This window comes from Populus euphratica, unplaced genomic scaffold, assembly GCF_000495115.2.
Source record: "Populus euphratica unplaced genomic scaffold, PopEup_1.0 scaffold85.1, whole genome shotgun sequence".
Classification (NCBI taxonomy): Eukaryota; Viridiplantae; Streptophyta; class Magnoliopsida; order Malpighiales; family Salicaceae; genus Populus; species Populus euphratica.
Genome location: NW_011499898.1, coordinates 1151734 through 1295912, shown reverse-complemented (window position 1 = coordinate 1295912; position 144179 = coordinate 1151734). Strand labels below are relative to the sequence as shown.

The window sequence follows — 144179 nt, the reverse complement described above, 5'->3', positions numbered from 1 at the left end:
ATCACTATAAGTAAAATTAAAACAAAAAATAATTTATTAATGAAATAACCCAAGTATTCTTCTAAAATTTAATATGATTTGTATATTTTGAATCGTTTTGATGTATTTATGTTAAAAATAATTTTAAAAAAAATAAAAAAATATTATTGACATATATTTCAATAAAAAAAAATTATTTGAAAAGCAACACAAACACACCCTAAATTGAGGTCTTGGTGGGAGATGACGTACGGTGGAGTTGGAGGGTGATGACCAATCACTTTTATACACGATTTCTTGTTTAAGAAGTGCATTGTAAAAAGCGCCCGGGCATGCTATTACTGAGCCTGACAGAGTATCAATTCTAAATAATGTGGGTTTGGCTTGCATTTACATCTCAAGTTTTGGGATTTAGTAATGTGTTAAGTTTATATACACGCATATCTAATAATAAGATGTCACGTTTAATATTAGTTATATGTTGAGATAAGTATACATGTATATTCAATGTTTTTAGACTTGATTATGTACTAAGCATGTATCTAGATTTAACAAAATATCAAAAGTTTGGATGATTTTCGCGTTTTAAAAACACTTTTAAAAAAAATTGAAATTTTTTTTATTTTAAATTAATATTTTTTGGTGTTTTTTATATCATTTTGATACGCTGATATCAAAAATAATTTTTTAAAAAAATATTATTTTGATATATTCCAAGTGAAAAACATTTTGAAAAGTAGTCGCAACCACATTCCAAACACGCTTACAATATTTAAATTAAAAATCATCAATATTAATATATATATATATATCATTTTTAGTTATTTTATAACCTCAATTTAAAAGGCATTCTTAATAAAACACATTAAACTTCTTTTTGTTCAACCTCAATTTTCACTATAGTTATAACCAAACATATATAAATATCAAACCAACCTCAAATAAAAATACTTTTTATAAAATAACTTTTTTCAAACCACAACCATAAAAACTACCACACTACCAAACACCCTTATAAAAATACATTAAACTTCTTTTTGTTCACCCTCAATTTCAAATGTGTGTTTGGTGTTGTGGTAACTTTTGTGGTTATGGTTTGAAAAAGTTGTTTTATGAAAAATATTTTTAGTTGAAATTGGTTTGGCATTTATATGTGTTTGGTATTGTGGTAGCTTTTGTAGTTGTTGTTTTATGAAAAATACTTTTAGCTGAGATTGGTTTGGCATTTATGAAATACATCCGACAAGGATTACAGTTTTCTTGATTTTTTAAGTGCGCAACAATATCAAGTAAAATATAACTAGGAACAAATTTGTGATTGGGATCAAATTCTGCAAATGTTACGTCAGTAATAAAACACAATTAAAAATAAAAATAAAATTTAGGCAAAATATAATCAGGAACAAAATTAGGATTGCGATCAAATTCTGCAAATGTTACGTCATCAATAAAACATAATTAAAAATAAAAAATCTAATTTAATTTTTTTATTGGATCAAATCCAGTTCAATGTATTTAGCTTTGGACTTGGACTCGGTTTGACCAGAATCATGCACCCCTGTTCACGTGAATAGCGAAGCATGGCTCCATTGTTCACTTTTAAGTGCATAGTGGAGCTCTCCACACTGAAAGCAGCGCAATGCTGCTTTTAGAGAGCCTATGTTTTTAATTGAGGAATTTTTGGGGCCCACGCATGTAAATTCACTTTTAATCTATTACCAAACATCTGTTTTTCATGGTTGGCTACAAACGCATAAGCAACCATAAAAACAAAAACCCATTTAATTATTGCTATTATATCATGAAATAAATAATACTTTATATAAATTCATCCGACAAAGAATACATTTTCTATGTTTTTTAAGCGAACAACAAAATCAAGTAAAATATCATTAGGAATAAAATTAGGATTACGATCAAATTTTATAAATGTTACGCCATCATATGATCTCCTTCTAATTTATACAGTGTTATTGATTAATATTAAACACTAGTTTTTAAATATAACACAATTAAAAATTAAAAAAATTGATTTTTTATTAGATTAGACCCAGTCCAATATATTTAGGTTTAGGTTAAACCCGATAAACCCCGACCCAGCCATAAACAATGGATTCAGCCGAATTGTGCAAAGTGAAATAAAAATTCACTTTGTACATTTCGGCTGTAGAGTGAATTATTCACTCTACATACAAAGACGGTATGGAACGCTAGCAATGAAGCAATAAATTTTTGCTTTTGTTAAACCTGAGGCACAATCGTAAATATGGTGGGCTCCACTAAAACAAAAATCTATTTTTTAACTTAACAAAACATCAAAATATATGGCAGGGAATTAACCTTATATATAGCCGCAGTGTCAAACGGGCACTTAATATTCTTAAATTCAGCTACGTATTAAGTCACATTGCATATAGGTTTGGCAAGATATCATGTAAACTCTAGTTAAAAAAAATAATCGGTAACATTATCGGGGAACAATAATAAGTTTATAAAGGAAATAAATGGTAAAAATATAAAATGAATATATCTAAGATAAAAAAAAAATAGTCTCAAAATTTTAATCTACTTTTCAGATTAAGTTGAAATTTTGTGTGGAGTCTTCTAAAATATTATTTTAATTTAGGTTAAAGTTTCAAGAGTTTTGGAGTTCGATAAGATTATTTTCTTCAAGTTAAGTACAATAAGCAAATAAAAGAATACAAATGAATGTCTAGAAATTTTTTCAGGAGTCAAATTGAAAACTTACCCAAAACAACCTTCTTTATAAGTTGTTGGAGGTGCAAAAAAAAAAAAAGGTGTGTAGCTAGTCAAGAGAAGAAAAGAGAGTTCTTGTCATTTTTCATGGAAATTGCTTGGAAAAAAAAGTGTGTTATAATAAAAGTGTTGTGTAATTAAATAGAGTGTTTGATGTATTAAGGAATCTACATAGAGTTTAAAAGTCAAAGTGTGCTTTTAGAAAAAAAAAAATTAAGCTTAGAGTGAAGTGTGAAGGAAAACTGGATTCAACTTTATTTTGGCTTTTGCTTCTTCATTCTTTAAGGGTAAGATAACTCTTCATGATGATTCGTTGTGTTACTTTTCATGTTTGTTCTTTGATTGAGTAGAAGTGATATTATGTAAAGGTGGATTCTTAATATTATGGTGGTTTGAATGCATGGATTTAGGTGGATTATATGTTTGTTGAAGAGATAAATGATTAGACTTGTCATTAATTAGGTTAATTTGTAAAATAAATAAAATTCTTTTCTCTTAAGAATGGGGATTTCAGCCACTAATGAAGTTTTAAAATGATTGGGTTGTTGAATTAATAACAATCAAATTATTTTTAGTTATGTTAATTGATTAATTAGTTCCTAATTGAATTAAATCCTAAAAGGTTTAAATTATTGTAGTACCGCTATCGAACTAATCTCATTCTTTCTCAAAAAAATAAAAATTGACACTTTTATTTTTATTTATATTTCAAAATAGAAATAATTATGGATAGAATCATGACTATATTAATAGATTTTCAATCCAAATTAAGTTGCGCTGCAATTCTTACCAATCAATCAAATCTAATCGCTAGTTAGGATTTGTAGCTTTTGTAGTTATTGACCAAACAAAATGAAAAAAAAAATATTTCAGACTTTTAGATCAAACCTAGATCTTTGTTTAATGATTAAAAATGACTCTTCAATCAATAATTAAATATAATAGGAATATATTAAATAGGTAATAGGAATATAATAGGTCCTGAAAAGAATATCTGGCATAGCTATTCACAAATAGGATCTAGATACAATTGTTTTGAACTTTCTCTTTTTTTTTAAATGAAATATTTACAGAATCCCTATAAATAGGATCAAACCTTATTCCATGGTATTTACCTCTTTCTTATTCTTAAGCAAGTCTCTGAAAGGGCTTAATTGATCCATGATTCTAACTCAATGGTTCAATGGTAGAGTACTCGGTTTTTAAATGTGGCTAACAACTTTTACACATTTGTACGAAGAAAGGGATTCGTCCATACCATCGGTATTATTTGTAAGACCACGACTGATCCTAAAATGAATGAATGGAAAAAACAGCATGTCGTATCAATGGAGAATTCTGAGAATATTTGATTCTTATCGGATCGACTCCAAACAAACCTTGTTTGAATTCTTGGTGCATAACATAAAAACAAATGAATTCAAATTCAAAGATGGGTTTGGGTCGAGTTGATAAATGGATAGAGCTTCGCAACTCCAATTATAGGGGAAAAAAAAGCAATGAGCTCCCATCCCGTTCTTAATTTGAATGATTTTCCGATCTAATTAGACGTTAAAAATAGATTAGTGCCTAGTGCGGGAAAAGCTTTTTCTTGAGTGGATTTTCGATTTTTTTAATGAGTCCTAACTATTAGCTATTCTCCACTATGAAGGGGAGTTGAATGTGTAGAAGAAAAAGTATATTGATAAATTGATAAAGCAATTTTTTTTCCAAAATCAAAAAAGAGTGATTGACTTGAAAAATTAAAGGATTTCTAGTCACCTATTACCCTATAAATGAACATAAACCAATTAGATGGAAAAAAGAGAGGATAGAGGGTCCGTTGGTGTTTGAAGAATGTGTAATTATTATTAAAAGAGAGAGAGAGAGAAGAAGAAGAAAGAAGGAGATATCGAGTGGTTCCACTTTGGGTTTGTTATTAATCCTTTGTTATTTTATAAATAAATATGATCTTATTGTATTGATTAGTGAAATTTTATGCATGGATACTTAGTTGTTGTTATGTGTGATTATAAAATTCTTAAATTAATAAAAATGATAGATGTAATTTATAAAGTTATGTTAGAAGCTTGTTTGTTGGCATGAAAAATAAATGAGTTAATGTTAATTAAGTGAAAAGTTTAAGAGTTATCATGTTACTTTTTTACTTGAATTTTCGGCAAGGGTAAAGAATTCTAAGGTGGGTGGAGTTGATGTAATTAAAGATTTTTCATGACTTAAATAAATGAATGAATTTTGTTTGATGGATTATAATTTAGAGTGAAAGGAAATTTATCATCTTCTTATAAATGTGAATTTGACCATGAAAAAGAATAAAAATATGTTTTAATTTAAATAAAATTAATTATGAGTACAAATGACTTCATGGGATTATGTGATGGATAAATAAATTATACCTTGAAGGAATTGTAGAAATGAAATTGAACCTCCTTTAAGGCAGGGAAGTTTTGGCCAAATGACCTACGAATAAATAAAACTTTAAGCTTGAAAAAATTAATGAATTACATTTAAATAATGAAAAAAAGATGTGTTTAATTAGGTGTGAAGGAATTAAATTTCCTTTAGTTGTTGGAATTATTTTTATAGTAATATAAGATTCCCTTATAATTGCGATGAATTAAAAATTTAAGTGGATATAACATTACATGAAATATTTGTGGGATTATTAAAGAATATAAAACTATGTTATAATAATAATAATTATCTTGTGTGTTAAAATTGTATTGATCTAAAATTTTACTATATGAAGAAGTTTCAAGTAAATTATTAAATGATTAGGTATTAAAATCATGAGATTTTTTAAATGGAATAAAAGAGGTTGAAGGTTCCATATAGCAATAGGGAGCTACTAGTCGAGCATTGCCAACAAGTAGGTAACTGACATTTCGAATCTTTGTAGATAGATTAATTGAAAGCATGTGTTAATTTTAATTAGAAATTTTGCAATTTGATATTATGATGTCAATAAATAAACTAGTGCCCGGTAATTAAGTAAATAAACTAGAGTCCCTATTAAGAGACTAATGCCCGATAATTGAGCGAATGAACTAGTGCCCGGTAATTGCACGGATGAACTGGAGTCTTTATCGAGGGACTAGTGTTTGAAAATTGAGCAAATGAACTAGTGTCCCTATTAAAGGACCAACGCCTAACAATTAGAAGAATGAACTAGAACCCAAAATTTGGGCGGATGGGTTAGCGCCCCTAATAGAGAAGTAGCACCCTAGTGAAATGACTAGGATTAAAATTAATATATGGATGTGTAAAATATTAATGATTTATTATAAAATATATAGGAGAAATATTTTTATATGAGTGTAGTAAAATGATGTATTGTATTTATTGATAAATATATTGATAAAATGTCAATTTTATTTTCACGACTCTCACTGCATTAGAGTAGATCTTGTTTGAATATTAGATATTTTTTGTATATTCATGCTGATCAAAATATATTATGAGATTAATGAATGTTATAAAAGATGTTGAATGAATCCTTTTAATTGTATGGGCAGAATTTTTATATATAATTAATGTGAATGTCATATTTAAGAATTTAGGATAGTAATTTCTCTACACTCCTAGTATAAAAATCTTGCAAAAAAATTGTTATGTTTCAATTAACATTAATGTTGATTAATGGTTATTCTCTTCAACATTAATATTGCGTGCAAAATAATATATAAATTTTTTTATAGATTCTCTTTACATCGATATTAATGTTGACGTAATGGTTATTTTTATCAATATTAATATTATGTAAAAGATGTTTATTCTCATTTATATTTTTAATAGGAAATGATTTTTCACCATTTCCGCAAAATAACAAAGTTCAAAAGCTATAAATATCATTTAAACCATCCAAGTAAAGGATTTACACTTTTTTTTATTATCTATATTATTCTTATTCTTATTTTTAGAGTATTTATCATATATAAATAAGAATAAATATTTTCATCCTTAATCCTTTATAAAAAGTCATTTATTTTATTATCAGAGTTCTTAAATCTCATTTAAAAAGACTATATTACAAGTGTTAAGTCTTTTATCATGAACTAATAATTTTATAAACTTTGAAGAAGAAAATATAAAAGCGAATACATAATCATCTTTTATCCTAACACTCAAAATTCTCATTCCTGAATATACTAAATTTTTTAAACATCACTAGAATGTAAAGCATCTTCATTTAAAGAAAAAACAACAAAATATAATATAACAATGACATGACTCTTTCAGTATAAATAGATATTTTACATTTACTAAAGTAAAAGTCAAGAATCAAACAAATTTAGTGTCTTTTTGATATATGGTAGAGGTCGTAATTGTCTATATTTGAAAAGAATTTGTTATTAAATATATAAGCTCATTATCCTATTAATTCAAGCATGTTTACATGAAAATCATAAATTTTTTTATTGAATGAAAGCTGTTGATATTTAATAATGATGAGTTTTATAAACAAAAAAAGTAGTTAAACAAACTTTCTCTCATTGTTAATAGTGACTTTGTCTCTAATCTCTCTAACTTGAAGTGTTAAGAAAATAAACTTTTAGGTTAAAATTGATTTAAGAAAATGAGGAGCTATAAAGGAAGAAAGATGAAAGTTTGAGGGTGAAAACAAACTTTTCCTTGAAATTCTAGATTGCCCACGAGATATCTGATTGTTTTATACTTTGACTCCCTTTGTTTGAACTCTATCTATTTTCAAAAGATTTCGGTACATAAGATTAGGCATAGAATGCCGAAATTAGAAAGAAAAAAAAGGATGAATGAATTCCTTTTATGTTTTAGTATATTTAACGGAGTAAAAATTGTAAAAATGGATAGCAAGTACACATTAATAGCTTCTATTGGGAGCTTAATTATCAGCTATTTCTGCCCTTGATTTTCTATTCTTTACGGAATTTGTGTTTCTTGTGGAAACTTTTTATGACCTCCAGCCCAGCTGATAACAGGACTCACGGCACAAGCAACAAGATCAAGAACAAGTTTGAAGCAAGCTATATATTTAACGTTTCCTTCATCATATTATTGATCCAGATGAAAAATCGCTCTCTTACATCCTTCTTGTTAAAGCCAAGATGTAAAAAAAATAAAACAAAACAAAAATGGTTATCTTGGTAGGGCTGGCATTTGCCTAACATTTTAGGCTAACTACTGAGTAACTGAGAGGGCTTGAGGCATGGTGTCATGGCCAGCAATTGACATGGTCTGTAACTTGCAATCAGCTGAGAACAACTTTGCAGAATTGCTATTGATCTCCTCCCTGGAAATTCTGTCAATAATTTGGAGCAAAACACGTTCCATCTCTGCGCCGTCTTTCCATTCATGGATTTCTGCCTTGATAAGCAAGGGATTTTTGCTAATTAAATCCCACACTGGGAAATTCTTCCTCGGCATCATGTAGTCTACCTCTGTGAGCTTCAAGCTCGGGCAATAATCGCCTGCACCATCTCCAAGATAGATGATTTTCTTGCTTCCCTCCTTAGACATAGAAGCTTGGATTCTTTCAATGACAAGACCCTATTTTACAGAAAGCATAATTAAGCAAAAAAATAAAATTTTAATTTCCTAATAAATCCTGCATTAAAATTAAACATGTTCACCGCACTACATATAAAAAACAAATTAATCGTGATCAGTTTTTTTACTACATGTCAAGATCATACATGTGGTGGGATCGCAAAAATATCCAGCGTGGTAATTATTTTCACGAAATATATAATGTTTTTCATGAAAAAAATATAAAAAAGTATTTTTTTGAAAAACAGAAGCTACCCGAATCTTTCATGATAACAACCTGATTTTGCTTTTTATTTGTAATTATTTTCATAAATATATAATCCTCTAGGAAACTTCAATATGGATGGCCTTTTCCAATGCCTAAAATTAAAGAAAAATCTTTTGATATTGTCGATAAATATGACGATATCATACCTTGCACATGTTCGGAGGGCAAAGACTGCAACCATGAGAAGATTGAGTGAAATCATGGTGAGGAGAGATCCTTAGCCTCCCTTCCTCATCGACAAAACCTGGGTTCGTGTTGATTTCAGAGAAATAATCCTTCAATCCAAGATGTTTCAGGATTGTCTCGATGAAGAACATGTTTGCATCACTTACAATCCTCAACTCACACCTGCAAATTAACAAATTAACATTAAATCCTTCAATATTTAGCATGAACATATATAAATCCTGGAAAAGAAAGAATTTTAGAGAATGAGGTGTGCGTATTACCCTAAAGCATGGGCTGCTTTGATAGCAGAGATGACCTGGGGATGGATAGGAATGCGTTTCAAAACCTCTGCGATGTCTTTCACGGTTATTCCATTTGAATGGAGTTCCTTCATCATCCTATCCTGAGATTTTTCAAGAGAGCCGAGGATATAAACATAAAAAAGAGAGGGGAATGGAAAAAAGAAAAGAAAAACATGAGCATGCCATGAAAACAAGAAAGAAAACACATCAAGAAACATGGCAACTCTGGAAACATTAGTTTCAATATAAGAACAAAACACATGAAAACATCGGTGCATAAAATAAAATAATGCAGCTGTACTGACCATGAGGGAATTCCATGGCATGGTGGGAAGGAGTTGGTTGAACGATTCAGTAAAACCCAACTCATCAATCACCCAATTATCACTATCCACGTCAATGATGGTCTTGTCAAAATCGAAAACCACCACAATTGCAGCAGCCATTGCTCTCCACAAAACTAACGAAATCGAGGAACCACAATCTAGACAACAAGGAAGAGTTTCTTGTTTGTTCGAGGAGTATCTATGAAAACACTCGGGATGTGGGTATTTATTTATATTGGTAAGAAAGGAAGCTTTACCTTTATGTTATCTGAGGAATCAGTGTTTCATTCGCATTTGAGATGCCAAAGGAATATTACAAGAAGGTGCGCGTGTTCTGTGGTCTGTCGTAGTAGGCCAGTGGCAATCCAGCCATCTCTGGTCTCTTTAAAGTAACGCTTGAAGACAAATTAATAATAATAATAATTGTGATGGGAGTTATTTATAGTTTTTTTTAAAATAAAAAACTTTAATATTCAAATTCCACCAGTAAATATGATACATCCATGTCAATCGAACGGTTAAAAACAAAGTTAAAAGGGCGTCAATAGGCTGCTGGCATTGTATTTCTTTCGTTTTAAAAATAACATTGAATTTATATGTTTTTAATAATTTTTATATACTGATTTTATAAATAAAAAATAAAAAATATATTCTAATATATTTTGAAATAAAATTCTTAAAAAAAAAAAAAACACATTCCGCTTAACAATATCAACCACGCAATTTAAGAGAGCAGATTATATAATTAGATGAGGTTTTGGATTAGCGGCTAATTAAGAACGCGGGGAATAAGGGGATATTCGTAGGGAATCAGATTCAATTGCAAACGCACTTGAATGAGGTTCTCACCGACATTAAATAAATAAATAAACGTGAGTAAATGGTATTGCTAATATATTTTTATATACAAGTGAGATTTTTATTATAAATTAAATATTTAATATTGATATTTATATATATAATAATTTTTAAAAAATTATCTAGACAAAAACATCTTTAATTAACTGAAACCAACTAAAATTAATTTGTCAAAATCAATCATAGACGCTACAAACTTAATAATATTGTTTTTTTAAATAATTTTTTTTAATTATATTAAAATAAAAATTATAAGATTAAAAATAACCAGCTAAGATTTTAAAAAAATAATGATTTACTATTGTTATAAAATTACTGTAATATTTTTATTTGAAAACAAAAAAGATTAAATAGTAAAATAACATCTAAAATATTTTATTAATCTGAAATTACTACTGAAAACATAAAAACAAAAAAAAAAACATTTACGAAATACCCTCTTGATATTTAGGAAAAAAAATTGCTGATATTTTAATTTCCAAAACAATCTTCGATGACACGATGGGGAGGAGTTTATCGAACATGTTAGTAAAACCCAACTCATCAATTACCCAATCATTACTATCCACATCATATCAACTCACGTGTTTGTGTTGTTTTTTTAACTGTTTTTTAAAAATATTTTTTATTTAAAAAAATATTAATTGTTTTGATTTTTGATTTAAGAATAAAAATTATTCTGATATATTTTTAAATAAAAATTATTTTAACGGTTAGCAATGGCTGCTGCGATTGCTTGAGGAGCACCATAACAAAATTCTTGCATTTATTTATATTGATAAAAGGAAAAAAGGGCAGGTAGCTTTAGGTTATTTTATTTGAGGTGTTGTTTGAAGAATCGGTGTTAGCGTGTGTTCTGTGGTCTGTATGTCAAAGGCAGTCCAGCCGCATGCGTTTGCTCTTTGGCGCTGTTCGGAATGCAAATGAATATTCAATTTTTAATTTTTAATTTTTATGTTTGTGAATTATTTTAATATGTATATATTAAAATAATTTTTAATAAATAAAAGATATACTATTTTAATATATTTTATAACATAAAGAACTTTTAAAAACAATTATTGTTATACTTTTAAATACTATATTTATCAAATAATACTCGTATTGTATTACAGTCAAATCTTTTTAATATAAAAAAATTATTCAAATAATAATAATATTTTTTAAAATAATAATAAAAATTTAAAAATAAAGTCATTGATTCAAATAGATTTAATAAAATTAGTTTATTTAATAATATAATTGTAAAATAAAATGCTAACATCAATTAAAAAAGAACAATCACCAATGAAAAAAAAATACATGTCAATATTATAAAAAGATATCATGTAAATATTTTTAAAATATCCCAACAATCTTATTTCATAACAAATAAAAAATTGAATGAAAATTTGACAACAATATAAAGAAAAACTTTGAAGCTCAATAATCAACCAAACAAATAATAAATGATGGGTTAAAAAAAAGATTAATTTAAAAAAATAATTAAAAAATTAGCTCTAGTTAGCATGTCAAACACCCGACTGATTAATGAGGGTGAAATAACCATGTGCAGATGAAACTGAATAAAAAAACGAAAGTAAACTTTTAAGTAAACAAAATAATAAAAAACAAAATTAAAAAAATCAATAACAAAATAAAAAAACTAATTTAATTTAGGTTAATTTGACTAAATTGTCTATGATACGAGATCGAAATAACCTTATACAAAAAAAAAAACAACAAAACTCATAAAGTTGAAGACCCAATAATATATTATTGAATGGTAAAAAAGAAAAACCCTAGAAAAAGATAAGTTAAATCATGTTAATATTTAAACACATATGTCTCGGTCATAAGACCGGGTTGCCCCATGAAAGGCAGACCAGAAAAATCATGAAGCAAAGATTCCAACCATCTAATTTTTTTTAATAAAAAAAATAACAATAAAAAAAATAAAAACCAAGTATGGTATTAATATTAAATTAGATAAAAGAATGAGGGATTAAATTAAAAAATAAATTAAATTAAAAAAATAATTAAAAAATCAATTAAAAGAACTAAGACCAAGTTTGATAGATAAGAAAAAATGAAGAATGATGAAATTGAGAAAATATTTTAATTTTATAAATTATTTCAAATAAAACAAATAATAATTAAAAAAACATGAATTGAATTAAAAAAAAAAGAACAAAATTAAAGAGTTGGTTTGAAAAATTAGAGGATTTGGCACAAAAATTGAAGGGAAAGAGAAAAACAAAGGAAAGAAAAAAAGCATAACAATTGTCACACATGAGGAAGGTGGCATTGATATGGCTAACTCACTGAAAAAATGGTGCCTCCATAAGAAGTGTGTTGTTAGGAAGGAAAATGTTTCCAGTTTAATTATGAATAAAATTCAAGAGTCGTTAGTCAGTTACTAGTAACTTGTAATGTGCGAGAATCTAGGTAGGGGATTGATTATCTAAGAAAAAAATGCATTACTCCTGGTGCATCCTACATAAGATAAGTTTTATTGTTTTTTTATTGTTTTTTCAGGTCACTAATGCATCCTACATAAGGTAAGTTGTATTTTTATTTTATTGTTTTTCCAGATCAAGTTTTTATTCGTTGGTCTCGTTTAAGGTTTATAATAAATCTCCTTTTATAAGAAAATCTCTACCATAATGGAAATATGTTATAACAGTTACTTCCTCTTTATAATGCTTATGCTAGAAAGTTTCATAACAAATTTTAGATAATTTGTTTTGTAAAGAAAAAAAGAATGAGATATGATGCACTCACCGGATCAATAAAATGGTCAATCCTTGTTAACGTGTTTAAAGTGAGAACTTAAAAACACGCTCAAAAGAAAAACGATATGGATAGAAAGCGCATTATCTTAAGGACCATTGTTAGAAAGTGCACTCAAAAGAAAATTTAACTTCTAATTAACCATTAAACTTTCAATTTCTTTAGTTTCACCCTCAATTTTTGTCAATTAAACCCTTGTAGTTTGACGCCTATTACGGATTGGTTCTTGGCTGTAAATTTTATCAATTTAACCCCTAATTGACTCTAAAACTTTAATTTATTTGCAATTTAGTCCCCTGATTTCAATCAATTAACTTGGTAAAAAATAAATTTGGTCTCTTAAAATTTAAATCTTCTCAATTAAGCCCAAATTAGGCTCTCAAACTTAATTTTTCACCAATTAAGCCCCAAATAAAATTAATTTGACCATTTTAAAGTGTAATTAAGTTCTTGTACTTAACTAAATCCTTCAATTGGACCCAAATTAATTCTTAAACATAATTAAAATTTAATTTGGTCCATGATTAAATCAAATTGGCCTATTAAAAAATTTATAATGTTATTGGACTTAATTTTTATGCAAATTCATCCAATAATCATTTAATTTGACATTGAATTTGCATTTTGTTCTCTATTTTTTAGTATAATGGGGTACAATTAATCCTTAAATTTCCTCTAAAATTATAGCTTGGCTTTTATATATAGTTTTGGAATCCTTCCCTATCTACTTTCTTTACATCACCAACCTTTATTTTATTTTATTTTATTTTATTTAGAAAAAAATGATTTTTTGAAAATAATTCAGTATTAAGTTATGATATTGAAAAAAATGATTTTTTGAAAATAATTCAGAATTAAGTTATGAACCATGATATGCATCTTTATTTCAATCATATAATTAATTTTTTTATTTCATGCATTCTTGACAACTAATACAACAAATAAAAGAATATTAATAGGAATTTATTAAATTTAAAAGATCATGGCGTTAAGTAGCTATTTGCTTCTTTGGTGAAATGAACTCCTTCAACTTTAGGTCCAGCCCCTGGTGTCTCTCCTAATTCAAAAACGAGAGGCCATCATCAATATCTTATCAACTTCATCTCATAAATATATATATTCATATCAATAAAATTTCGTCAATGCTTGACATAATATAATTACAAGTCATTATCATTTTTTCATTATTATTCAATTATTAAATCATACACATAAACAAATCATTCTTTAACAATAAAATGAAACACAATTTCAATCATTCGTACTTCAACATAAGGTAACACTTTTGGCTTAATAACCTTAACATGCTCTTTCCCTTTTCTTTTCTTTTTTTTTCCAGTCGTAACATATATATATTTTTATTAATATAAATATTTAAAACAGCTTGTATGTATCTAGACTAATTATACGAGTCCTAAAATTAATGACTATATAAATCTTTAATAGCCTTAAAGTTTGTAGAACTAGAACTAGTGACTTACAGAAAACAAATTTAAAATATAACTAATTAAACTATACTTTTCAAGATTTAATTCTGATATATATTTATAATTGTCACGGTAAATAATTTTATGCATTTATGGTTTTCATATCAACCTATGTGTAAACCTTTTTAGGCTATGAATACAGTCCTTGATCTCACACATTTATAGCTATCATGGTACACACATTTATAGCTATTATGGTACGATAGCTCATGAATGCATTCTTATGAGTTTTCAAAACAACCCTTACATATATACATCTACAGCAACATATATTCATACACTTTTAGGTTCTCAAAACGACCCTCACACATATATATTTATGGTCACTACAACAATTTATATACTTGCTACTATAAATTAACCCATTATTTATCATTCATATATGAATATAGTAACAATACAATGCACCCTCCTATTTAACATAATATTTTTATTAAAAAATAACATTTTCTCCTCTATATAGAGCAATTTTGCTCATTCTTATAATCCACCACGTCCTTATATTCTCGTACATACTCATTATATATTTAACCTACAATTCCTCTTTGATTTAATACATATTTACATTTTCAAGATGTTTAACATTCCTCTTTCACACTCTCTCAACACATACACGATGTAATATTTCATCTCATTACATAATATCTCGACCTTTAGTGTTGAAAGGGATGAAGGTTTCTCTCTTAAATCTACCAAAACACCCCAAACAAACTTTAAACATAAAGAGAAAACACACAAAATTTAAAGAGAAGAGAAAAATCAAGCTTTCTAGTCTTAAATGGTTGTTGGCCATGTGGTTAAAAAGGGATTCAACATTTTAATAATAGCAATTCCTTCCATATCATGGGATTTTTCATGCACAAATCTTATTCTCATTTAGTTTGGGATAAATATACATTTCTAGGACCTTTTTTTCTTGAAGATAATAATTTTATCAAATTTTATTCATTACTTCCATTTTAATTTACATAGTTAATGCGGGACTTGCACTATCCATCAATATTATTTCATATTCCTTTAAATTTTATAGGGATTTCCGCCCAATTTCTAGATTTTTTTTGCTATTATTTTATTCAATCAAAATTTATTTAATTAATTATAGGATTTCATTGCAAATTTGCCAATTTTAAACTAGGGGTTTGCAAAATTTTTGTAAAGGGTGATTTAGTCTTCTCACCATGCTAAAAAAGTGAAATAACTAATTTAACCTCAATCAATTAAAAAATACCAATGAATCTCGTGAAAAGATGATTTGCCTCTTAATTTGTGCTTCATTATCTTGTATTATCTTCTATTATGGAGATAAAAAACATGATTATATCATAATAATTCATAGTGGGATAAAGATGTGTTGATTCAAGCTTTTGTGGTTGGGGTTGAAGTTGAGGCTGTGTACAATCTAATTATGCATAAAACTCAACCATAAAATCTATTTTTTCTTTGTTTTTTTTTAGCTTTTTTAATGGATCTCATACATAAAATTCAACCTCATTCTTGCTTCGTAGTGATAACTTTTAGTTTTTTATGTTAAAATAATATATGATTATAGTCTTTAAACATAAAAGATGAACAATTATCACATGTTTATTTTATATCTTTTTTTTTAACCAAACATATTTTTATGCCAACTATTTTTATTTCTTTTATATAAATATATGGGAAAAAAAATATTAACAATAACCAAAGAAATTGATAAAATTGAGAGATGTAAATCAAGATATTCAACCATATAAAATGAGATATTTATTTGATTGTTTTTACTAAAATTGTTTATTAAAATTAAAAAAAAAAGATAAATCCACATCCTAAAAACTCATGACTTAAAAGATAAATACAAATAAAACTAACATATAAACTCATACAAAAAAATATATTGTGTAAAACTAAACACATTAGCAATATTATTTAAAAATAAATATTTCTTATTTTTAAAAATCAACTTCATTTGTATAAAGCACAAAACAAATTCTAAATGAATTAGCTAAACACCTTGATTTAAAAAAACAATATAAAAAAACAAATGCAAAGCGATAAGATCATATGAAGCTAAATCTCTAACAAATCAAATGTCAAAAGATGAAATCAATTACACAAGATAATCTACAAAATAAGAGTAAAAAAAAACACTAATAAGAGGGCAACTAAAAATTTGATTCGATATGCACTCCGTAACGGGTTGTAATTTTTCTTTCTAAAAAAAACTTGAGTATACATACTATTTTAATATGTTTTTCTTACATGATATAAATTATAACTGTAAATCAAAAAGTTTATCTAAACATTTAATAATAATCTATGTAAATTAATAAAACAAAATATTAATAATAACTAAAAAAACTGAAAGAAATAAAAGAAGAATATAAATCAAGATATTTTATCTTAAAAAATAAAATATTTGCCTGTTTGTATTTACTAAATTTGTTCATTACAATCAATAAAAGATAATAAAATTAAAAACACATGAAACCAAGTGAATAAAATAAAATGATAAAAAAATAGGAATGACCTAACATAAAAGAAATATTTTTTATACAAAAAAATCTACTTGTATAAAATAAAATGAAAAATAAATAAAAATTAAACATAAAAAAATATCTTAAAAAAAAACAATCTTTATCTAAAAACAATTGCAAAACTCATGCTTTAAGTAACGAGACAAAGATAAATTGATTGAAAAAAATATAAAAGTAATAACAAAATAATTTTTTTAAAATAATATAAAATTATAAAATTGTAAAGAAAAAAATTATAACCGTATTAACACTTAAAACTTATGACTCATGTCATTAAATTAGAAGCATTACAAATGGGTAAACCGTGACGCTTTATCCAAAATAAATCAAACATCGAATGATGCATTTAGAAAAAAAAATCAACCATATAAAAAAAATTAATAAACAAAATAAAAATATTTGAGGGCATTTAAAAATTAAATCACATAGTCAATTTAAAAAGAAAAATATAATTAACAAAAAAGAAAAATATCAAAAGAATGAAGGTTAAATTGAAAAAATACCAACATAAATTTTGATTTAAGGATGAAATTGAATACTAATAAAACTTTGCTGAAAAATCCAATGGTAACAATTAAAAGAAAAAGAAATGAATTGATAAAACCAATATATGACCAATTGTAATTTAAGGATGAATTGAAAATATATAAAAATTTTCTAAATGGGTGAAGGACGAAAAAAAGTATTAAAAAATATAAGAATTAAAATTGAAAAACTAAAAATAAAAGGGATAAACATGTACTTTAACAGAAAAAAAAATAAAAATAGGCAAAAGATAAAAGAAATAATCATCGGCGAAGGGATAAACATGTACTTTAACAGAAAAATAAATAAAAATATGCAAAAGATAAAAGAAATAATCATCAGCAATAAACAGTTGGATCACCACCGACATGTTTTACACTAGGAGGACGATCATATGATGACATTTCCAATGACTTGACGGAAGGCTATTTTTGGACAAATAGTAGCATCACACACACCATCATAATAGTGCGAATACCGCTAACACGTTGATGCATGTTTTCCCCGTGCTAGTAGTTTTTAAAAATGTGATATTACCCCCTCATGACCCTATAAATAACAAAGTAGTTTTTAAAAATGTGATATTACCCCCTTATGACCCTATAAATAACAAAAAAAAAGTGAAAGTACCAATAAACCTTTGCATACATATAAGTTATTTTGTCATATAGACGAGCAAATTACGATGTGTTTTACATTTTTCAAATTTATGCAAAATAAAAAATATCACTGCTCAATGAGTTAATTTTTATTAACCCTAGGGACAAAAGCATATTTTACTGTACAAAATAATATGTAAAACAATAATACTAATGTTCAATCTTTTAATAACAAATGAGTTAGTGGGAAAAAACTAAAATATCTATATCTCATAACCTTCAAAATTTTCCACCAAGAGATACAAAGGTAAATTCATTATAGTAATCCATAACAAACCAAATTTTTTGCTACAATAAATTCACCACACCTTTTAGCTTTCTTTTTAATATATTTGTCATGTGCTATGCAATGAATTGCTTTTATTTTTTTTAATATAAAAAAATATGTTTTCTAATAAAAAATTAATAATGAATAAAAAATATAAAGTATATTAGACTATATACTTTTTAAATATTAAATGATATGTTTTTAAAATATTGAGCTAATAATATATTATATTAATATATGTCGTATTCAAGTCACATTTATAATCCATCGAACATATAATATGGATTATGAAAAATAAATAATTTTATAAAAAATTAAAATTTAATTTTTATTTAACTCAATATAAAATGATAAAAAAAAAGATTTGAGCAAGTTTGTGAAACTTAAAATGTAGTTTGTGAGATTAGATAATCATATAAAAACAACTGAAAAAATGTACACAGCTTAGTTCCTAAGTCAATTAAATTTATATAATTGAAAAAAAAATTCAATTTAAACAGAAAAATGAATAAAAAAAATGCCGACTTGGGACTTACATCATGATATCAATATAAAAAAAACAAGAGTTTTTTTTTTTTTTTCCTATCAAAATACTTTTTTTTTTTTTAATAATGTCGAATCTATCAACCGCCAGTACCCCCGGCCTTGTTAAAAATGAAACAAATAAGCGTAACTAACTACTCACCTCCCTTATTCCCCCGAAACTTTCGAAACCCCTCACAAACCCTTCTCCAGGGTTAGTTTTAGGGTTTTGCCTTCCTACACATAAAAAAAATCCCTCCTCTTCCTTCCAGTAATAATAATCTCACCAATTTAAACAACAATGCCAAGGAACAGAAGCCGGAGCAGAAGCTACAGTCCTCGTCGCCGTAGCCGAACCCCTCCACGTGGCCGAAAGCGATACGACGACGAAGATCGCCTCCGTGACAGCCGTTCTTACCGTGACCGTCGCTCTCCCGCTCCCTCCGGCTTGCTCATTCGCAATCTCCCTCTCGATGCCAGGTCCTTCGCTTTCTCTTTCTCTATCAGTTTATTTTTGTTAGTTAATTTGGCTTGAGCAGAGTTTTTCTGCTATTATTTGCGCTTATTAACTAATGATGGAATCTTGAATATTTATTTGATTAAGTCTTGTAAAATTATTGTTGCTCGTATCACTACCCTTTTCAATGTTAATTAACTCTATGTAATTAATGTTAATCTGGCTTGAGCAGAGTTTTTCTGCTATTATTTGAATAAACTAATGATGGAATCTTGAATATTTTTTTAATTAAGTCTTGTAAAATTATTGTTGCGGTTTTTAATTAGACTATTTTACTCGTATCACTACCCTTTTCAATGTTAATTAACACTATTTAATTAATGTTAATCTGGATTGAGCAGAGTTTTTCTGCTATTATTTAAGCTTATTAACTAATGATGGATTCTTGAATATTTATTTAATTAAGTCTTGTAAAATTATTGTAGTGGTTTTTAATTAGGCGATTTTACTCGTATCATTACCCTTTTAAATGTTAATTTAGTGGGGAGAGAGTTTTATGCTGTTATTTAATTTAATTAGCGAATTGTTGGATTTTGAATGTCTAATTCCTGTTTATTTATCTATTGAAGCGAAAAACTTAATGGTTATGTTCTGTTCTGCAGGCCTGAAGATCTTAGGAGGTCATTTGAGAAATTTGGTCCCTTGAAAGATATTTATCTGCCCAAGAATTACTACACTGGGTATGATTGTTTGCTTGCTTCTATTATAAAAATGCTTTATTTCTTAATCTTAATATTTATTATTTTGGTTTTATTGCTTAACTTTTTATGATTTTTGTGTTTATGTGATCTGAATTTTTAGGGAACCAAGAGGGTTTGGATTTGTGAAGTATCGCCATTCTGAAGATGCAGCTGAGGCAAAGCAACGGATGGACCACAAAACTATTGGTGGACGTGAGATAAGAATTGTTTTTGCTGAAGAGAACAGAAAAACACCTCAAGAGATGCGTAGGACCACTCACGTAAGGTATGGAAAAACTTTCTTGACTCCAGTGCTTCATCGGTATTTAGTTCTTATTGCATCAGTGTTTTTTCCTGTTCAACAGAACACAACTTTTACTTCATGAGCTTATTGGTTCTTTTTAAATTTTGTTTCTAGTGATCGACATGGAGGCAGCTCCAGAGGGAGAACATCACCAAGGTCCCCAAGACACCGCCATCGTTGTTAGTTCATACTTTCCCTTGTTAATTTATCTGAATCTTCTTAGAAAGATCTTTGAATTTTTGTGGTTTTATCTAAAGGTTATCATGCAAATGAACTGTTTTTGAAATTAATGAATTTATCCTTGAATAATTGTGATGACCTGTTGATTTGTTTTTGGCAGCATACTCGCGCTCACCTTCACCGGCTAGATATGATTCAAGGTTTGATTTTACTTGTCAAGAGTCTGTTTTGCATTCTTTGTGATGCTCTTACAAGTTCTTGTTAAGGATTTCCTATCCTTATCTTTTATCTCTAAGCAATGATTGTTTACATCTATGCTTTTCATTTACTTTTAGGAGATATTAGAGTTGCAACCTTATAACATGACCATGAAGTAAATGGAATAGCGATCTGAAATCATAGAGGATTGCTTTATTTCTTTCCATTTACCATGAAGCAAATGGAGCATTAAAGTTTCCCGTGAATAGTCTGGGCTTATAACATTATATTGTTATAAAATAGCATTAGTCAGCTGAACTTAACATCACATAAACCATGTGACTGGTGAGTTTATGTGGGATGAACTCCCACTCACCTAACAATTAACATGGTTATTGCTGTCAATGATACAGCAATGCATCACTTGTTCATTTGTTTTCTTTATTTCTCCTTCCTTTTCTATTCTTGATATCTTAGAACAACTACTTTCCAATGAAAATCTATTATTTCCGTTGTCTGGAGCTGTAATATTCTACAATTTTTAGTGATATTCAGATCCTATTTACTATTGAAGTCACATCTTGGGTTATTGTTATTCAATTTCTTATAGGGAAACCTTTTGCTAATGGTTGTTTTTTCGTTTGCTTTGTGGTTAAGATAGTGAAATACAGAGGTTCAGTTTATGGTCATAGAGAAAAGGTCAAGATGTTTTCTTTTCTTTTGTTAATGCCCCATTATATTGCCTCAATGGCCTACCATTTTATAGTTATTTTAGCATTGATGCAGAGAGAATCTTTGTTTCCTACACTTGACATTGAATGTGCTTCAATAAATTTGAATGTTATCTGCTTGTGGCCTTGCTTCTGCAGATGTTAAAATGAAAAAGGAGATGGTAAATAAAAGATTAATGCCAAAAAAAATTCATAAAGTGATGGACAACACACACTTACCTTTCAATAAGTTTTGTCCATAATCACCTTCACTAGCTATTCTCCACAAACTGCATTTGGCTATCCCATTCTTTGACTTTTGGGTTGGTGAGGTTTACTACAATTGAATTCAAATTTAGCTTGGTGTGGGAGATTTCTAGAATCACAGGGTATTTTTTTTTTTTTCCATATAAAACTTTAGAGCAACTTTCTAATAAGGAAATTTGTTAAGTTTGACGTCTTGTTTTGCATATACTATCCAGTTAAGAAAGAATATAAAGCTTATATTTGGCCAAAGAAAGAAATCATCTTCAAAGAAGGAAAGCTTTTCAAAGTTTTACTGGTAGAGAAATGATGGCAATGCCCAAGAAAATGATAAATGAGATTTTAGAATGTTGGGGCAAAGAAAGCTATGAAGTTATCGGATGCTGATCAATAGGGAGCCCAACTGTCAATTGTTTGGTGCAACTATCATAATTTTGTTCAGAAACCCTGAAAAGGTGCAGGTAACTGTCATATTCTGATCAATTAGATTTTCAACGAAGCTGTACGCAGAAAATTCATTTCTCTAGAAACAATTCCCATCCTTTATTTAAATGGATGAGCATGTGGGGATTGCTTTATTTATGGAAACCACAAATTCTGACAGGTCTATTGTGTGCTGGAGTGGACATGCTTCAGATTTCTCTGTTTATGTCTAGGTCCACGATTGATTTAGTAATATCTTCCGGGAAGTCCTTTTATATATCTTTATTTTCATTGAGACAGGGATCGTGGTATGAAGGATGATTATCGCTCCCGACGGAGATCAAGATCCATTTCACACTCTCGTTCTCCACGAGATGGGAGAGCCTATCAGGCAGACCAGCAGTCTCTGAGTCCAAGGGAGAATGGTCAAAGCCCCGGGGAGAGAGACCATGCATCTGGCAGATCAAGGACTCCAAGGGCCTACAATAATAGTCCATTGAGGTCTCGTTCGTGATCCTATGGGTAAGTACTTTCTGCTTCCTTTTTTTCTTTTTTGGATCAAATAAAGTCATTTGATATCTATTCTTCAGCTCTGAGAATCACTCCCCTCAGTGTGAGGTGATTATATGTCTCAGGTCCTACTAGGATTTAATAGGATTTCCTCAATGTACTTTTCTGCAAGTATCGAGGGTTTTGCCTCTGACTTGAGGCACACTGCTTGATCTAATAAGCTACCTGAGTGTCGAAGTCCAAAGCGTAATGCAGTGATAGAGACAGTTTTTCCTTTCCTTTTCAGAATCTAGAAACACAGTATATTTGCTTTGATTTGGGCCATTTGGAATAAAAGAGAATTTTTTCAGGACAAATAGTTTGATTTGGGACATTAGCCTTTTTGTTGGTGATGTTTTGGGGTGTCTTTCGTGAACATAACAGAGACACTGCTCTGCCATGCCACTGGATTCTAAGAACTTCAGGATGGAGATTCCAAGTTTGAGGTAAGGGGCTCTGGATCCCCTGCTTTCAGAAATGAATGGATTCGGAAGAGGGGTGGGGAAATAGCTGGAAACTTGAAGGGGTCGCCTAGCATTGTACCAGTTTTGTTTGTGTTTTGTCTTTATTATGATGAGAAGGGAACATGCGCCTGTTTGCAAATTCTCTTTTATCCTTTGATTAAAATGATTTCTTTTTACCAAAAAAGAGGTCTTTATTATGATGAGAAAGGCTCCAATAAAGTCAATATTAAGTGCTTAAATGATTTGTTATGGTTTCTGCTTTGATTATTTTTAGATTCCTAGATGTAAAGTCTGCTATAGGATGCCTCAAGTCTGCTTGTATTGCTTTGAAATACTGGAGCACTGACAGTATGATAGTTTTTTCTGTGCAGTTCTCGCTAATGGCCGTTCTTATGTGTGTTGCCATTCTATGCTGGACGAGATTCCTTGGAGATCATACCATGGGGAGTGACTATAAGCTAGATGAAGGATGTGTATTTGGCTATGATCTGTGGATTTCTTTTGGGTTGAAGGACTTGTTATCTCTGTGAATAGTTCGCATTCTATTGCACGTCAATATTTTGTGCTGATCATGAGGTTCCTGTTGGAAATGATACTGTGGGCATTAGCAAAGCTAGATGAAGAATGTGTATCTTCCCATGACGCATGCATCTTGTTTTTGGTTTAGCAAGGCTTTGGCTGATGGCCCTTTTCGGCCACCTCTGTTCATGCGAAGTGAATTTAGTTCTATCCTTCACTAGTATTCCATAAAATTGGTGCGCTTGTAATTTCCAGAGCTCATTGTCTTCTATTTTATCAGTCAGCTGGCTTTCAGTGCATCATCCTTGCCTCTTATCGAGCTCTTCGGATTTTCTTGGACAAAAAGAGCTTCGGAGTTTAAAAAATAAAATAGTGGATCCTGTGAGCAAGGCTATAGAGGCCAGACATGTCATTTGTACTGACTGGACTGGAAAGTCTGGCAATCTGGAGTCACCAAATCTAGTCTGGCCGGTGGATTAACTTTGTGAGTTTGATTTATTTTTTTTTTAACCGATTGCTGGAGTTTTTTTATATAATTTTATATTCTAAATAATACCGTTTCAATTAAAAATAAAAAAAGAGATCAACAAATTGACCCTTCATCCTCGTAAACCCCTTCACCGTATCAGACCTCGAAACAAGCCGACAGCTATACGGCAACCCTTTGCGCACACCTGGTGTACCCTTCCCTACAAGTGGAGTTTGTGGTGTGGATTAAAAAATTATGTCTTTATTGATATTTAAATGAAAAATATTTTAAAAAACAGCAACAAGCCAGCAATGCTAACAACAATATGCAGCAGGAGAGATTTGCAAAATCCTATCTCCTTCATTCACATTTTGTTATTTTCATGGACATTGCAGATCTCAGAAACCAAAATGGAAACCGTTCAATCACCTCAAAAGCAAATATAGCACTCAGAAAACATGCTCAAGGAGGCAGAAACATACTGTACTTTCTTTTGAAAGCAATCTGAGAGTAGAATCAGAGCGTAACAAAAGGGAGACAATTCACAAAAAGAAAAAGAAAAATGCACGCAACAGAAAATGTCTGCTCATCACAAAATGTTTTGTGACCTAAATTATTGTGAGCTTGATTACTAGTTCCATTTGCCAATCATTCCAATGGGCAAGCTTTCTCGAATGCTTGTTGCTCTTTGCGACACAAATCAAATTCATTTGTATAGTAATACATGCAACCAACGTAAGCATCCATCTCTTTTGTGCACTTCTGGTGAAGATCCTTCAACCTGCAGTGGCAAACATCTCAAAATTTGGTACTGAACTGTTAACAGCGAGCATGTGCTCACGGGTTGTTGTTTGATGCATCAAGTTATTGAAGGTTCTAACAGCCTTCATTCCAGAGAGTCCTCTCTAAATATTTTGTACGCAGCTCGTTAAATATTATTCTATAATAAATCATGCAACCTTACCCGTGGGATTTAAATAAGACATACAAACTATCAAAATAATAAAAACTTAATATCAAGTTTGTGGCACAACTTGTTCACAGTATCACACGCAGGAAGAAAATAACCTTCACACTATCTATCTAACAGGCAGTAATAATGGTCGATGAGACATTCAAGAATGATTATTTGTTCAATAGCAGATCTCGCCTAATTTTGTTCATGCACGCTATAAATTTAATTGTGGAAATGCCAATGCTTGTAATTTGTTTCTCTCTACATTATGATCAATCTGTCTGAATCTTTAATAGTCTTTGACGTTCAGATTGCTAAGACAACAGAATGTGAGAAATTAGCATTCAAGCTGTAAACTACAGACACAAATTAGAAGTTCAAGGATGGAAAAAAACATTCGATTGGACTCCCTCAGTCGCCGATTTCATTAAAGGATTGTTAAAGGCAATTAGAGATCTGCTGCTCAAGACCATTTAAAGCATGGACTTTATACTCTTGTTTTTTGTTTTTTTTTTTTTAATCGAAGCTTTATACTCTTATGACTAATTGCTTGGATTATGACCCAGGAACCTAATCAACATCAAAAGATTCAGGTTCTTTACTATCTACATTCTATTCAGGTTCTTTACTATCTACATTCTTAAGATGGACGGGTAATTTATAATTTCAAAGCTCTTGCCAGACACTAAACTTTCTGTTTCTCAAAGGAGGGCAGTAGCAATATCATGTATTTAGTTGCAGCCACTCAATGCACAAAAAGCTAACAATAAGCATCAATCAGCTGCTTTTTCCAAACTTGCAATGCCAAAGATAAAAACACACATTCAACATAATTCGATCTGAATTAAAAAACAATAAATGGTACAGAAACCAATCATTCAAGTCTGACGCCGAAACAATAAAAGCAACCCTAAAAACTTCATATCTAGCAAAATCAATCATCTTCACAAGGTTACATAAATTCATTCCTCAACTCGAACCACCAATTGGAACCTTCATTTCCTCAATTCCCACTAATTAACAGCTCACAAGAGTAGACATTGCTACTCGAATGCAAAAAAAACAGAAAATCAGAAAATCCAACTTTGCTCTTTAGCTCAATTCCACAACATTTCAACATCTAAAACAGACCCAATATAAAATAATCAAAGCCCAGTATTTCATCCACCTTCATATTCCACAAAAAATCCCCAAACCCCTTAATACCAGAAGTTAAATTACAATCAAACATCATTAATTAACTCAATTAATAACGAATTAGCAACCATCAGAAACAGTATCAGGAGGAAAATAATATAAGAGAAAATTGTAAAGATTTGAACTTACAATCCAAGGACACAGCGAGTGACTTGCTGGCCTTTATCGAGGCATTTCTCCGGGTTTGGATCCTTCTTCTTGCACTTGAGAAACTCCACATTTTCTGAAAAGCATCTTGTCGCTATATGCTTCGATGCAGTCGTTAGCACCGCTGATGTCGGGATCGGATTCCCAGTCGCGTCCACCGCACTCGTCGCCATCTTCAACAATAATCTACAAAAGTAACAAATTTCAATGAGCTCAAACATTTTCTCAGGAACCAAACAGAACATCAAGGAATTGACAAGAAACTTTTACATCAGTTTCCCCTTTACCACTCGGCTGCTACTGAGATAGAGGACAGAGAGAGAAAGAGAGAGTGCGAGAATGAGACGACATTGAGGAGAAGGAGCAATGCTGACAGGTTATTGCTAACGGGACCGGTAAGGCCAGTTTGGGGAATACACATCAATCACGGAGGGCACTTATGTAATTAGATTCCTGTTCCCAAAGGTTTGACGTGTCATGTCACCCTATTATTTTCTGGTGTAATTGCTTGATTCTATACTTTTTTATAACCCAATCATGTCAAGTAGCACGTTTGTTTGAAATGTTTTTTAAAAATTTTAATTTTTTTTATTTAAAATTAATATATTTTTAATGTTTTTAAATTATTTTAATATATTATATTAAAAATATTTTTTAAAAAAAATATTAAAATAAAAAATTATTTAAAAAATAACTACAACTTCTAAATAACTTTTAAAACAACACGTTAATCATGCAGCGGGGTTTAAAAAAAAAAACCAATCATACGAAAATACAAGAGTTGTGTAAAAACTAATGAAGTAATTCATGGTGAGAATGGACCATTTTATAATTCTCGAAACAAACTAAATAACTAGAGGTAATAAAATCTTTTTACAAGGGTTTATTAGTCACCAACATGTTGATAAACAGTCTTTTTACATCCCTTTATGCACAGTAAAATGAATATATTACTTTTAAAATTATTTTTCTTAAGTTGATGTTCAAGAGATATTTTTATATCTTTAAATTTTTTAAACTTTTTTTATATTTTCATTGAGTTTGCTTTTTTATTATTATCGGTTAATAAATTAGTGCTATTATAATTTTATAAATATAAATATTATTAAAAAATAATAATTGATGCATGTATATATATACAGTGATTATCCCATTATTTAGATATTTAAATGATGAGTACATTGTTATCTGATGATGAAACATCAACTTCAAAATGTCATTAAATTTTTTTTAACAAGGCATATTTATTAACAACACATGTAGTTAATGAATCTTTTGTTTAACATCAACAATCTTATTTTTTTTTCTTGTCCTAACAAATTTTCAAAGTAACATTTAATTTATTATTTTTTAAATTTAGTCTGTATTTTTTTAAATTATTATCTCGCCCTAACAAATTTTCAAAGTAACATTTAATTTATTATTTTTTTAAATAATTTATAAAATTAAATTTTTTTTAATTTAATTCTTCTTCAATTTTTTTCTATCTACTAGATTTTTTTATTTAAATTAATTTTTATAATTAATATTTTTATGATTTCATCATTTTTTATTTTTTTTGTTATTAAATTTGATTTTTATTCTTTTAATTGTTATATTTTTTTACTTTGATGATTTTTTAAAATTGATATTTTTTTTAACTCATCTTTTAATATTAAATTAATTAAGAATTAAACTTTTTGATTGAACTTGAATTTAAGATTTTATAGGTTGGAAATTTGGAGGATTAATTTAAAAGTTTCTTCCAAGTTTGCTTGATTTTTTTTTCATAAGCTCATGCTTTTTATTTTTACCTTTCAATATTTATTTAATTGTAAATTAAGCTCCATTAATTTTTTTATTTCAATAAATTTTTTTATTAATTTTGAAAATGACCTGAATTATATATTCTTTTTATAGTTGCTTTTTTTGGGTTAAATTTGGCCTATTTTAAAGATATTTTATTTTATTTTATTAATTTAATCAAATTAATTAATTAATTAATTAAATATAAATATAAAATGCTTACATCATAATATTTTTATTTAATTAAATTAAACTTAAGCAATTAGTCGAGTTAAGAGATTTGTATCCATGTACCCTCAAAAAAAATTCTCAATCGCTTTTATGCAAGACACGAGCTCCATAACCAAGAGTCTTCACTGCATTGATAGGAGTTAGGATGAATGGATGCTCTAGAGTGTGGACATTAGCTGAATTTTTGTTTTGTGATATATAAAGTCAATATTTTTTTTTATAGATTTTTATAAATAAAAAAATTAAAAATAAATTGATTTACCAAACATGTTAGATCAAAAAATTTAGGCCCGAGAGTTAGCCAATTTCACCATAAAATGGACAGTAAACATGCTAAACGCAGAGTAACTGAGCTTGGCATGATAAATTCAACTGTCTGTCGAAGAATCCATTTTGGTCTCTTTTCTTGCTTCCATCACGCTCTAAAGCTCGGAGTGTAGAAAAACCTCCTTGATCACACAGCTCTACAGCTGTGAAAGTGACCCCGGAATGAGAGTCCTTTAATCGGCGATTGTGAGAGAACGGAATAAGCTCATAAGCACAAAAATATCCGTACCATCAGCCTGCAAAATTAGCTTCAGGCAGTCCAAGAGGAGGGGTGTTCCATACTCCCTAAAGAGATTCTTGATTTGCAACCAATGCCATGCACAAACTCAGCTCTAGCTCAGCCCATTTCCTCGACTTTATGAGCTTGAGCGTGCAAGAAACAAGCTCAATGACAGTGGCATTTCCGTTGGATATCGGGTCTGTTTGGTCATCCACCGAGCTCTTCTACTTTTAAGAACTGGGCAAACATTACTTAGAATCAGAGCAGTACCCAACAGAAGTACAGAGCCATAGCCTTGGTCTCCTTGATTTGTCAAAATTGAAGCGGGGAATCTATTCTGCTCTCCGGGGCTGATCATCTTGTTATTTACAATCCAGTTTTCTGCGCATAGGCTAATACTAACTGTATTTACTAGGTCCTAATTTATTGCAATCATGGGCTTGTGTTTTTCCAAAATCCATCTTTTGCTATGTGATTGCATCTTCAATCACTTTTCTCCTTTCATCAAGATTATGTCGTGATATATGATCTTCAATACTCCACCTGCAATCATGGAATGACTGTGTTTTCTTTTAGTCTAACTGTTCAGGAAGTGTTTGAGATTACAGGAGATTTCTGCTTTTCAGTGTGTTTTACTTGAAAAAAAACTATAAATGGATGTTTTTTTTAATTATTTTTATGATTTTAATGTTTTAGAATGAAAAATAAAAAAATTATTTTTTAAAAAATAATATTTTAAAAAATCACTATATAGCATGATAACAAACACACCTATTTGATACTGCATTTCAAAAACTTTCAAAAAAGAATTTGAATTTTTTCTATTTTAAATTAATATATGTTTAATATTTTTAAATTATTTTATATGTTGATTTTAAAAATAATTTTTAAAAAATAAAAAAATATTATTGATATATTTTTTTGAATAGAAAACACTTTAAAAAACAACATTTTAAAATACATTCTAATAATTTTATATCTCTATATATTTTTAAGATATAGCTTTACTACCCAAAATATAATCTAATATATTTCAAATAAAATAATTGAAATTAGTTAATTTTAAAACATGTATTTAAATAATAGTTAATTACTATCTATCTATCTATCTATATATATATAACACAAAATGATTAGATTAATTAATTTTTGAACAATTTTTATCAAGATTATGTCGTGATATATGATCTTCAATACTCCACCTGCAATCATGGAATGACAATGTTTTCTTTTAGTCTAACTGTTCAGGAAGTGTTTAGGAGATTTCTGCTTTTCAGTGTGTTTTACTTGAAAAAAATATAAATTAATTTTTTTAATTATGTTTTATGATTTTAATGTTCTAGAATGAAAGATAAAAAAATATTTTGTTATTTTTTTTAAAATAATATTTTTTTAAATTATTTTATACCACAATAATAAACACATCTATTTGAGACTTTTGTTATTTTTTTTAAAATAATATTTTTAAAAATCATTTGAGACTGCAGTTTAAAAATATTTTAAAAAAACTGAAATTTCTTTTATTTTAAATTAATATATTTTTGATATTTTTAAACTATTTTGATATGATAATCTTAAAAATATTTTTTAAAAAAAATAAAAAATATTATTGATATATTTTTTAAGTGAAAAATATTTTAAAAAACAACTATGACTACATTTTCAAATACGTTCAATAATTTTATATCTCTATATATTTTTAAGATATAGCTCTACACTACTCTACTCAAAATATGATCTAATATATTTCAAATAAAATAATTGAAATTAGTTAATTTTAAAACATGTATTTAAATAATAGTTAATTACTATATATATAACACAAAATGATTGGATTTAATTAATTTTTGAACAGTTTTCATTGATAAAAAAGTTATTCTCATTCCCTGATTTATCATTCCTACTTCACTTTGATTTATAATGACGAACTTAACCTTTGATCAATTGTTTTTTAAAAGTTCCAATTAAGATTTAATAACATGGTTCAACGCCCATGTACCAGTATGCAATTGTCTTCTTCTTCTTTTCCCTTTTTTTTTTCGAAAACATAAATATTGTCTTTTAATTTTAATATATTTTAATAAACAATCACTAGAATGACCCCTTGGCGGGGGCTAAAGCCCTTTTATCAATAATTTCTATTTGGTTCACTCGTCATCTAGATTGTTGCCTTTTGTTCATCATCAATTGGTTTTCATGATCCTATTTGCCATTTTATAGGCGCATTGTTCGTTGTTCTTATAGACTAATTGCTCGTTGTTCTTATAGGCTAACCCTTTGTTGACCTCGTAAAGGCAAAATACATGCATATAATATTATACCCGCAAAAGAAGCATGAATTATAGAAATTGAATTATGTTTAGATCCCTTTGAATTCAATGTTTTTAATGAAATTCTATATTTAAAATGATTTTGAGTATCGAGAATCGAATCTCAAATAAAATTCAATCTTTGAAAATAACACAAAAATAAATTAAAAGTCAATCCATTTGATTTATAATTTTTTTAAAAAATAATGTTAAAACTAATTTTAGAAGATTACTTATCTATCCATCTATTTTTTTAGAGATATTTGAAGAAATAAGATGTAGGTGATGAGTGTAATATATATATAAAAAAAAAAACTAAAATTTCTAAACATGTGAATTAATTTATTTATCAATTGAATTTATATTGAATGTTATAGTTCAATTCAATTACAGTAAATAATTAATTTTAAATAACTTTTAAGTTATCTTACAGTGCCTAAAACTAATATAAAAAAAAACCTGGATGATGCAATTCTAATTTTTAAATAGAAAAAAAATAACATAGATAGATATAAAAGATAATAAAATTTATTATGAGTTAAAATCTTTAAGACTAGTAATATTATAACCATAAAAAATACTTAAAATATTTAATTTTTATTCATATATATATATATATATAGAAAAAATTGAAAACTAAACCATATAAGGGTGTTTGGCATTGAGGTTATCAAAATTTGATTTTTTTTGCTTTAAATTAATTATTTTTAGTGGTTTTGGATTATTTTGATTTGCTAATGTTAACAATATTTTTAAAAAATAAAAAATATTATTATTTTAATATATTTATGAGCAAAACAACACTATAAAAAACATTTATCACAACTTAAATATACTAAAAGATAGGTATTTGGAATAAACTAGTATATTAGCTTGTGCTCCACCGGAGATCAATATCAATTTGTTTAAAATGTAAAAAAGAAATATTAAAAGTATGGAGGATTTTTTTAATAGTGATATTAAACTTAATTAGGAGGGTTAATTTTGAAATCTCTCAACTTAATTATTTGTCTATTTTAAGTTTTTAATTCAACTATTTGAGAGTTAACTCGACTTAAATTGATCAATTTTATATGTCCAAATATAACTTTGATAACCAATAAAAACATGATTTAACTTTTAAGAAAACTTCAAGATGATAATTTTTTTTTTTAAATATTGAGACGATGACATATTGGATCAACCCCTCCTTTTTTTAAAAAAATATTGAGACGATAACATATTGGATCGACCCCCCCTGGCGACCTGATTCATGGACTTTATTGAATTTAATAATTTTTTTATATTTTTTATTTAATTATATGATAAAAACAAATATTCATAAAATTGAATATTAATATAAAAACAAACCTTTATTTGAGACAATTATCCCTAAAAAACAAACAAAAATCAATAATGTAGTCCATTCCCTAACCAATCTAATACTAAATGATGGAATTGAAAAGGAATAAATTAAAAACAATTAAAAGACCAAGAATTAAAAAAAAATATTATATCGATTGATAAACTTGTTAAACCTATGAATCGAATAAGTCGAGCTAATACACCAAACCTGTGAACTGTATTATAAATTTTACTAGGATTATAATTTTTTTAATCTTTTTTTCATTTAACTATACGATAACAAAAATAAATGATTGTAAAATCAAATATCAATCTAATACCAAGATGTTTTTTTGGATCATGATAACCTTACAAAAGATAAAAAAAAAAAAAACCAATTATGAAACTAAATTCTCAATTAATCTAATATCTAAAGAAAAAAACTAATTTAAAAAGTTAAACTTACCAGACCCATAAACTAAGTCAACTAGATAAACTTGTCAATAGGTTCATGGATTTCATAAAGTTCAATAACATAACTTTTTTTTGAAACTATTTTTTTTACTATATAAGAAAAAAATAGACGATAAAAAAGTCAAGTTCAACTAAAAAAACACTCCACCAAACTTGTAAATCAGGGCAACCTGGGTTATCCCAATAAACCCACAAACCATGTTAATTTTATAGAAAAATAAAATAAAACAATAAAAATAAATTCAAATTCTCAACTATTTTACTATTAAAAATATAAAATCAACAAAAATAAATTTGAAAAAAATCATGACAAAAATTCAAAAAACATAAAGAAAAAAAAAGAGGAAAACACTTTGAGTTATTATTGTCATTCACAATGCAACATGTGTGGATGAAGAATGGTTTCCTCACATCTTTAAATTTTGTTCTTTTATAAAGTTTAATAATATGTTTTTTCTCTAAAACCAATTTTTTTAACTATATGAAAATAATATACTATAAAAAAATTAAATTTAATTAAAAAAAAGACACCCCACCAAACTCGTAAACTAGGGCAACCTGGAATACCTTAGTAAACCCATAAATCACACTAATATCATATAAAAAAAATAAATTACAAAGCTAAATTCTAAACTATTTTAATTTTAAAAGATGAAATCAATAAAAATAGATTTGAAAAAAAATCATAAAAAAGCAAAAAAAGAAGAAAAGAAAAGAAAAGAAAACATTGTGTATTATTATTATATTTCACAGTGTAATGACTGTTGGGTAAACAATGGTTTTCTCTATATTTTTTAATTTTTGCTACTTCATAAAGTTTAATAACATGATTTTTATTTAAAACTATTTTTTCAACAACATTAAAAGAAAATAGACTATAAAAAAATCAAATTCAATTAAAAAACATACAAAATCCATAAATTAAAACAAATTGAATTATTTTGATAAAATCATAAACCACACTAATCTTATAAAGAAATAAAATAAAATAAAAAAATTATACAACTAAATTCTCAGTTAATTTAATATATATATATATATATATATATAAAAAAAACAATAAAAAAAACAATATAACAAATCACGGTTTTTTACAAGAAAATCTACAGTTTTCCACTGTTTAGCTTTTGTTATTATAATATTATTGCAGTGTGGAAGAAATATTAAGATTTCGATGCATTTTGAAAGAATCAATGTCCTCTACTTTTTTTATTCTTTTCCATCAATATCCATGCATTCTATCCTTTCGTGATTTCCAATTATGTGGCTCCATGGAGAAGGCTCGACACAGACACTGTAATGCTGCTAGTAACTGGTAAAGACTATATATACATCACCCAAAATTACCAAGTCTTCACTTGCAGACCTCTCTGTCTCTCTCTCTGTCTCTCTCTCTCTTCCAACTGCCGTTATTATCAGACAGCCACACACCCTCCTCCCTCCATTATTTAACTAATTCGCCACTACCGCCGACCATTCATTAGTGGGGAATTTCTCTCGGTGTCAAGTTCTTCTTCTTATTCTACACTGTTTCTGTTTCCTGGTTCTCTGTGTTTAAGCACTCTTCTTTGTTTTTCTCGCATCTCCTATGGCTCTCTCTGCATTTTCTTTGCCTGCTCATGTCAATAGTGTCACAAGTTTAGACCACCTTCAAAATTATAGTTTTTCATCTTCTCATTTCTTATGGAGAACAGATCTGCTGTGCCAATCTTTTAAAAAGATCAATCAGGTTTGACTTACTCTTTACATATATGGAATAATATCGATGATAAAAGATGACCAGCTAGCTCTTGTTCATCGTGTCAAAATTCAATTCTTTTCATTGGACTTTATTTATGTTTTTTGCAAAGCTTCAATCTTAACATTGAGAAAGAGCCCACCAAGTTTCTCTGTAATTTTAGTTCTTTCCAATTCTCAGTTTAGTGTACATAGGAGAAGAAGACTATTGAAAGAAAAGGGTGTTTTTGTGCTGTCTAGGTACATGTCAAGAAAAGGCCAAATGGGGTTTGTGCATCACTATCAGAGAGCGGAGAGTTTCCTTCACAGAGGCCACCAACACCTCTCTTGGACACCGTAAACTATCCAATTCATATGAAAAATCTATCTATCAAGGTCAATAACTAAAACAACATGTCTTCTTTTGTATTCATGGAAAAAGTGAAGAACTTTACCATCATAGAGTATTTGTACATTCACTTTACTTACTGGTGATCATCATATCAATATAGGAGCTAAAACAACTAGCAGAGGAGCTGCGGTCCGATGTTATCTTCAATGTTTCGAAAACTGGGGGTCATTTAGGCTCTAGCCTTGGTGTTGTGGAGCTCACCGTGGCTCTTCACTATGTTTTCAATAGCCCTCAAGACAAGATACTGTGGGATGTTGGCCATCAGGTTTTGTTTTTTGCTCCAATTCTTGTTTAGTTTAATTAGTTTATTCTTTCTTGTTGCAGCTGATTAAAACAGAGATTTGTCTAAGATAGCACGCCTTTTTTGTGATGATTGATCTAAATATAACTGTACCGCTACTGGTTTGCAGGCTTACCCTCACAAGATCCTGACTGGGAGAAGAGACAAGATGCATACAATAAGACAGACCAATGGATTGGCTGGTTTTACAAAGCGATCGGAGAGTGAATACGATTGTTTTGGCACTGGTCACAGCTCTACCACCATTTCTGCTGGCTTGGGTGCTGATCTGTCTCCCTTCTAAAAATTATTACAATTACATTAGACTATTATTATCCATGTTCGTTGTTTTTTTCCGGTTCCTTGTCAAACCTTTTGTTGCAGTTCTAGTGTTTCCTAAGTGCTCTCAGCTGAGTGTTATTCCCAAAGTAGCGAATGCTAGATGTCTAACGTTCTTCTTAAGATTGATTTATCTGGCAGACCGCCGCAATTATCTATAAAGAAAAAAAAATATTGACCACCGCAATCCTGCAGCATGGATTCCCATTTATATATTTATCTCTTCAATTTGTCGGATTCTACAGACTTATTTATTCATTTTCTAACACGCTAGTGTTTTGTGAATATGGAATCATCACACCTAGCATCATTTAATCACATAATGTTTTGATTGGATCTCAGTTCAAACTATTTTAACTGTTATTGGCGAACTTTACTTCGAAACAAATTGAACGAGTGGGGCCTGCCTTCACATGATATATGAACTTTGGGTGGTTTTGGTGGACAGGAATGGCTGTGGGGAGAGATTTAAAAGGAGGAACGAACAAGGTAGTCGCTGTTATAGGTGATGGAGCCATGACAGCAGGACAAGCTTATGAAGCTATGAACAATGCAGGGTACCTAGACTCTGATATGATTGTTATTCTTAATGACAACAAACAAGTTTCTTTACCAACTGCCAACTTAGATGGGCCGATACCACCTGTAGGAGCCTTGAGCAGTGCTCTCAGTAGGCTGCAATCAAACAGGCCTCTCAGAGAACTAAGAGAAGTTGCCAAGGTAAATACGCATGGGAGATAGGGGCGGTGGGTATGCATTGATTAACTTGTTGGAACTGAAAAATGGTTTTGTTGCTACTGAAACTATTGCAGGGAGTTACAAAACAAATTGGTGGACCAATGCATGAATTGGCAGCAAAGGTTGACGAATATGCTCGTGGAATGATCAGTGGTTCTGGATCAACCCTCTTTGAAGAGCTTGGTCTCTATTATATTGGTCCGGTGGACGGGCACAATATTGATGATCTTATTGCCATTCTCAAAGAGGTGAAGAGTACCAAAACAACAGGTCCTGTCCTAATCCATGTTGTCACTGAGAAAGGTCGGGGGTATCCATATGCTGAGAGAGCTGCGGACAAGTACCACGGTAAATAGAAGGGACAAGGTCTACAAGGAAAACAGTGCTGCTAAAAAAGCTCAAGTAGCTACTTTGCAGTTCTCTTTGTAGAACAAGAGGAAAAACTAATACTTTCAATTCAACTTCTAACCCTGTGAAAAATTCATTCACGTGACACTGCATTGTGCATCTAAAAGCTTATCATCAGAATAGAGTAACTGCACTTTTTTTTCAATTTTCAGGAGTGAACAAGTTTGATCCCGCAACTGGAAAGCAGTTCAAGGCAAGTGCTAGCACACAGTCTTACACAACATATTTTGCAGAGGCTTTGATTGCAGAAGCTGAGGCGGACAAAGATGTTGTTGCAATTCATGCTGCAATGGGAGGGGGGACAGGCTTAAATCTCTTCCATCGCCGTTTTCCGACAAGATGTTTTGATGTGGGGATCGCAGAACAGCATGCTGTTACTTTCGCTGCGGGACTTGCCTGTGAAGGTCATAAACCTTTTTGCGCAATCTACTCGTCTTTCTTGCAGAGGGCTTATGACCAGGCAAGTCAAATAGCTTCTTCCTTCTTATCCAGTAATATGACAATACACAGAAATAGCTGGTTGGCATTATATTGTTACCAGACACTGGCTCAAGCCCCCATGTGGATACTAATGTAAAAATGGTGTACACCACAGGTGGTACATGATGTGGATTTGCAGAAACTTCCAGTAAGATTCGCAATGGACAGAGCTGGCCTGGTTGGAGCAGATGGTCCCACACATTGTGGAGCTTTTGATGTCACTTTCATGGCATGCCTCCCCAACATGGTGGTTATGGCTCCTTCCGATGAGGCAGAGCTTTTCCACATGGTTGCTACTGCTGCTGCTATAGATGATCGTCCTAGCTGTTTCCGGTACCCGAGAGGTAATGGTGTTGGTGTTCGGTTGCCACCAGGAAACAAGGGCATTCCTCTTGAGGTAGGTGTAGCTGATAATCTATCTGCATCTGTTCCCATGGAGGAAAATTGCAGATGAATCGATATTCGTCAAACTTACCTTGCAGGTTGGAAAAGGCAGGATATTGATTGAAGGGGAGAGGGTGGCACTCTTAGGCTATGGTACTGCAGTCCAGAGCTGTTTAGCTGCTGCCTCTTTAGTGGAACGCCACGGTATTCATCTGACTGTTGCAGATGCCAGGTTCTGCAAGCCATTGGACAATGCCCTTATTCGTAGCCTCGCAAAATCACACGAGGTTTTGATTACAGTGGAAGAAGGATCAATTGGGGGCTTCGGGTCTCATGTTGCTCACTTTCTGGCCCTGGATGGTCTTCTTGATGGCCAACTAAAGGTACTCATCTCTGTAATTTTTCCAAATAAATTTTGCCATTGGTTCTTGTCGTGACTGGAATTGGAATACTCCCTCATAACTTTGAAAACCATTCGCAGTGGCGACCGATTGTTCTTCCTGATAGGTACATTGACCATGGATCGCCAGCTGATCAGCTGGTTGAAGCTGGGCTCACACCATCTCACATTGCGGCAACAGTATTCAATATACTTGGACAAAGAAGAGACGCCCTGGAGATTATGTCAGCATAAAGAAGGAAACACCAATTTTGCATTCTGACAACAACGGGCAAATAGAAGGACTGTAAGATTTACGTGTAACCTTCAAATCACTGTATACAACGCAGCGTCAGTTGTAGGCCAACAACAGCATGTATAAACAGCACCATCTTTGCTTACGAGTCATAAACATTCCAGCCTGAGCTATTTCGGATGCTTTGTAAGGTCATGAATGCAAAGCCGTTGAAGCTTTTGGCACTGATAAGATTGAAATCTGATAGCTCCTACGGCATGTTTGGCATGGAGCCATAGAATGTAATAAAATGTGTGATGTAATGATTTGGTGTGGTGTAAAAGTAACAAAATATGTTATGAAATGAAAAGTGGAATGGCTCATTATAAATCTTCATTTTGGTCCCCGTAATGTTTTGAGAAATATATTTTAGTGCTTATTGTGGTCCAGCACAGTGCTATGATGCTATTGGAAGTTTTGGCTTCACTTTGTAAATGTGCACAAACTCCTAAGATAATATTTTCATGGCCATCACAGACTATAGTGTAAAAATATTATTCTTGGAGACATATGGTGGAATGCCCATGGCGAGTGGCGAGTGGCTAGTGGCTAGGGGCTAGGGCTTCAAGGGAACCATCTAGGCGCTTGTCTGTCAATTTTATTATCCAAAACAAATGATGGTGGGGCGGTGCCTCAATTGATCCTCGCAACATTGGGTGGGCAATTGCCTAAGTGACAATGGCATTAAATAACCAATAAAAGTAAGATATGAAAGATGTTCGAGTTTTTTAAGGTTGTTGGAGATTTAAATAATTATTGATTTTAAAATTTATAAAATTATTTAAAATATTAAAAAATAAAGAATTTTTTATGCTTTAATTATATAGGTTAGTATAACTAGCCTAATTAACAAAAAAAAAACTCAAAAAAATTATGAAAATAAAGAAAAATAATATAAAAATTTACAAATAAGTATAAAAACAATCTCAATTAGTTATAATGAGTTTATATTATAAAAAACTTACTCATATTACAATCATTAAACTAGTTTGCCTTTCTTTTTATACTTGGATTTGTGTCATCAGAAATTATTATTTGAAAGCTTATAATAGGGATTCCGTAATTGGATTTAGAAATTGTTGTTTGATATTGTGTTAATTATTATTTTTTAAAGTAATTTTTATTTAAAATTATATTAAGATAATATATATTTTTTATTTTTAAATTTTTTTTAATAGTAATAAGTCAAAATAATATGAAAATATAAAAAAATAAATTAAAATTTTCTTTATTCGCAAGATGGGTTCATGCATTTTCGAAGAAGAAGTCACGGGAAAGAATAAATAAATGTCATCTGTGGAAAAAGCCAACTATAATCAAAGTCATTACAAGCCTTCGCTTTGCCTTCCACGTTGACAGCGCAAAGCACTAAGAGACGCGGACACGCGTCCAGGGGTGTGTTTACAACTGCGTTTTAAAAATATTTTTAAAATATTTATTTTATTTTATTTTAAATTAAATATATTTTTAAATTTTTTTAATTATTTGAATATATTAATCTCAAAAATAATTTAAAAATAAAAAAATATTAACATATTTTTTCAAATAAAATAACTAAAATTATAATTTCAAATACACTTTAAAGTTTTAAAACTCTAAGGTAACATAAATTAGCTTAATGAAGGAGATAAAAAATAAATTTATAGAAAATAAATTTATAAAAATAATGAAACTCCTAAGGTACTGCTGTATGCAATTATGTTTCTATGAATTAGTGTTACAAGGAGTCACACATCAATCAATCATTTGTTTGACTGCACGAATTAATCCAAAAGCTGATCTTAGAAAATCTTTAAATTATCATTATAATTTTTTTTTTTATGAGGATAAGATTTATTTATTATTTTTTCTATTTTGAACTGACGAAATATTGCGGTGCGCGTACGTCCGCGTCTATTAGTGCTTTGCGCTGTCAACGTGGAAGGCAAAGCGAAGGCATGTGTTGACTTTAATTAAAGTTGCCTTTTTCCACAGTTGACATTTATTTATTCTTTCTCGTGACCTCTTCTTCGAAAATGCATGAACCCATCTTGCGAATAAAGAAAATTTTAATTTAATTTTTTATATTTTCATATTATTTTAACTAATAAATTTTAAAAAATAAAAAAATATTTTATTCCTACATCATCGAGTATATATTTGGATTCTCATCACTAAAAACCCTTTACAAATCTTTATGTCTAGAGCAATTATAGAAAATTAGAGAATATTAATGGTTATTAATTGATTATGGAATTGCCTCTAAGACTATATTTTCTCCAGTGATTTTTTATCCATGTTCTTCCCTTTTGTTGGCTACAATCTCTACCTTCTTCCTCGTTTTTTTTTTCAGTTTTTTTAAAAGGTTTTATAAATCAATTCTACTTGTTATCACCATCTTTGTGTTTGTTTATATCCATTGTGAATGTCTTTACTCCTAGAATACAATTAATAAAGGCATAAAATAATTGCTTCAGGTAACATATCACCTTTTATTTTTGCCAAACATCATCGAAGCTTACCTTTGAACTTCGAAATGATCTTGGTCATGGTTCTTTCGAGTGCATTGCAATGCATGGAGCCTCTGCATTCTACAATAACCATTTGTTAAATTAAAAATAAAATAAAAAACTACTCAAGTCAATCCAGATTATGAAATTGGTATAGTCTTAGAGAAAACAAATAAAAAAATTTATAAAATTCAATTTTCAACAAACGTTATATTAAAGGATAAAAAATAATTCATATCAACTTGAGCTAACTTGTTAAACTTGTAATTTGGATTATAAGACTATACTTGTTAAACTTGTAATTTGGATTATAAGATTATAATAACTTTATAAAAAGCAAATAAAAAAAATTACAAAGATGCATTTCCAACAAATATAATGTTGAATGTTAAAATACAAAAAAAACTTACAAAACTGAGATAACTCCACAGAAAATAAATAAATAAATTACAAAATTTAATTATCAAACAACTTAATATTCATTGATAATTTTTTTTAAAAAAAAAACACTAAGATTGAGTTGTTGGAGGGTGTAATTGATTAAAAAATATATATTTAATTAAAAATTTCAAAAAAAACATAGTCAACCAAGATCAAATTATTAAATTTGTGATTTGGATTATAAGATTAAAATAATTTTATAGAAATTAAATTAAAAAAATATAATATTTAATTTTCAATTGATCTAATATGAAAAAATTAAATAGAAAACTAATTAGATAAAACTGATTAAGGACATGTTTGTAACTGCATTTCAAAAATGTTTTTGAATTAATATATTTTTGATATTTTCAAATCATTTTGATGTACTAATTTAAAAAATAATTTTTAAAAAATAAAAAAATATTATTAATATATTTTTATAAATAAAAAATATTTTTAAAAATAACTACAACCATCATCCTTCAAAACACATTCTAAAACTCTAATATAACATGAATTAAGTTAATGAACAAGTAAGTAAGGAGATAAAAAATAATTTTTAAAAAAATTATGAAAATTTTAAGGTACAACTGTCTGCAATTAAGGTTTATATGAATTAATGTTATAAGAAATCACACATCAATCAATTATTTGCTGACTGCATGAAAAAATCCAAAATCTGATCTTAGAAAGCCTTTAAATTACTCGTATAATGTTTTTTATGAGGATAAGATTTATTTATTTTTTTCTATTTTGAACCAACAAAATATTGTGGTGCATAAATTTTGCTATGTAACTTGATTGGACAGAAGGGTTCATTGAATTTAACAGTTTTATCTAATTAGTTTTTTAATTTAATTTTTTCATATTATATCAATTAAAAACTAAATAATATATTTTTTAATTTGATTTTTATAAAATTATCTCGATCTTATAATTCAGGTCATAAGTTTGACAATTTAATCTTGGTTGTGAATTTTTCAATTATATATATATATATATTTAATCAATTACAACTACCAACAACTCAATTTTATTATTTTTTTTAAAAAATTATCAATTAATATGAAGTTGTTTGATAATGAAGTTATTTTCAAAGGAGTTATCTTGATCTCGCGAGTTTTTTTTTTTTAACATTCAATGTTATATTTGTTGGAAATGCTTCTTTGTAATTTCTTTTATTTATTTTTTATGAAGTTATTATAGTCTCATAACCTAAGTTACAAGTTTAACAAGTTAGCCCGAGTTGACATGAATTATTTTTTATTATTTTTTAATTGATTTTTTGATCCTTAAATATAAGGTTGGTTGAAAATTGAATTTTATAATTTTTTATTTGTTTTCTTTGAGGTTATACCAATTTCATGATCCGAATTGCATGTTTGGCAGATTGATCTAGATTGACTCTAATAATTTTTTATTCTATTTTTCATTTAATGCTTTTTTTTTCAATTTTATCCTTCAATTTTGGGTCTTTCAGAATCAAATTTCATAATTTATTTTGATTTGTTTTCTATATAGTTATCATGATGTCATGATCAAAGTTATAAATTTAAGAGGTTAAACCAGATCGATCTAATACATATGTTATCATATCAATAATTAAAAAAGATATTTTTCAATATACATCATATTTTGAGGTTATAAATAATTGTTTTATTAGAAAACATGTTAACAATATTTAAATTTTTTTATGTTATAAAAAAATTAATTTGAATCGTAATGTAGTGCGTGTTAGTGATCCAATGACTTTCTAGATTAAACAATTCTCTTCATTAAAAACCATAGAAAAAACCATTATTTTCACAACAATCATAGAAGATTGGAGGGCATTGGTCATTAATTGCATGGTTATTAGACTAGTTAGGGTTGTTGATTTGTTGGTTCAATTTAAAATAATATTATTTTATACTTTAAAATAAAAAAACAAATATTCTTCAAATTTATCCAACTAGGTCTCACGTAGATTTGATTAGAGTAGAATAGTTTGATCAGATCAATTTTTAAATTCATTCAAAATAAAACCTAATTTAAGTTAGGCTGCAAATCAATCTACTAAGCCATAATCGATTTAATAACACTATGATTAATTGGCTGTGGAATTGCCCCTGAGGCTTCATTCTCTTCATTGTTTTTGCTTTCTCCTCGACCAATTCTAAAGGTCTCAAGTTAAAAATCTACAACATCCAATTTTCCATCTTGGTAGGAAGCTGCATTTTTTCTTTATTAGTTCAAGGGTCTCAAGCTCTCAACATTTTCTGGATTTATATGACGTCGTCTCTTACATGCAGATAGAATGGTAATAGATTAAATATTGACTCATATATTTTTTTGCTTACCTTTCTCTAAAAGTTATCAGTAACTTTATACAATATCAAGCTATAGTGAATTAATTATGTATAGCATGAAAGGAAATTATGAGTCTCTAAATAGTTATTTGAAGAATAATAGTTAGAAAAGTATTCCAAATTTAGAAAAAAAAAAGTTTCAATGGTCAAAATTAACTAAGAATAGGGTTTTACTACTAATGACACAACTAAATTAATTTAGTGTAACAACATTAACTTCAGACATGGAACTAAAAAGAGTCTGAACTATTAATTCTTATTGTTCCCATAAAAAACTAAAAAATTAAATTCCGAATTTTTTTATCCTATTCAACAATTTGATGAGAAATTAACACGCATAAAAATTAAATAATGGTGAAAAAATTGTAAATGTTGATTATATACAGGCTTGTAGTGCCTCCAAATAGGTGTTGTGTATTTCTACAGAAAATGAGTGATTCAAAAACTATACTCTCCATAATTATTCTTACATGATCGAGCATGCATTTGGATTCTCATCACTAAAAACCATTTACAAATCTTTATATTCACAGCAATCATAGAAGATTGAAGGGCATTAATGGCCATTAATTGGTTGTGGAATTGCCTCTAAGGCTACATTTTCTCCTGTATCTTTTGATCCCTCTTCTTCCCTTTTATTGGATATAATTTCTACCTTCTTCCTTGTCTTCTTTTTTAGTTTCTTTAAGAGATTTTATGGATCGATTCTGCCTATTACTACCACATTTGTGTTTGTTCATATCCGTTGTGAATGTCTCTACTCCTAGAATTCAATTAACGAAGGCATAAAATGATTGCTTCACGTAACATATCACCTTTTATCTCTGTGAAAGATCAACTAAGCTTACCTTTGAACTTCGAAATGATCTTGGCCACGGTTCTTTCAAGTGCATTTCAATGCATGGAGGCTTTACATTCTACAATAACCACCTGTTAAATTAAAAAAAGTGGAATTTTAATGAAGTTGAATTAAATGTTACTTTTAATTCTTTCCTTTTCTTCTTATTTGTCATATTGCTTTAGAGCTGTAAAAAGAAAGAACAAAGGTTTTTTTTTGAAAAAAAATGGAAGGTTGGTCAAAAAGGTATTGAGTAATCATAAAAAAAAGATTATTTTTGGTGGATAATGTTAGGAGAAAAATAAAATGAACATGAATGGGAGGCTTTTACATCTTTTTATTTTAAAAAACAATAAAATTTCAAAACTATCCTTAGAATCCAAAACAAATTAGGTTAGTTTCAAGAATATCTTGGTATTCTTCTTATGGTTTTGTTGTTATTTTTAAGTCTAATTAGGGGTTATTTCATAATTTTATATGATTAAATATTTATATAAAAAAGTTGTTGATGTGAGTAATGTACACGTCAGCGCGTGATGACCTCTGTGCCATTCACTGCTTGTTATAGAAAACCTGCTTTCATGGTAGTGTTGGGGGCGGCGAGTCATTTTTTTTATGGCGGTGTTATGCATGTTAACATAAAAGATCTAGTTGGGCTGCAATGAAGTCACACACACACACACACACTCCCTAAAAATTCATACCTGACTTTCAAAAAACAATTATGTTCTTTAGTTTGTGATTTGATCGATTTTGGCCCTCTTTCTTTTCATCATAGTTTATTTGGCTTTTGATTTTTTTCTTCAATTTTATCCTTAAATATTTTATTCAATTTAATTTTTTAATCTGATTTGGTCCCTCTATTTTTGATTTTTTTTTTTGTGTTTTATACTTTTCTTGATTATTATTTTTTTTACAATTTCATCCCTTTCAATTTTATTTCATTTGTTTTCTTAATTTATTTTTTGTCCTCATTCTTTTGATTGTTATGTTCTTATCCTTTTCATTTATCTTTTTTTTCTTAATTTTATTCCTAAACATTTAATTTCATTTGATTTTATATACAGTTTTGATCATCATTCTTTCAATTATTTTTTATCCTTTTCTTAGTTTTTTTTTGTTTATCAATTTAGCCCATGATTATTTTCTTTCATTTTGTTTTTATACCATATTTGGTTTTCATTGTTTGAGTTTTTAATTGTTTTACAGTTGGATATTTTACTTTGTTATTTTTACATGGTTGCTTTCCAATAGGACAATCCTTTATTGAAAATTGTTTTTTTTTCAAATTCATAATTTGATATTTTATTATAAAGCTCTTAACTTTATTGTTTGTTCTACTTTTATTTTTGTTGTATTATCACGATTTCATATCTTGGGTAAAAGGTTAATTAAGTTAACCATAATTGACTTAAATTTGTTTTTTCAATTTTCTTTCACTATTTTTTTAACAATTTTATTATATGATGTTAAATTATTAGCTTTTGAACTATATTATTTTTTTCTCTTTTCTTTCAGTTAGGTTATCCCTAATGCGAATTAGTCAAGTTAACCTGGGTTAACTTGCATTTTCTTATTCAGTTTTTTAATTTAACTTTGGTCTTTTTTATTAGATACTTCTTTTGAAAGTCTATTTTTTTTAATCTCGATCTCATGTGGTGAGTGATGGGTTAGTTGAGTAAACTCGAGTGTACTTAGGTTTTTTTTTAAATTTTTTAATGATTTATTTTTTAATTTCATCTTTTTGCATTAAATTATTTGACATTTAGCTTTGTTATTTTTTTGCATATCTTTTTTTTTTAGAGCGAGTAAACCGAGTTAATTTGCATTTTCTTTCTCAATACTTTTTTATTTAACTTTGGTTTTTTTTTTGTTAGGTCCTTCTTTTATAAGTCTTTTTTTTTTATCTCAATCTCATGTTATGAGTGTCAGGTTAATCGAGTTAATTTGGGTTGACTTGATTTTTTTCTTGATTTTTTATGAGCTTTTTTTTATTTTTTTTATTTTTCTTTGAATTATTTGCACTTGAGCTTTATCATTTTGTCATTTTTTTCTGTTTGGTTATTCTAAAAGTGAGTTAGTAAAGTTAACTTAGGTTAACTTATTTTTTTGTTTATTTTTTTTGTCTAGTTGACCATGTCATTTAAGGTCAATTTTCAAATGATTCCTTCTTCTACTTTGTTTTTTTTGCTAAAAAATACATCAACAAATGTGAATACTTTTTATGTTAAAAAAGTTACTCTGACTCCTCGCGTAGCATGGACAATAATCTAGTAGTGGTGTTTGAACGCTTTAGTAGTGTTTAAAATTGTAGTTCCTTCTTTATTCTTGTATCTTGTTTTCACAAAACAAAAACATGCACATAAATTAACATATGAAATTAAAATCAACTTACAATACTTATTCACAATAAATAAACTTGAAGAAATACATTAAAATAAGGGTCAGTCCTCTAGTATTAAAACAATTTATTTCCTGTTTTCTAATGTTAATAATGTGATTGCAATAGTATTTTTTAAGCTTACTTAATCTTTTAGTCTTGACAACACAGCCAAGAATAAACCGTGAAGGTGAATTTGTATGCTATTCTATGTAAAAAAGAAAAGGAATTTTAATAGAAAGAATGTAGAGTGAAAATATTTTAGAAAGATTAGAAGTTTTTTGAATAGTGAGAACTATGTCAGAATTTTATTTTATTGATAATTTCTTATAATTAAATTAAAATTACTTTTATTTAAAATAAACTACATCTCTTTACAAAGATACAATTAAATTAATTTTACTTTGTTTTAGAAGAACACAACTCTTCATTCTCCATTCAACCTAACAAATAGCACACGAAGCTAATGAAAGTTACACATTAGGAACAAGTATGGTACCTGAAAAGGAAGGAAGCCATTAAAATTAGATGTCCAAACTCAAGATATTCTACAATATAAAACACTTGAGCAATCAAGAATCTAAAAGATGGCTGGACCAGTAGTATTGTGGCTTAGTGGTTGTTGGGGTCGCTCTCCTTCCTTCAAATCTTGATTCGAGTCCCAGTAGGAGTGGGGCTGGAGAGTGTTTTCCTTCAAATCTTGATTCGAGTCCCAGTAGGAATGGGGCTGGAGAGTGTTTTTCTTTGTGTCTCTACTAGGTCCTTCCTGCACGGTACGCCTGTCACCCCCGCGGTGCCTTACCTGCTCACTGGGCTTGTAGGATGTTCAGTGGGCGATGAGATTAGTCGTGGTGCGTGCAAGCTGGCCCGGACACCCACGTTGATAAAAAAAAAATGTAAAAGATGACACTGCCAAGCATGATAGCACAAAGGACACCACCCATTATAAAAGAAAAAAAATAAAAAACAGAGGTTAAAGGAATGAATAGAAATACAGAGGAACCAAAGAAGAAGCCCAGAGAAAAGATGCTCGCATTTTACACGAGATTGGATTAAACTTCGAAGCCTTACATTTTGAGACCTGAAGCCATTCTCTAATACAAGAGAGGTGGGTTCCAAATGTTGCCCATGTTGCTGAACCTTTCTGAGAAGCCACCATACAACTCATGTCCTTAAATATAGTCTCATGTACCTTCATGAACATAATCCCATCTGAAATTAATTTGAAACAGAAAAATTAGCATAAACTAATTCATGTGGGAGAAAAACATTGTAGTTGTTTGTTCACCATTTCACAAATCAATATGGATTGTTATAATTATATTTTTTAATTTGATTCTCACTCTTCTTTTGATAAAATTTAGCTCAAATTAGCATTCAATTATATATTTTTTGGAAGGAAAAGTTGGATTGAAAGTTAAAGGATTGAAAAGATTGAAAGTTAAAGCATCAAAATAAAAATAATAGGTAAAATAAATGGTGACTTCAAATTTCATACCCCATGTTTTTAGGTCTGTAAGCAAAGTTTCTTTGATTGTTCAAAATTTAATTCTAATATAAAAATTTATTTATTTCATTTCTTAGTATTTCTTTTGTCATATAAAAAAGAGATGATTGAAATCAATATCAATACATTTCATTTCATGATAGTAGTTTTATCCAGGTGTTTTTTCTTTCTTCTTACCCAAGAAGGCAGCTCTGATTATGAGAATATTTTTGGATTCAAGTTGATTTTATATTATTTTTTTTTTGAAGTTATGGATATATTTATTAAAATGTTTTGAGTCAAAGTAAGTTGAAAATAAGTTTTTAAGCCAAAGATTCAAAGCACTATTTTTTTTTTATTGGATTCCATAAAAGTAGACAATATTTCATTTATTGTTGTTAATGACATGTCGTTTTTTTTTTTTTTAAATACTCAGGCCCATGCGCATGAGTTTTTTTTTGTTATTTGATATATGGATTTAAAAATTAATAAAAAAAATCATTGAATTTAATTGAATTCATGGGTTGGGTTGCAAGTTTAACCGGTCAATTTACAAATCCAAACTATTTTCTTTTTTTAGTTGAATGCTTTTATGGCCCTCAATTAAAAACTATATGATTTTATTTTTTGTTTATCATCTCAGCATCACATTCCTATCACAGTTTTTTTACTTCTAAAATAAGTATTTGATACAAAAAATTATCATTCGATTTATTATTATATAATTAAAAAATAATAATTTATGATATAAAAAATTTATTAAACTTGTCAATGTTAACTGAGTATCGAGAATTGAACAGCATTATCAAAACACCATGGTCCTGAAACGTCCAGGTCCATCAAGTGCATGGAGGTAAGGCTCCATTTACCTTAGAATAACAAGGGCTGTCACTTTTCTAGGACTGGCTCGCTCACCAGGAATGTCACTGTATTAGTAGAGTAGCTTGTCTCCTTAGCAGAAAGTAAAAGGAAATAAGACCTTGGAGACCAGAGCATCCACAAACCCTAATTTAAAGGTTTGTTTGCATTTTACAAGTGTTTTTTTAAAAATATATATTTTTTTATTTTTTAGTTTTTGCTTGAAATTAATAGTTTTTAATATTTTTAGATCATTTTAATATATTAATTTTAAAATTATTTTTTTTAAAATAAAAAAAATATTATTTTAATATAAAAAATATTTTTAAAAATAACCATATCCATGATTCAGAATACTAAATAACATCGCTTTTCTCTGTAAATTTTTTGAAAAAGACTGAAAAGTTCCCAATAAAAGCTTTACACTTTATTTGCTAGGATAAAATAATTATTTAACTGCACTAAAAGAAAGTGTCCGTGTCAAATTGTCCTCAATTAATTTTTCAATGACTTGAAAAAAACAATTGTATTCCCAACAGCAAGCACATCCTTCTTCTTCTTTTTTTTTTTTCCACAAGGTTAAAATCATAAGAACGCTGCCCCGACGAATAGAAACATGTATCTAGAATCGCTAGAAATCACTAATGTCTCTCATTTTTTTTTTTTGTAATGTTGCTGCTATAGAATCACACCAGCATGATGATCATCAAGAGCTTAAAAAATATGTCGGGGATAGTACCATGCCAGTCATAGATCCTGTCACTGCTACCGACTTACAGTGTTGAAGTTTCACAAGATTCTCATGCTACTTGCCGGAGCTGCAGCCAAACGATTAATTATGAAAGGAGAGGTTGTTTTTTAGACATCTATCTTTACTTTCCGGAGATCATTTTTAAACCTCATGTTCTCTCTCTTTATGTGTGGCCAACTGGTTTCATAAATCATGCATTATACACACAGACCAGACAGTTTTCCTCTGGACGTGTTTTTCATCAGAGATCATCAGATGGTGTCTGCACCTGACAGGTCAAATGGAAAGGATTTATTTTAACACGACATGAAATCGAAAATGACTTTGTTTTTGTCGAATCTAAAACCAAAATGGTGAGGAGAAAGACAAAGCAGGCTGCAGAAAACAAGAGGCAGCTGCAAGAACACCATTAGCAAAGCTAAGGTTGGAGGCCCATGATTGGTCATAAACGGTAAGGAACAACTTTCAGGACTACTTGGATATTTCTTGAACGATCCCCAGTCAGAGACCAAATTTTTTTTCTGGCAGAAATGAGGGCGGCCGGAGCAGATAGTGCTCACCAAAAATGGCCATGCACAATCAACAGGATGTTATAACTTGAAAATTGTCAACCACAGAGTTTGATGGGCTAAAATACAAAATATATAAAGCTTACCTGAAACAGAGTTTGTAGGCCCAGGATTGGCAAGTAAAATTTGAGTGAGCAAAGGCTGCCATTTTTCTAGCATCGCCTGGCCCAAGTACAATTTTTTTTTTCTTATAATAAGGTGGCGAATGAATTATAAGAAAAACTAATTTTATTGGATTTAACAATTTGTCTTGTGTTTTTTAAAAATTATACTTGTTAACATCAGATTTAAATTTTGATAAAAACATTAAAATATTATTGACTTGATTTTTTATTCTTTCCCTTTATTTTTTCCCTGAATCTTCTTTTTCTATAATAAAAATGATGCAATAATAATATACATTAAAAAAAATATTTTGATGATAATAGTAAAAGTTGGTATACAACAAATAAAAAATAACATGTTTTTTTTTTATTTTAAATCCATTCATTTATTAGTTTTATTTCCACATCCATTTTCTTATGAGAATAAAATTATGTTTAATTTATTATTCTTATTTTCATTATATTTCTCTAAAATAAGAATAAAATCTCATTTTCATTTTCACAATTCCATTCCCGGTGGGGGGGTGGGGGGGAGGTGTGAGAGATAATGCGAGAGCGAGTCGCAGCTGAATGAAAAAGATGAGAGTAGGCGACGATGGCTTAAATGCAGGATAGAGAAAGATGACTTCTCTCGTCTTTTTCGAAGCCACCATAACAGTGTTATGTTTCTACTCCATAAATTCTTTTTGAACACACGTGGAAACGCAGTAACATTACAGCGACGTTAACTCTCTCTCTCTCCCCATTTTTTTCTCTATTCCTTGATTCTCTCTTTCTCAATCTTTGTTGTTTAGGTGTTTTTGACCCTCTCGCCCTATTTATGGTTTCAATTTACTAATATTATTCTATATTGATGCCCCTTTTGAGATTATTCCACAATCTTGAGGAAATTTGTCAAAACGAAAAAGAAAGAAAGAAAAAGAAGTAATGCAGACAATTCAGCCAGGAGTCAACAATGGAGTTGCTGATGGTTCTCCAGCAGAGGTTGGTTGGTCCTATTGAGTCCCCCGCCTTTTTAAAATCTTTAAAGAGATTTTCTTTGCTTGTTTTACTTAAAAACAAATAAAGAGTAGGTCTTCAACTTTATGTCGTCAAATCTTTATATCAATCTCTATCTTTTAATGGGGTTGGCGAGGTTTTGCTGCTTAAATTAATTTGATTGTTGGTATAATTATTGGTTGGTTTGCCTGAGATATATTGGATAGATACATAGATTTTCTGCTTTATTTTATTTATAGAACATTTGCTTTAGGGTATAAGAATATTTTGAACAAAATGTGGTGTGATTACTGCAAATTTAGTAAATTCTGGGTTTAGCCCCCTCACTTAACTGTAGTTGCGCGAGCCATGGAGTGGAATTCATGTTTCTGGGAAGTGGGAAAAGCTATTTCAGGTTGTCATTAAGGTTTGAGACGTCTATATATGCATAAAGCTTTTGTGTATTTCAGGCTATAAGAACATGAATAGATCCTTGCTGGTGATGAAATGCCAATGAGACAGATGCTGGGATACATGAGAGTATTATGTCGTCTGTTATTCTGTAAATTTTAGTGCTTGCAATGTTTTTGGACAGCAGAATTATGAAGAATTCATTTTCTTTTTGCTTTTTGGCATTTAAGTGATAGTGCTTCTAGCAGTGAGGTTTTAAGATGACTGCTGCCCATGGAATATGTAAAGGAAACCTGAAAATACGTTAAGAGGTATTTCCTGCTTATATCTGATGGTCCCTAGTTTGCATTCTTAATTTTACAGCATTGCAAGGCCTTTCTTCTTTGCTGGAGTAGTAGAATAGTATTATAGTAGAGCTGTTTAGGAACAATCTGTTTTTGTTACTTCTAAAAATTGAATTGAAACTGATTCTGTGCAATTACTTCGCAGCTCACAACTCAATACATGTCCGTTCTTTTTTTCAGTTTTGGCCCCGTTGTTTGTATGAACAGCATAGTTTTGGAAGGAGACTGGTGGAAATCATTTCCTAACCACGGTATTCAATTAGATTTTGTTCCCATAAGAAATGTGAATTATGTAGATCAGTAAAACCACATGATTCAAGTAATTAACTCCCTTCACCAGTTGACCCAACTTCAAAGGAAGGTGAGAAAGGAAAATCATAATGGAAATGCTTAAAATTTAACCTAATTTTGATAGCTGTCTAAATGTATTCTATTTCTCCCACATTCGTTTGAAGACTAAAAAAAACCTAAAACTCATTCCAAGAAAGCCGGATATCTATGGAGCTAAGAATTTCCTCAAGGAACAAATTATATTTATGCATCTGGTTCATCTGGTGTTTGCAAGATTCACATGTGATTGTAATAGACTTGTCATTTATTCTGTTCTGGTGTGATATTTTTTTCTGGAAGCTAGTAAAGCAAATGACTTGGATTTTTCATGTCCCACTTGCAGGCTGATCCCAAAAATTCAGAACCCTCAAATGGAGAATTAAATCCAGAACCAGGTGAAAGACGCTCTGATCTTTCACTTCAAATCCCCCCTAGGCCTGTAGGTTTTGGCAGTAGCTGTAGTGGGAAAGGCTTACTCCACTCTCAAAATTCATATAAAAGCAATTCATCAGGAAGCTTGTTGCAGACTTTCAGCTTTAAGCGAAAACCTGCTGCCCCTGATGGTGAGAAGAGTTCTCTCCTTAATTCAGACAACACAACAGCTCTAGATAGTCCTATTATGGCCAGCTTCAAGCCAGCTTTTTCTTGGGAAAGATGCACTTCTCTTCCTGTCACACCTGCATCAAACTTGTCCCCTTCCCCTTCTGTTTCCATGCCTGATTCAGCAACAATGCCTGGTGAATCTCATAAAATAGAAGTAAGCTATGTTTGATTTTCGCCGCTACCTTGTTTATGAACTCAAATCTTAATTCAAATTGTTTAGATTTTTTGAGAGATGATCCAAGAAGCAATTATTCAAGCAAGTAATTGTTGACTCCATATATATAAATATAATGCTTCAAAAAATGTTCATTATGATCTCTCTTTTTTCCCATAACAAGAAACAGAGATTGCATGGTTTAGTAGCCTAGGCAATTGTTGAAGAGAATAACTGAATAGTTTTTTTTATCTTTCAGAAAGTGGCTGGTCATGTGATTCCAAGGTCCCTTTCTGTTCCTGGGCAAAATGTTGTTATTGTCCGACCTGCATCTTTCGCTACTCATGATGAGCATGTTGTAACAGATCCTAGCAATGGTATGTACTAGCACATATGTTGCTTCATTTCCTTATTTCTATTGCTCCTTAAAATCATTGCTTTATGAAGCTCCCTAACTTGCTCCTTCAACTCATATAATTAGGAATTGCATAATGTGACTAAATTTAATGTTGTAGATGGGTTAATTGATGAGATCTTTGATCAGTTCTATTTAAGTTCCTCACCTTTTATGTTTTTATTTTTATATTTTTGTGTTTGAAATTTTGTAAACCTAATAAATCATAGAAAATTTAAAAAATCAAAGGAGGAATACAATAAAAATAATTTTACCAAATGTCATGAGATTTGAGAAAAAACTTGCCATCAAGTTTATTGCAGAAATTGAGCTTTCCCATGTCAAATGAATAGACATAGACACTAGGAATATACTCATGCAACTAACCCTTTCATAAAGCAACTCGTCCTTGACCCCATCCTTTTAAACATACTATTAGTGTTTTGGTTGGGCAAAGAAAAACCTCAATCTGCTGAGGTATTTTTCTATCCCTAGGAAGTCCACGTATGACTTCTTAATGGTTGCAAAATCTATGAAATCTAGTTATTTAAAGACATGTCCTCTACATATTGTTGAAATAGGTTCCACTAAAATTTTCCTTTAAGCTTATTTCCATAAGAGAAAAATCCTCCATTTCTTGTGGTCACAGGTAGTGGCTTTATCAAATTTATTTGCATCATTAAATTTGGAAGTGTCCATGACAACCTTTTGAAATCTTTACTTGCTAAAAAGACCATCTCACTTGTACATTTGTTTTCCTTACATGATTTGTTTGTTAATAAAGTCATCACATGAAGCAGCTACTTCATTTACTATTATGTAAGCTCCAATTGTAGCTTTAGGCTTCATAAATCACATTGTAATCCATGGGAATAAAACCATCTCTTACCTCTCATCTTATACGACACCTTTTGCTATCAAAGTATCTTGGACTTGTTTCCATCACGAAGAAGCTCTTCCTTTCAATTTGTTCTCAGCCAATTGCGCAATCTTCCCCTTTGATAGTCTTGCATATTTGATTATTCTATCACAATTAGCAAGCTACTCTATAAGTTCCTCAATACTCAAATCTCTGTTGAAAGTTGCCAACATCAATCTTCAATTGAAATCTGTTGGGATCATAATTAAATCTATTATACTTGTGCCTATTATGATCGTCAATCAAAATATATTTAGCGAAATTTGTTGTCTTATTAGCAAGCAATTCTGTAAGTTTCAACACTTAGGTCTCTGCTGAAAGGTGCCAACATCAATCTTCAATCGAAATTTGTTGGGACCACAGTTAAATTGTCATACTTGTCCCTATTATCATCTTCAATCGAAATTTATTTAAAAGCAAGAACATGAAAAGGCTGACTATGAGCTCCTTTGCTAGTGCAGCATCTATTGTATCCATGATACCTGTTTGCATCTAACATCAAGACATTGGGACTTTCTTCGGTCATTGCAAAATTCTCAATGAGTGACTCTAAGTAACTGCCATACCTATGGTGTATCGATGCTGTCCTTTGGACTCACACAGTGTCTTGGATGGCTTTCATCCCTTGAGGTGTTTCATTGGGTTGGTTGCTATCACTCATCCATCAATCAAGCTGAACTTGCTCTGATACCACTTGATGGAACATGCAATTGCACTGAAAAATCCTAAATAACAAACACAAAAAAGGTTAGGAGAACTCACAAAAATCTTAATTATTCATCAATGTTTTGATTGCCAAAGGACTAGTACAACTAGGAAACTTATTAATATTAAACATTGGAAATGGAATAAAATCTTAAAATAACTACCAATTTTCTAATAAACCACTTGTTTAATTAAACAAAGCTGAGAAAAACTAAAAATTCTTAAAATTAAAAAAAGGAATACAATAAAAAACAATTATGCCAAAATTCATGTGATTTGCATTCTGCCTTAGAGAAGGGGGGCAGGGTGGTATTGTTGGGTAGTCCAATGAAGATGCATAATTCAAGTATTTTAGTACCTTCTATAGGTCCTGATTCTGGGTTCCCATTGGATGCTATTCAAACTTGGTGTCTTCCAGTCTATTACTTGGGAGTCATGGACCCCATACTCTTAAGTGTTGTCATCACTTGGTTTCTCTGGTGTAATCTCATCATATCAGATTGTAATGTCAATGAATTCTTTATGCCTGTGATCCTTGCATTGCTATCCTTCCACCATATCCTTGAGTAACTTTGCTATTTAGCAGATCAAATAACACCTGTTCCAATGCAAGCTGATGATGAAGAAATTGCTGAAGAGGAAGCTGTATGTAGGATCTGTTTTGATGTATGTGAAGAAGGAAATACACTCAAAATGGAATGCAGTTGCAAAGGTGACCTTAGACTTGTACATGAAGACTGTGCAATTAAGTGGTTTAGCACCAAAGGAAACAAGTATTGTGATGTATGCGGGCAAGAAGTTAAGAACTTGCCTGTAACTTTGCTGCGGGCAACAAGCTTAGCCCAAAGAAATAACAGACAGGAACAGAGTCACCAGAGGTTGCAGCTAATAAGGTAATACAAGCTGTCATCATAGTCATAGATCTATTTGCCTTATCTTTAATATCATGATTCCACGATGTCCTTATGCATTACATCCTTGGTGAGAGAAATGTGCTTCAAGTTTCAGTCACAGCCAGTTAGTCATGAATTTTCACTTTCCACTTTCGACTTTCTGCTAATTTTATTTTTTAGTTATTATGATGTTTAATGCAGTGCCTGGCAGGACATTGTTGTGCTTGTCTTAATTAGCACCATATGCTATTTCTTCTTCTTGGAGCAAGTGTTGGTATGTTGTTTTCCTGCTGTAGAAAAATGTAGAATTAACAAATTTATATAGTTTTGAAAGCTAGAAGGTTCGATTATATCTTGTTCTGATGAGTTCTACTGTATACATACCTGTTTAGGTTCATCTAGTTGGTTTGGGTTTGTTGTAATACTGTGCTGATCAAAACAAATAAGACTGTTGACTAGGTCCCTGCAATTATGATCTGAAGAAAGCTTGCCTAGGCTCAGAAGTAAAAATAAGAGAGCATAATGGTGATATTGTATGGAAAATGTTGAGAAGGCGCATGACTAGAACTTTTTGTAGTTTATCTTTAAGAGCAGAAATGCTGATCATGTGTATTAAAACTCTGCAGGTTGGTGACATGAAGACTCAAGCAATTATAGTTGCTGCACCATTTGCATTTACATTGGGCCTTTTGTCATCTATCTTTGCGGTCATTCTAGGTATATTCTGAGCCTTGAATTTACAAAACTTTTATTTTAATTGGAGTTTTCATGCAAAATGTTTTCATGACTTGCAGCAATCAGAGAGTATATATGGACATATGCTGCACTTGAGTTTGCATCTGTTGCCATCACTGTCCACATATTCTACAGTATGGTGAGTCATATCTGTTAGTTCATTTCATAACCGTGAAGATGCAAAGATAATCATGGTTAAAGGCACGGGATATGCTGGATGAATTACAGATAATCATGGTTAAAGGCATAGGCATTGCTGGATGAATCAAATAAGACAAGCTTCAATTAAGAATTTAAGATAACTACAAGTTGAGTCCATTCTTGGAACAAATTTCATTAAAAGCTATCATAATCTAGGTTAATGATTTTGTTTTGCATTCTGGTTATAAGCTTGACTGACCACTGCATGTGATGATCAGGTACCATGTGACCTGAGATTTTATTTTCTTTTATTGCAATGTAATTTCTAATAGCCAGAGCTTGTGGTCTGAATGTGTCTTTCTCATGTTCTCTTTCCTGGCATTGCTTTGCTTGTTCCTACTCATTAGGTTAGTGAGGAATATGATAGTTTGTTTTAGCCAAACTTAATTCTCATCTCTGTTGAATATTTTGGTCTCCCAAGTGGTGCAAATTGCCCTGGCTTGAAGGTTCCCTAGCTAGAAAAGAAGGCAAAATTTTTCTTTCTGGTTTCTGTAAGTAAATAATTAAGGGAGGAAAAAGCAATGCATTAGTTATAAACCATAAAACGAATAAAAGGCATTGATTATTCAAGTTGTTGAGCCTATGAGATACAGAAAAGCTCTAAATCAACCTGCATGGCAATGGTGGAAAAAGAAAAGAGATGTTGGTAAATTTCTGCACCATGTATTTTTTTTTCTTTTTTGAGATATCATGTAACAATCTGAATTCCTTTTACCTTACCATGTCAAGTTTGAAAGTTCATAAGTTCATGACGACTCCCAAGCCCAAATTTGCTAGCATTATTGATATTGATTCATGTTGATTTGAAGCCTGGATTATGCTGATTGAATCATCTGAAAACTATTGTTGCAGCTTCATCTGAAGGTCATTTATGCGATACTCCTTTCATCTGTTTTGGGCTTTGGGATAGCTATGAGCCTCAACTCATTGTACTTTCAATATTATGCTTGGCGAGTTCAGGTCGTTCAGAACCAGAACCAGAACTCGAATCCAGTATGAGTTGGTATCATAGTGAAATGAGGTCTAGCATATTATGCTCGTGATATATTTATGGTGTGCATATCTGTTGTTTCTCACCACCCAGTTAACTTGGAAACAGACTAAGAAATACCATACAGTAAGTTCTTGTTCTTAGACAATTTCAAGGTATGTTGCCAAATGAAGGAAATTCACATGCATGATCCCTTGCTTTGTCCAGATCTTTTCTTTCTTGTGCAATGGGCTTTGTTTTTGTAAATATCATGGAGGATGAAAGTGCTTCTGGACATGAAGCTGGAGAAATTATTTAACACCACTGGCTTGACGATTGCTGCTAATGGATGCCCTAGGATACAAATTTCTCCATGTACCAAAACCAGAAAATACAACGTAAGGTCGCGTAGGAATTAAAACCGGCTTGGTTTATGACTCGGCCCAAGGCTTACCTATTCGCCAAACCGGGCTAGGTTTAATAATTGTGTTAGCAAGTTTTGCTTCATTTATTTTCATAATGTGTTCTCCTCTGTTCAGTTTAATTTAGTTTAAAGCATTAAAAACTTGTCATTTTAGGAATCATTTTGGATAAGTAAGACAGTGACCTACGTTAGTGCAATCCTTGCTTCATTTTCCTTTCCTAGGTTTTGATCATAGGTTAAGGCTAGAGTTAGTTATCCTAGTATTTCAGTTTGATTCAACCTCCAGTGATCAGGAGGATGTAATGATGCCAGGGAAATTTGAATCAGTTTTTTCTTCTTCTTAGAGAATAAATATAAATTTCAATGCCTTTTTAGCTTGTGCTTTTTTGAAGGTAAACAAGTTCTCTTCGTACATGTATTATTCAATTATATTTAACGTTTTTCATTAATATTTAATTAAAATGCAAATTTGGGTGGCATGGTAGTCAAACTCGGCTTGGTTTGTGATTCAGATCAAGACTCAGTTAATTTGAATCAATTAAAACAATATAATTTCATTTTTAAAAATAAAAAAACAATGTCTTTTTACAATAAAAATTAAATTGGATTTTGATTAGGTTTGGGGTTAATTTATTAAATTAATAATTCTTGACTCTTTTTTTTTCAGTTTGGTTGGGTCAACTAGGATTCAAGTTAACTCGTTGGGTTTTTGTCTTTAGTTAGGTTGGGTCAACTGAGATTCTAGGATTCAAGTTGACTCATCAGGTTTTTCAAGTTCTCTTTGGGTTCTTAAATAATTGGAACCTAATTGCTCATTTTGGGATCACAAAACTGTCTTTGTAACAAAATTAATTCCGTTAAAGCTCCTAATGTCACTAAATTGGATATTTACTGAGGGTTTACTGAAGTGATTTTAATATATTTTGCCCTAATCATGGATCAATCAAATTTAGAAGTAATACAATTGCTAATAATATTTTGAGAGCATAAGCTTTTCAGATTTTTGTATTTGAGTCTCTATTTTTATTTATTTCATTAATGTTTGCTAACTTTCAAATTTTTTTAATCAATTCCTTTTGTAAGGTTGAAATGCTAATGTTGTCGTTAAATTGACACATGGCACACTAATATATTCATAGATTAAAAGTGAATTTTTTTTAATTTATTACTAATTAAGTATTTTTTTATGTTATTTAAATGTTTATAATTTCATTTGTTTTAATTTAAGTGTCTTAACTTTCAATGATTTTATTTTACAAGATAAATAAATAAATAAATAAATGGTGGTGAGTATTCCTTTATAGTGTGAATTTGTATTTATAATTTTTAATATGTGCACAAGTGGAGAATATGGAATGAATATATATATATAAATAAATAGGTTGTTCGGAGGATCATCAAAGGGCATTTGGTCTAGTGGTATGATTCTCGCTTAGGGTGCGAGAGGTCCCGAGTTCAATTCTCGGAATGCCCCTTTTCTTTTTCGTGGATTCACTTCACTCAAGACGAAGCTGTTGCTTTCGGGGGGGCACAAATCAAGCCATTGTTCCGTACAATTTGGCCCTTTGAACCTATAGCACGGTTTTAAACCTGTAGGTTTTGAAAATCTTTGTGCGGCTTTGAAGCTGGAGGTAGTAGAGGATAGGCAAAGGCTTGCAGCAGCCTTTTTTTGCTTTTTCTTCTTTTCTCACTGAAGACAGGCACCTTTTTTTTATTAATTCAAGAACATAAAAATAAAAAATAAAATGTCCACTAAATTTACAAGCAACCAAGTTAAAGTTCCCAGGAGAAAACTGGAATTTTGTTCCTGTCATGGGTATTAAGCATGAGAGGAATTAGAAGAAAATACGCTGCAAACAAAATTGAGTTCGGCCTAATCATGAGTATTTTCAAGATTAAAATCTAGAGCGTGTTCAATGCATTGGTTCAACCTTACAAAAGAAATACAATCACTATTGAAGCATGATAAAACAACAATCTAGCAAAAATATACAGCATTAGACTTGTCAACCTGTGATTTCAATTCAGGGCAAAATAATGAACAGGCAATGCTGGATGATCAAGTTCCCAGAAGCCTCCGAGACTGCCACACCTTTCTTCTGTCAGTCGAAAAGCAGGAATTTGATGGGAGAATCTAAGCAGCTCAGTACAGAGAAACTCCCATGGCAAGCACTTAACTGAAAACCATTTTGATCAAGGACTTCCTCCGCATCATATTCACAATTTTCCAAGTCAGAATTTTTAAATCTCAGGGAACAAGTTCTTGTACAAAGACCAAACTTCACCTTTCCCCGGCAAAATGGTGTTTTCATTTTTCTTACCAGCAGATTCTCCAGTCATGCAATTGGAAAATAAATCAGTAGATGAATAGGACTGCTTTTCCATTTTTTGCCTTAAGAATCCGCAATATATAGGCATTTCCCAAATTCACTCTGACAAACCTTGGTCAGAGTGAATTTCATAATTTGACCATAGTACTTTGGCAAGCCATCCTCATCACTGAACGGTGACCAGATATGACCAACCTGGAACTTTTCAATTGATTTCTCGGCACAAAGTAGAAAAATTCTGGTTCTGGAATTTCAAAAGCAACTTGAGCAGAAGCTCAACTACTGCTGCCATCTCCTGTGATGCTGTCACGATCATCCTCAGATAGAAGAAGGGTCCCCTTTGTTAGTTGATTGTTTTTTAGAACTGCAGCGTGTCTAAGTATCAGAAAGTATCAAAAATTGTTTTATGCTTCCATTATGTTTTTAGTTTGTCCTAGTCTTTAGAAAATGGTTAGTTTGTTGAAACATGTTGCTGTTCATGGCTTAATTCTCGGTTTCAGTTTTTTTTTTTGTTTTTATATAATGTAAGCTAAGCTTGTTGCATAATAAAATTGAATTCCTAGTTTGCATTTCATTGCCTACTTTTCTATCTTTCTCCTGTCTTTCTTCTTTTTGCGTATCTATAAACTTCTACCTTTATTATACTCTTTCCTTTCTTTAAAAGTAACAAATTAGTATCAAAGTAGTTTTCATAAAGGATCTATGTGTGAGCTTGACGTATCATGGAAGCTGAAACAAGTTTCTCCTCAATTACTCCACTAGTGTTCAATGGAGAAAATTACTACATTTGAGCAGTACGTATAGAGACATACTTGAAAGCTTTGGATCTTTTGGAAGCAGTGGAAGAAGACTATGATGTTTCTTGTACTTCCAAACAATCTCACCATGACACAGATGAAAACTCATAAGGAGATGAAGATGAAGAAGTCGAAAGCCAAAGCATACTTGTTTGCTGCGGTGTCATCAACAATCTTCACAAGAATAATGTCTAGTAAAACAGCCAAGTCTATATGGGATTACCTTAAGGAAGACTATGCGGGAGATGAAAGGATAAGACGAAAGCAAGTTTTAAATTTGATACAAGATTTCGAGTTGCAAAAGATAAAGGAATTTGAAACAATTAAAGAGTATTCATATAGACTTCTTGAAATTGGAAATAAAATCAGGCTAATCAAATCTGAATTTAGTGACTCAAGGATTGTAGAAAAAATCCCTTTCAAAGTACCTAAAAGGCATAAAGCGACAATTACCACCTTGAAAAATACCAAGGATCTATCAAAAATTTCTTTGGCAGAATTACTTAATTCCCTATAGGCACAAGAGCAAAAACGACATATGAGGCAAGAGGTTAACACTAAAGAAGCTTTTTTTGCAAAACATCACGGAGCTTTCAAAAACAAAAGGAAAGAGAAGAAAGGTCAAGAGGAAAATTCTTTTACTCCTGTTTTAAATAAGAACATAAGCAAAAAAGGAAGCTTCAAGGATAAATATCCTCCTTGCCATCATTGTAAAAAGAAAGGTCACCCTCTATTTAAATGTTGAAGGAGGCCTTATGCAAAATGTTTAAAATGCAATCAAATGGGACATAAAGCAGTAATTTGCAAAGGAAAAGCTCAACAGCAAGAAGTTGATGCCCAAGTTGCAGAACAAGAGGATGAAGATCAGTTTTTTGTAGCATCCTACTTTGCAAGTAGTAGTTCGACTGAAAGTTAGTTAATTTACAGTGGTTGTACCAACCACATGACCAATGACAAGAAACTCTTCAAAGATTCGAGGCCAATTGACATTACTAAAGTCAAAATTAGCAATAGTGATTACATCTCTGTCAAAGAAAGAGGGACAATCACCATAACCAACATTGCAAGCACAAAAACAATTTCTGATGTTCTTTACGTACTAGAAATTAATCAAAATTTGTCATGTAGGCTAATTGATTGAAAAAGGCTTTAAAGTGATCTTTAAAAATAGTTTATATCACATATTGGATGTCAACAGTGAGGAAATTCTGAAAGTGGGAATGAAAGGAAAAAGTTTTTCCTTTGATCCTATCAAAGAAGAACTTGTTGCATTCTCCACGAAAGCTTGCAACACTAAGATATGGCACAAGCGACTCGGTCATTGTCACTTACAAAGTATGCAACTTATGTAGGAAAGTGAACTCACAGTTGGCTTACCAACCTTTAAAGATTACTTACCGAATTGTCATGCTTGTTAATACAATAAACAAAATGGGAGACCATTCCCAAATTCATCTTAGAGAGCCACTCACAAGTTATAGCTAATCCACACAGATGTATCAGGTCCTCAAAGAATTGAATCATTAGCAGGTAGTCGATATTACATTGCTTTTATTGATGGCTTTTCAAGAATGTACTGGATTGTTTTCTTGAAATTCAAGTCAGAAGTAGCTAGAGTTTTTTGAAAGTTCAAAAAATGATAGAAAATCAAAGTGGCTGCAAAATTCAAGCTGTAAGGTCAGATAATAGAAAGAAGTGCACTTCAGCAGAATTTAATATGTTTTGTGAAGAAGTTGGCATTGAACACCAGCTTACTGCTCCTTACACTCCTCAACAAAACAGAGTAGGTGAAAGGAGAAACAGATACATAATGGAGATAGCCAGATACATACTACATGACAAGGAGTTGCCCAAAACATTTTGGGCTGAAATAGCTAGTACTGCTATTTTCTTGCAGAACAGATTACCCATCAAGGTATTAAAAGATAAAACTCTATTTGAGGCATGGTATAACTATAAACCTTCACTCAATTTTCTTAGAGTATTTGGTTGCTTATGTTTCTCTCACATTCCACAGGCCAGGCAGGATAAACTTGACAAAAAGTCAGAACCACACATATTTATTAGGTACAGCTCCTCCTCAAAGGCATATAAGGTTTATCAACCTCAAATAGGAAAGATAATTGTTGGTAGAGATGCGTTCTTCAATGAAGAAGAGAAATGGAATTGGGAACAAACAAAAAAGACATCCACGAGCATGCAAAAATCAAGTCTTTCTTCCCAAACAAGAGAAGAGCAAGCATCAGAACAATGATAAGAAGAATTGGAGGATGATCTATCAACTCGTGGAACAAGACAACTCCATGATATTTATCAGAGATGCAATGTGGCCATTTATGAACCTGCTGGTTATGAAGAAGCTATTAAAAGATCAAAAATGGCAAAAGGTAATGGATAAGGAGCTGTCAGTGATAAAAAAGAACAAGACTTGGGAGCTAGTTGACAAGCTAAAGGATAGAAAAATTATTAGAGTAAAATGGGTGTTTAAAACCAAGCTCAATACAGCTGGGTCCATTTACAAATACAAAGTCAGGCTTGTTGTCAAGGGATATGCTCAAGTCTTTAGAGTTGAATACTCGGATACATTAGCCCTTGTTGCTAGATTCCATACTATTCGGCTTGTGCTAGCTGTAACAACTTAGAATGGGTGAAAGATGTTTCAACTAGATGTAAAATCTGTTTTTTTGAATGGTATTTTGCAAGAGGAAATCTATGTTGAACAGCCCGAGGGATTCATGAAACAAGGTGAAGAAGAGAAGGTCTACTTGCTAAATAAGGCTCTATATGGCTTGAAACAAGCACCTAGAGCATGGTATAACAAGATAGATAAGCATCTGTCAAGTCTAGGATTTCAAAAAAGCATGTCAAAGGCTACTCTTTATGTCAAATGTAAAGAAGACGATCTGCTTATAGTCTCTCTTTACGTTGATGATCTCTTAATCATTTGTGGCAATGCCAAGCTTGTTGAAGAGTTCAAAAGGGAAATGATGAAAATTTTTGAAATGACAGACCTTGAACTCATGGCATACTTTCTGGGAATGGAGATTAAATAGTTAGAAAATAAAGTTTTCATTTGTCAAGAGAAATATGCTAAGAAAATTCTCAAGAAGTTTCATATGGAGGACTATAAGACAATGGCTACTCTAATGAATCCAAAGGAGAGCTTAAGCAAGGAGGATGACATAAACAAAGTTAAAGAAAGCTATTTCAGAAGCATGATTAGTTGCCTAATGTACCTAACTGCAACTAGGCCAGATATTCTTTTTGCTATAAGTATTCTCTCATGTTACATGCATTGTGCTAGTGTAATGCATCTTAAAGCTGTAAAAAGAGTCATTAGATATATTAAAGAAACTGTTGACTTTGGTGTAAAATTCAAGAAGTGTCAAAACTTCAAGTTGCTGGGATTTTTTTATAGTGATTGAGGTGAATCCATGGATGACATGAAGAGTACATCTAGGTACTATTTTAGCCTAGGATCAAGAGTTTTCTCATGGAGTCCCAAGAAACAAGAGACTATAACACAGTCTGCTGCAGATGCTGAATTCATTCCTGCTACAGCAGCAATGAATCAAGCATTGTGGCTGAGGAAGTTGTTTTGTGATTTACATTTGAAGCAACTAAATGATACAGAGGTGTTTATGAACAATCAGATAGCAATTGCAATCTTCCACAATCCAATTTTCATGGAAAAACAAAGTATTTCAAGATCAAATTTTTCTTTTTAAAAAAAAGTACAAAAGGAAGGAGAAGTAAGCCTCATTTATTGCAAATCTGAAGATTAGCTCGCAGATATTTTTACAAAACCTTTGCCAGCAAACAAGTTTGAACTTTAAAAAAAAAAGACGGAGAGTTTGCAGCTCGTAAAACATGAAGGAGTGTTACTTAATTGTTTTTTTGGAACTGCAACATGTCTAAGCATAAAAAAATATCAAAAATTGGTTTATGCTTCCATTATGTTTTTAGTTTGTCCTAGTCTTTAGGAAGTGGTTAGTTTGTTGAAACATGTTGATTCATGGCATATGTTGTTCATGGCTTAATTCTCGATTTCAGTTATTTTTTCTATTTCTATATAATGTAAGCTAAGCTTGTTGCATAATAAAATTGAATTCCCAGTTTGCATTCCCTTACCTACTCTTCTATTTTTCTCCTATCTTTTTTCTTTCTGCATATCCATAAACTTCTACCTCTGTTATACTCTTTTCTTTCTTTAAAATTAACACCCTTCGTGTCAGGCTAATGCATCAAAGTACCTGCTTCGGACACCATTTCAGGTTTCACTTTGACTGAAGATCTCAAACAAAAACCATTACAACGAGCATTGCCAATCTAATCTATGAAATCTTCAGTATTGGCAGTCTCTAAAACTTTATTAGGCAAAGAAGCTGGATCAAGATCAAAAGATCCCTTTTGCACACCTTCTCTTTCCTCACCTGTCAGTTTGAACGAATTTCGAACACACCGGAATAATTCACCAGGAGGAATTTCAAACACATCCATCCCTTCCTTTCAAATTCGACAAAAAAGGCTCACAAAGCCCTTCACTTTACCCAAGCAGGTAACATGTGCACCAACACCCTCAGCATATTCAGAAAATATCTCAACAAACTCATAATCATACTCCTGATGATTATCTGCATCAGATTTCCATTTGATATCCCAATTCTTGAAGAGGGCCCAAGTCTCACCCTTCTAGGAAATATGTTGTCAGTATCTCTTTGGCCACCTTCTTCCAGATCAATCGGGTGAGAGAACATTAGCTTCTTGTCACTGTACTGAGATGTTCCATATTTAAACTTACCACAAGCCACAGGCAAGCCCTCGACCCATTCAAAATCATCATGATCATCTGGGTGTGCTTCTAGCCAGGTTATCTGCAAATTGAACCCAGGAGACATCACTTTCTTGATTTGAGCATAAAATCCAGGCATGGCATCCAGGATGTCATAAACAGCCCATACCTGCCCCCCAAAAAAGCACTCCATCCCAGTCTTTGTCAAAGTCATGGAAATCAGGATCAGGAAAGTCGTATGAATCCGGATTTGATGTTGATTTTGAGGGTGAATCTGATGAGAAATGGATGGGTCTCAGAATTTTTCTGACAGCCATTTGTCTCTACCTTTTCTTTTCCCTTCACATTATCGGTCACCTGGATTCCATTACTTTCTTCCTGTTTCAGGACATTGTCATCTTTCACATCAGCAGCTACACTGGATTGATACACATCCTCCTCCATTCCATTTCCATTCTCCTCTTCAGTGGCACAGAATGATTCGCTCCCTTAGGTCTTTTTTGGATCTCTCACAAAGTCTTCATCATCACTCAGATTTTCCTTATAAGAAACATGCCGCTTGCTACGTCCAGATCGTCTTGGGCACTCTCCTTTATATTCAAAATTCACCTCAGGCTTAAAATCACCATCTTCCTCGCTAACCATGTCTTCTTCAGAATCAGTTCCAGTGTCGCAACTTTCACTAGACTCCTCTTCTTGCTTCCTCTTCCTTTTACCATTTACCTTTTCTGAACGGAACTCTGTTTTAGATGGCTCAGAACTCAAATTTTCTCGCCGTCCTAATTCAACTTTGCTAGCAGTCTGATTTGGGATATTCTTCCTTTGCAAAAATGATGATTGATTCATGTTACTTGATGTTGGAGGCCCCTGTCCACTCCTTTCGTACGCAATAAAGGACTTTTTGCAACTCTGACACACAAGAGGTTTGTTAATAATTTCTGTGTAATACTGGTATCTTACAGTACAAAATGGACAGGCAGTCCAGAAAGTCGGCCGTCCATTAGAGGAATCACGTTGAGAGGCTGGCTGTTGCGATTGCCTGTGATGAGGATTGAAGCCAGTAAAGTTTGAGCTGTGGGTTGCCTTCTGTGGGGGCCAGTATCGTTGTGCAGGTTTACTCATAAAAGCTTTGCGTTTAATATCATGCAAGGACCGTTTTCCTTTGTCTAAAAGCACTGTTTGAGCATCCATAATTAAGTTAAAAGCAGATTCTGCACCGGGGAACTGATTTTTGTCGGGATGAAGTTGGAGAGCAAACTTCCTGTACTGCTTCTTGATAGTTGCCTCATCAGCTGCGTCTTCAATCTGAAGGATGCCGTACCAATCCATCTCAGTCCCAAACGGTTTTTTATCAGCGGCACAATGTACATCACAAACAGTTAGCATCTGAGAAACATTCTCTAAATCATTATAAAGTTGTTGGGCTTTAAGTGCAGTTCTACGTGCTGTGGGAAAATCCTTCTTTAGCATCAAACTCTCAGCGATTCCCTTCACCCTGAAGGCCTCTTCTTTGTTGCACTCCATCACTAAATTCAGATGACCAGGTTGAAAAACAGAGCTTCCAAAAACCCAAGAAAAATCCACTCTCAACTCTCACATCCACATAAGCCCTGCAGATTTGTACGGATGGAACATAAATAAGAACTATCATTTACTTAGAAAACAAGAGAGGTGCTGTCAGAGTAATTGACATTGTCTGTAGGCTTCCAGCCACCATAAGTAACCAAACATTTATGAATCACAGACAACAATAGAGAATGAGCATTGCATATACACATCTAAAGGATCTATGAGCAATTTTCACAAATATTCACCCTGCAAATCTAAACCTGAAAAAAATAAAAACACACATATATGTTTCTAACAAGCAAACATCAGTAGATAACATAAAAATAGATGACATGAACAGGCGATCCAACAATTTACATGCTTTCCAATGTTAAACTACACAAACAGGAAATTCAACAAATCAACATTCGATAACTGATCACTAAATTACAATAACAGGACAAGACATAGACCAATTCAAGTGCTCTACTTCTAACCAACCATACCACCATTTTGATAGTGAAAACATAAAACACCTATAATTGCACTCCAGTGAAACTAAGTAAGCTTCATACAGTCATAGCCATAAACCCTCTTCCCATATTTCAGAAAAAAAGGGGACCCTCAACCCTATAAATTAATAAACAACCTGCAAATGCAAATGAAGCAGAACCAGAAACAATGCAGCCTTAAAATCCCTAACAAAAAGGATAATTAAGGTGGATAGTTGATTAAAAAAATAAAACTTTTGGGTACAAAAACTACAAGAGAAGAAAGGAAATTACCTGTTTGTTTCGTAGAAAGGAAACCACAGGGAAACCTGGGAGTGAAGCAGAGCAAAGCATTAGAGGCAACAGATCTTGTGAAGAAGAGAAGTTGATTTATTTGGAATGATGATTGTTGCAACTTTGACCTGATTTCTAGATTGGCAGTCCTCCATGCTTGAGGTGGATAAGAATTCTTATTGCAAAATTTAGAAGTTGAAGGGCTCTTTTGTTATTTCTCTGTGCACTTTTGTTTTTGCTATTATGCCCTTGTGATTTTCATAATTTTCAAATTAGGGTCTCTTTGGTTGAAAATTTGTTGGCAATCATAATCGTGGTTGCCAAACTAATCTCATGATATATATAACTTGACCGATGGATCAAATAATTAGAAAAAATCAAATAATTTTTTTTTTTGGTTTTTACGTTATTGACCTTGATAGACATGATACGAATTTAATTAAAAACTTGAACTGCCTTAAAAAATCGAGTTTCAAAGTAATTTGACAATTATGATAATAAACATAACAAGTAAGAATAATAAATTATTTTGACATAGTTTTAAAATATAAGTATAAGGCTGAATCATGGATTATAAAAGTTGTTAAAAAAATTAAAACAATATTATTTTAATAAAAAATAAAAAAATTAATTTATTAATGATCTGATTTTTACTATATTAGATCAAAATCAACTCAAATTTTTAATTGAAATAATTAAATATTTTATTTTAATATTGTTTTAACTTGAATGGATCTAAATTCTACATCAATCAAATTCTAAATTAAAGATCCATCTAAATTTAAAAATATTTAATAGATATTTTATCCAACTCAAAACCTTCAACCTTTTCTCCTTGCCAATCTATCCTCTTTGCTCGCAACAATAACAATCAAGCCTTCATCTCAAGTTATATGGAGATATATATATATATATATATATATAGATATCATTTTATATTATTTTATTATCAAAAAATTATTTTGAAATCAAGGGATTTTAAATTCTCAATACCATTTTAATGACATGAACTTTAAGTTCTGTGTTTAAAATCATGGTAATAATTATTTTTAAAAGTATTTTTTATTTAAAAATATATTAAAAAAATTATTTTGATATTACTACATCAAATAATTTAAAAATATCAAAATAAATCATTTGAATCAATTTTTTTTTTTGTTTTTGGAAAACTTAGCCAGAATGCAATAACAAACGTGCTCAAAACACAAGCTTGCGTTATGCCTCAAATTCATATTTTTTATTAAAAATTATATTTAAATATTATAAGCATGTTTCGAAGAAAAAAAACTCCACAACTTAGGTTATGTAGTCTTGATTGGTTATATGTTAGTTTTATTTTAACCATATGTGTAAAAGAAAAACAATGATAATAAACAGATAAAATTTTCTAAAACAGACTTCTGTAACTTGGAAAATTCTTTTTTCCAAGAATAGAAAAACAATGTTGTTTAGTTTTTATCCAATTAAATGGAATGATGTGGGTAAAAAAAAAATATGAACTCGAGTCAATTCATGTTGGCATGATAGACATGTAACCTAAGCAATAAAAGTGGATCAGGCCGGGTTAACCCACCAAAATCATATCTCGTTTCATAAGATAGAAATAACTTCATAAAAAAAAACTCACAAAGCCAGTGTTTTTTTTAGAAAAAAAAAACTAATGTAGAACAATGAAGTCAAGGGGGGAAAAAGCCAAAAAAAAATCATTCATTGACTCTTCTAACTCATGACCCTGGTCATTAATCAAAAGCATCATATATGAAAAAACTATAAAGCCTCATTCTCAACAAATCAAACGTTGAAGAATGAAATTGAAAAAAAAAATTACACAATAGGATTAAAAAAATAAAAATTAAAAGAATAGAGAATAAAATATATATTAGAGTTCAACTGTAAATTTTTTATTGAATGGTAAAATTAAAAAGAAAAATAATTTTAACATAAAGGAAAAAAATTCAAAAGAACATGGATGAAATTGACAAAACAAAAAAAGAAATATCATAAATTTGCATTGGGGGATAAAATTAAAAATAACAGAACTTTTACAAAAAAAACCAAGAAAAAAATAAAAAGAAAAAGAATAAGGATCAAATTAAAAATAAAAATAACACATGACAATATGAGACTTAATGGTAAAAATAAAAATAAATAAAACTTCTACATAAAAACAAGGAAAAAAATAAAAAATAAAAAATAAAAAAAATAAGAACTAAAGTTAAAATATCAACAATGAAAAGGACTCCCATGTGATTTTTAAGAGAAAAAAGAAAAAATATCTCACTAATGATAAATTATCTCATCATTGCTGACATGTGCCATACCAACAAAAAAATAACATAACAATAATTTACATGATACATTAAAATGACTTTTTTTTGGCAATTGAGAGGCACCGTCCAACATGTGCAAGTGCCTCCCCATATGTTAGTGTGGTTATTGCATTTGTTATTAATTTTGTTTTATTTAAATAGTAATTAATTTTTATTAAAAGATTAAATTACCCTCAATAAACTAATAATAGTTGAAAAAACAAAGTGAAAGGACCAAAAGGTTTTTGAATGTATCATTTATATTTTTTTATTTAAATGGTAAACTATCATTTTGCTCTACTTAAAAAAATAAAAAGACAAAATACTCACATGTTCTTGTTTTAAAATCTTCGACTTGGAAGATAATTAAATTAATTTATTGTGCTTAAAAATTTTAAAAAAATACTTGTACCCCCTCGTCAATCCTTAGATTATTAATAGGCTATAAAAAATACTAAAATGCCCTTAACACAAAAAAAAATTGATTTTTTTTAAAAAATACTAAATAATAATTATGTTGTAATGATGAATAGTAAAGTATATTTTTACATTGTAAATTGAATTCCGTTATAGTTTTTTTATTCTTTTTTTCCCTTAATCATGAATAAGAGAGAAGTCGAGGACTTACCTTAACTCCTCTCCATAAGCTAAAAAACAAGTAAAATGATCTCACAAAAGTCTTATGGCATGCTAACTCCACCATTTGGTGTAAAACAATGACATCCAAAATATTATACATTACAATCTTAAATTTCCATTAAAGAAAAAAAAATTGTGAACATACATTAAAAAAAAAAGTATTTTGTATTAAAAAGAATATTATACTAAAATCAGATTATTAATCTTTATTGTATATTTCCAAACAAATTGGAGGAAAACCCTTTAAAAAATAGTCTTTATGCTTGTAAATTCTAAGGTCATTGGATTTCTTACTTGTTAGGTAGTAGGAATTGCATGTTAGGTATGTTCATTGATTTCTTCTTTTTTTAAGATTTGGATATGGAGTTATTGGTTTTTTAGGGAATTTGAAGGATTTTTAGAAGTGGTTGATACAAAATTATATATTTTTAATGTTTGTTTCTCTTTAATAGAGAGTCCATCAATAATGATGGGGTAGCTCCCATCACTTCTTTAACCCTACCTTCACCGGCGATAAAAGACAAAGACTTCATTTATAAACTCTTTTCTATAAACCTCGCTTAAGTTTTTCCTTTTCTTTGAATTGTTATTCTTACAAGGAAAAAAAGGTAGCAATAAACATAGCTATAAAAAAAACAAAGAATATGAAACTTGTATGCTTTGTAATATGGCCTAATAATATCATTTAGTCATCTTGTTGACTTTATACTTGGCCAAAATCGAGGTCAACACAACATATATTCTCATTATTCGAGCTCAAACAAGGCTTGTTATTTATATCATAAAAAAGAAAACAACCTCAGATGTGTTATATTCCACCTATAGGACTAAACGACCCGTTATACCTTACTATCAACTATCCCCCCTCCATTTCTTGACATGGATAGGCTTTTCATATATAGTGAAAAGCCAATACATGTCATTACCACTATTGATGTCGACACCAAGATGATAATAATTTCTAAAGACATTAATTATAAACTTGAGTCTAACGATTCTATAAAACTTATCAAAGGCAAAAAAAAAATGATCCATTTATTAGGATACAACTAGCCTAGACATTATTGGTAGTATCTAAATACTTCCATTATGAATCCTTGGATAAGGAACAGATAGCCTATTGCATACATGGAAAAAAAAAAAAAAAGAAGTTTTCCCTTTATATATCTCACAAGTCAGAGATATTTTACATACATGCAAAAACGGATGTTTTCCCATTACATATCTCACAAGTCAGAGATAATTTTTCTTTATTAAGTCAAAAATATTTCCCCTTTCTTATACATAAAAGGTTTTAAATCATCAATATACACTACAACAATAGCAAATTCAAATTTGGTTTTCTTAATAAAAATGCATAGGTGAATTTCATTATTCTCAAATTTTTCTTCTAAGAGGTATTCACTAAAACTATTATACAATGTTCAACCAAATTACTTTAACCCATATAAATATTTTTGTAGTTTAATAAAATAAACACTTCTAAGTTTATCATAGAAAGCTTCTAGCATTTTGAATTTTTTAGGGATTTTCATACAAACATCTTCACCTAGTGATTATGTTGTAAAATTACATCCATTAAATGCATATATAGAGTTTTTAATACTACTAAACTAATAAAAAACCTGAAAGTGATTACATTCATCACTAAAAAAAAGTTTTTTTCTAATCAATATCAGGTTTCTATAAGAAACTTTGTGCAATAAACCATGTCTTGTATCACATAAGCTTATTATTATCATTTTATTTTCTAATAAAAACCCACTTATATTCAACTAGCATAATACCTTAAGATGTATGGACTATATGTCCAAATACTTCACATTTTACAAGTGTGCTTAACTCTATATGGTTTGTTTGTTTCCACATTGACTAATTATTTCTATGTTGATATATTTCAATAGTTCGTGATTCAGTTTTATCATCACTTCTGGTGATGCTAAAAACAACCTTAAATGTAAATACTTTATTTATGGTAATTTTATTTCAATATAAAATCTCTCTTGTATAAACATAGTTTATAAAGATCTTATTATTTTCAAGTATCATAATCTCCTCTTCACGAGGTCCTTCTTTAAGAGGATTAATATTAAAAGATGGTTTGGACACAATATTTATCACATGTTTTTATGGATGAGGACTCTTCAAGAGTATCATCATCTATTTGTTGTAATTTTTGTTCTTTAGGATTTTTGTCTTTAATGCCAACAAGTCTTACGCACTTCAAGCATTGTATAGATTTATTTATTGTTATTCTAGTATCTTTTTTCATCAAGGATTTCAATTTTAATTAGAGCATTTACAGTTGAGATGTAGGATTTAACTATCTTTTCACTATTGGTGAAAACATCTCGTAATTGATTTGCAATCTTTTATAAATAAATTATCTTTTGAACTTCAAGTTCACATTAATTTGTTGTTGACTCAAAATGTCATAACTTTAGGGTTATTCCAAGTAAATTTTTGTTAAGCTTCAGGCACTAACTTTCTTTCTCTAATGATAAGAAAATATTTTCATTAAAATAATAGTCTTCAAAATGCGCCTTAAAGATATCATTAATTAAAGATTTAAGGAATCTGATAATAGATAAAGAATTAAAACAACATAGATTTATATTATACATTGTGAAACCATTTTAGTCCTATGAATGAGTGTTACAGACACATATAATGCACAATTAAAATTTTATAAATGAGATATATTTGGTAATATACCACGATCAAGTTGCAAGAAAGAATATTTATAGTAAGCACTTGGTCTGATTTTAATTAATAATATGGCATGTAAGATAACATGTTTCCAAAAAATAAAGAACAATTAAAAATATATATATTGGGAATAAAACTTAAAATAGAAATGTTTTTCAATATCTAGAATACAAGATAAATAATCTATTTAAAAATAAAGATAAAAACATTAAAAAACACTAAAATTTTCAAGTATCATGAAAAAACTAAAAGAATAAAAAACTAAGATTCATAAAGTCTAAAAAATCCCAAACTACCTTCCATATATATAATTACAAATTTTATAACATAATAATTATACTTGTCCCCATTCACATCCTATCTAGACAACGAAGTTGTCTGAAAGAACTCGTTTCAGACCAAACATGAGTTTATTTCATTTGCAAGATAAAAAAAAAAAAACATAAAAAAATAGAACGTCGAAAGTGACGTATCAAAGATAAAAAATGGACAAGAGGATCACACCAAACTACAAGATTTGTTCTTTTAAACCTCCTAATAAAGAGACTTGATCTGTTTAAAATTGACTCTCTTTATTTTTTATTAATATTTAAAAAGCACATCTCATGTTATTTTAATATATTCAATATAATTTATTATATTTTCTTGATCTTAAAATTTAAAATAAAAATAATAGTGTATTTTTTAATAATACTCCTCTCTTTAATCTCATGACAAAAATCATTCTAATATAAAATTTTAAGTTATTAAATAAAATTTTAAAATATAATTTATATTATTTTTTAACAAATTTGCTTGATTATTATTTTAATGAGTATAGATTTTTATTTGATTCTCATGTGCCTAGAAGAATTCATTTTTCAATTTTTCATTTAGAAGTACCAACTTGTTAGTTGTTTGATTTTTCCCTGGAAGGTTGCTCGTGAATTCAATGACCTGCTATGTGGAAACAAGCCTGCATGCAATGTGCAAACTCATCATTTCTTCTCACAATTACCAGAATACTACATCTGTTGAGGAACTCGGTAATCTTGTGGCAAGAACACAAGCTGCTGCTGCTGATATCGTGAAGATTGCGACAACTGCTTTGGATATTGCTGATGTCGCACACATTTTCCAAATAACTGTTCATTCTCAAGTAAGAAGCAAATATAATATTCTGTTGCTTTTAAGAGTTGAAGCCTAACTATAGTTTCTCGAAATTATGAATTAGAACAAGCAAATATTCTCTCCTTTTTGTGTGGCTAGTCCTTTCTAATGCTGGGGGATAGGATTATGGGCTAAACAGATAATATAGAAGAGCAACACAACCTGAATATTCTCATAAATTGTACTGCTGTATGATATATTCAATGAAACAAAAATTGCCTGGAATTAAAGAAAAGTAAAAAATGTTGCTAATGAAAAGAAATTTGAGGATCCACTCTGGAGTTCAAGGATGATTGTTGTTCGTAATTAAGTTTCCTTGGCTAGAGAGAAAGGTGGAGGCTGTGTATTCAGGTTAATAATATGTTTATTAGATGAACATAACAAGGAAAGCATTTTAGTTGGAACTTTGAATTTCCAACTCAACTGCATGCTTCCACTTTCAAATTTGTTCATTTTTCCCCAACATCTGCTTCCTACTTTGAGCGGAGAAGCATTTATAAAGTACAACAAGGCATTGGTGCTGCTTGGATATGGAATCATTTGGAACAGAATGCCTAGATGGTGAAGCAAAAACTTAATTAAAAGATTATATCTTACCACTTAATGGGATCTGTTATGTTTAATATCAAATAGAAGTTTGAAGGAATGTTGCCATTTAATATCTGTTCCCCCATTTCTGTAATTTTCCTTTTATTATATTTGTGAATAGTAACTCTAAAATTTCCTTTAGTAACAACATGAGCTGCAATTGTCAGGTTCCAATAATTGGACTTGTCATGGGTGAGAGGGGTTTGATTTCACGGATACTTTGTGCTAAATTCAGTGGTTATCTCATCTTTGGCACCCTTGAGTCAGGATTCGTTTCAGCTCCTGGTCAACCAACGATCAAGGATTTGTTAGATCTATACAATTTCAGACAGATTGGACCTGATACTAAAGTATTCGGAATTATTGGGAAGCCTGTTGGCCACAGCAAATCACCTTTTCTACACAAAGAAGCATTCAAGTCATTTGGTTTCAATGGGGTCTATGTGCATTTATTAGTGGATGACATTGCAAATTTTCTCCAGACTTACTCATCCACAGGTTTTGCAGGATTCAGGTTCTATTTCTATTTGCATCACTAGCTGTCAAATATAATGCTTTCATTTAATACCATCCTGCCTTCTTTAGTTTTATCAATAACCATTTTCTGTTTTCATTATGTTTCATAAGTACAGTCATCTAATGGATCCTTGGCTAAAGGGAAAAGGAAGTTATGCTGTCTATATGGTGCATTGTTTTGTATACTGCCACTGGTTTCAAGAACCATAGGTGTTGCTAAGTTGAAGTGCTGTGATGAATAATTTACCCATTGCTGTTTCAAACACAGCTGTACAACTCCTCATAAGGAAGCTGCTGTGAAGTGCTGTGATGAAGTTGATCCAGTTGCGAAGGTAATGTGTATCTCTATTTGACAAACTTTAAAGCTTATGACCTTGGGATAGTTAACATTTTCTTTAGTAAATGAATAATTTACCCACTTTCAATCAACTCTTACAGTCAATAGGAGCTGTTAATTGCATTATAAGAAGACAAAATGACGGGAAGCTATTTGGCTACAATACAGATTATGTTGGTGCTATTTCTGCTATTGAGGATGGACTACGAGGTATTTCGTGCTTAAGAAGCGAAGAATTTTTTTTCCTTGGGAGAATCCTCCTTTAAGATACTAAGAGGATTTGGTCCCTTGCATTTTTGCTGCAGCCTTGCAAAATGTTAGCAATACTGTTGGTTCACCCTTAGCAGGGAAATTGTTTGTAGTCATTGGTACTGGTGGTGCCGGCAAGGCACTTGCTTATGGTGCAAAAGAGAAGGGGGCAAGGGTTGTCATTGCCAATCGCACCTATGGTGAGGTACCTGTACGTTCACTTTCAGCAATATTTCGCACTTGCTCATGCCATTTCCTATTTCGTGATATCATATCTATGCAGCAATGGGCAGCTTTTTGTATTTTTATTTGGTTTTGGCATTTAGAACCAGTTTCTATGATGGCAAATCTTTTATCCACACACATTTCCAGAATAGTAAGCTTTTCTCAGGGAGCAAACACACATAGTTGTATTGGAAAAATTGAGACAGCGATGTATTCTTTTGATGTCCTTTTTTTGGTAAGATCTGTGTTTCAGCAATATTTGGTAGAGGAAATGCCATGGGTTTTTGAAGAAAATCATTCAATACTGTCTAAAAACCATCTTGGCTATTGTCTTTTGAAATTTTCTGATTGATTCTACCTGTTCTCAAGCTGTCTTGCGATGAAGAAAATGTTTTTCCTTCACTTTTTATTCCGTCCCTCCACTGCTTCTTTTCTGCAACCAAATCTCTTTGCCGGTTTATTTTTTACTTCCCTTGTTGAACTTTGAAAACTCAGGGTATTCATTGGTGAAGCATGGCCTTTTTCTTCTTTTTTTTTTATTAATTCATCATATTTTATGATCTTGCTGGGTAAAAGAAAATTATATTATATGCTCCCCCCACCCCCCAACTCCTCCCAAAAAAAAAAAAAATCCCATATGCAGGTGTATGAGGATTTTATACAAGAATTAGGTCCACAATACATTTGTGGTGGATTGGATTATTATTCTTTTTGGCTGCTTGGGATAATGTGTTACCAACCCAAGCTGTGTTTTTCGGGTTTATGTTGACTGAGGTCATCCTGTGCTGAATTTTTAATTTTATTTGTTTGCCTTCAAGAGCGAGCGCAGGAACTTGCAGAGACAATTGGAGCAGATGCTGTCTCTCTTGCAGATCTGGAAAATTTCCATCCTGAGTATGGCATGATTCTTGCAAACACAACATCAATTGGAATGCAACCAAAAGTTGATGAAACTCCTATTTCAAAGGTTTCCCCACCATCATGCTGTTTTTTTCGTTGTGAATTACTATGCATCTCCTTGAATGAAAAAAGGGCCAATTACCAAAATCCTCTTATAAAAAATTTTTCTAAGAAACCTTCAAAATATATTTGGATCTATAAAACCCCCACACAAAATTTATATATATATATATATATAAAAAAACCAAAATCTAAACCTCACTTGACACTACTAATCCATTAGAGTTTTTTGGGATGTGAAATTTCTTGTTTAAACAGAAGATTCTTTTAATACACATTGTTGCTCAGTTAGCACCTTCAGAGGTAAAGAGTATTAAGAGGCTTGATGTGTTTGCAGCACGCTTTGAGGTCTTACTCCCTGGTTTTTTATGCTGTTTACACCCCCAAAATAACCAGACTCTTGAGAGAAGCAGAAGAATCTGGAGCCAGATTGTCACAGGGTTAGAGATGTTTATTGGGCAGGCATACGAACATTTTGAGAGGTTAACTGGATTAAGTGGTGAGCTTAGTGGTTATTATACCTTTATATATTTATGGCATGCCCTCATAACATCCTCAGTACTTTTTTGGTTCCTTCAGATCTATTTAAATCCGCCGTTTCTCTTTGCAGCCCCCGAGGAATTGTTTAAGAAGATTATGTCGAAGAACTGACGGTGGTGTGAGGCTAATAGTTTAAATGCAGCTGGTTTCTTTTCCTTTGTGGCTCACCCAATTCTCTTTTCCACCCTCGGGGAAGGGGTTGATTTATCACACAGTTAACTCTCAAGACTTAACTAGTGCACAGAGCAAAATAAAATATATAAAAAAATATTTTATTTTTAATATATATTATTGATAAATTTATTTATTTATTTTTACTTTAGTTTTAGTCTATATTGAGTTTTAAAATTAATAATATTATAATAACTTTAATCATAAAATTGAGATTAGCCTAACAAATTAACTTGAATTAACTTGTAAGCAAGTTAATTCAAAACTTGAATTAATCTAAATTTTAAAAAAAAATATTAGCCCGATTTGATATATTTAAAAGTACATGTTGACTTAAAATCAAATACAAGTGAAATATTAACTTGTTAATTTTTTTTTTATTAAAACAAGCTGTTTTAATTATTTTTTTCAAAAAAAATGAGTTAATTAGATTGATTCTTCTTATACGTAACTTGAATCTTACATTGAATGAGTTGAGTTTTTAAATTATAATAATAATTATTTTTATTTATATATTGATTTGAGTCAACCCGAGTTGACCCTTCAAACTCATTACTTGTATGCCTTCAAGTTGGGTTTTTAAAACTAAATTAAAAACAACTTTAATCTTTATGTTGGCCATCTCAATTTATGACTCTAGTCTTATTTCAAGTTGACTTTAAAATCGAGTTTTAAAAATATAATATTAATTATTTTTATTTTTATATTGATTCAGATCAACGATCTTTAAATCAAATTTTTTAAATTATAATATTAATAATTTTTTTATATACTAATCTGAATCAACAATCAACTCCATTTATGATCCAGCATTACCTTAGATCAACTTCTAAAATATAATAATAACTATTTTTATTATTACACTGACTCGGGTCAACTCTTAAATCGAGTTTTAAAAATATAATAATAATCATTTTTATTTTTATATATTTTAATTAAATAATTTTGAAATTTAAATATCTTAATTAAACAATTTTGAAATTTACTATTTTTTACATTAATAATTTAAAAATTAAAAATAATAAATATTATCTTTGAACACATCCTTTCTATATCTCATGTTTTGAAAGTTTAATTTTTTTCATCTAAACACTTATTTTATTCATTCTATCCTAAAGCTGCATACATAAATTTTATTCATTCTATCCTAAAGCTATATACATAAGGGGTTCTATCTATAGTTTTGAAATCTGGACTAGCACAGCGAATCGATCTGGAACCTGAACAACCCAAGTCTGAAACTAGTCCGGATGGAGATAAAAACCCACTTAAGAGTTGGCACTGTAAAACCCAGTTGACCCAGAAAGTTGACCCGAAACCTAATCAACCGAATGAGACTCAGTCTTATTTTCTTTGGCATTGTCTATCATTTTATTTCTCTACACAGCAAAAGAAAAAAAATGGGAAAAACAAGTGAAATTGGAGGGCTAATATCAATAATAGCAGCCTCCTTTTTCTTTTCTCAATCATTTTTTTTTTTGGGTGATGACCCTAGTTTTTCTCTTTTCTCTTCTTCAAACCCTTCTCCTTCCCCTCAATCTTCTTCGTCTTCTTCTTCTATACAATCTTAGCCATCCACTTTGCCTCAATCAACGGCAGCGGGTAATCTAGAGCTTTTAGGAATGGTCACCCACGAACAACACTGTTGGGTTTGATCCTGAAGCTTTAGAGAGAGGTGCTAAGGTTTTGAGAGAATAATCCTCTTTCTCTCAAGCTAAAATCGTTGAAACTTTTCAAGGTGTTCACAAATACAATTTGTAAGGGTGCCTTTACTTTTTTGTGTTTTTGGTGATGGGATTCATGAAAAATTTATGAAAATGAGTTTTCGGGTTTGCTTGTTTACAAATACAGTCTGTAAGGGTGCCAGCAAAAAAAATTCACAAAACCCAATAAACTTTTTGTTGGTTTTGCTGGGTTTTTGAATTTGGAATTGGATTTTTGTTGGGTTTTTAATTGGGGGTATTTTTGTAAAATTTCTTACCATATTTTTTTGGTTTTGTACAAGAAATGACAGCATCAACATGGCTTGGCTGGGTACAATTATACAATTCATGAGATATGACAGGAAAAATTAATTACGTTGCCTAAACTCAAAGTTGCTTTTTAGAGCATTTGATTAAACGAGCAGCTAAAATCCAATAATTTTTTTTTTTTGGATTGACTCGGGTCAATTTAGATCAATATATCTGATTTATAACCCAATCATTAAACTGGATTGATTATTAGACCGGGTCTAAATTCCAAATGTTTCAAACAATTATCAATTAGGTCTTTCAATTAATTTCATTAAGAAAACATTGTTCAGAAATTGACAAAAAGGACCCAACTAAGAAATATGAGAAATGTCAAGGACCTACTTGATAAAAATTCTAAGGTTGAAATGCAATTAAAGTGGATGTACACGTTAAATTTAGGTCTCCAATAAAAATCTAATAACGCAAGTGAAGTGATTTATAATTTTTGGAAAATCAATTATAATACACGAACCTAATGTAAATGGATTATTTAAAATCATGTAATAAATATTCAACAACAACAACAATAATAATAACTTATTTTAATCTTATTTTAAAAAAATTCTTATACAACTTTAAATTACTCATTACTTCATTTTTATCACAGTATTTTATAAAATTATTAAAGCATATTATGTTTTTATTGAAACTCTCTTAAAATCATGTAAATTCTCATTCAAAAATACAAAACAAAACAAAACAAATATTTTATAAGATAACTGCGTTGAAAAAGGAAGGAAACGCAAAATTTTGATGAAAATCAGTGAATTAAATGGAAAAAAAAAAAAAACATTTTCCCCTCGATCCAAAATATTTGAGTGGACGCATGGCAACGCACGGGCCACTGACCTAATTACAATATAACATAATGGCAAAGACTTAAAGAACAGGTCCAATCTGGTCATAAGAGCACGAGTTTGAGACTTCGAGCACGGGGAACGACCATTACTATGAGCCGGGGGGGGCCGCTCCTCCTACGATTTCAGTGCCTCTACTACCAAAACAAACCTCGCAAGTCTCCAAAACCAATTTCGAACAAACAAGCATCATCTAGGCGTCAGATCACAGGCTAATTGGATATTTGTGTTTCTTAACTGGTGAGGTTAGAGACAACCATAAATCAAATTAATTGTACAGGGCAATGCAATACTTGATTATCTCCGGTGTGTCAGTTCTGACTGTCAGCCCTCATACAGTAAGCTTAAATATAGGCTAATATCAGGATATTACGGTATAGCTGTACAAAAAAAAAATATTGGTTCATAAATACCTGGAAAGCTACAGATCCTTGTGGTTCTTCCAGTGCCACTGACCTCCCAGCTGGGTCAAATTAGCCCTCAAATCTTCCCACTGTGCTTTCATGGCACAGTTCAACCCAACGACAGGCTTACTCACCACTGTCGGATACTTTTGGATCTTTCCCTGATAAGACATCTGCCTTTTCCTCCACGAGGGGAGATGAAGGCTGCACTGAGTTTTCTGACATGTTCGTTATAGCCATCTCACCACACTGAGTTTGATCATCTGATACAGCTTCCGACCTATTTGATTCCCCTGGAATATTCTGAGATGAGCCCCCTAAGGAAGATGAGGATTTGTCTGTGTTTCCGTATGTATCCTCTGGTCCAATGCTACCAACCTGGGTATGTTCAGACTCCGTACCACCAACTTGACTTTCATATGCCATGCTAGCAACATGGGATTCAACATTTTCTATTTCAGTCCCTTTCGATTCCTTCAATTGTACTGCAATGCTACAAGGACTCTTCTCAGAATAGCCCTCAACCTTGTCCGCATCCATTGAGAGAGAACATGAAGGCTGGCACATGTTATCCAAAGAATCTTCAGGCCCGGTCATAGGCTCACATACAACAATTTGGTTGCTATTTTCAGTTTCAAACTGTTTTGGTTCCTCTGGTGCAAGCAAGATGCTTTGAGAGCTTTTCTCAGACAAGCAATTAACATTTTCTACAGCTGTTTCGGAGGAACATGGCACAACACTAGCCACCAAAGAAGTTTCAGGCACAATTCCAGCCACCTCAGGTAATATCCCTTGACTTCCCTCTTCAATCACGGATGTTTTCAATTTCTCAGCTACTGAGCTGTCAACTTGGTGGTTCTCAGATGAGCTCTTAATCTCAGATTCCTGCATCCCTATAAGAGATGAAGGCATAATTCCATCTATTGCTTGATCCTCGTTAGTTGCAGAGCCTTTAGATGCCTCTAGCACTACTGAGAAGCCGAATGTATCCTTCTCCAACGAGCCCTCGATCATTGGTGCCTCTGAAGCTAAGGATGATCTTGGTGAAACCATGTTCTCTGATGCATTTTCTGGTACTAAAGTATCGGCATGAGATGCATCCAGTTGCTCACCTGCTTCAGCTTCTAACCCTCCTGATTTTTGTAGCGTTACTGAGTGACAAGGTGCACCATTCTTGGATGAGCCTTTATCCTGCTCTTCTTCCTCTAGTACCAGAGAAGATGGTTGGCGATCCAAAATTTCTGGTGCCCTTTCAGACACCTTCTGTATGCCCATCTGATCATCAATTTCAGCTTCGGATCCTTTTTCTTCCCCTGGCACTACTGGATGGCAAGCTAAATCATTCTCTGAACTGCCTTTTAAGTTTTCTTCTGCTTCCAAGGAAGATTGGGGTAGAACTGTGTGTTCCGGTGTAATTTCTGAAACAAAGACATCAGCTTTGGATACATCCTTTTTACTGGTCAGTTGGGCCACAGATGACCTTTCTGGTTCTATTGAGCTGCCAGCTAAACCTTGATCAAATGATCTACTGTCCTTCTCTTCCTCTCCTACCACTAGAGATGAGGGTATAACCGTGTTTTCTGAAAAATCTTTTGGCACAACCACACCAACCTGAGAGGCTTCATTACCTGCTTCAGTTTTGTGTGGCTCCTCCATTACTGCTGAGCTTCCGACAAGACCATTCTCACATGAGCTATCGGTATTTTCTGAAAAATCTTTTTGCACAGCCGCACCAACCTGAGAAGCTTCTGCTTCATTACCTGCTTCAGTTTTGTGTGGCTCCTCCATTACTACAGAGCTTCCAACAAGACCATTCTCACATGAGCCATCAGTATTTTCTGAAAAATCTTTTTGCACAACCGCACCAACCTGAGAGGCTTCTGCTTCATTACCTGCTTCAGATTTGAGTGGCTCCTCCATTACTACTGATCTTCCAATGAGACGATTCTCACATGAGCCATCAGCAATTTCTTCTTCTCTCACTGGAAGAGAATCTTCTGAAATATCTTGTGGCATAACCCCTCCACACTGAGAAACATCCTTTTCATGACTGGCTCCAGCTGCAGAACTGTTTAGCTCTTGCTCATTGGAAGAAGATAGATACTTAAGTGAAGAGGCCTGGTAATAGCATTTTAATAGTCATCAACTGAATCAATTGACTAGCAGTAAATTCACAAAAAGGCCAAAACTATCCCTACACTTCAATCCAACACAAACACGAATATAATACCAAACTGCCCCTTAAAAAATCTGCAAGTCCAGTTAGTCACAAACCATCGTACAGACAAGGAAACTACACATGGCACAGATAATGGGTAACTAGTCAGCAGAAAAGGTCAAGGCAGTCAGATATCTAATTCAATAAAAGAATGGTGAGATTCTCAATTGATGTGAAGTGCTACACAATTTTGGGTTAAGAAAGTAGAACAAAGAGTATAAAAATATAACTAAATGATACAAAACTCTAAGCCCTTAAGCAGACAAATGTTTTGGCAAATATAGCTTTTTCTGCATAGTTTTTCCAACAACCAAATATCTTTTTTAAAAAAACAAAATCAAAGTGAAACCTCCATGTGGTAACCAGCACCTAAGAAGAAAACAAAGAGAAAACTCAATGGCGTTGGAAAAATCTAACACCTAAGGAGAGAGCAAAGAAAACTGCAAATGTTCAGGGGTCCCAGGCAATGTTGTCAAGTCTAGTGAACATCCCCAAAATACATGGAAGACAAATTGACCTTAAAAAATTATCCTATAATAAGAAAGATAGCAGATGGAGTCTCTGTCTAAAAGAAAAAAACAAGATAAGAAAAACAGAATAAAAAACACACCTCTGATACGGGGGGGTCAATTTGCATATTGCAGACCTCCTCACCCTTGACCTTGGTTTTGTCAACCGATTGAGTTTGAGCTTGAGCTTCAACGTTTATGGTTTCAAGAGAAGATTCTGGGGACTCTTTTGGAGAAGGCTTATTACTACTTATAGATACACCATCAGCTACAATATGGATATTTTTTGCATCTGAATGATCTGCAGTAAGAGTAACTGTCCCTTTGGAATGATAATCAATACCATCAGGTTTCACAGAAAGTGTAGTGTTGCCGAGCTTAACAACATCTGGAGAAGACCCAGGAGATGCTTTTGAAGCCTCTGTTCTGTTTCCAGAGTCACTCCCAGGATGTTCCGTTGCATCAGAAACAGATTGGGTGACCACGGGAGGATTGCCACCATCACCAAGAAGACCTTCATGAGCAGATCCCAGAGAAGGAATATTGTCCATTTCACAAGCATCAAAAACTGAATGTTTGACCTTCATATAACTCCCTGTGATTGGGTTTTTGGTTGAAGCCTGTATTGTGTCTGTCATTTTTTCAATGGGGCCATGGCTGGTATTGCTTTCTATTGTAGAGACATCAATTTCTGAAATATGAGCCTTAGCCAAATCAGAAGCATTATCCCCTTCCATTTTGACACCATCTCCAGACCCAGACTGTTTAGAATCATCAATTGAACTCATAACTGGAGCTTCTGCTTCTGAAGCATTATCCCCTTCCATTTTGACACCATCTCCAGACCCAGACTGTTTAGAATCATCAATTGAGCTCCTCATAACTGGAGCTTCTGCTTCTAAAACTGACACAGCTGAAAGTGCTTTACAATCCAAGCTTCGGTCTTTTGCCACCTCCACAGACATCTTACTTGATGAAGGGGCACTTCTAACTTCAACTCCAGAATAGTCACCACTTTTAGTTTTTGAAGAGCAAGTCTCGGAAAATATCTCCTTCATCACGCGAGCAACATCAGTTACATCAGAGGTCTGAATTTGGCCAAAAGCTGGAATCCCACTAGCTTCTTTCCTTTTTGGATCTTGACCAACTAAACCACTGGGAACACATGCTTCCTGAAAGTAAAAAGGAAAAGCAAAGCAAAAACAAAACAAAGTTGTTGAAAATGATAACAGCAAATTAAAAAAATATAAGCGATGGTTTAGCGTTAAAGAGTGGATATAATAAGACTACAACAAAAATAAGAGGTTTGGCATTAATATCGCAAATAATTATATCCAATTGTATTACTAAGATAGCAACCAATGATATCGTACTGTACCAAATCACCAAGTTACATAATACCTGAACCACATTCTTCAACTCCTTGAAATCATTCCCTTGCCCGCTCCTCAAGGACATGGCCATCCCCCCTAATGAATCTCTAGACTTATTTTGCGTTTGAGCATTTATAATGGGATCCTGATCAACTGAAGCATCCACAGCAAGTGAAACTGAACCCTGTTTCTTTCCTCTTCGCCTTGGTGTTTCCACTCTGGTAGGAGCTTTACGACCTTGCCTTTTAACTTGCATTGCTTCAGGAGTATTAGATTGAAAGATTGGAGTAACAGAAGGATAAGATGAAATTTCCTGAGAGCAAGAAGCAATCTTTGGAGTAAGCTGATGCACAGTTTTGCCAACACTTTCTACAGTAGAACTCAGTGATGACTCCATTGGAGGACAAACCACCGGGGAAGGTTTATCCTCTGAGCTTTGATTATGGACCACCTCTAGAAAGAGGTTACTTGGCAGAGGCGTAGACAGGATAGCTCCACCTTCATTCCTGGAGACTTCACCTACTTTAGCTTTCAAAGAGCTATTTTCTGCTGAAACCTCCTTTGTCACAGAAACTACATCTTGCATATCAGCACCATGTATTTGTCCAGACGAGCCTGCACAAGCTTTGAGTACCTCAATTTCAGTAGGCAAGATATTATCAATTATTTTCCATTGCATCAGTTTCAATTCCATTTAGATTTTGAGAAGTCTTACCCATAGATCTGGTAATACCATCATGTGTTGTCGGAGAGCAGGCAGGTTGCCTATGCTGGGCTACATCATCTGAATGCTCAGTTGCTTTTTGGTCCTGGCCAGCTTCTCTGGACAGTTGCTCCTGGTTAACATCCCTTTCCAGAGTATTATTTTGTTGGCTACTAATCGTGAAAATAGCTTTGCTTCCTGATGATTCCCCAGATTTATCCTGTGAAAGTGTTGGATTGGATTTTGAGAGCTGACCATCTGAAACATCTGTTACTGGCACCTCTTTCCTTCCTCTGCGTCGAGGTGTTCCAGTGCCACTTTGAGTCTTCTGGTTTTGCCCTTTAACTTGCATAGGAACTGAAGGACTAGGAGCAATGGATTGAATGATAGGGGAGATGGAAGGGTTAGCAGGTTTTGGTTCAGAATCCAAAGCAGTCCCAGGCCCAGAATGATGAGTGGTTGCATTAGTACCCTCCACAGCAGCAGAACCAGGTAAATTAATAGGATGCTGTGACATGGGAGCACTAGAAACAGTTCCACCCATGGCAATAATTGATGGATTGACAGATACATTCACTGATTGATCATTTATATTTGGATCAGGAACAGCAAAACCAGAAGGAGTTGATGAAATTGCCACCTGATTCTTTCCTCTGCGCCGGGGTGTTTGAACTCCACCTTGAACCTTCCGACCTCGACCTCTTGATTGCAATGGCATGGAAAGGGAAGCAGGTGTAGTTTGTGAGCCAAGTGTAACAGAAACTGGAGTAATTGGTTGAGGACTGGGCAAAATCCCTGATCCTGAATGAGGTGTGGCTCTACTATTACTTCCTAAATTAGGAACAGGAGAAGAATCAGGAGCAGAGGTTTTTGAGGAGCAAGACTCCATTCCTTTCTGTAACTCTGTATCGATTTTGCCAGTTCCAAGAGGTACTGAGAGTGCCATTGCAGCTGGAGCTTTATCTAAAGTTGCTCTTCTTGGCCTTCCACGACCCCGTTTTGATGGCGTTACCTCTTTGCTCTGCTGCAGAGGGAGAGGTTCCACAGATGGTGGCGGAGGGAGAGGCTCCACAGATGGCTGCAGAGGGAGAGGCTCCACAGATGGTGGCGGAGGGAGAGGCTCCACAGATGGTGGTGGCGGGGGCAGTTGTGGTGGAGCTTGAGGTTCTGATCTACCAATAGCCAATATAGATCCACTAGCATCTTTCAGCAAGTTCCTCTCTCCAGTTTCTTCTTTCCTCATGGGAGAATCGGGAGATTCAGCCTCACACATCTTCTCAAATTCCTCTTCTGTCCATTGCTCTTCATAAGAGCGTACCTAACAGAGTGAGACCAAAATCAAGAGAAATGGATAGAGAAGGCATAATATACTAGCACATTAGATGGCACATGCTCTGATTACAAGAGTCAGATATAAGCAGCAAACCTCTCTAGCTCGCTTTCCCCTTCCATACTGCTGAGTATCAAGGCTCCCGAGAGACTGCCCCTTCCGCTTCACTCCTGCATTGGATTCTACCCCAGCCTTAGGCACATCATACAAATTCATCGCTTTATAGAATGCTTTCAGGTCATCATCTGTTACAAGGCGTGAAGGCAAAGGAGGCAGATGTTCCAAAGCATCCATCCCTTGTCCCAATAACAAATTCTTCCATGTTGCCTGCACAATTAGAAGTTTTAGTTAGTCGATGAACCAGAGCAGTTAAGCCACAAGTGCAGGCATATTTATCCATACCATCTCTTTTGCCTGCCTTTGTTTGTCAACTGATTCAAATACATCAATCTCTGATTCACTGCCAACATAAGTTTTAACAAACATGAAAATCTCACAATGTAATTCAACAGATCAGCAGGGATATAAATTCAAATTTCATTTCCAAAATAAATTATTAGCCTTCCAAAATAAGCACCGCTAAGATAGTGACTGGTGATTAAACACAGCCTTTAAAGGAATTAGAATGGTCAGGAATAATCACTAAAATAATCACTAAGGCAAAATTCCTCCTCTTATATAAGTTGGAATGTTATTCAGAAAGCTGCACTTACCTGCATGAGAGCACCCAAGCTTTTTAAGACAGTGGATTATCCTTATCCTCACTTTACAATAATTCAACTTTCTTTTTAACCAATATAATGTACTGATTAGAAAACCAGAGGATACATTTTATTTGATGATGATAAAAAATGAAAAGCCTATACAATCCAACTGGGGATCAGCTACAAAAACCAACTCAGAAGCCCCAGAAGCAAAGCAACATGAAGCAAAAAGAACTAATGTCAGAGGTATCTCCATTTGATCAGCGACAACAAGATACAGTTAAAAGAAAACAAATTTGAGTCTATCATAGAACATTTACTTCTTATTAAAAAATCTTAATTTATTCAATAATGGACAAAATAGGTAAGTTCAGAAATAGTTTGTTTTCATTAAAGCTTATATATCATTTGTGAAAGATTTCCTGCCACGCCAACTAAATCATAGTTTTCAACCATGCGAACAAAGTTCTATATAAATTAAAAAATTACAAACGTGCAGCATCTTGTAAACCATACTTTATATTATATGGGTTACCTGTCACAACAAAATGGACTGCTGACTGACAAATACAGCAAACTTCGAAAAAGATTTACCTGCGAGCTAAGAGATCATTTAGAGCATCATCATCTAATACAGGGGCAGCCTCCTCTTTCTTGCATTCTCGCAGGAGGGACTCCAAGTATTCCCTTCTATCTTCTGCACTGTAAAAATTAGACAGAAACTTTCTCCAGAGCATTAGTTAAAAACCCTTTAGAATAATTTTAAGGAGCAAGCACTTAAACAAATATTCATTAACCTTGTGTTGTTGTCAAAGAAACCAGCAGTAATACTCTGATTAGCAACTCCCAGTTTATGCTCAGCTGAAGCTCTGACTTGTTCTTCAACAGTTTGGACCTTATGGCAATTGAAATGGTTGGGAATAAGTTAAAAAATACAAATAAAGAAACATACATCACCTTTCACAGCCTTTGAAAACTTTAAAATCCATGGTTCACATCAGCAGAAATTAGGAGCAAATACATGAAGACTATCCTAGCATTCTCTATTTTATTTGCCCCTCAATCCTTTAGCTTTGGATCTCGAACTTTCAAACCCAAAATCACAGCTGAATTAATTACACTTAAATGATAAACTACGCTAGGAATCACCATTTCATATCCCTCTAAACCTATTGAGCTTAGTTTTCCAATTAATGAAAAATCATTCAGAAATTATCCCTGTTTTTTCCTCTTTAGAAAACCCAAAAAAAAAAGATGAGAACACTGCATATTCACCAATATTTACAACCTATGATTGTCTGGGAGTCCAAATCAGGGATTTTGATGATAAGAAATTTAGATGTCAATAAGGCATAATAGAAAGCACTACAAAAACTTTTGTAAGAAATACACAACTCCATATACAGATGCTCATTCTGTTCCAGAGCCTATGCCTTCAGACACTGCTCTAGAGTAATGGTAGCATCCCAAACTTCAAAACAAAACAAAAATATAAAGGAAGGAAACGAAGGGTACCATCAAAGATATTCTATAAGAAAAATAAAGCACAACCTGCCTCCCTGAGCAAGCTGAACTAATTGCCAACAAGGCCAAAGGTTGCAGGTGGAAGAATCTTCCTTGAAATCACATAGCAAACAGAAATAGTGAAGGAAGACGAGATTCATTAATTAAGTAGTTTATCAGCACAATGTTTCTTTTTTGTGTTCTTTAGGCTTTCCTAAGGACAGGAAAAAGTAATATCCAACATTCAAAGCCATCCAACGAAAAAAAGAAAGAGATGGCATTTATGAGATCAGTTCAAACCCTCAGCAACCATTGTGAAGGAAACTATGCCAATACCGATCATTTTAAAGTCTCATGGGATCAGTTCAAACCCTCAGCAACCATTGTGAAGGAAACTATGCCAATACCGATCATTTTCAAGTCTCATGGGGCCATGCACCCAGCCTCCCAAGTTCAACATATTTCATTGGAAACCAGAACAAGTTAACATAAAAATCTCAAATATTCATATTTCCAAAATCATTGCATCTACATGCAATAGTTTGAATAGAAAACAAGGGAAAATGGAGAAATTACTGTTTCAAATCGAAGAACCAGCACCTCCCTCTTCTGGCCAATCCTATGAGCCCTTGCTTGTGCTTGGAGATCAACCTAATAAAGTACCAACATAAAAACTAGACCAGCTTTAGAATCAGTAACCCAGATAAAGAACAAATCAAGGCGTCGTGACTTCATTTAAGACCTGAGGATTCCAGTCAGTGTCAAATATGATCACAGTATCAGCAGCTTGAAGGTTCACTCCAACACCACCAGCCCGAATGCTAAGTCCACATATTTAAAATGTCAGGCTTGTGGAAATTAATAAAACATAAGCACAAAAACACACTTGTATTCAATATGCTGGGCACATCAAAGCTTTTTTAGATTTAATGCCATTTACTATTACCACGCAATCACAGTAATAAAAGTGAAACAATAAGCTGTACACATTCAACTTATTATGTCTTGTTGGAGTACCATACGGTCACAATATACATGGATTCCTTCCTCCAATATCCCATCTCCATGTGTACTCTCTATTTTAAGAAGAGGCGAGAAAAGGTACATAATGCAAATTATTAAACATCTAGAAACCATAATTCACTCCCACCTGCAATATGCTAATCTCCAATTACCGGTCTCCCCAATAGATAGATTGCTTGACAAACAATGCCCAGTATAATTTTAACATCAAAAATAAAAATAAAATTCCCTCTCCTATCTCAATCTCTTCCAACGCTCTAACCCTAACATAACTACCTTACTACCACACCCTGGTAAACACCAAAAAGAGAATCTAAAACACCAAGCATACATGATATTGAATCACCAGGACAAAAGCATAAACTAGGGAAAATCTGGTCGGTTAGAAAGAAAGATCTAAATATAAAGTACATATCACAAAATGATCACCTTAGCAAGAAAATAAAATATGGAGAATCTTGTTGGTTAAAACTGTCAATGAGCGAACCACGGTCACCTCCAGAGGTATGACCATCCAAGCGAAGGTATCGATACTGTTTCCAAGTGAGATACTCCTCCATAACATCAAGCAGCCTGGTCATTGTGGAAAAGAAAAGAACCTGTATGGACCCAGCAAATGGCAAATACTCAATACTGGAATATTACCAGATTCAAAACTAAAATGCATGGTAATAGAAGTACACGAATCAACAGTTCTTTCTTTTATGAAGAAAACAAGATTGAGATGTTTAGCATGCATTTTACCAAAATTAAGAAGAGGTAACAGGAGAAAATCTAGAAGCACCTGAATATTTACCCAAAATTAACCATTTTAGAGAAAATCTCAACAATCAAACCACCCCCCACCCCCAACAAAAAAGAAGATAAAAAGGCAATCCACCTGAATAATTTCACATGCTAAATAACAACAAAGCCTCCTTGAGTATCATACTTTATGCAAATCCAGCACTAAATAATAACAGCAAAATGGTAACAATCCTGCCAGGAACTAGTACGTTTACTCAAGAAACAAAACGAACTTCAGGCAAACATTAAGTGGCAGAATTAATACAAGGATATCCATACCCGATGGTCTGTTGCTTTCAGTTTGGGTAGCAATCGGTCTAGCATCTCAAGCTTTCCACAAAGTCTAATAATTGGTGGCAGGAAATGCATAGGTATCAAAGTATCAACCTACAAAAGGCAATTCCATATTGAGGTTAAGATAGAGAAAGCAAACCGATATCAAAATGGAGACATAAGATCTTTAACCCAGGTTCAGCTCCCAAAAGGAATAATAAAAAGGCATGGTAAGTATTTTCAAGAAGATGAACTGAAATCATCATAACAGAATTTTCTTTTCCTTCTTCCTGGAGAGTTTCAAGATTCAAATGAGCCAAGACAAAAAAGAGAAGAGCATGCCTCATCTGCATGAAGCTGGCTAAGATATGGGTGATTGCAAATGTTACGAAGCTCCATGACTGAGTTGTGCACTGATCGAGCCTGCATAAGGTAAGTCTTCCACCATTAAATAATGGTATTACTTTTTAGAGCCTACTGTTCATGAAGTAAAACCATTAAAAGTGAGGAAACAAAATGTATGGTAGGAGACCTTTGGATTTCCAATTGAGCCAAGATTCTCTTCCACCCTTTTCATTAGAAGCTTCTGATATGCAGAAGCCTCACACCTAACAAGTCTCTCAATCTTTTCGGGCAGCTCATTCTCAACCTAACAAATGAATTTGAGAATGCAAGCAAAAATATGAGAATAAATCCCAAAACCAAATTCTCATGTCTGACCAAAAAAAAAAATCCCATGTGATATTTGGTATGCATACATTCAGGTTTTTCAGTATACATAATATACAATAATTTTAAGGACCTTGTGTTTCAGTCTCCGAAGTACAAATGGTCGAAGAACTTGGTGGAGACGATTTATAATCAACAAATTTTCTTCCTCAGAAAGTAAGGCCTGCACATGCACATAGCAAGTGATGGTTATGTAATATCAGCAGGAAAAAAGCTCACAATAAAGTGAAACTCCTCAAAAATAGAATAGAACAAGTCAAAAGGCTTACTTCATCGGCTGAATTATCACCATTACTCTCAAATGGTTTGTTGAACCACTGAGAAAAATCCTCTGCTGAGTTAAATATGTTAGGTAGCAAAAAGTTGAGCAGCGCCCACAATTCCTCAAGATTGTTCTGCACAAGAGAAAACAATAAAATCAAATTAGAAATCAAATATGCAGAAAAATGTCAAAGGACAAATGTACAAGGAATGATTCTGTAACAAGGGAAGACCCTTTATATATTTTAAACCAATGTGCAGAAAGAATATAAACAATCAATCCAAGAAAGAACAGAACAGAACAAGGGAGGAAAATTTGTTACCTGTAGTGGTGTTCCAGTTAACAACAACCTGTGGGAGCTCTGATAATGCTTCAATTCAGCATTCAATTTGCAAGAAGCATTCTTTATGCGATGGCCTTCATCAATTATTATATAGTGCCAATGTATCTTGCTCAGTTTCGGCCTATCATGCTTGTTCATCAGATATTCATATGTCGTCAAAAGGACATTGAATTTCTGATGCACAATCTTTTCCCTGAAAACAAAATAATGGTTGCACTTACACTTACAATTCAACAATAGGGACTATAAAAAATAGAGTCTCTTGGTCTGTTTATTATTACTTAAATAGCCTGCGCCTCTCCTCTGGAGGCCCGGAATAGACAATTTTAAGGATTCCAGGTGCCCAGAAATTGATTTCAGTCTCCCAGCCAGGTAAAACTGAAGAAGGTACAACCACCAAGAAAGGCCCTCTATCATTTTTTGTTTCCATCAGGTAGCAAATTAGAGAAATAACCTACCAAAAGAAAAGAATTGCTAGATTACTGGAATATATTCAACAAGGAAACGGTATGACAACAAAGAAAACTTAATACAAACTGACAAGCAAGTCATAACAGATTATATGAGGGCCATAGAAATTGATCAAACATGAAAAGGTAACTGCCACGTTACTTTGTATGAAAATCTTTGGATTATGTGTTTGTTTGGACAGCATTAGACAGAAGGAAAAGGATATATTAACTACAACAATTCAAAGAGAACTTGTACCTGAACAGTTTTCCCAAGACCCATTTCATCAGCAAGAATGCCATTCAAATGATTGTTGTATAAGGAAACCAACCACCTTAGTCCATTCATTTGGTACCTGAATCAAAACCACAACTTGAGAAATTTAAAGCTGGAGACTGACCACGGAAAGCTTAACCTGTGTCTTCCAAAAGGATCATTAGTGTCTGATCAATTAACATTCTACAATATCCTTATCACTACACCGAATGATACATGCAGTATTTGAGAAACATAGGTTCTACTCACTCCCTTAATTTTCCGCCCTGTAGACAAGTTGGCTGTTCTGCAATGCTTTCCTTGACACTGCACAAAACAATGTCCAAAAAAAAACCCTTAAAATAACATAAAAATTGAATTAAAAAAAGAGATAGGAGAGTAGCTCACAAGAAATTCAATGTCAAAAAACAACCTTGTAGAGGAGAACATCATAACATTTGAAGGTAAGCAAAATAGAAACAAGAAATAGGAAAAGGAAGCCTGAAGCCCCCAACAAGCATGATATCAAATGGTTAACTTAATACACTCACTTTTCATAAAAGATAAATTGTTTAAGCAAGTGCAGAAAATGACAGTGCACCTTAATGCGTAATGCATACAAAGAAACACCGAAATAAAAGGAAGGTGAAAAGGGAAACTACTGTCAAAAATCAATCAGATATAAGACTCCGATCTTAAGCAGCAAATAATATCAACAAAAAAAATTAATGAAAAGATAACAAAAGGTATTCCTACCTATGAGCCATCAAATAGTACTTCTCATTGCTTTCCATGTAATGCTGCAAAGCAGATCAACAAACATGAAATGAGAGGAAAAAAAATAAGCAAGCAAAATATAAGATGGAATGGGCCCAAAAAAACAAAAAACAAAAAAACCAGAGAAAGCCAAGCAGCCTGCCTTGGCCTGGTCGCTTTCATCTTCATTCTCAGCAGCTGTTTCATTCTTCTCCACAAAAGTAGCAGTTCGTGACTCATCCATATCATTCTCAAATCTGCTTGCCATAGACTTTGCTTCCTGTAGCTTGGAACCCAGCTTCTGTAGATACTTCTCCGTCTCCTTCAGCAGTTGCTTAACACGGTCTGATTTTGCATCCTGTGCAATAGGCAAAAGGAGTGAACATAGGATACCAGCCTCACATCAGAAAAATTGGCAAGCCAGATCTAACCTGCACCATTCGCAGATACCCCTCAACATCATTGATTTTCAATAAATTAATCTTCTCACGCTGGATTCTGTCAATCTTCTCCCGATGGGTACGCTCCTTCCTTTTATGGAACTCTTTGACATATTTATTGAAACCTTTCCAGCGTTCTCTCTTAATCTTAAACACATCATCCAGTCTTTCCCTATATTTAGGTAAACAGTGCAAAAAAGAAAGATATTTTAACTGATGCAAGCCATTGGACAGAAGAAGACATCCAACACAAAGCATTTAAACAAAAAAAGAGTTAAAAAAATAAAAGCAGAGTCAAGCAGGGCAAGTGAAGTAAATCAACCCCAATAAAAACATACTTGTGAACTTCTATCTCATCAAAGAACTCCTTCTGCCTTTCACGTATCCTCTTTTGTCGTTCTTCCTTCATTTTCTGCTCGTGCTTTTCAAGTTGTCTGATCCTCCTACCATGCTTATGTTTCTTGCATGATTTCAATCGATCCATGTCATTTGTGATAGGCTTAAAAAAATCATTGAGAAAATCACTGCCCAAATTTACACAACAACAAGGTGTCAAAGAAAACAATAACTTAAACAAAACAAGGCAAAATCAGCTAGACATGTGATAAACATCATGGTCTGATGACAAATCAAGATAAAATATACACAAGCTAAAAACATATAGCAAAATTAGGGAAAATAATCACCTTCTTAGACGGCGTTGAAGCTCCAATAGCTGAAGCTTTTTCAATTCTATTACACTTTTGGTTTTTGCAGATATGTCTTTGGAAAAGCTAACAGTTTCCTGTGTGGTAAATATAGGAGGGGGAACAAAGCATGTGAGTAAAAACCAGCCCAAAGGAGCAAGAGGGAGAATTGGTAATGACAATAAGATGGCAAACCACCAAGCAACCAAGGAGAAATCTTCAAACAAACCTTTAACTTGTAAAAACAAGTAGAGATTCTTTGTTTTGTTCTCTGCTGTTTTAAAACCCAATTTTGCTCAGTTAAAAGCTTCTTCCTCTGATGATCCATAATCCATTTCTCTGACATGGTGTACTTTGGAGAAGGTTGTGAATCAGTAGAAGCTGACCTATCTTCATCATCTTGTTCTGTTGTAAAAGAGATGCCATTTCTTAATGAAACATCAACTGGAACAACCTTGTACCCATCTGGAGTGTATCTTGTTTGAAATTCAGATAACCTTGAATCATCTGCAAGCAAAAATTAACAGAAATGACATGAAAATCACAAAAGCAGTTCACAGGATATTGTTTGTTCTAGAAAGTCAAATCCCCTGCGAAGGCAAGTGTTTCATCACACCATCTGCATTCTTCATTAGAGCCACCATGGGCTGATCATTGTCAACACCTGATCTAGGATCCCAATGCTCATTTAGTGAAATGCAATAGGAACCGTTATGACCAGATTTGTTACCTGAAGCAATACTGTTGCCAAGACTGTGAAACTGACTAGAAGCATTATCTTTTCTGTCTGGAACCAACCCAAGCTGAACAGAGCGAAATGGAAGAGATTGATTGCCAATGCCAGTCCAGCTAACTGCCTCAAGGTTTGCCTGCTTATTTACAAATGATGTTGAAGAAGCATGGTCAGTTTTTCCAACTTGCAGACAGGAGTTCTCCATGCCGTCCACAGGGTTACTCAAGAGTAAACCACCCCTTGCTGAATCAGGCTGCTGCATTGCAGAAGGAAAAAATCCCTGTGACTCCACTGCTTCTTGACTTTGCATTTCAGCATCCAGTTTTCTTGTGGAGAGCAGATATTTCCTCTCATCTGCAAGAATCAAGGGGTCAGAAAGTGGGTCCTCCACCATTTTCAGTGTATCAGCTTCTTTGGGGACACAGTTTCCATCCAAGAATCTTGCCCCAGAACCTGGAAGCACTTTATCAGATTCCTTTGGATTATTCAGCCTTCCACATGACATTAAAACGTCAGGAATGCTGATTGACTCATTAGAAGATTGTGCCTTTCCTTTATAATCAATCAGCTCTTTCCGAGGACCATCCAAATTGCCACCTGATTGTCACCAAGTGAAAAACAATTGCTGAATAACAAAAACAAGAAAATAATAAATACAACAACAATTGAAAATATATAGCAAATAGATCAAGTGGAAATGATCATGAGACCCTGGTCCAGGTCAGGCTGTCATGGCGGCATGATGCCTTGGCCAAAGCCTAGCCCCACCCACGCTTACTTATAAAGCCCAAGAACAATCTTAAACACAAGTTAAGCCAGCATGTTACGTATGTTTTCTTTTCACATGGGAGGCCAGCCTTCACAGAATTTTGTGAGTCAAGGCCAGCCACAAACTTGAATTAACAAGCAAGATTCCCTGTCCAAAACCTAGCAAATTTAGCCAGGACTACTAGCATGGCCAAGTAGTACCGTCCATGATAACCTTTAATCATGAGTTCTTACCATCTTTAGAAATGGCATTTCCAAGTGCTATGTCCAGATGAAGTTTCTTTGGCATCAAATCATTTCTGTGACAAAGAAAACAGGAGGAAAAAAAAACAATTAAAACCAGTAGAGCAAAAGAAAGAGTTATCAGCATATATCCACAACTAGAAGGACAAGAACAAGCTCAAGAAGCAGTGCTATCCACCTGAATGCTAAAAAGACAAGGCACTGAGCTCTGAGTTGTCTCAGCTGCTGTTCATTGAAAGGCATGCCAGACAAGGCAGAACCCTGGAAAACAGGAGATTTTCCCACATCTCTAGGGGATGTTGATCTAATCATTGTCAGTTCTGAATTACTAGTTTGCCTGCCACCCTGGTGATGAGAGAGAACATCAAAATGAAGAGGAGGGCCAATACATGACAACTCAGATAGCAGAGTTTAGAATATTGTGAATCATGATCATAAATGATGCATGATGAGACATTATATTTCATAATTCTAAAATTATTAGAGCAAACATTAAATGCTATACACCACTGCAGGAGAGAAAATGAATTAACATCTGCCAATCTGTCATAGCATGGACTGTACAGCACAAACAAATGAAAGCCAAAACAGGCTAGTCCGAAGACTATCATTCAACAACAAGGTTTCATTTTGTCTAGAGATGGAAAGCCATAATGATATTATGGGAAGGGGAAAAAAATAAATACCTGGACAATTTTACTTGCCTCTGCAAACATGTTTGAACTGCCTCCGTTTTCTAAAATCTTTCCAGTTGAAAGTGAAGTTGGAAAGTCATCCACTCGGTTAGCAGCAAAAAAGTGGCCTTCTGATGTTTTCTCGGCAGAACTAGGTACAGCACCCTTTGTCAGTCCATGTTTCTGATGTTCAGAACTACTGTATTGAACAGGACCTGCAAATCCTAGCTCCCCTATGGCCCCTGTTGGATTCGAAGTGACAGGCATCCCTCCATGAACCTTGGTAAAAGCACCTAAAACATCGGTAATACCAAGTACCATATCACTAACCAAGAATTACTTACATAAAATGTTTATTATCTTTCATGAGAAATGCTTGAACCCCCAACAAAGGTTAATCATTCCATTAAGTTCCTTGCAGAACAGAAGACATCATTCCATAAAATAAAAAAACCTAAGTGATTCAATTTTAAGTTTTTCCTCACCGATTTTGGACCTAGTTACAGTTGGTACAAATACTGCTTTTCCCGCCAAAAAAGACCAAAAATATGTTTTCCATCCAACCATGTTCCTTTAATTAGATAGTTTACTTTAATCCTTACTTGATCCAAGAGATGAAATTGCTGACTGCTGCAATTGAATTTCTGCCGTTGTATTGCCAGAAACAGCATTAGAAGAGAACCTCGGAACATGGGATCTTTCAAGGGGTAACCCAGCTTTATTTTGATTCCACATCCCCCTAGAAGTGAGACTTTCATGTGCAGATGGAAGAGAGCCCCCTTGCTGTTGTCCTGCAGACACAAAAGAAGACGAAACTTCCAGCTGGCCACTATTGGGAACCTTGTTAAAGCTGGTATTTTCACCACCTCTAACTGGATAACCCCCTGGAGAGTCAACCTTGTTCATTTTCCCCCTCCTTGGATTGACTATGGTATTGCGTGGATTAAGTTGCTGGGGATTGTCGCCATGCATTTCTGAGTGCAAAGATGAATCAACCCTCTTCCTCTTAGCAGCAGCCTTTTTACCATCCTTTTGATTAACTCCTCTTTCTTGGGATTGTGAATTGGCAGACCTGGTGTCCAAACTAGAAGGACTTTCATGATCAAATGACTGACTGCTCCTTTGAGTTCCAGATCCTTGGTAGTAATCATGACCTGCGGTGCTTGGGCCAACAGGAGGCCTGCTGGAAGCAAAGGTGTCGATTTTGGATATCTCATTTTCAGCCGGTCCTGCTTTAGAGTCTTTCCCAACTCCAACTGCCTGTGAAGATCCTGTATGAGGGTATATTTCTTAATGATTAATTCAATATGCTACACCCAAACACAATAGCTATAATAAAAAGATTCACCAGACAGGACTGAAGCAATTTGAACAAAATCATTTTACCTCCATATTGTGCAGTCGAAGAATCCCCCATTTGAGTTCCACTGGTCAATGGAAGGCGTGATGACCTCAAAGCTTCAATATCAAGACCATGTTGATTGATGACAGTCTCCATGGCCCTTAGTTTAAGGAAAAATGTGTCAGAGAAACCAGTCCACAAGAACAAGTAGAGTAAAGAAGAATCTCAACTAAGGGGTTGCACTTTTAGCCACAACTGTGATTATGACAGAACACACAGAAATGGTGGAATATTAAAGAGTTGAAACTTTTACCATAACTGTGACGATGACAGATCAGACAGAACTGGTGGTATAACAGATGACCAAAAAAAACATGGATAGAGAGATAAAAATAGGGGCATCAGAGAAAGTCTGAAAAGAAACCGCTCAGAATAGTCTTGAAATCCAATGGTGAATTGCACAACCAACTGCTATGGTACTAGAGTACAGATTATCTAGTAACAACATATTCATAAAGGAAAGAGCCCCCGGCTGCAAACATTATTCTATTTAAGTTTAATGTTTCAAGTTTGGACACACTTGCGTTGAGAATGCAGGGTTCAAACTAAAGTTCATTCTGAAACAAGAAACACTGGGACTTAAAAAGCTGTAAAATCTCAATATATATCTTTAACTTCTCTACCATAGTCGTATCAGTGCAATCTTAGTAACCAGATGACATATTAGAAGTCAATGGCCAGGCATATGGTCATCACTTCCTGAATCAAGATTTTAAAAGGAATCAGGTTACGATCTCACTAAAGAGAAAGTATATAAAATCCATGTCTTCTTGTAAACTCAGTTACTATTAATTATCACCTCAACTAGCTTAATTTAATATATCAGCCTAGACATGACAAGAATAAATGTTCAGCAATCCCAGAATCTTCTACAATGACTACGCAGTAGAAACATGGCATCTTCAAAAACAACAACAAAAAAATACGCAGCCAAAATATTTCACCTTGATATTACTTGATACGGCATTGAATGCTCCTTCCCGCTTGATTTCATGTGTTGCAATATCTGAAACACGCAAATATAATAAGTTCAAACATAATTACCACACAAATTTCAATCATGGTAAAATATATATATATATATATATATATAAAAGACACACACCACGTAGAGTTTTGTCGCCAGTTTTGCCGGCTCATCTTTAGAATCTTGAATGAGTTTGTGAAGAAACTTCGCCGCTTCGAACTCCACATTTTGTGAAGATTGTGAAGACGTCATCTCATTTCAGCTTCAAAAATCTAGTTAGAAAAAATCAAGAATTAATATTAATTAAACAAATACACTAGGCTTTTTCGAAAAAACAATTTTACATACAATTATAAACTATTTTATCAAATTCGAGAACAACAGGGAAGTATGAAAATTTGAATTCATATGAAGATCGAAAGACTCCCAAAATCTATTAATATTAAAAATAATACTAAAAATTAACCCTACTTCACGCACACAAACACGAAAACATAACCTAACATCTCAAAAAAACTACTAATTGAATTTTCTTGTGTAGAGAACTAGTGATAAGATTCAAATTCAGCTTTATGAGCGACGATTTTGCTGGAGAATTCAATTTTGTGAAAAGCTTTTTTCGCGAGAAAGAGAGGAATAATAGGTAGAGACTATGAGGGGCAGGGAAAAGGATAAGATTACCAGAAAATCAAGTACGAGTAGGGAATTGCAGGGAATGATAACAGCAGAGAGTGATCCACATAGAGAGATTGGTGCTTTCTCTCAAATGTTGAAGTAAAAAAAACCCTCAATAGACAATGGGGGAGTTCCTTCTGCAATTAGTAACCGAGGCCTCAGCCCTGGGAGCCCACCGCACGAGGGTCATTTGTCTGGCACGTGCGGTTTTTTAGGTGCGCCAAATATTTATATATATATATATAAAAAAAAAAAAATAGAGCTGCGTTTTCTAAAAGGAAATAATAAAAATAATAATTTTATGGATTGCAAGAAGGAAGTGTGTTTTGTAATGCTTTGCTTTGAAAAACTCAGGATCATTTGGTATAGTTTTGATTTTTTGTTTTTTGAAAAAAATTGTAAACATTAAAATTGACAGCAGGTTGTCAATTTGTTTTCAAGTCAAATATAAATTATTAATAATACTTTAAAAGACATTGGAGGAAAAGTAATGTAACTTCTTCACTTCTTCATGCTTTTTTATTTTTAATATAGTTATATTTTTATTTTTTTATTTTATCTTTTTATATATTTGTTTTTCTTTTTTCTCATGATTGCTTTTAAAAAAAATTGTATGTTTTTTAAAATTATTTTTACTAATTTTTTTAATTAAACTGGTTGAGAATTTAACTATGTTATTTAAAAAAAATTGAATTGCTATAATATTTTCTTATATAATTTTTTTATAAAATGATTTATTTTTATTTTTTTCATATTAAACTAGTTGAGAATGACTCATTTTTTATATATAAAAAAAACATTATAGATTAACAAGGTATTTTTTCTATGTGGTTATTATTTTGGTAGGATATTTCTTCAAATATTCTTTTTCAAAATTATCTTTATTAAATTTATTTTTTTAATATTGAGCTGGTTGAGAATTTAGTTTTAGCATTTTTCACATGTTTTTTATTCATTTTTTCTCCCAAAATTATATTTTTTTGTTTTTTTCATAATTATTTTTGTTGATTTTATTTTTTTAATATTAAGATGGTTAAGAATTTAACTTTGTAGTTTTTTCTTTAAAATATTGTTGATTACTTCCTGTATGGTTTTTTTTCTTTGTTTTTTTTTCAAAATTGTTTGTCAATTTTAGTTTTTTTTTCATATTGAGTTAGTTGCTAATTTAGTTTTGTAATTTTTTTTTAAACAAATATTGTGGATTACTACAGTATTTTTCCACTTGATTTTTTTTATTACAGTGTTTCCTCACATGTTTTTTATCGATTTTTTCTAAAATTATCTGTATTGAATTTATTTTTTCATGCTGAGCTAGTTAAAAATTTATCTTTGTAGTTTTTTCTTTGAAACACGGTCAATTGCTAAAGTTTTTCTCCATGTAATTTTTTTATTATATTTTTTTTCAAAATCATCTTTATCAATATTATTAATTTTAATATTAAGATGATTGAAGTATATATTTTCTCATGAAACACTATATATTGTTACAGTCTTTTCCCGCGTAGTTATTTCCTTTTGTTTTTTATGATTTTTTTCAAAATTACCTTTATTGATTTTATTTTTTCAATATTAAGCTGGCTGAAAATTATAATTGTATATTTTCTTACAAAACATTATAGATTGTTGCAATTTTTCCCAACATGATTTTTTCTTTTTATTTTTTTATGATTTTTTAAAATTATATTTGTTTATTTTATTTTTTTAATATTAAACTGGTTGCGAATTTAGCATTGTAGTTTATTTTTTCTTGAAAATATTGCGGTTGCAATAGTATTTTTCCATGTAATTTTTAAAAAAATTATAATTTTTTTATAAATTCATGACAACACATAAGTATACTACAAGCCCACAACAACGCGGGGGCATGGCAACTAGTGATTTTTAGAAATTGCAAGTGGTGACTATTTTTATTATTTTATAAAAAAAATATCCAACAAGGTTACTTCTCTATTTATTTTTCAAGAAAACAAGAAGAAATAATAAAAATTATAGATAGAATAAATTGTCTTGAGTATTTTATCACCGTTGCAACTTTGTGATGATTGTTACTGCTATCATTGTAGTTTTAAAACTCAATTAATTAAGTCGATCCAGGACTCCACTGATCCAAGACTATAACCAGGCTGGATTTATAAAAAAATAAAAGTAATTAAAAACTTCGTTGACTTGGCAACTTGTCCCGGTAAAACCCGATCATAAACTCTATTCCAACTTGTTAACTATTATTTTATTTTTTATCAAAATAATATCATTTTAATTTATAAAAAAAATAAAGTTGATTCGGTCAAAATCCTAGCTTCAATGGAGTTTAAAAACATTGGTTATCATCTTATTATTAAAATAATTATTATTATATGTTATTATTATAATCATCATTATCATAATATTATAATATTTATCACCATTATTATTTCTGTTAATAATTTTATTACCACAAATATCGTCACCATAATTATCACCCCTATTTTTACTATTAACAATACAATTTCGTTTTCTTAATTAGTCAAAGTTTTAGAATCCGGCTTTATGACCCCCTTGGCTTAAGATTCAAGTTATGAGTTTTGACCGGATTACTTGAATCAACTCTATTTTTTCATATAAATCAAGATGATATTATTTTAATAAAAAACAAAAAAAAATAGTCAATGATTTGATATTATTTTAATAAAAAACAAAAAAAATAGTCAATGATATTATGAATAGATTTTGCTAGGACCTAGTTCTAGTTCTGAATTTGTTAAGTTTTGAATCGACCCGCAAGATTAAACCAAGTTCTAAAATTATGCTATTAACATGTGAGAATAGTTTTCTTTACCCACAAGAAAACAACTTGTTTTTTTAAAAAAAAAATTACAGGAAAATGTAATTATTTTTCACAATACAGATTCATGACAATCAATATATATATATATATATATATATATATATATATATATATCAAAATGCAAATTAGAAAACTGAATAGAAAGAATTGTGTACAGAAAGGAGGCAGGGCAGGGGGTTCTTCCAATTTTGGTCTTAACCACTCGTGGAATAATTGTATGACTCCTAGTTCTATTAATAGATACTATTTCCACGCGATGTCGCGGGTTTGTAATATATTTACGTGTTATTGTAAATTTATGGAAAAATTAAAAAAATATATAGAGAAAAATTGTTGTAATTCATAATATTTTTAATAAAAAAATTATAAATTATAAATTTTAATTAGATTAATATTTAAAAAATAAAATAAACATAAATATTTTTGAAAAAATTCATAACAAAAAAATAAAAGGAAAAATACTATGTATAGAAATATTATAGCAATCTATAATATTTCACAAGAAAATCTACGGTTGTAGTTCTAAATAAGTTCAAAATTAAAAATAATAAAATTGATAAAAAAAAATTTAAAAAAATTATAACAAAAAAATTCATGTGGGAGAACACTATAGCAACCCATAATATGTTAAAGAAAAAACTACGAAGTTAAATTTTCAACCAACTCAATATAAAAAAATAAAATCAATAAAAACAATTCTTAAAAAAAATTCATAAAAAATAAAAAAAACATGTGAAGAAAAGATAAAAAAAATAAAAACAAAACAGAGAAAGAAGAAGACAATTTTGGGAAAAAAAAGCAAAAAAAATAGAAATCAAAACATGTAGGGAAAGTTCAAGATGAATTCTTAACCAGCTCAATATTTTAAAAAAAATTGACAAAGATAATTTTAGAAAAAAATATAAAGAAATACTGTAGCACAGCAAAAACCATGTGGAGAAATATTGTAACAATTTATAGTTTTTTTTTAAAAAAACTACGAAGCAAAATCAACAAAAATCATTTTAGAAAAAAAAATTCATAAAAGAAAGAAAAAATATAACACTATGAATTGCTACATTGTTTTTGTTTTGCTGTAGTGTTTTCCCACATGTTTTTTTAAATTATTTTAGTCAGATTTATTTCTTCAATATTGAACTGGTTGAGAATTGAGTTTTAGCTTTCCCCATATGTTTTTTTTTTCATTTTTTTTTTACTATTGAGCTGATTAAGAATTTAATTTTTTAGTTTTTTTAAACACCCTGCATGGTTTTTTTAATGATTTTTTTTGTTTTTTTTAGAATTATTTTTTGTCAGTTATATTTTTTTCATATTGAGTTGTTTGAGATTTTAGCTTTATATATCTGTAAAACATTGTAGATTGCTACAATGTTTCTTCACATGTTTATTAATCATTTTTTTTTAATTGTCTTTATCAATTTTTTTTTCTTCATACTAAGCTGATTAAAAATTAAGTTTTGCAATTTTTTTCTTTAAAATACCATTGATTTCTACAATTTTCCCCATTTAATTTTTTTTATTATGATTTTTTTTATTTTTTAAAATTTTCTTATTTTTAATATTGAGCTGATTGAAAATTATAACTATGATTTTTCTCATGAAAAACTATAAATTGTTACGGTGTTTCCTTGATGGTTTTTTTCTTTTGTTTTTTTGTGATATTTTCCAAAATTATTTTCATTGATCTTATTTTTTAATATTGAATCAGTTGAAAATTATAATTGTATATTTCCTTATAAAATACCATAAATTACTGCAGTGTTTTTCTAAATGATTTTAATATTGAGCTAGTTGAGAATTTAGCTTTATTTCCTTTAAAACACTTAGATTACTACAGTGTTTTCCCATATTATTTTTTCTTTTTCTTGTGATTTTTTCTAGAATTATTATTGTCGATTTTATTGTTCTCATACTGAGTTGGTTGAGAATTTAACTTCGTAGGTTTTAAAAAAATATTGTGGATTGCTATAATATTCCCCCATATGATTTTTTTTTGTTATGATTTTTTTTTAAATTTTATTATTATTTTTAATATTAAACTGATTGAAAATTATAATTTTAGAATTTCTTATGAAACACTATAGATTGCTAAAGTGTTTCTCTGCTTGGTTTTTTTTCTTTTTATTTTTTTATGATTTTTTTAAAAATTATTTTTGTCAATTTTATTTTTTTAATAATTAGCTAGTTAAGAATTTAGTTTTGTAGTTTTTTTTTTGAAAATATTGTGAACTGCAACAGTTTTTTTTTCCATATAACTTTTTATGACTTTTTTCATAAAGCCAAGACAACGCATGAGCTCGCAGCATCACACGGGCATGAAAAAAACACAAAAACAAAAAAGAAAAAGACAATCTTGGTGAAGAAAACCATATAAAGCCAATAAAAGGAAAAAAATGTGGGGGAAAAAACCAAAAAAACAAAGAAATATATAAAAAAAGAACAAACATAAAAAAAACATGTGGCATGAAAAAAAAAGGTATTTTTTTATGACTTTTAAATTATTAGTTAATTAGAAAAGTAAAAGGCGGTTAGTTGTTAATGATGTCTACTCGAGATAATATAAGTATATTTTAAATTATTTTTTATTTATAAATATATTAAAATAATATTTTTTATTTTTAAAAAAATATTTTTAATACCTATATATTAAAAAAAAAATTAAAAGAATATTAATTTTAAATAAAAAATAAAATAAAAATTTCAAAACTTTTTAAAATATAGTTAATCCGCGTTCCAAACAGTTTGGTCCATCCAGCCTTGAACGTGCTCCCTCTCCTCCAGAGACACTCAAGGTTCATCTAAAGAATCAAAAGATAAAGGGAGCCATGTCAGAGATGCTTGAAGACCAACATGAAAAGCTTAGCAAGGGAATTGAAGAGGTAGGTGGCATAAGTTTTGGATAAAGGAAGCGACACTGCTGATAAGTCTTTAAGAATCGCCAGTGCAGCCACTTAAAAGCTTGTTTAGCTTATTATTGCAGTTATTTTTGAAAATATGTTTTATTTAAAATTTTATTAAAATAATATTTTTTTATTTTTTAAAAAATATTTTTAATATTTGTATATTAAAATGATTTAAAAACACTAAAATATGTTAATTTAAAATAAATAAATAAATAAATTTTAATTTTTTTAAAATTGCTTTTAAAACATAAAAATAAACTTACCTAAACAAGAGAGAAGCAGTGAATGGACTATCAACAAAAACCAATAGAGCTTGGAAAAATACTGTGTACGTTGACTCACTTGACTTTATAATGTTGGATCTCTCCTCAAAAAAAAAAAAAAAAACCTTGAATTGGCTTTTAAGGACACGATGGCTACTGTCCAAAATCACATTTGATTGTTCGAGGGTTAAACTGTTTGTTTTTTAATTTTAAAAATATAATAAAATAATTTTAAAAATAATTATATTCACACTGCTAAACGAGCTATTAGCTATGAAAAACTATTCTTGATATTAAAATACCAGACATGTAAAGTAAGAATATTTTACTACGTGCTGGCTGGAACAAGTTATTTTGCAATTACTTGGACAACGGCGACTAGGGAAGTAGCTGGCAATGGACTGGCATGAGAGCACTATCTTCCATATTAAGATAGCTATTATTTTTATTTTGTTTTTTTCCCTCAGAGTAACTCCCCACGTGTATTTCCACGTACAAAGCAGTGAGATCTGAAAAGCTTGCCCGTTCCTAACGAGGTGTTTACTGGGTGGGGTAGTAATTACTTATCAAATTTTGAATTTTTTAATTTAAAATTATTATTTTGATGTGTTAAGGTAAAAAATATTTTTTTTAAAAAATAAAAATATAATTTTAATTTATTTTTAATTAAAAACACATTAAAAACTTATTGCCTAAATACCATTAAAACAAAAAAAAAAAGCACCATCAACTTTTAACAAAAATATCTTTTCCACTCCACTTTCATTCCTTCCGATTAACCACTTCCAAACACCGGGAGGAAAGCTGTTTTCTCTTCTAATATTTTCACTCCTCCCTCTATTTTTTCCCCAAACACAAAGCAAGGTTGGTTTGTCAAAAAAATTTTAGCTAGCAGGTTAAAATGATTACAGTAAAAAAATAAAGCTGGGGATCATGCACAATGTAATGTGAGAAAAAGACCGACTTAAAAAAGGATCTGGGTACCTAGAATAGCTTGGAGATTATCATGTTAATTCAAGCAAATATGATTTTGTTTTTTTACTTAAAAAATAACTAGGTTATCCGAATTGCTAAATAAATGTTGATATTGGTTATTTCAAATCAGGTTTTAAATTACAGATTTTTCATATTAGCAAACAAAGAATAGGAATAACTCTTAAATTAATCCAGATTAACATAACAAAAATACAAATATAAAAAAAAGATTAAAATTATCATTAATTTATTTATTCTAAAATGCTTGCATTAATGTAAATACAAAGAGATTATATATATAGATTAAACTGAAAATAATATTCTATCCTTAACAAATAAAATAAAAATAAATGTATTATTTAACATTTCCCCTCAAACTCACAATGTGATAACTACAACCATCGAGAGTTCATCAACTATATAATGAAAATGAGAGATGAAATATGACTTAATAAAGAAATTTGCAATTTGCAAAGAAGAAGAAACAAAAGGCAAAATAATGGTGTAATGCTTGATATGATGACGAATAAGATAACAATTGATACGACCAAAAGATTGATGTTTTCTCCCAAGTGCAGGAGTGTCGAAGTAGTAAATAACTCGACAAGACCGAAGTCGAACCATATGGAGGTTAATTGTATAAATTATAGATAACAATAATAACAATAGTAGTAGTAGTAGTAGTCGTAGAAGAGAAGAAGAAGAAGATGATGATGATGAGAACTTGGAGATCAAATATTAATGTAAGGATTAAGCAATAATAATAACAAATGTCAAGGTTAGAGGTTCCACTAATGGTATATCAAACAAGTATAGTATAAACTCTTATTATTGAATTGGAAACCACACACAAAGGAGGTTCTAATCAGATTATATATTGTTAACATGATTACATTAGTCATCTTATTCAATTAATGCTAATACTTGTAAATCTCGTCAAGCATTCATGATTATAACTTATGTTAACAACAAATCAAGTTCCTTTCATAGCTCAGGTGTCGGTTATACCATACATTATGGGCTATGAAAGTGCCAAGCATTTGTTGTACCAAGTGTTATACAACATAAATCTAAATTAGTCATTTAACAAGCAAAATATTAAAAAGTGAATACGATAATAAATATAAAATATGTTAGTATCAAACATTAAAGTCCATATTAAGTTTACATTATACTTATTCTTACACTATTAGTGTAACCTTAATATTAATGAAAGCAAAGCATAAACATTACAAAAAATACATAGAGAGAAAGGAAGAGCATGATCTTGATCTGGAAACCAAGAAGCCTAAATGCTCGGCATATGCCTCCTTTTATAGGCTAAAATTGGGAACTATTGATTTGATGACTAATTGATGAGTGGGTGGCCAACTCTTGACTTGGTGACAATCCTTATCTTCTCTTGTCTGCCTAAAACGTTTTTGATAACGTCAGAATTGGAATTATTTAAAAACATGAAAGTTGTAAGAAATTGTCTCACCTTTCCGGGAAACAAAATGGAGGTCACTTGACTTCTAGAACTTCAGATATAGGCCAAATATTGAACAATGTTTAGGCTGTAGGATAGATCTAGACTTCTTCATTGTTGTTATAATTTGGACTTGAAAATGACCTTATTAAATCTTGGGCTCCATATGAAAGTTGTAGGCCCATGTCTTACTTTTCCATCCACATAAAGTATACCTAAATTCAAGATCTACAACTCCATATATGACCCAGTTACAGAACAGTGTTCCGGTTTGGACTACACCGGCATCTTTTTTCTAATTTTGGTAATCTCCTTGTCCTTTCAATTTCAGTTCTTAAACTCATCAATCAATCATTTCATTTATGTGGCCGCATTTAAAATGAACATTTACCATAAATTAAAGGCATCAAATTAAAGGTATTTTATATTATTAGATATGTTATTATAAAACATGCTTTAGTTAAGGAGTTATTGATACTTCAAGTGCAAAATGATGATATAAAACCTTGATAAAAATACACTTTTAAGTACTAATCAGTGAGTAATATGAATAGAACTCTGGTTGTCATAATATGTATGAGTGTGATGAGAAATGAAAACTCTTATATCAACAACTAACTAGCGTAACCAAACAACCTCCTTGGTAGTAGATGTCATAACACAATATTCTTTTTTGGTTGAGGATTAAGAAATAATAAATTGTTTCTTACTCTTCAAATATATAAGAGAATTATTTAGAAATACAAAAATCGGTAACAAACTTGCAATCTGTAGGATTACTACTATGATCAGCATTAAAGTATCCACATAACTCCAATTAAGAGGTAGATGGAAGTAAAAGACTCTGAAAGACTATACTCTGAAGATATCACAAAATACAAAAAATAGTTTCCTGATGAATAGTTGTAGGAGAAGAAATAAACTAACTAACAACACGAACAACATATACAATATCTGGATGAGTAATGATAAAATATACCAGGTTCCTAATAATAATATGGTACAAAGTAGAATTTATAAAGGGTAAACCATCGTAAAAAGAATATTATATGTTAACATCAATAAGAGTATCCATAGTCATGTTGTTAGTAAATCTAACCCGTCCAAAAATATTTATAACATATTTTAACTAAGAAAGAAGATAACTTTCAGGTGAGAAAGCTGCCTCAATGAAATATCGAAGATAACCTAAATCCTTCATTTGAGATTGTCTATTCAACTCTGTCTTCAAAACTAAAATGTCATCAATGTCATTACCAGTAGTAATTACATCATCAACATATAAATATAGAATGATATGACTTGTATCAGTGCATTTAATAAGAAGAGTAAAATCATGACTACTATAAACAAATTCAAGAGACGAAATCACAAAAGAGAATTTCTCAAATCAATCACGAGGTGCTTGTTTGACACCATATAATGCTTTCTCAAACCTACAAACATACCCAAAGTGATGTGAAACACTGGAAGGGGAGTCATATAAACTTCTTCTTGAAGATCTCCATTAAATAAGGTATTTTTAACATCAAGTTGAGAGATATGCCACCAACGAATCAAAGCTACTACAATAAGAGTGCGAATAATAGTTATTTTTACAACAAGAGCAAATGTCTCCTCATAATCTGTACCATACTATTAAGAGTATTTTTATTTGTAACCAACCTAACTTTGTATCACTCAATAAGACCATTAGAATTAGTCTTGATCTTATATATCCAATGACAACTAACAACATTCTTACCAAGAGGTAAAAGAACCAGATTATAAGTATATATCTTATGCAAAGTAGAAAGTTTTTAATTCATAGTTTGCTATAAAAAGGATCAAGAATTGTCTCTTTATAGGAGGATGACTTAGAGAGACAATTAATAAAAGCTAAAAATGAAGTAAATAATGAAGAATAAGCAAAATCTGGTAGCTTTGTGGACTTACAAATATGTATGGATTGACGTAAAATTGGATTCACAATCTCAAATGAAGTTTGTGGAGTTGTAGATGAGAATGAAGCTTCGGGTGTGTTGGAAAGTAAAGTGTCAGTACTTGTAATATTACAAATACAAATTAGTTGAACATGAAGATGAATATTTGAGGTACTAGAAACTCAAGATGATAAACTATCAAAATCCTTATAAAAATAATATGTACTTGTAAGATTAGGTCTAGTTAGGTTATAGGTAATGGTTGGAATAGAAAAGAAAGGTATATAGTAGAGAAAGATAACACGGAGAGACACATAAAGTTTTTGAGTTATTAGATCAAAACAATGATATCCTTTTTTACATTTACCATAACCTAAAAAGACAAAAATAACAGATCGAGGTGACAACTTACTGTGTTTTACATGAGGACGAAGAATAAAACAAGTATAATTAAAAAACTCTAAATGAGGAATAATCAGGGGCATATCCATGTAGCTTTAAAAAAAAAAGACAAACTCAAACCATAAAGACAATGAAATGGCATTAATCAAACTTACAACAATAAGGATAGCTTCTCCTAAAAACTCATTAGAAACGGAAGCGGACAATAAGAGAGAATGAGCAGTTTCGATAATATGTATATTTTTTTTTCAACAACTCTATTTTTGCTCAAGAGTATTTGTAAATGAAGTTTGCAGAAAGGTTTCATCTAAGGTAAACAACTGATAAAATTTATTAGAGGTGTATTCTCTATCCAAATCATACCTAAATCATTTGATTACAGCAAAATGTTAAGTTTTGACAAGTGCTTAAAAGACTATATATCTTAAAGAATTCAAAATGATGTTTTATTAAATAAACTTAACAATAACAATGTAATTATGAATAAATAAAACATAATATTGCAGTTTATACCTTCTTTTGTAGCAATAGGAGAAAGTCTTTATACATCATAATAAATCAAGTCAAATGGTAAAGAATAAACGTAAATACTTCAATTAAAAGGTAAAACAAAAAATTTTACTAGTTTATATCCACTGTAATAAAAAATATCACAAGTTTGTAAATTTTTAAAGTTGACATAAATGTAAAAAATCTCAAATGAGAAGATAAAACATGACTTGAATGAGAATGTTATAAATAAAAACTAGAAGATAAATGACTTGGATGAAAAAAATACAAATCAATAGTAGTAGCATTTTTAACTCATAAAAAATATATAATTTATTCTTCCTATAACATGTCTCAATCAACTTTTAAGACTGCAATTCCTATACATAGCTAGAAAAAAGAAAAAATAGTTACTTAATCACCAAATTATATAATTGACCAACATAAACAAGATTTAATGTGAGTTTTGAAATATGATAAGCATGAAAGAGAGACAAATTAGGTGTGATAACAAGACCAACACCTGCTAGGGGCATGAACGTGCCATTAAGGGTCATAACGGGAATGAAGGGCAAAGAGGAAACATAGATAAAAGATGAATAATTTAAAGATATATAATGTAAAACACCAAAATCTAAGATCCATTTAGAAGGTGACATATTCGAGGAACCATGAAGCAACTGACTACAGAATGAGAAGTAGACATTGCTTGTGGCTGTAAGTAGAGAAATTTCTAAAATTGCTCAGTTAGAGTTATTAGGATCGATAATAGAGCTTGCTGAAGTTACTGCTACAATATTATGATATGGTGGTTTATAACCCTGATGTGGTCTATTAGCATTAGATTGTGTCTGCCTGTCATGCTTCCAAGCTTGATTTAATTATCTTAACTTAGGACACCAGGCCTTCTAATGACTTCTCTGCTAATAAAAATTGTAGTTGTCGAAACCAACATCTGTGTAAGGCTTATTTTGATGATTAGAGAATTACTTAGATGGTACTGCTAATACAGAAGGATTTGAAGTAGAAAAAATTCTCTTTTTAAAATAAAACCTGAGACGTATTTCTTCAGCCAACAACTCACTAATAATAGAGTCATCAGAAGGTGATGGAAAATGATGTAGAATTAAACCTCCAATTCCTTTAAAATAACTATGAAGTACTGTTAAAAACTGCATTAATTGTTGTTGTTCTCTACGCTCAATTTAGGCATCACATACCTTTAATTTTGCTGGTTCTATAAGAGTTAATTGATCTCAAAGATCTATTATAGTAGAATAAAACTCCCGAATACTCGTATTCTTTTAATGAACAGCTCGCATATCATTCTCTAACTGATACTGTTTTGTAAAATTTGATTGCATGAATAACCTTTGTAAATAATTCTAAACTTCTTTTGCTATCTCATACTTTGTCAATTACGTGCCTATAAAATGCTCAACAACATTATTGATCCAGGTAAAAATATTTATATTGTTTGCTTTTCATGTATATATCAAAACAACATCCCCTTTCTCAATATTATTGAGTATCACATAAGTTTCACTAATATATCATAATATCTTATTATCCTTAAGGAAATTTTTCACTACATAACTCTAGTATGAATAATTCTTTTCATCCAACCTCATACTCACAGACTAAAACAAATCATCTCTTTCAATAGCCACAATTAACAAACAAATAGAACCATAATGCAAAAGTAGCAAAAAACAAAGTACTAGATTGCAAAAACTGAACAGATATCGCAAAAACTAAACAAATATCTTCTTGAAATTATATGATTACTTTAAAACACAACATAAAATACAGAAACTGAATATAAATACTAAATTACAGAAATTAAAAAGTAGATGAAATACTAAAACAATTGCAAAAACATAACATAAATGTCAAATTATAGAAGCTAAATGAAAAATGAAATACTGAATTTACATAATAAATAAATAGAACCAATATCACTCTAAACAAAATAAATTTTAGGTTCCTCTTTGAAACCCAGTCGGGGCACATTATCGCCTGCAAACCACTAACTAGCTCATTGCTTTTATGAAAACTGTGTTTGAAATTAAATCTTATTTTATAAAATTAGCTTTGATATCATGTTAAATTAATCCAAATTAATATATAAAAAATAAAATTTGAATTCTCATTAATTTATTTATTTTAAAGTGCTTGAATTAATCTTAATATAAAAAAATTATATATAAATTATACTAAAAATATTATTTTATTTTTAATAAATAATAAAAAATAAATATATTATTGAGCAATAACAATCATGCAATCAAATGTGATTCTAATCATGTAACAATTGGATTCAAAATTTTTAAATGTGATTGTTCTTGATTTGAAATGTTTGGTTATTTTTGTATTTTAAAAATATATTTTTTTTAAAATTATAATTTTTATTAAATTATTTTTTTTAATTTTTTTAAATTATTTTGATGTAATGATATTAAAAATAATTTTTTAAAATTAAAAAAATATTATTTTAATATATTTTTAAATAAAAAAAATACAAGCCGACACTTTTTTAATTTCGGCTATGATATTTTTCTTTCAATTGCATTCAGATTCCCGCCCATAGCACGGCTGCCCACACTGGCTCTCTCTTCAATTTTTTGAACAATCACTAAAGCGGAAGCCCTCACTCACTCCAATCATAATCCAAGCCAAATCTCAAAAAAAAAAAAAAAAAAAAAACTCACATCCAAAACACCCAAAATCATCCACTCTCTCTCCGATCTCCGATAATCCTCTAAAATAGCAGTGTCATTTTATCCAAATCGAAACCCTAGAGACCAGCTCAGTCACCATGAACCATTTCCACATCTACGAAGCCATTGGCCGTGGAAAACACTCGGTAACCTGAATTTTATCTCTGTAGCTTGTTTTGCCTTTTTTAAGTTAACGTGAATTTCTTTGAATCTCTAATTTTCGTTTTGAACTGTGTAGAGTGTGTATAAAGGTAGAAAGAAGAAGACGATTGAGTATTTCGCAATTAAGAGTGTTGATAAGTCGCAGAAGAGTAAAGTTCTTCATGAAGTAAGGATAACAGAGAGCTGTTCTTCTACTGTTTGCTTGATTTCTGTTTTTGGTGGAAATTGGAGTGACTGATCATCGACTCAAAGAATTTGAGATTATTGTAGTCTGTTTATTAAAGTTTAATTTAGGTCGTGATTTTTTATTCGATAAAATGTCTGTTTTAGTTTCTAATTTAAGACAGCTTATTTGGTTAAAATTGATGATTGCTTTTTTTAGTAATTAATTTAACACAATTTATTAGCTTAAATTTGGTAAATGCGTGGTTTAGTAGCTGACTCAACACAATTTTAAGTGCCATTGCTGTTTCTTTAATTCAGTGCTAAATATGCCTGTAAATGTTAGATACAGGCGTGTTTAAGGAAGACAATAGTGAAGCATGCTTGTGTTATCGGGGACTAGGCGGGAAAGAGCCAGCCAGAATATATTTTTAGTGAAAGTTGTGATTATGAGTGGCTTTGCTATGATTCATTGTTCAAAACACTCACTTTAGAGCTAGATTCGCTGGAAGTCATCTTTTTATTTATTTTAAATCTTTACCACCTTTATTTGATGCATGGGAAACGAGGGGGTGTAAAATATTTTATGCCTGCTTATCACTGTTCTAGAAAATTAATGTGAAACTTGATACTATTTTTAATAGATGTTATTTTCTCATACCCTTTTATTGATATTATATGCAGGTCAGGATGCTTCACTCCTTAGATCATCCAAATGTCTTAAAATTTTACTCATGGTAAGGCATTTTAGCGTCGGGTAATTGCTCTCAAGATTCATATTTCCATTCAATGTATTTATTTTTTGTTTAGTAATGCTAATCATGCTTGTCTTTGGTTTTTTATCTTACCTTTTTGGTTTCTTCACATCTCCTGATGTATTTATTAGGTATGAAACGTCTTCTCACCTGTGGTTGGTTTTGGAATATTGTGTTGGTGGAGATCTCATGACCTTATTGCGACAGGTACCGACTACTTAATGATTTTTGTATACCTTGCTCTCCTTCAATGGATTTCTCATTCTTTTACTGGACACAAGGGGGACTGTGGAATTTATCATTCATGCTCAACATTAAACTTAATATCATGGATAATTTGATTGGTAATTTTTTTAGAAATGTAAGGCAGAATTCAGGCCTTGCCATAGGTTGCTGTATTATTATGTGCTTTTCCAGCACAACAGTTTTGTTTAGTCTAGAAATATGATGTCCATGAAGAGTGAACATGCTGTTTTTGCCATTCATAGATATGAGGAAAAGAACACTAGCACGTCAATACTAATGCTTATTACTTCTGTTCTGTCTCATTTTAAGGCAACAAACAGGTTTGTATGGTCAATTATCAGCTTTACCAGTTCTCTTCTGATGGGAAGGGAAAAGTTGTTAAAAATTTCACAGAGCTCTCTGGATAGGCACTGCATATCAGTATAATTTTCTTGTAATTTGGAATTGACACTCAAGGCGACCAAAAACTTGAGAGATTTTCCCTTGGGAAGCGTTTGGATATCGAATGTGCCAAACCCATGGTAATAAATATGGAAGTTAAGGTTACACAAATGCAAATGATAAAAGCTTTTATGTATAAACATGTCATATTACCATGAGAATTTGTTTCAATTTCATGTAGCAATGGATAGTATGTTATTAATTTTTGTTATATGCAGTGTCCAATGTACTATAACTTCATCAAGGTAGTTTATATTGGAGAGTGTGTTATTAATTTTTGTTATATGCAGTGTCCAATGTACTATAACTTCATCAAGGTAGTTTATATTTGACTTGCAGGATAGTCAGCTGCCTGAAGACTCGATTCATGATCTCGCCCGTGACCTAGTTAGAGCTTTGCAGTAAGAAATGCTGACTGGCTTTTAATTTTGTTCCTATATGATGTCTGCAACATTGTCTGCTTTCAAATCTTTCCTTTTTACAATGGTCACTGCTGTCAGGTACTTACACTCAAAAGGAATTATTTACTGTGATTTAAAACCATCAAACATCCTTTTAGATGAGAATGGACACACAAAGGTACATATGCATTTTATTTTCTTTGAATGGTAGCATATTTTTCAATTTTTTGCTATGCATATGACCCGTATTCATACTTGTGCAATGTAGCTATGTGATTTTGGATTGGCATTTTATTTTCTTTGTATAGTAGGGTAATTCTCAAGTTTTTTCTATGCACGTGACTGGTGTTCATACTTGTGCATTGCAGCTATGTGATTTTGGATTGGCAAGAAAATTGAGTGATATATCCAAAACTCCTTCATCCATGGTAGGTTGTTCTAACTGCTACAACATCTAACTCATCATATGCAGAAAATTTGAAAGTGGCATCATGATATGGAGCTTGTCCTTTTATTATCTGGTTATAATTTTTTATTACTCTTAACTTTGCTTTTGTGTTTTTACTTAGTTGCCACAAGCAAAACGTGGAACACCCTGTTACATGGCTCCTGAACTATTTGAGGACGGGGGTGCCCATTCATATGCATCTGACTTCTGGGCCTTAGGCTGTGTAATGTATGAGGGCTATGCAGGGAGGCCTCCTTTTGTGGGGAGAGAATTCACACAGCTAGTGAAATCCATACTCTCAGATCCGACACCCCCCCTCCCTGGCAATCCAAGCCGTCCTTTTGTCAACCTAGTCAATTCTCTCCTCATAAAAGATCCAGCTGAAAGAATCAAGTGGAGTGAGCTTTGCGGACATGCTTTCTGGAGGACTAAATTTGCTTCGGTGCATTTACCTCCTCAGCCAGCTTTTGATAATATGATAGAGTTTTGTGCTAAGCCTTGTCTCTCAGAATGTAACGGAGACAGATCTTTAGCAAATAGGACCCCTCCTAAACATCGTGAAAAGGATGCAAAAGGGACTCCAAAACAGGATGAGAATTCCATGTTAGGATCAAGAGGTCACGAAACACCAATTAAAGGTATGCCAACTGGCAGGAAAACTCAAACAAAAGTCTCTGGTAGGGTGGTTGAAATGAAGCAGAAAGATCCTTCCAGTGCTGCTAGGCATGTTAATCTCTTAAGGCTGTCAAGAATAGCGAAATCAAACTTACAGAGGGAGAACGAGAAGGAAAACTACCGGAGGCCCTCACCCAATGGCTTTGAGAATGATTCTGAGGTCAAAACAGAGAACACTGATATGGAACTTGATTTTAATGAGAATGCTGAAGATGAGATACATGATGAACCTGATGGGTCAGATAACTCAACCAGTACAACAGAAGAGGTGGCCAATAACATACCTCAATTGGAAACCTTACCTGTGATTAACACACCTGCCTCAGATGAATCACAAACAAATGACCAGGATTCATCTTCAGAGCAGGTTGATATGGTTCCTTCTCCAGTCAGTGCTAGTCCTCAGCTCAGGAATCAGAGAATTAAAGAAGGTTTAGGGTCAGCCATTGAGTTCGATTCTTCAAAATCATCCAATAACCTTTCACATGTCCTTTGGCATTCATCTGATCTTTCTGTCAGACCTGTAATGCCCAGTAGAAAAGCTGATAAAGTGTCAGATGTTATTCCTTCTCTTCCATTTGAGGCCCTGCAACCATCTGATTTTGTAAAGATGTCCAAGGAGCAGCTGGATGCACTCACCAACAGAATCATATCCATTTTAAATGGAAATACTAGCATTGGGGAGAAGCAGAATGTGATTAGATACCTTGAGATGTTGAGTAGCAATGCTGACACAGCTAATATTCTGACAAATGGGCCAATAATGCTCCTGCTTGTTAAAATGCTTCGGCTGTCCAAGACCTCAGCTTTGCGTGTTCAGCTTGCTTCATTGATTGGATTGTTAATTCGTCATTCAACTTTTATTGAAGATGATTTGGCAAATTCTGGAATTTTGGGCTCGCTAACTGATGGCCTAAGAGACAAACAGGATAAAGTGAGGAGATTTTCCATGGCTGCTTTAGGTGAGTTGTTGTTTTATATATCTACCCAGAACGATCAGAGCAAGGATAACAATCCACCAGAATCTTCATCAAAGGACAGCCGATCTGCATTTGGCTGGCAGGTTAGCTTTCTACCTTTCACAAATATCTTCTTGTGTGCTATATTGCAGGAAACATGATTTTTCCACTCAATGAAGTTTCATTTTTCTATCTTGTCTTTTCATCTGCGCGCATCTGGCAGATTCTGTATAGTGGAGACTGTCCTTTGTTTTTCCTATAATTCATGGATTTAAAAAATCATGCTCGATAGCAAGTTCTGCTTATATGGGATGCCTGAGTTCTTTATGCATGCTTTCCTTCTCCTTTCCTACTTCTACTTTCTTCATTTAATAATATTCTTTTACCTGAAGCAGGTTCCAAACTCGTTGATTTCACTGGTATCATCTGTTTTGCGTAAAGGAGAGGATGATATAACTCAACTTTATGCATTGAGGACAATTGAAAACATTTGCAGTCAAGGGGGACACTGGCCAGCTCGCTTCACTAGCCAGGATGTGATTAGTAACCTCTGTTATATATATAGAGCTGCAGGGAAACAAGAGAGCATCAGGCTGACTGCAGGTTCGTGTTTAGTCCGGCTGGCAAGATTCAACCCTCCTAGCATTCAATCAGTCATGGAGAAACTGTCTTTCAAGGACACAGTGTCTGCCCTTGGCAGGGGCAGCCCACGTGAGCAACAAATAAGTTTGAACCTCTTAAACATGGCTATGCTTGGAAGTCATATGTTTACAAACATTGGGCGGCACCTTTCAAACTTGGCAGAGGATAAGAATTTGGTACCAAGTCTCCTGTCTCTTACTGAGCAGGGTGGTGAAATTTTGAGGGGGAAGGCACTCCTTTTCATTGCTCTTCTTTGTAAAAATGGCAGGAGGTGGCTATCACACTTTTTTTGCAACCCTAGGTTACTATCTGCAGTGGATAGGCTAGCGAAAGAGAAGGATATCTATCTCCAACAATGTGTAGATGCATTTGTGCATGTTGTGGCATCTACTATACCAAGTTTACTGGATATTATAGCTGGAGATATTCAGCAAATGATGGGAGGAAGGCGTCAGGGTCATATCTCTGCCATTGCACATCGAATTGCTCCAAAAACCAATGTTCATATGTTTCCCGTTGTTCTTCATCTTCTTGGAAGTTCTTCTTTTAAGCTGAGGGTGGTGAACCATCAAGTTATGCAGCAGTTGGCAAATTTGGTCAAAGTTATGGAGACACCATTTCCGGTAGGAAGCTGATTATCTCTTATTTTTACCTTTATTTTTCATTTCTCCTCTTAACTGAATAAAACTTTAGGATATATAGTGTTATGTAGTCATCATTTGGCTAGAATTCCTTATCTAGCTGTAAATCATTAAAAATGCAGTTATGACGACTGAGGTACAAATGCTACTCGTCTTGACCAGTAAAATTAGGGTATTACATGGTTGGCAAAATGCCAATTAAAGAGGAAACGTAACACACCTGACATATATAGGATGTGGCAATTCCTTATTTTGCTTATTTAATTAGACTCAATTCAATTGCTTTGCAACCTGATGTGGAAAATGGTTAGATGCCGAAGGAGAGGTACATAGCTTGTGAAATATAATGCTTGGACGAGTATTGATCCATTATACATCAAGATGTAGGATGAAACATTGCACCAAATGCAGTGATCAACAATTTATGTGCATAGCTCAGATGGATTTGGAGTAGAATTTTCTAAAGCAGACATCTCCACAATTATCTTCTTGTTTATTTTTTGTGAAAGACATAATTTTTTTATGATGAGGGAGAACTTCGGATCACCACAAGGGGCAAAATAATGATTCAAACATTGAATGACATTTTTTTTGTTTAATTTCCAGGGAAGAGATGACTTCCAAATAACCCTTCTTCGAGTTCTTGAATCTGTTGCTGAGGAGTGTCTTGTAATTCTTGAAAGCCCCAACATTTTCATTGGTGAAATCCTTCCTGGTCTAGCTGTTCTGTACAAGGGCAACAAGGATGGTGATGCCAGATTTTTGTGCCTTAAAATTCTGTTTGATGTGATGATCATTTTCTTGAATGAACCTTTGGAAGATGACCAAAGATCAGAGGCTTTAAAGTCCATATCCATTATTCATTTCCTACCTCTCTACCCTACCTTTATTGAAGATGAAGATCCCATTCCCATGTATGCGCAGAAGCTCCTTGTGATGCTCATTGAGTACGATTACATAAAAATTTCAGACATTCTACATCTGAAGACGGTGTCACAGTGCTTTGAATTTTTGCTTGGTGACCTATCAAGTGCTAATGTCAATAATGTTCAGCTGTGTCTGGCTATGGCATCAGCTCCTGAAATGGAATCTAAGTTGCTTTCTCAATTAAAAGTGGTGAGGCGGATTGGAAACCTTTTAGAGTTTGTGTGTGCAAAGGACATGGAAGACTTTCTTGAGCCAACTCTTGGCTTGTGTAGGGCATTCCTTCTATGTTCGGTTGGCGGTAAAAGAGGACTTGCGTACAGAAAAGAGCCAGCACTTCTAAATGATTCTTCTTATGAAGCAAGCACTGCAGCTGATCAACTGCAATGCGTAAGAGATATAACGGACTTTGGTAGCAGTGTAGGTGTTCTGCTGGTGTTGAGTGGGTCCGATGAAGCAAACGTTGCAGATATAGCTTCCGAATGTGTGTTATTGGTGCTGAAGGCAGCTCCAAGGGAAGCCACAACTGGTTTTCTAACTAACCTTCCGAAGGTTAGTGCAATCCTCGAGTCTTGGCGCAAGGGTGTTCCTCACTTACTCTTGCAGCGGATACTGCATGCTCTTGCTTATTCTTGTCGGCAATATTTGTCGCATGCGATGATACTATCCATCTCTGTAAATGAGATTTCAAGGATTGAAGTCATTCTCTTGGAGCTGAAAAATTCAAGCAATCCTGATTTAGCTAATGCTGCTTTGCTTGTGGTCTCAGAGTTGCAGCGCCTACATCGTTGCATTTGAAGTTTTTGAAGTCCTTAAGGTTGTTTGCTGGTTTCTTTGCCCTTGGTTTGTTTCCTAAAGTTCAGGATTGACATCTATCGGTGTCCCTATTATTCGCAGGTATGATGCAATTTGGCTCGTAAAAAGCATGTGGAAGAATTGTTTCCTGCATTCTATAGAATGCATCACAGTCCTGCCCCCTACGTCTTGAGGTGAGCTCAATCTTTAATGCATATAGAACCCTCTTAAAGGCCTGCTTATGTATAATCTTTGTAAGCTTTATGTCATTGTCATGAACATGCAATCAATTAATTTTTCCTCTTGGAATCTACCTAAAAGTGACTTGGTCAGATTTGCGCATCCTTTTCCTGTTCTTTGAGACTGCCTTAGGCATCGTGTGAAATAAATAGATATCTTCTAATGACTTGGAAATTGGACGCGCTCACTTACTGTTGGTTCACCACGCGCGCTGGAAGGACATCCCAAAATTTTGAACTCACTTGGAATTTGAAAGCTTATGCTTTTCAGTTGACCGAGTCATTGGCTCGGTGATTAAACAAGACCCATTAAGCTGAACTCACAATTTGACGCGTTCATGTGCTCAAATTATTTTGATCTAAGGCTAGGTGGTTATTAACGCGATCCCGAGTTGCATATACTTTAGATTAGATGAAGGGTTGATCTAATCGAATCACACACCCATGATTACTGAACAAAGACCTAGGATGACTGGTTTGAAATATGCCCGTTGTCCAGAAAAAAGTTAGCGGTAAAAGGACAATGGCATTTTGGAAGCAGGCATTGCATAACTCAGGCAAGGGTTCAGATGGCATTTATATGTTAGCTTATAGCCTTAAATAAGGTGTTAGATTGTAGCAAGTTTCTGGGATCTCGATGCTGATGACCGCTGCGGTCATTGTACCTTCACTCACCTATGTTATCTTTGATAAGCTTTGCCACGGACAGCTGTGGCCGCTCGCAGTGGTTGTGCCTAGCGGTCTGTGCTAGCTGCTAATCATGCATGGTGGACCCGGAAGCCATGGGTGTGTGATTTGTACGCATGGATAGGATCGGTAACTGCATGCAGCTGCAGCGTTCCTCGACAAACTTTTCATCATTCTTAAGTTGAGTGGTTGGCTTCAGCCAAGTTTATACTGCTCCTTGGTATTACCTCTTAACACACAATTTCCATCAAGTTCAATGCATGGTAATTAAACTTGTCCGTACCGAGTCATGAAGTTAAACTAGTTATCTCCTGCTAACTTGAGTTATTTCATTTTTTTATATATATAAAAAGGGCTAAAACAACACTGTTTTGTAATTTTTTTAAATTAAAAATCAAATTAGGCTGTGTTCAAGTTCGTTGAGTCACTGATTGCCATGACAGTCGATCTCGTTAAATCATCATCATTATCCTAATATTAGCGCACCCAAATTTACGGGACACAAGGAATCTACTCGCAACTAAATTCAACCAATCTTTGTCTCTTCCCCGTACATGCCAACGTGCAAATTTTCATCTCCACCCTCTTCATCATATAACATGTTGAACAGGACCCCACCTGATGCCCCAAGTCAACTTTGAAATGCCTCCATCATAACTGGCACCAAAACTTCTCACACTGTCAACTGGCACCCCCTTCTTCTCGAACAAAACTTTAATTGCCCCATATCATATTATCTGTCCAATTAAGTGTGGCATTGATTTCTTGATCATTATAATGGCCTCCTTTTGGTTTCTTACAGTACTCATTGTGCCTCTGGTGATCTTTCCTTTGCCTTCTTCTTCCACTCAGCTAAATTCGAAAACCTCTCCTTATCCTACCTCTACTTCACCAGCATTCTTAACCAATTTTCCTCCTATACCTCCCTTCCAAGAACTGTCACCAGACATTGCTCCACTACTGCCTTCCCCTGGTGGTGTGCTGCCTTCCCCAACCTCGTCCGTTCCCACCATTCCATCCACCCCAAGCCCGCCTAATCCGGATGAGGTGGTCGCATCAGGGCCTGATTCTGCGTTCTCGCCCCTTGGAGCGTTGTTGGCTTCCTCTGCAGCACCTCGAAACTTGATGAACTTGGTTATTGTTGTGGGGTTTATAGCATATCGATCAATTCAGCTGTTTAAAATGTGAGTCATTTGGTAGCTAAATGAGCCGAACCTTCTGAAAAGAGTAATTGATTCTATGGTTCTACTGTTTCCATGTTCATCTTTGAAGTAAAAAACATAATGTAAGTTATTATTCTTCTGATGAGTTCATGCATTGCCATAGATTGTCATTTTTTGTAAGGTAAACCATCTTAAATCATGAACTGGTTGCAGTCTTTAATATCTGCATCTCTTGAGAAGCCTAGTGCCTCTGCAACTAGGTCATGTCACAGGTGTTTCGATGAATATAGTGCCGGTTCTTGCCAGGAAAGGTCTCTCCGATCCTGGCTGGAGTAGCAATTGGATTCCTGCTGGCACATGGATTTGATCAGGATCAATATGGGAACCATCCCAATTATTTCTATCCTGTGCATCTGACAAGCACAAAAAAGAGTTTGAATTAGGTAATCATTTGTTGAAAAACCTTTCACATGCTAACTAATCATGATTAATTTAATGATGTTTTTTTCAAAAATAATAAAGCTTTTTATATGCTTTTCACCATCATCATTGTTCCTTTTTGGGAAAAAGGTTGTCCTATGTGTTCCAAGTGAAAACCAAAGTCTAACCACCTCAACATGACAACCTGGGATCAATTACGGTGGGGAAGCTTCAAAATTGAATAAATTCTTAAAATAGTGAAAAAAAATTAAAAAGAAAAGATCAATTACATAGATAAGTTTAGATTTAATGATATTAGCTAAAGAGTTGAAATTTATTTTAAGTTATCAAAAAATAAAATGAAAAACATCATTATAAAAGAATAAGAGGATGAAATAGCTAAATAAGGGAGGGTTTAGCATGGAAGACAAAATATAAAGACAATTATTCACATTAAATTCTTAAAATTCATTAAGATTTGAGGCATTTGATAGAATAAACATTTACTCATATACTGTGGTTTTTCTTACAAGGAAATTATCAATTGAAATATGAAACATTCAATGATTTTTCTACAAAATTACAAACTTAACCTATTTTTATTGCATTTCTCATTATTTGAGGGGGTCAATCAAGTAAAACACTAAAATTTTATATTATTATACTCTACAAATCCATTAGCTTTTTGGAAATTGAGGATGGTCAATTGAACCCCCTCAATTGCACTCCTCATCCGCAATTGATTAGCAACCAGATTAATCAAAACATATGTTTAGATTTGGAAAAAGAGTTGAACATTTAGTTATAGTAATATTGAGCTCTTACGAGCTCTTCTCTAATGATATCACCTGTGATGAATTAACTTTTTGGTTAAGGTTTTTGTAAATAAAAATTTATTATAGTTTTTTTTTTGTTAAATTTAAGATAATGTAAGTCTGATAAATATATCATAATAAATAACTTGAACTTGATTTTCTTTTTTTGGTTAAGATTTTTGTAAATAAAAATTTATTATGGTGTTTTTGTTAAATTTAAAGTAATCTGAATCTAATAAACACATCACAATAAAGAACTTAAACTTTACTTTTAACAAAATCTTAGGTAATATAAGTCTAATAGACATATCAAATCTAAAAAATTTGAGTTTAACAAACAATCAAACCCAAGATAACATGGATTTGATAAGTATGTCACACATTCAAGAAACTTGGACTTGCATGCTAAATCTAAAGAACTCGAGCATTACTAAATTCAAAAGCTATATGCTTAATCCTACGTGATCTTATACAATAAAAATATTAAAAATATGATAAATTGTCATATCTATATTCACAGGTATATATAAGGTCTCTTAAGAGACTTATAATACTTATTATCTATTAATTATATATAAGAGATAATTATCTCTTATTAATATAACTAAAAATAGAGGATTTTCTAATTTTTTTTTCTTTGAAAACAAGAATGTTTATGTGATATAAATATCTTGTAAACAATTCAGGTAAGAGATCATAATTTTTATCTCTTAAGACAAAAATATATAGATTTCAGAGTATTAATCGTCTTAAAACTCAATAAAAAATATTTTTGAATTTAAAACTCTTTTAAATAATTTATTTTTTAAAATTACTTAATATATTTTCTATAAATATACTAATTTTATTATCAGACTGTTTTTAAATCTCCTCGATTGGAGTTGTTTTTGTAAGTACTAAAACTTTTATTAGAAACCTAGATTTCCTTGTATTAAAAAGAAAAAAAATTTAACCACTTAAATATATTAATTAACCACCATCTCAAATACTAAATAAAATTTTATTTATGTATCTTAAATTTTAGAATATTATTAATCTATACTTTTAATATGAATAATATGATTTATTAGAATTGAACTCGTCGGTTTGATTACTAAACAAAATCTAAACTAATTTGGTTTGAACGTATGAATCATTGTGCAACTTATTCAATAAAAATCTGAATTGAAGGTTTTAAATTGTAAAAAAAAAAAAAAACCCTTAACTAATAATCTGATTCAGGTTGAACATTAATGATACCACATCAGCACGTGAAAAGAAAAGAAAAGAAAAGAAAGCTGTTGGTGTTGAGGTTGGATGACGAGCCCAATAATCACCTCATGAACCACACTGCACACAACTCGTTTGTTTTTCAAAAATGGCTTATTTTAGATTCTAGATTTATGAGTCAACAAATTAATCAGTAATATGAGCTGGATCCGTTTAAAAGTTATATTAATTATATTTAGACAATTTAACCTAAAAAAAAAAGATGATAAAAAAAATCACTAATTCCACGAGCTTGATTGAAAAAAATAAACCCTGAAAACTAAAGTTTACATAGAACTTAATTTATGACTCCTTAAATAAATATATTTAAAAAAACAATATCTAATCCCTGTACAGGCAGTCCGTAAGCCTCTTCTCAATAAGATCAGTTGCGTCTAGGCCGGTAGCAATGCACTGGGCGCTCCCTTCCCCCACACCGATCCCAAATTCTTCCTCGAGTCCCATTACAACCTCAGCCTGCCCAGAAGAAGATGTCAATAACAGAACAAAGCAAAAAACAGACTCACTTGTTGCAATGAAAATCCCAAGGAGTACCGTGTCGAGAGAATCAGCTCCAAGCGCAGCAAACTCTGATGCTCCGGTGATTGGAGTATCAGTTGATAGTGCCCACTGCTTCTTCACAATTTCACGCCCTCTGTCCACTGTCTATGGTTTGGCCTGCACTGGAAAAGAAATCAGCATCAACAAATCATAATTGCTGGTTTGGTTATATCGTCACATTGATCCTAAGACAGTCAACCGTATTCCCATTGCAAATCCTAGCCCATCACAAGGGTATCTCCCAGGTGGCAAGAAATCATCAAACTGGTACGGCTTGAGCACTGCTGTGGAAAAGATAAAGAAATCAACCATGCTCTTGTTGCAAAGATGATATATTCGATCATCTAGCACAACACCACTTATGTTTACTGGCTGAACAGCAATGGATGCAAAAAAACCTTGAAGAATCCTGACCAATGACCATAAAGCAATTTGTAGCCCCCATTTTACTCTTTACAGTATTTGCAAACATGAAGTGCATGTTTGGAAATGTGTTTTAAAAATATTTTTAAAAAATTTTAATTTTTTTATTTTAAATTAATATATTTTTTATTTTTTAAATCATTTTAATGTGTTGATCTTAAAAATAATTTTTAAAAAATAAAAAAATATTATTAATATATTTTTCTAAGTGAAAAATACTTTTAAAAATAAAGACTCTTGAATACGCTAAAAGTTATAATAAAAAACAATAACAATAGGATGATTTAAAACAAAACTTTATTTCTCCAAATAATAAATATAAAAAAATTATAACACCAACAACTAATGTTGCCCTTTCTATTTGGTTGCTAATTAATGATGTTTCATAATGAGAACTTTAACTTTAATTTTTTATTGCTTGGATAATGAATGATTATATATTCAAGTCCATCTTCTTTTATTCAAAATTAAGGACCTAGATGGTTTTGATAAAGACCTGGATTTCTACAAAATAGTCCTTATTGATAGGATTTTTGAGAATTTTAAATGGTTAAGTTAGTGATTTTATAGTGAGAAGTAGTAAAGGAACATTAGATTCTAAGAATAAAAATATTCATTCTTAGTTCGTATATGATAAATATTGAGAATATATTGTAAAAGAGTGAAGATTATGAACTTATTACCTAAATCGTTTAGAGAGTATTTATAACATTTATGCCTTGAATTTTTTTTCCCAAAGGGGTGAAAGTCTTTTTCTTATTCACATCTAAGTGGGAAAGGAGTCCATTACATCAATATTAAAAGTACTTTGGTTTAGCACACAATCGAGTTTTAGAGAGTTAGGTTTGATATCTTGCCAAACTCATAAGCGCTTGAGCCTTGCACGTAGCCAAGCCGAATAGAGTTGGGTTTAGAACCTTATTTGACCCTTAAGCATCTGGGCTTGTCACGTAGCTAGGTGACATTGGTTCTGATATCTTGCTAGACTTGCAAGTAAGGGCCTGGATCGTAACTGAGCCAAAGAAAGTTGGATTTATCACCTTGCCGGACCTATAAGCACCTAGGCTTGGCACGTAATCGAGCCCAAGAAAGTTGGGTCTAGTTTCTTGCTAAACCCACAAGCGATTGGGTCTAGCACATAGTCGAACCCAAAAGAGTTAGGTCTAGCACGTAGTCGAGCCCAAAGAAAATGGGTTTGGAACCTTATCGGACCTATAAATACTTTATCTTGGCATGTAGTCGAGCCAAAGGGAAATGGATTTTGTATCTTATCTGACTCATAAATACTTAGTCCTAGCATGTAGCTGAGTCTAAAGAAATTGAGTCAGATATTTTGCCAAACTCATAAATGCTTAACCTTAACACATAGTCGAGTTTAAGAGAGTTGGGTCTGGTATCTTATCAAACCCACAAGTGTTTAAGCTTGGTACATAGTTGAGCATAAAGGAGTTAGGTCTAGCACTTTGTTACGCTGATAAGCACTTGGGTTTTGAGGTTTTTTTTGAAATATTTTGGAAAAAATCAGACATTTTAATACTGAATCTATATCATATAGTGTAAAAATACAACCCAATATTAAAAACAATTATAAAAAAACATGCGAACAAATCATAAATATTTTGAAATGACCCTTAAAAGTTTTGGATTTTTTAATATATAATATTATAATATATATTATTATAATTAAATATATTATAAAATATATGGGTTGGGCTGATTGGTGGCCCAACAAATCTAGGCTCATTTTTTGGGTGGGCTGGACTCGGCCCAACCATAAATGAGTTGGGTTACTATGTATCTAGCCCATCAAAATTTTAAGCATTGGCCACTACATACAGTGGCCATGGAGAGGTGTTTGGGGAGAAAAATAAGTGGTTGGCTTGCTTGGATAGAGGAGAAAAAAGGCTGGCAGCATTCCAGGAGTTGTAAGGAAGATCAACGAGTGCTTGGTGGTGACAACGATGGTTGTGGCGTGAGGATGGACCTAGCCAAAATGGTGGTTGAGAGGGGGAAAAGAAAAAAAAATCAAGTAAAAATGTTTTTTTTTTCTCAACTTTGACTTCTAATTTTTTCACGCTCAAACCATAAAATCCACCCCCGTATATAGAGGTTGAAAAAAGAGCAATTTTGTTTTTATTAGGAAAAAATATTTGCCCTTGATTCAACTATGAAGGATTGAAATTGTTGGTTCAAAGTAGGCACTATAATCTGTTAATAAAAGGATGTTTGAGTTGATATTTTTAGGCTGGCGTAATAATCGTTGTGTTTTTAATCAACCTAATCGGACTATATTAAGTTGTAGAGAAATGTTAGGTGATCATTTTAGCTTAGGAGTTGTCAAATTTGATGGAGATATGAAGCATTAAATGCACCTAAAAAGTAACCACACAAACAGTTTTTTTCGAGTAAAAAATGAAGAAAATGATAAATAGTAACTAGATAATGTGTTATCTGATTTTTTTTTCATATTTTTTTCAAAATGATGCCATTTTGGGGTTTTGTAAGGTTTTAATTTAGGGTTTTGGCTAAAGTTTAATTTAGCTGTCAGACTTTTAATTTATTTTAAATACACCTCTAATTGATCATGAACTTTTAATTTAATATAATTTAGTTTTTGAAAACTGCAATTTTGACCCTGAATTTTGGCGTCTTTTTTATTTTGGATTTTGGTCTCAAATTCTTCAATTTAGCTTCAAATTGACTATTAGATTTTTAATTTTTTTTAATGTTATCCTTGATTTCAGTTAATTGAGCCCTTGTAATTTAATGCGTTTTGCAAATGGTCTTTGGTTGTAAAATTTTTTAATTTAACCCCTAATTAACTCCAATACTTTCATTTTCTTGTGATTTTCCCCTTAATTTCAATTAATTAAATTAATAAAAATTAAATTTGTTATGTTAAAATTTCAATATTTTCAATTAAGTTCAAATTAGGCTCCCAAACTTAATTTTTTACCAATTAAGCCTATAATAAAGTTAATTTGATTCATTTAATGTATAATTAGTCATTGCACTTAATTAAATCCTTTACTTGGACCCAAATTAAGTCTTAAACATAATTAAACTTTAATTTGACTCATTATTAAATTAAATTTGCCTTTTAAAAATCTAGTTATATTCGTGGACTTAATTTTTATGTAAATTCATCCAATAATCATTTAATTTGACATTAAATCTATATTTTTTTTTCAGTCTTAGGTATAATAGAGTACAATTAAGCCTCAAATTTTCTTAAAATTAAAATTATTATTACAATATCCAAAGTAAAAAATCTCTTGGTTCAAAATGATTTTCCTATATTATTAGTTTTTCTTTTAATTAGTCATGTAATTCTAAGATCGAGATATGAAGCATTAAATGCACCTAAAAAATAATTACCTAATCAGTTTTTTTTTTTGTGTAAAAAATAAAGAAGATAATGAACATTAACTAGACAACGTGTCATCTGATTTCTTTTTTTTTTTCAAAATGGCACCATTTTGGGGTTTTATAGGGTTTTAATTTAGGGTTTTGCTAAATTTTAATTTAGATATCCAACTTTTAATTTAATGCAATTTAGTCTTTGAAAAACTGCAATTTTAACCCTGAATTTTAGAATTTAATGCAATTTAGTCTTTGAAAAACTGCAATTTTAACCCTGAATTTTAGAATTTAATGCAATTTAGTCTTTGAAAAACTGCAATTTTAACCCTGAATTTTAGAATTTAATGCAATTTAGTCTTTGAAAAACTGCAATTTTAACCCTGAATTTTAGAATTTAATGCAATTTAGTCTTTGAAAAACTGCAATTTTAACCCTGAATTTTAGAATTTAATGCAATTTAGTCTTTGAAAAACTGCAATTTTAACCCTGAATTTTGGCGTCTAATTTAACTTCTAATTGACCATTAGATTTTTAATTTTTTTAATGTTATCCATAATTTCAGTCAATTGAGCCCCTATCGTTTAATGCCTTTTACAAATGGTTTTTGGCTGTGAAGTTTTTTAATTTGACCCTTAATTGACTTCAAGACCTTTATTTTCTTATGATTTTTTTCTTGATTTCAATCAATTAACTTGATAAAAATTAAATTTGGTCTATTAAAATTTTAATATTTTCAATTAAGTCTAAATTGGGCTACTAAACTTATTTTTTCACTAATTAAGCCCCTAATAAAGTTAATTTGATTCATTTAATGTATAATTAGGTCCTTTAATTGGATCCAAATTAAGTCCTAAACATAATTAAACTTTAATTTTCCCCATGATTAAATCAAATTTGTCTTTTAAAAATATAATTATATTTTTTGACTTAATTTTTATGTAGATTCATCGAAGAATCATTTAATTTGACCTTGAATATATATTTTTCCTTCAATCTTAGGTATAATAGAGTATAATTAGGCCTCAAATTTTCTTAAAATTGCAGCTTAATTTTTATGTATTTTTAAAATCCTCCTCGACTTACCTTCTCCACTTCATCAACTTTTATTTTTTTTGAAAAGAAAAATATATAATTTTAGGGAGTAATTAAAAAATAGGTTATGACAACTAGAAAGAAAAACAAAAATTATGTGTAGAATGGCTTTTGTCCCATTGATGGTAGAAAAAAAGAGGTAGAGAATGGTTTCCTTAATAGAAATAAAAACAAAATAGATGAAGAAATAAAGGAAAAGAAGAAGTCTAGAGAAGGGAAAAGAAAGCAGAAGAAAATAGAAGAAAGATAGTGATAAATAGTTTTTTCTTTTTCTATGTAAGAAAAGAAGAAGAGAAAGAGGTCTGGTGTGTTTTGTTTTCTCATGAATGGCAAAAAAAAAATTGTATTTTGATACTTTCGTTGCTTTGGGATGAGAAATTGAGGCGAAGAAAAAAAATAATAAAAAAGAAACAATAAATAAAACAAATAAAAGAAATGTTTTTCCACTCGTAAAAAGATAAGAAATTAAAACTAAAATCATTGTTACAATCTCCACGGCAAAAAAATCTCTTAGTTCAAAATGATTTTCCTATATTGTTAGCTTTTCTTTTAAGTACTCATGTAACTCTAAGATCAAGAAACCTTTAACATGTAATAAGGCTATTAGATTTAAAATTTATATTCAATTCTCTCCCAAATTGCAGCCATGTACAAATAATATATTGATTGCATTTCCACATACAAATATCATTAAATATAAAATACGCAAATAAGGTTTTCAATTTCTAAAGGTTGAAAAGGTTTTGCAAAATCATTCTTTTTTTTTCTTTTTTTTTTTAGGGAAAATGAAAACTAGAAATAAAAAAAAAACTAAACACAGAAAATAAAATTTATAAAATCTTATAAGTAAATTGTAAAAATGAAATAAAGTCAAGTGAAATATTATTTTGAAAAGTTTGTTAGAGGAAAACAAGAATTAATTATTAGAATTTAAAATCAAAGTTTCTTTTTCATTATTTTGAAAAGTTTGTTAGAGGAAAACAAGAATTAATTATTAGAATTTAAAATCAAAGTTTTTTTTTTAATCTTAATAGAAACAATATGGTTAAATCTATACTTGTCAAACCTAACATGCTGGTTGATTTGATATAAGTCATAATCAAATTAATTTTTTTAAAAATTAAAAAATATATAATCTTGAATTTTTCTGAAAAATATCAATAAATTTTTAATTAAATAAAATTAATTTAGATTTCTAACCAGATTAATTCTTATTATCTATTGTGAAACACCACTCATATTAAGCTTTGAACCGGCCTAACAAGTTAGATTAAATTTAATGAAGTTAAGGCTCACCCTAATTAGGCCTTAAACATGTTGGATTAAAATAGTTTTTTTTCCTCACCAAAATTGTTTTGTCTTATTTTAAAGTTTGTTCAAATAAAATAGTCAATGGAAGCATTTACGGTGAAACAAACGGCGCTTAAGATCCACCCAAAAACATATTGTTTATTAGCGTTCAGCCGTTCACAGCTGTGACGAAAAAATAAAAAAGACACGAAGTTCTCCCTTGCCATGCATCAAGGCTAAAGCCAGAAAGAACGAAAGAAAATCAATGGCAGCTTTCGCGATAAAATCCCTAGTAAGCCAAATCACCGCTAAACACTCACCGTCTGATCGTGCGTCATCCAGAATCGAAATCAAATCAGCACTGATTTCTGTGAAACGGCGCTGCGGTAGCAAAATTCCAGTCTTGGCGGCTTCAATTCACAGTGAAAGCGACCAAACAATTGAGGCGCTGAAGAAGAAGAACGGTAATGCTAAAAACATTCAATCTAATCTCTTGCAGGATGCTGAATACGATGTCGCTTCGAAAGACGCCCATCCAAGTACGGACACGCAAAGCTTCTAGTGTAATTATTTCTTTTAGATTTTTTTTTTAAATTTGAAATTTTTTTTTTTTGCTTTAGGACCATTATCATCTACTCATTTATCAAATTCAGTATCCAGTGGGTCTTGCCTTCGCGTTGCTTACCAGGTAAATTATTTTATTTTATTTTATGTTTTGAATGTTGATTTTTTTTAAATAATAATCAATGAATATATTTATTATATAATTGATTAAAATCTTGAGATTAGTAAACTTACTTCTCTGTTCTAATAGGGAGTTCGTGGCGCCTACAGTGAGTCAGCAGCACAAAAGGCGTATCCGAATTGCGAGGCTGTCCCATGCGAGCAATTTGATACTGCTTTTGAAGTGAATTCTTGAACCTTATTTATTTATTTTTTTTACATTTAAGTTGGCAGATAAGTCATATGGTCTTCAATTTTGCAAATTCATGCAATAAAATGTTCTTTTTTTTCTCCTTTTAATTTTTTGATGTTCGCATTTTTCAGGAATTTTAGATTGATTAGTTCATAGTCAGTGGATAATGATGCTTTTGGTTGTTGGTTTTCAGGGATTAATAAAGGTTTTTATAGTTTCTTGTGTCTTGTTCTGGAGAGAAGATTTATCCTAGGATTTTTTTTTCAGCCCGAGACGATTGCATGTTTGATACCCTTTTCATAAAAAGGTGGTAGTAAAATCTGAATAAAAACAAAATTGCTTTCAAAGGCACTCACAGAATGTCATATTTTGAGATTAAGGAGCTATTTGATGTAGGATGACTTTCATTAAGTGTCCTGCAAATGATTCGTGATGTTGGAGAATTAGGAATTTTTAGAAGAAATTAGAGTTTCATGTACAGAGAATAGCAACAGATGTTAATAATGCTGCATAGAATAGCGATCCTTTCATAGGCGTCAAAAGCCCTAGGAAGGATGTAGAAAATTAAACAGTTAGAGGAAAATATACATAATATGAACGCCTAATTGATATTCTTATTCCTAAAGGCTAAGTTTCCCAGGTAGACTAGGTTTACAAGAAATCTCAAAATAAAAATTCAGATTAAAATAATTTATAAATTTCTCTTTACTTGGCTTCATTACTTTTGTGATTTGGCAACACATTCAATGATTTTCACCAATAAGTCAAGGCTTTGAAATAGGCAGGGCCTGTTCAATGGTTCAAAGCGTGTAACCAAACTTTAATAGATGACCAGGTGGAACTGCTTTCCCCACAACCCCACTCCTCCCCAGCCCCCCCCTTTTAGAATATCATGTTGTGTCTTTAACCTTTTCATAACAAATGTTATTTTTGAACACGACAATGTATTCTAGGATCCTGTGTGAGCTGCAATTTTTCTTATCTTCTTTGCTTCCTTTTCTTTGCAGTCAGTTGAAAGATGGCTTGTGGACAGAGCAGTTTTACCGATTGAGAATTCGCTAGGCGGGAGCATTCACAGAAATTACGACCTGTTGCTCCGGCACAGGCTGCATATAGTAGGAGAAGTGAAATATGCTGTTCGCCATTGCTTACTAGCCAATCATGGTGTTAAAATTGAAGACTTGAAGAGGGTTCTAAGTCATCCGCAGGTATACCATACATACCTCAGCTCCCTAGACCACTTTCATGAAGATTAATCCAGTAGTTGTGACGTTTCAGGCTCTTGCTCAATGTGAAAATACTTTAACAAAGTTGGGATTGGTCAGAGAAGCAGTGGATGATACCGCTGGTGCAGCAAAGGTAGGCCTGAACTTGGGATTTTGGGTGTTGATTTTCTTCTCTCACGGGTCTTAGAGTTCAACATCCCCTTTCTGTAGCTAAATCAATATGAAATTGCTTGAATATATTGTCCTTCTAGCATCTCAAAAAATTCTCTCATCCATCAATGGGACTGCTATGAACCACTATTATTAGCTCACCCTAAGGCTCACTGACCATCCCTGTCATGCTCAATTGCATTTTAGACTCGTGTATGTTCATTTAAGGTGAGTTCAACATCCCCTTGTTGTAGCTAAATCAATATGAAATTGCTTGAATATTTTTTCCTTCTAGCATCTCTAAAAATTCTCTCATCCATCCATGGGGCTGCTGTGAGCCACTGTTATTAGCTCGTCCTAAGGCTCATTGACCACCCTGTCATGCTCAATTGCACTTTAGATTCGTGTATGTTCATTTAAGGTGAGTTCAACATCCCTTTGTTGTAGCTAAATCAATATGAAATTGCTTGAATAGTTTTTCCTTCTAGCATCTCTAAAAATTCTCTCATCCATCCATGGGACTGCTGTGAACCACTGTTATTAGCTCACCCTAAGGCTCATTCACCAACCCTGTCATGCTCAATTGCATTTTAGTCTCTTGTATGTTCATTTGAAATTGTTGCAAAGTAAGATTTTGTGACGAACTGAAAGCCATCCTTGACAAGTGGAACAAAATCCAGAAAGGTTTTTTCTGAAATCTTATGCTTATGTCCGTCTCTCACATCTGTTCTCTCTCTAACCTCCCACTTTTTTCCTCTCCTGTTCTGTTCTTTTCTTCAAAATTTAAGACGTGCACTTTGAATCTTGTATGAAGATCCCCAAACATGACATTGACCAGTAAGCTCCAAATAGTTTTCCTATTGTTAAGATATTCATCAATACCTTGAACGGAATTTAAAGAATCTCTGGCTCATTTTCCTCAAATTGCAACCTACTTGCTATTTAATGTTGGATATGGAGCACAATGTTGCAGCCTGTTGTTATGACTGAGTTGACTTCATTATGATCATGTAGCATGTTGCACTTCAAAAACTAGAAGACACGGGAGCTGTTGCTAGTTCTGCTGCTGCATCGATCTATGGATTGAATATATTAGCTGAAGATATTCAGGTTTGTATTTGCATGCTCTTTTGTGGTATATGGTCAGAGTGTGGCATATACACTGCTTCACTCACAGCTTTCTTCTGACAGGATGATTCTGATAATGTCACACGATTCCTTATACTGGCAAGAGAACCAATAATTCCAGGCACAGATAGGCCTTTCAAGGTTAGTCCCTTCCATGTCGCTAAACTATTGGCTGTTAAATTGCTAAGCTATTGTTCTGTTACATCCTGAAAAACAGATTTTTCTAATAAGTTTGTTTCTTGAGATCCAGACAAGCATAGTTTTTTCATTGGAGGAGGGTCCTGGGGTGCTTTTCAAGGCCCTTGCTGTTTTTGCTCTTCGGCGAATCAACCTCACTAAAGTAATTTTTCTTTTTTCCCTGTGGCATATCATCATTGCGAGGCTCAATTTGCAATTATTGTTTTAGGCTGTGTTATTCCTTATTCCTTGGTTCTTGCAACCAGATTGAGAGTCGTCCCTTGCGGAAGCAGCCCTTGAGAGCATCTGATGATGGCAACAATGGGCTTCCAAAGTAAATTTACTGAGGAACTTATCTTCATTTAATCCTAGACTGCTTATATATATTAGTTGATAATTAGATTCTGCTTCTTCTTCGTGCTGTTTTCTATTAATAACAGACCTTCAAAATTTTGGCCTGATTTTTTTATATAATTGCTCTGCAGATACTTTGACTATCTATTTTATGTGGATTTTGAAGCATCAATGGCTGACGAGAATGCTCAGAATGCCCTCAGGCATCTTAAGGTGCTCTTTCTTCTAAAGCCTATTACAGAAGTATTTGCCTATAAATGACTTGAATTGATCTTTCTCTGGCAGGAGTTTGCTACATTCTTGCGAGTTCTGGGGAGTTATCCGGTGCACACTAGCATGGTGTGAATGACCTTTTGTTCTGGTAAAGATTGAAACCTTCAAATTATTGATTACTAGATAATTGATGGATTTCAAACAGTTTTGTGAGGTTATTATATGAAGAAAACAAGTATGATTAATTTAATTTTGAGAGATTTTCTTCCAATCTTCTAAATCTTGTTTGGCCTCCACATCTGAAATATTGATTATGTGATCCTTAATTCAAATACTGCTTCACTAACCTGGCAACGATTACTCCTCTTCTGTTAATGTAAGAGTTAGTTTGGATTAATATCCTCATTATTTGACCCCCAACCTTATATATGTTCTAATTCAGTTTAGGGATGATCGCTATTCAAAAAATTTTGATTTGCCTGAATTTTCTGAACTACTTTGGGTAAAATTCTTTTTAAAATTTTTGGAGAATGGAAAATTCAGGTAATTCTCCAAATTAACTTTGAAGAAAATTGGGTAAGGGTTCAAGGGTTTCAGGAGACCTGACTTACATGAAATAAAAAAAAATCAATTAAAAATATATAAGTATTTATTACTAGGTTGGAAAAGAAATAAAATACATTGGGCGAAAGGAGACTCAAATTATTTCAGAAAATTCAGGTAAATCCGAAATACAATTCTGAAAAAATATAACGTGGAGAATCAAAAACTTAATTTAGGTCAGAGAAGAATTTGAAAAAAATTCAAAAATAAATTCTGAATTGACAAATTTTTACCTGAATTACTTGAATGGTCACCCCTAATTTGGTTTATTGTTTTATCAAGACCCTGTTTATCTGATGTTCTTGTTAATATCAAATCCAGGCCATCTCTTGCCCCCTATTTTACCAAGACTCTGTCACTCTTTTATAATTGCTAGGCTAACATCTGGAATGTGTTGCTAGGAGTTCTTTTGAGTGCAGTAGTTTATAACCAATGTCAAGATACATCCATGTTTCTTATACCATCAAAGTTATGGTGTTCTTGTACTTGTTTTGTGTTCACTCAAAACTTTGAGCTTTTATTTTGATACTCATCTCTCCATGCTGCTGATGTAGGGATGTGGAAGATACACTACTGTGATAAGAACGGAAGCTTGGGCCATTTTCCCTATTCTGGATATGGCCTGACATTTATGCATGGAATGTGCTGATGCTATTAGAGTGCCTGGCCAATATCCAATTTCATTGAATTTTTTGTTTCATTTTCTATATATTCACGTAACTATTAGGAACCAGTTTTAGTCATTTTTTCATAGCAAGTTTTTCTTTGGTCACACATGTATAACACAATTTGTGAAACATGGAACTCGTGAGCTGGGGTGACAGCAATGGTTTTTAACTATACATGTTACAAGTCTTTCGTGAAATCAGGGTAATCTATGTAGATAAGTAGATGGTTTTTGTAGACTGTAGATGATTTTTGTAGACTTTGGTTGGGATTTGCGACAAACTGTACTTCTTAAGTGTGAAGGACATGATGGAGAGATCATGGACGAGGACTGGTCGACTTGCAGCTTCCACGAGCCTCTCGTTTCCTTTCAAGGGGTTTGGTGTTGGAACAGCTTGGTTTCATGGTTCGTTTCTGTACTAAAAGGCTAACTCCGAGGTATTTTTGGTGCATATTATGAGCTTTGGGACTCAAGTTGGTTTCAAACCCCATGTTTCAGACTACTGCAAATTGTGCCTGTGGTGGATCATCCCATTAAATTCGAAGGCCGAGTGTGCAATGGGTTTTGTGGGTTCTTAGTACATGTCTCAGCTAAGAAGACTTCGAACAAAAGAATAAATTGTGCACAGGTAGAAGTTCGCAAGGCAGTCTAACTACCAGGTTTTCACTCCTTTAACTAGGTACCTGTATTTTCTCTTTATATGTGCTGTCTATGCTCTCGGCTTCTCTATTTGTGAGATTAGTGTTTGAAAGTGTGATAATGATTGTTTTTTAAAGTGTTTTTTATTTATAAATTTATTAAAATAAATTTTTTTATTTTTAAAAAAATTATTTTTGATCTAGCAAATTGAAATAAACCTAACTTAAAAGTAAAAAACAATAACTTTGTGCAAGGGCTGTAAAACAATTAGAAGCAAACCTCCACTTGGTCAAAGTCAAAGGGGTCAGGTCTCCCCAGGACGCTCGAAAGGCAAGTTGCAAGGTTATTTGAGTAACAGAATTAGTATTACAGATTGTCAATTTCCACTTTCGAAATCTAACCACGATTGATTAATATATTTAAATCACTACAATTTGTTAAATGGAAGGGAGACACACCACGAAACAAAGGAAACTTAAACTTGTATTCAGAGTTTTGTTTTAAATGTATTTTTATGGTGGAAATATATTAAAAAAATAATATATTATTATTTTTTAAAAATTTATTTTTGATAATATCAAACGATGAAAAAAATAATTTAAAATTAAAAATAAATAGTAAAAAAACACAAAATAATTTTAAATCTTTCTTTGCTATCAAACAAATTTCACACCAAAAGCCGACTGCATGGCCTTCTTGCAAGTTTCAATGATTAGCATCCTATGCTTTTGAGAATTCTCTGTTACTGCCATTGATGAACACTTTGGTCAGTGGGGGAGGAAGGTACAACTGATACGAATCCACGGCTGCCAAAAACAGGTCGCATGAAGCCATTGTCAAATTTTCTCCAATGGTGGACTGTGTGAGAAGGGGTGCTCAAGAGCATCCTTGTTCTGGTTGGACGTGGCACATTGTAGCGGGCCTGGTTGTCTTCTGAATCTTGTCCATTGAGCAGTGCACCGCAAAGGATTTAGGACTATAGTTCAGAAGACAACATACTGGCAGTGTGCTTTTATGACGGAAGCAAGATCCTTACCAGTGGTTTAGGCATCAATCCAAAGACCTATATGGATCCAACAGTTTAACTACATCAGTCTTGTGTTTGACAAATGAAACTTCGTCGAGTCCTAAGCTGCAGTTTCCGGTTCAAGCCATTGACTTTTATGATTGTTACAAATATTGATCCATTTTCGGAGCCTTGAAAGGAAATAAAGCTGAAGTTTGATCCCAAAATCCAATCTCCAATTCAGATTCTAGCTCCCAGGGCCTAAACACCGACGGACCAAGTTGAGGGTGGAAACTATCATATATGCAACAATATGTATGCAGGAACGGTCCAACCTCGAAGAGAAAATCTGCACCTATGGTTTTAGCTTAAACATGGAGACTGTAAAATTTGTTGCACCGAGCTTAACTTTGCCGTCATTAATGTTCTAAAAGAGGACTACTTTTGAGCACATTATTCCTCTAATGGCACTGACGGATGGTTCCATGGCTAGCTATTTTAGCAGAGGTATGTTGGTAATACAGCAGGTGACTTCTCCAGCTGTTCTCCACAGGGATGACGCATTATCCCACCACTGTGCTGAAAAGGACAACTGTGATTGTGCTGGTGATCATGACTGCATTTCCATGCAAGCGAGTATGGCCTGACCTGGTGAACCGCAAGAATCACAATAAAATTATCATTTAGATGAGCAAGTATGGTAACAAAAAAATCGCCTAGGGGAAATCCTGGTAGTTGTGTCCTGTTGGCTATTCTTTGAAGAAGTTTTTGTATACTGTTGGTCTCTAGCAGGAACGTTAACTACTCAGTGCACTGCACCAATGGTGGAGATTAACAAACGAAACCAGCGTCCAGGCTCATGGCTGAAATATATTTAACTTATTTGTGTTTAACAAGAAGGAGGAAAAAACAGATCAAATCGGAAAAGAAAGCCTTTCGATCTTTTTTCCCTGATTATAAGTCAGAGCCACAGAAACAGCACCAATGGTAGTGATTCACAAACTTAAATCCAAGAAACAAGAATAGCTTGAGAGCGTACTTGTTGCTTTATACCTGTTTTCACATACAGGGACTTCTCAGTCAAGTTGGATAAAAGGGATAAGTGGAAAACAAAGGCTCCCACCAGAACCAATCCCAGGAGTCTTGAACTAACCCGAACTGATGTTCCAGGGCTGAAAATATAGAAACCAGGAATTAACCTCCACATCAGCGAATGGTGAAGATAATATTGTATCAGCTTTTATATTACGATCTTGGAATATATTTTTGCGGTAAATGATATCCCATTTTATTTTTAACCTCACCTATCACTTACAACCTTCCATTTCTCAATGTTCAAGGCATCCATGCCAACACAGAGGAAGAAGATCTCAGCAACAAACGACCAAGTAGCAAAAGCATGCCTGAAAGGGTCGAGGAAAACCGCGATATAAGTAATGTGATAGCTGCAGCAGAATTGGAAGTGAGAAACAGAATGAAAGAGATTTTGATTGAATTGCCAAAACACATTTCAGGAGAGCAGACTTTGTTGTTATCCTTGAACTTTCAGTAACATCATACCATGTGCAGTGAGGCATAACAATCCCACAAAAAGAATACAGTGAGAATGGCTGAAAACCCAATATTTCTTGCATCACATGAGCTATCATGGAATTATGTAAAAATGAAACAAACTTGAGGACATCATAAAAAGAAGTAGAACCACAATATTGGCAACAATCTGGAGATGAATTCAGATCTGATCCACTTGCAATTGAGCTGCTGTGGTTGATACTTTTTACAGCCCTAAACTTCTGTCTGTCATTGGAACCTGCCGAAGTAAAGCTTTTTGATAATGTCTGCGCCAGGTAGTCCAGTCTGCAGGAGCCAAAAAAGCGTGCAATGCACAAAACAGAATTCACCGATGAATCACATGATATGCTTGAGATAAACAAATAGAGAAAG

General features: G+C 32.0%; 9 protein-coding genes, 1 long non-coding RNA gene, 1 other non-coding gene and 3 pseudogenes across 19 annotated transcripts; 8 read left to right on the top strand and 6 right to left on the bottom strand.

Annotated features, from left to right (window-relative positions):
* Positions 1-7726: 7726 nt before the first annotated feature.
* On the bottom strand, positions 7727-9676 carry LOC105132435 (inorganic pyrophosphatase 2-like). Its single transcript, XM_011035948.1, has 4 exons — positions 9306-9676; positions 8980-9101; positions 8677-8878; positions 7727-8262 (listed from the first exon to the last, which is right to left on the bottom strand). Exons 1-4 carry the CDS (start codon positions 9444-9446, stop codon positions 7894-7896), a joined length of 834 nt encoding a protein of 277 aa, XP_011034250.1. The 5' UTR covers positions 9447-9676; the 3' UTR covers positions 7727-7893.
* Positions 9677-15493: 5817 nt separating this feature from the next.
* Positions 15494-21995, bottom strand: LOC105132433 (uncharacterized). Its single transcript, XR_843573.1, has 3 exons — positions 20922-21995; positions 19090-19093; positions 15494-15504 (listed from the first exon to the last, which is right to left on the bottom strand). It is a non-coding gene; the product is annotated as an uncharacterized LOC105132433 (long non-coding RNA).
* Positions 19055-24037, top strand: LOC105132434 (serine/arginine-rich SC35-like splicing factor SCL28). The gene is made up of 7 exons (XM_011035947.1): positions 19055-19410; positions 20050-20127; positions 20249-20413; positions 20546-20610; positions 20772-20811; positions 22507-22728; positions 23591-24037. The coding sequence occupies exons 1-6, from the start codon at positions 19232-19234 to the stop codon at positions 22718-22720; spliced, it is 741 nt and encodes a 246-aa protein (XP_011034249.1). The 5' UTR covers positions 19055-19231; the 3' UTR covers positions 22721-22728; positions 23591-24037.
* A 568-nt stretch (positions 24038-24605) lies between these two features.
* LOC105132432 (NADH dehydrogenase [ubiquinone] 1 alpha subcomplex subunit 8-B-like) lies at positions 24606-26881 on the bottom strand. 2 transcript variants are annotated; one of them, XM_011035945.1, is made up of 3 exons: positions 26777-26881; positions 26489-26692; positions 24606-24988 (listed from the first exon to the last, which is right to left on the bottom strand). In XM_011035945.1, exons 2-3 carry the CDS (start codon positions 26677-26679, stop codon positions 24856-24858), a joined length of 324 nt encoding a protein of 107 aa, XP_011034247.1. In that variant the 5' UTR covers positions 26680-26692; positions 26777-26881; the 3' UTR covers positions 24606-24855. The 2 variants fall into 2 exon arrangements, with proteins under 2 accessions (XP_011034247.1, XP_011034248.1); XM_011035946.1 differs by having other exon boundaries at positions 26794-26868.
* A 7532-nt stretch (positions 26882-34413) lies between these two features.
* LOC105132431 (probable 1-deoxy-D-xylulose-5-phosphate synthase, chloroplastic) lies at positions 34414-38942 on the top strand. Its single transcript, XM_011035944.1, has 10 exons — positions 34414-34904; positions 35153-35287; positions 35404-35568; positions 35714-35864; positions 36371-36642; positions 36735-37008; positions 37221-37528; positions 37664-37945; positions 38031-38315; positions 38414-38942. Exons 1-10 carry the CDS (start codon positions 34764-34766, stop codon positions 38564-38566), a joined length of 2166 nt encoding a protein of 721 aa, XP_011034246.1. The 5' UTR covers positions 34414-34763; the 3' UTR covers positions 38567-38942.
* A 12462-nt stretch (positions 38943-51404) lies between these two features.
* Positions 51405-58716, top strand: LOC105132430 (uncharacterized). Of its 2 annotated transcripts, none has more exons than XM_011035941.1 (8): positions 51405-51836; positions 53259-53672; positions 53932-54049; positions 56274-56583; positions 56785-56857; positions 57210-57300; positions 57378-57457; positions 58372-58716. In XM_011035941.1, the coding sequence occupies exons 1-8, from the start codon at positions 51780-51782 to the stop codon at positions 58516-58518; spliced, it is 1290 nt and encodes a 429-aa protein (XP_011034243.1). In that variant the 5' UTR covers positions 51405-51779; the 3' UTR covers positions 58519-58716. The 2 variants fall into 2 exon arrangements, with proteins under 2 accessions (XP_011034243.1, XP_011034244.1); XM_011035942.1 differs by having other exon boundaries at positions 51406-51836; positions 56277-56583.
* A 1599-nt stretch (positions 58717-60315) lies between these two features.
* Positions 60316-60387, top strand: TRNAP-AGG (transfer RNA proline (anticodon AGG)). Its single transcript has one exon. It is a non-coding gene; the product is annotated as a tRNA-Pro (tRNA).
* Positions 60388-66369: 5982 nt separating this feature from the next.
* Positions 66370-69397, bottom strand: LOC105132429 (uncharacterized; annotated as a pseudogene).
* A 6356-nt stretch (positions 69398-75753) lies between these two features.
* LOC105132445 (bifunctional 3-dehydroquinate dehydratase/shikimate dehydrogenase, chloroplastic-like) lies at positions 75754-79597 on the top strand (annotated as a pseudogene).
* Positions 79598-82636: 3039 nt separating this feature from the next.
* Positions 82637-102768, bottom strand: LOC105132427 (chromatin structure-remodeling complex protein SYD-like). 4 transcript variants are annotated; one of them, XM_011035940.1, is made up of 36 exons: positions 102645-102768; positions 102102-102235; positions 101941-102002; positions 100981-101096; positions 100197-100865; positions 99607-99887; positions 99099-99265; positions 98912-98976; positions 97907-98506; positions 97406-97683; positions 97177-97274; positions 96829-97014; positions 96482-96662; positions 96214-96408; positions 96051-96094; positions 95565-95621; positions 95298-95394; positions 94871-95043; positions 94569-94782; positions 94254-94379; positions 94058-94147; positions 93788-93904; positions 93598-93678; positions 93262-93369; positions 92626-92795; positions 91916-91994; positions 91750-91824; positions 90468-90565; positions 90265-90372; positions 89369-89426; positions 89063-89293; positions 87649-88954; positions 86962-87557; positions 85662-86732; positions 84571-84951; positions 82637-84444 (listed from the first exon to the last, which is right to left on the bottom strand). In XM_011035940.1, exons 2-36 carry the CDS (start codon positions 102213-102215, stop codon positions 82960-82962), a joined length of 9777 nt encoding a protein of 3258 aa, XP_011034242.1. In that variant the 5' UTR covers positions 102216-102235; positions 102645-102768; the 3' UTR covers positions 82637-82959. The 4 variants fall into 4 exon arrangements, with proteins under 4 accessions (XP_011034242.1, XP_011034239.1, XP_011034240.1 ...); XM_011035937.1 differs by having other exon boundaries at positions 82637-84951; XM_011035938.1 differs by having other exon boundaries at positions 82637-84951; positions 86962-87548.
* A 13682-nt stretch (positions 102769-116450) lies between these two features.
* Positions 116451-124187, top strand: LOC105132426 (serine/threonine-protein kinase ULK4). Of its 2 annotated transcripts, none has more exons than XM_011035936.1 (11): positions 116451-116750; positions 116843-116932; positions 117613-117665; positions 117815-117890; positions 118710-118771; positions 118871-118949; positions 119140-119199; positions 119341-120957; positions 121249-122118; positions 122743-123868; positions 123958-124187. In XM_011035936.1, the coding sequence occupies exons 1-10, from the start codon at positions 116703-116705 to the stop codon at positions 123856-123858; spliced, it is 4071 nt and encodes a 1356-aa protein (XP_011034238.1). In that variant the 5' UTR covers positions 116451-116702; the 3' UTR covers positions 123859-123868; positions 123958-124187. The 2 variants fall into 2 exon arrangements, with proteins under 2 accessions (XP_011034238.1, XP_011034237.1); XM_011035935.1 differs by having other exon boundaries at positions 122743-123877.
* A 1195-nt stretch (positions 124188-125382) lies between these two features.
* LOC105132425 (classical arabinogalactan protein 27) lies at positions 125383-126086 on the top strand. Its single transcript, XM_011035934.1, has one exon. It carries the CDS (start codon positions 125559-125561, stop codon positions 125967-125969), a length of 411 nt encoding a protein of 136 aa, XP_011034236.1. The 5' UTR covers positions 125383-125558; the 3' UTR covers positions 125970-126086.
* A 9207-nt stretch (positions 126087-135293) lies between these two features.
* Positions 135294-140856, top strand: ADT2 (arogenate dehydratase 2). Of its 3 annotated transcripts, none has more exons than XM_011035922.1 (13): positions 135295-135695; positions 135777-135844; positions 135971-136063; positions 137080-137280; positions 137351-137431; positions 138463-138558; positions 138640-138717; positions 138827-138916; positions 139020-139087; positions 139239-139320; positions 139393-139468; positions 140478-140792; positions 140835-140856. In XM_011035922.1, the coding sequence occupies exons 1-11, from the start codon at positions 135422-135424 to the stop codon at positions 139450-139452; spliced, it is 1191 nt and encodes a 396-aa protein (XP_011034224.1). In that variant the 5' UTR covers positions 135295-135421; the 3' UTR covers positions 139453-139468; positions 140478-140792; positions 140835-140856. The 3 variants fall into 3 exon arrangements, with proteins under 3 accessions (XP_011034226.1, XP_011034224.1, XP_011034225.1); XM_011035923.1 differs by lacking the exon at positions 140835-140856 and adding an exon at positions 140325-140363 and having other exon boundaries at positions 140478-140791; XM_011035924.1 differs by lacking the exon at positions 140835-140856 and having other exon boundaries at positions 135294-135620; positions 140478-140791.
* A 1115-nt stretch (positions 140857-141971) lies between these two features.
* Positions 141972-144179, bottom strand: part of LOC105132444 (sodium/hydrogen exchanger 2-like) — a 3760-nt pseudogene continuing 1552 nt past the window's right edge.

What these genes read in the sequence shown, in the direction of transcription:
- LOC105132431 (XM_011035944.1), top strand. Translation starts at nt 34,764, where the DNA reads ATGGCTCTCTCTGCATTTTCTTTGCCTGCTCATGTCAATAGTGTCACA. An exon ending in CTTTTAAAAAGATCAATCAG is followed by an intron (nt 34,905 to 35,152) that starts GTTTGACTTACT and finishes TGTGCTGTCTAG; the next exon opens with GTACATGTCAAGAAAAGGCC. An exon ending in TGCAGAGGGCTTATGACCAG is followed by an intron (nt 37,529 to 37,663) that starts GCAAGTCAAATA and finishes TGTACACCACAG; the next exon opens with GTGGTACATGATGTGGATTT.
- LOC105132426 (XM_011035936.1), top strand. Translation starts at nt 116,703, where the DNA reads ATGAACCATTTCCACATCTACGAAGCCATTGGCCGTGGAAAACACTCG. An exon ending in AGAGTAAAGTTCTTCATGAA is followed by an intron (nt 116,933 to 117,612) that starts GTAAGGATAACA and finishes TATTATATGCAG; the next exon opens with GTCAGGATGCTTCACTCCTT. An exon ending in GTCTTAAAATTTTACTCATG is followed by an intron (nt 117,666 to 117,814) that starts GTAAGGCATTTT and finishes TGTATTTATTAG; the next exon opens with GTATGAAACGTCTTCTCACC.
- LOC105132432 (XM_011035945.1), bottom strand. Translation starts at nt 26,679, where the DNA reads ATGGCGACGAGTGCGGTGGACGCGACTGGGAATCCGATCCCGACATCA. An exon ending in ACTCGCTGTGTCCTTGGATT is followed by an intron (nt 24,989 to 26,488) that starts GTAAGTTCAAAT and finishes TTGCCACTGCAG; the next exon opens with GTTGAAGGATCTTCACCAGA.
- LOC105132427 (XM_011035937.1), bottom strand. Translation starts at nt 102,215, where the DNA reads ATGACGTCTTCACAATCTTCACAAAATGTGGAGTTCGAAGCGGCGAAG. An exon ending in CCGTATCAAGTAATATCAAG is followed by an intron (nt 101,097 to 101,940) that starts GTGAAATATTTT and finishes CCTTAAACTAAG; the next exon opens with GGCCATGGAGACTGTCATCA. An exon ending in CAGGGCGGAAAATTAAGGGA is followed by an intron (nt 95,395 to 95,564) that starts GTGAGTAGAACC and finishes GTTTTGATTCAG; the next exon opens with GTACCAAATGAATGGACTAA.
- LOC105132435 (XM_011035948.1), bottom strand. Translation starts at nt 9,446, where the DNA reads ATGGCTGCTGCAATTGTGGTGGTTTTCGATTTTGACAAGACCATCATT. An exon ending in AAAGCAGCCCATGCTTTAGG is followed by an intron (nt 8,879 to 8,979) that starts GTAATACGCACA and finishes GTTAATTTGCAG; the next exon opens with GTGTGAGTTGAGGATTGTAA. An exon ending in GCCCTCCGAACATGTGCAAG is followed by an intron (nt 8,263 to 8,676) that starts GTATGATATCGT and finishes TCTGTAAAATAG; the next exon opens with GGTCTTGTCATTGAAAGAAT.
- LOC105132434 (XM_011035947.1), top strand. Translation starts at nt 19,232, where the DNA reads ATGCCAAGGAACAGAAGCCGGAGCAGAAGCTACAGTCCTCGTCGCCGT. An exon ending in CGTAGGACCACTCACGTAAG is followed by an intron (nt 20,414 to 20,545) that starts GTATGGAAAAAC and finishes TTTTGTTTCTAG; the next exon opens with TGATCGACATGGAGGCAGCT. An exon ending in CCGGCTAGATATGATTCAAG is followed by an intron (nt 20,812 to 22,506) that starts GTTTGATTTTAC and finishes TCATTGAGACAG; the next exon opens with GGATCGTGGTATGAAGGATG.
- LOC105132430 (XM_011035941.1), top strand. Translation starts at nt 51,780, where the DNA reads ATGCAGACAATTCAGCCAGGAGTCAACAATGGAGTTGCTGATGGTTCT. An exon ending in GTGAATCTCATAAAATAGAA is followed by an intron (nt 53,673 to 53,931) that starts GTAAGCTATGTT and finishes TTTATCTTTCAG; the next exon opens with AAAGTGGCTGGTCATGTGAT. An exon ending in TGTAACAGATCCTAGCAATG is followed by an intron (nt 54,050 to 56,273) that starts GTATGTACTAGC and finishes TTTGCTATTTAG; the next exon opens with CAGATCAAATAACACCTGTT.
- ADT2 (XM_011035922.1), top strand. Translation starts at nt 135,422, where the DNA reads ATGGCAGCTTTCGCGATAAAATCCCTAGTAAGCCAAATCACCGCTAAA. An exon ending in AATTTGATACTGCTTTTGAA is followed by an intron (nt 136,064 to 137,079) that starts GTGAATTCTTGA and finishes TTTTCTTTGCAG; the next exon opens with TCAGTTGAAAGATGGCTTGT. An exon ending in ATACCGCTGGTGCAGCAAAG is followed by an intron (nt 137,432 to 138,462) that starts GTAGGCCTGAAC and finishes ATGATCATGTAG; the next exon opens with CATGTTGCACTTCAAAAACT.
- LOC105132425 (XM_011035934.1), top strand. Translation starts at nt 125,559, where the DNA reads ATGGCCTCCTTTTGGTTTCTTACAGTACTCATTGTGCCTCTGGTGATC.